We start from the raw sequence: 119,685 nt of genomic DNA, 5'->3' as shown, positions 1-119,685 counted from the left end.
GTTCTACTAGAAGTAATAAACCTAAAATATATTGGAAACATAGTGCCATTTCTACAGTAAAAAAAAACATTCAGATAGAAATTCATGTCTTTGATAAGCTAATTGAGGTTGGTGGAACTTACTGATAGTTCTTTAAAGGAATTGTAATATCTCAAGATTCTTGGCTGGGAGCTTTGAACTATAGGTAGAGTTGAGGGCCTGGGTTCTAGGAATGAAGCTCTTGTGTCATATCTGGGACATTCTGGCTCTGCAAATTAACTTCACTTCCCCAGATGCCTCAGTAGTATATAATCTGGTTGCAACAGATTCTCCTGAGAGCTTTGCTAAGACACAGTTGTCTAGCCCTCCTGTCCCACCACAGCAGTACCTATAGAGCCACCTCCATGAAGAAATTTGCCAGGGCTGGATTTCATCATTTCTAAGGTCCTTTCAGCTCTAAAAAATTCAGACTCATGGTCTAATAGCTGTTCTATCTTTCCCCTCACAGTATGCCCATCATTTGTATATCTCATTTATTTCTATATACTCTCTTCATCCTAACTTTACCTCTAATAGGGAAGTATTTACCAGTACTGTGCTGTATTTCAAAACTTCTCTTTTGGCAATGTAACAAAAAGCACAGTAAAGTGAAGTATCATATATTGAAGACATATAGCAGCCACCAGTCCAGGTCAAGAGGTAGAATGTGACCAGCACACAGGTGCCCTGTAGGCCCTCTGCAATCACTGCTTCTTCCTCTCTCCATGGGTTGCTTTTGAAATGCTCCATGTGTATTCCTCTCAGTTCCTGTTTATCAGATCATCACTGCAGCTCAGGTTTGTGGGGTTATGTGTACAAGTACATGCTTAAGTACCTCTTCCACTTTTAATAAGCTTTTAGTACTTAAACAATTTATATTTACAAAAAAGCTGCAAAGGTAGTGTGGAAATTTCCCAAGTTCCCTTTGCCCAGCTTTCCTTAATATTCACATTTTACATACCAAGCTCCAGTTCCGATCCCACCACTTTTTGACTAGTTCTTTTATTGTTTTGGGGTCTGTTTCAAGACATCATATCACATATAGCTCCTCTTGTTTAGACAGAAATACTTACAGGAATTAAAGGGTCCTGGGGATCACCAGATGTAGACCTGATATGGTCATCTTGGAAAGTCATTTACCCACCAGGGGGTGCCCTGCCATATTCCTGCAATATCAGAGTAGAGACATGACTTTAAATGTTTATCTTTAAACTTTAACATTTATTTCTTTTTACAACATTTCATTAATGCATCATATCATAACATCTGCTTTACCTGGTTATTATGTAAATATCAAAGTCAAAGAGGTTTTCCCATTTTTGGAAGTATTCTGCTTTTTCTGTAACTGTGATTTACAGTTACCTACATGTACATTTCATTACACATATGAAAATATTTATCCATACTTTATGTACAATATAGACCAAAAATATTTTAAAAAGCCAAAATTATAAATATCTTCTTTTTAGATTATTCCTAATTTAAATAAACCCTAGTTTGTTTATCCTTTTGTATTATAATCACTTTTTTATATATTTTATTGTGGTAAGAAACACATAATAAAATTTATCAACTTATCCACGATGGGGAGGCATAATTGTCTGGTCCTCCTGTCCCACCACAGCAGTACGTATAGAGCCACCTCCAAGAAGAAATTTGCCAGGGCTGGATTTCATCATTTCTAAGGTCCTTTCAGCTCTAAAAATTTTAGAGCTATGGTCTAATAGCTGTTCTATCTTTCCCCTCACAGGATGCCCCATCATTTGTATACCTCATTTATTTTTATATACTCTCTTTATTCTAACTTTACCTCTAATAGGGAAGTATTTACCAGTACTGGTAAATACTGTGCCTTGTTAGGGGGGTTCTTTTTCCTGCTCAGGAAGGTTTAAGCCACCTATGAAATTAAAGTCTACAATAATTAGTGAAGAACAAAAGACAAAGTCAGAAAGATATTTTCAAAATATGGAGCCCCTGATAGGTCTAGTCAACACAGGAGCTGGAACTAGAGAATTATAAAATAACTCCTCTGGTTTATTTAAGGGGGTACATCAAAGGCAGGGATAAGGTTTGAGGGGAGGAGTCTTTCTTCCTGATATCTTGCAGTCAGCAGGTTGATTCGTGTCTTGGCAGGTCACACCCATCTCAGGGGGGGCTGTGCAGCTACAGCAGGTCACCCCAACTCCAGTACTGTGTGGGACCTTTGGCAGATGTTGAATAGGACTCACAGCGTGTATGGGAAGTCTGCCAGAGGAAATGTCTACTGGAAGTTCCCAGACACCAGATTCTTCTATTCACTGGGCTGTGATGTATGATATAGTCTACACACAGCCCAGAGATGGCTTTCAACAATCCCCTTTTGAGGAACATTTTAAAAAGTAAGTTGGAAAAATGTTTGTTTGCAGAAATTTATTTAAGAACATGTATGTACTCTCATGTAATTTGTTGTTATTTCGTTGGATGTCAGAACTAATCTATAACGGAGGGGACTAGTTGATTTGGTTTAAAATAAAAGAAAGCAAAGAGCAAATGAAGCATCATCTGATAATTATACTCCAGTTGCTCTTCTTGGGATGGCAAAAACTGCAAGAATGCTGCTACAGAAGGCTGATATGTTGGGGATGGAATAAGAAAGGGGAGAAAAAGCAGGAAATTTGGAGAGAAAGATTAAAGAGGAAGTGTACATATCTCTTCTCTGTCTTTGAAGCCATCCTCTTAAACCTTAGATTTGAATTTCATTAACATCTACTGCACGTATACATATTTGAACAGTAACAATACTGACTTGTAAGGTGTCTTTTTCCTACTCCAGTGCGTATCCAATGGGCTTTAGAAAAGAATTGTCAAGGGGATAGAGATGGAGGCTGTCAATGGATCTCATAAGAGCTGGGCTGTCACCTGGCAAGCAGCTTAGTACAGCTGAAGTAATGGCCAAGAATAAGGAAGTTCTAGAAAGGACGCTAGAAGAGAGAAATAAAAAATGGTGCTTGTGGCCTGTGGGAAATAGCAGCAATGGGGACCAGCTAGTTCCATTGACCCTCCAGTATTGTGTTTTCTAGATATTGCTACTAGCCTCTCCCTCAAGCTGTCCAGAGTGAACTTGAGATGTTTACGAGTGTATCTGTATGGTGGGAGGGGTGGGCTGAATTGGGTGCTGTTGGTGCTGTCACACCTCCTCTGTGCACCTCCACTTTTGGTTGCTGCTGTGGTGGACAATTCCTTGTGAGCTGAGCTCATTCCAACAACATCCCTCCTCCAGCCTGCACCACACCTCTCTCCACTTAGGACTGCTCTTAGGCCTGTTTCTAAGTTACAAGAAAGTCAGATTGTGTGCAAGTGTGGTGGGCAAGACCAAGGTTAATATCCCATGAGCACCTGTAACAAACAGGGACAGGGTCAGAGAGAAATGTCCCAGCATGATGCTTTTCAGACAGGAAATTTTGGGATGCATTCCTTTGTGCTATCAGAGGAGGAATTCAGCCTTTTGCCTACAAAGGCAACTTTAACAGCATAATTTTGTACTGGCCTTTCCCCCTTTCCTGTCTCCTCTTCTACTGCCATTTATTTATTTATTTTGAGTTCAAAGTCTGGACTCACAGATAAATTGACAACCTAAGAATTTTTCTATATTTGCAACTGCACATTGGATTTCATGATATGCTCAGATTTGTTTGATAAACTAAGAGATTGATCTGGATAAATAATAAAATTTGTGTTAACAGCATTTATTTCATAATCATTCAATAATCTTTTCAGAGGTAAAGTTCATGTGCATTTGGATTTGGGGGAACACTGGCTGCCTCCAGTGTTTAATATATGTTGCTTTTTATAAAGCCATTTTGTTTTCCAGGCTACTTGATAGTTTTTAACCTTCACTGGTAAATAAAAAAGTTCATTTTTTCAACACAGCTCTTACCATGATCCTTCTGTTTTCTTGGGAGATTGTATATACCCAATATTTCTTCCATTTGACAGGTTCATTTTGAAATATGCTGAATATTCAATTTCTCCACCCCTCTTATTCATCCCACTCTTTCAATGAGATGCCTTTGCCTTTGTAATACAGCCTGAAGTTTGTCCAATAGGAAGAGCCCATTAATCATTTTAATTATGTCTTGGGCATACCCTTTCCTCCACAGTAGTAAATATTTCCTGTAGCCAATAAAAGAATCCGTAGTTCATACAATGAAACATAAATGATTAAAATGAAAAAAATCAAACCTTAAGAAATTGTAAAATTGATGCCATTTTGACTTATTCAGTTAGCAAAAATTAATATTTTTTTCAGTCAAAGGTTTTTTTTTTTTTTTCCTTTTCAAGATCAGTGATGGCTTGTGATTTCAATTAAAATCTTGGGTGTGTTTTACTCTCTTGAAACAAACCTACACCTGCTGAGAAATCTCTATCTTAAAGTTTTGAATGTGTTTCTTTTAATCTCTGGAGGAAGTTTTAGGAAATCCTGTCTTTTGGAGGCAACCTTTGAGGTTCAATAATTTATTCCATTTCATGAATAAATTTTTGTTTCAATTCAACTAAAAATAAATAATTTGTTTAAAAAATTGTGTTTGCAATTAGGCAAATGGGCTCATATTGTTTTGGCTTTTGTATAAATTGGTACAAACATCTTAAAGAATTGCTTGGAAAATTGCATCAAGACTATATCCTCATAATTTTTGTGAAAATTCTATAAAGAAATAATAAAAAAAGAGGTTATATTAGTTATAGTCTCATAGAAAATCATTAAAAAATGGAAATGTTCATCAATAGCAGGAATGAGGTTAATATGTTTTGGTTATTTGGTATAAATTATAAATTCGTAACATTATTTTATATAGAGATATACATATATATCCATGCAATATGTAAAATAATTTATAGTAATATACTCTGTCACCATAACAAAATCAGGATTTCAGGACATGTTTAATATGAGGTGAAAAGGCAGTAAAATGTAGAAATAGTACTTTTTCCATCATTATTTTTATGTACATTTTAAATATACATAGGGTGGGATCTGTTGTTACATATTTGAGCATGCATATATAACAATATAGCTTGATTAATATCATTCCCCAGTATGTCCCCTTTTTACCCCTTCCCCCTTCCCCTAGTCACTTTCCTCTACAGATCTCCCTTTTATTTTCTTGAGATTCTTGCCACCTTACTTTTCCTTTTCCCTTTCTAGCTTCCACAGGTGAGAGAAAATATATGACCCTTGATCTTCTGAGTTTGCTTATTTCACTAGACATAATGGTCTCAAGTTCCATCCATTTTCCTGCAAATGGCATAATTTATTTTTTTCTTTATGGCTGAATAAAACTCCATTGTGTATATATGTCACATTTTCTTTATCCATTCATCTGTGGATGGACACCTAGGCTTGTTCCTCAGTCTAGCTATGGTGAATTGTGCTGCCATAAACATGGGTATGCAGGTATCATTATAATATGATGACTTTAATCCTTTAGGATAAATATTAAGGGCGTGGTACAGCTGGCTTAGATGGCAGTTCCACGCTTAGATTTTTGAGGAACCTCCACACTGATTTCCACAGTGGTTGTACTAGTTGACAATCCTACAAGCAGTGTAAAAGTGCTCCTTTTCTCCACATTCTCCTAAACAGTTAAAATGGTTTGTAATTTTGATGATTGACATTCTAACTGCAGATGACATCTCAGTATAACTTTTTTTTAATTTTCATTTCTCTAATTGCTAATGATGTTGGACATTTTTTTCCCATATATTTGCTTAACATTTTTATTTCTTTTGAGATCTATTCAGTTCGTTACTCCATTTATTAATTAGTTATTTGTTTTTCTGGTGTTGATTTTGAGTTCTTTAAATATCATGGACATTAATACTCTATCAGAAGAGCAGCTAGCAAAGAATTTTCTTCCTTTCTCTAGCTTCTCTCTTCACATTCTTGTTTCTTTTGCTGTGCAGATGCTTTTAATTCTATCCCATCCTATTTATTAACTCTTGGCATTATTTCCTGAGCTTTAAAAGTCATGGCATTTGCAGGTAAATGGATGGCATTGGAGAAGATAATGCTAATTGAAATTAGCCAATCCCCCCAAAAAACAAATGCCAAATGTTTTCTCTGATATAAGGAGGCTGACTCATAGTGTGGTAGGGAGGGGGAGCATGGGAGGAATAGATGAATTCTAGATAGGGAAGAGGGGTGGGAGGGAAAGGGAGGGGGCAGGGGATTAGCAAGGATGGTGGAATGTGTTGGACATCATTATCCAAAATACATGTATGAAGACTTGAATTGGGTGTCAACATACTTTATATACAAACAGAGATATGAAAAATTGTTGTATATATGTGTAATAAGAATTGTAATGCAAAAAAGTACATGTATAAAGACATGAATTGGCATGAATATACTTTATATACAAAGATATGAAAAATTGTGCTATGTATGTATAATGAGAATTGTAATGCATTCTGCTGCCATGTATTTAAAAAATAAAATCAATTAAAAATAAAGAGTCCTATTGAGAAATTCATTTCCTGTGCATGTATTTTGAAGTGTTGACCTTATGTTTTCTTCTAGAAGTTGCATAGTGTCTAGTCTAATTCCTAGGTATTTGATCCATTTTGAGTTCTTTTTTATTTAGGGTAAGAGATTATAGAGTCTAGTATCATTCTTCTACATATGGATAAGAAGTTTTCCAACACCATGTAAATTAAAAAGGCTGTCTTTTCTCTAAGGTTTGTGTTTGGCACCTGTCAGAAGTCAAATATGACTACATTCAAGTGGATTTGTCTCTGTGTCATCTATTCTGTACCTTTGGTCTATGTGTCTGTTTTTGTGCTGGTACTATGAAGTTATTACTGCAGCTCTGTAGTGTAATTTGAAGTCAGGTATCGTGAAGCTTCCAGCATGGCTTTTTTGACTTAGAATTGCTTTGGCTATTCTCAATCTTTTATTCTCTCAAATGAATGTTAGGACTGTTTCTTCCAGTTCTTTAAACAATGCTATTGGTATTTTGATGGGGATTATATTGAATCTGTAATTACTTTTAATAGTATGACAATTTTATCCATGTTAATTCTGCTTATCCATGAACATGGGAGGTCTTTCTATCTTCTTTTTCAATGTTCTATTTTTTTTCATTGTAGAGGTCTTTCAACTCCTTGGTTAGATTTATTCCTAGGGTTTTCTTTTTCTTCTTTCTGTTTTCTCCCTATGTTAATGTGAATGACATGGTTTTCATGATTTCTTTATTGGTATATAGGAAAGCTATTAAATTTTGTAATTGACAAATAGTTTAAGTATATTTACAGTGAAAGTTTATAGAAGACTTTTTAGAGTTTCCAATTATCATTTGTCACCATCAGTCACTCTATTTTAGATTTCCAATTTTAAATTTTGGAGAAATGCTTTCACTTTTGCTGATTCCACCAATCAATATTTGTTGAACAAGTCCCTGTGCTAGGTACCACATGGCCCCTTTTCATTTCAAAGGGAAATTTTAGCTTTAATGTGCTTTTGTACATACACATCCTTATTTTCTCCACTGTAAGAGAATATTCTAAGGGACACAAGATAGGCATTCAATTTCTTAATTTATAAATGAGAAATTGGAAGTCTTCAGAAAAGTAGACTCAGCCACTAGGAGTCTTCGTAGGGTCACATGTCTAGTATTTATACAGTGAGGACCAGAATCTTAACCTAGAACTATATTTACAGCTTCTCCCTGTGTCATGGGTGGTCAATAAAGAAAGCTTGGGGCATATCTCCACAGGGTTTTATCTACCTGTGTCATAAGTGAATGGAATTCCTTGGAGTTGAATTTTGGGTGAATCCACCTAGTGGGTACTGCAGGCACCTTGCCCAAGTCCTTTATGTCATAGCACTTCAGTGTGTGCCTACCCATTCCCAGCTACCTGTGCCTGCAAGTTTTTCCTGATTCAGAATCCAGTAAGGGCTGCTGTGTCTATAGGAAGCACTAAAGAATTACTCATTCTCCTGGAATAGCTTTCCATCCAAAGTCCTACATCTCAATATTAGATGAGTCTGAATTGTGTGTATTTTACTGTTTCCCAGAGTTGGGGCTTCAGCAGCCTATGGTGTGGATCAGCGTGATAGCCTGTCCTTTCCTGACATCTTCCCTCTCCTGTTCTCCCCACTCTATCACTTCCATCCTAAATAAGCTACCTGCCCGACCTCCTGGAATCCTTGTCTTGGGCTATAATCCTGAGGGACCTAAAAATTAGACACCATGCATGATAGCCCTGTATATAAAGTTTTAATGATTACCAGAAATGTTTATGTGGTGTAATAAATAAGAAAACGTATTAAATATCTTGTTTTTGAACATAGAAAAAGTGCCTTTTTTGAAGCCCTTATTAACTATCTCCTGATAAAAGGCAAATTACCCAACTGTTTACTACATAGGAAACACAAAGTTCTTACATCTGATATTTTATCAAGTCTTTATTAAGAAGTAAAGTGCTCAGTATTACACAATTATAAAATTCTTGATTGTTGAGACTGGCATATGTAACATCATAATTATTCCTGTCATACAGAGGTGGGAAGGTGATAAGGAAAGGGCTGGGACTGAATGCTCCATGACTAAAGAATAAAAATGTATGGAACTTATGGATAATAAGAAAAGAATTTCACCACGTTTTACAAGTGAAATGAAAAACAGTACAATGATAAGTACCATAAAAAGAGTTTCTAGTGACCATAATCAACCTATGGCACCGGGTCAATATACATGGATACCACATAATAGTTGCACTTCAAATTGAAGTTTGTTTACATGTAACAACAAGGTACACAAACATAAATATGTACACTCCATTCCCCTGGAATGCAAATTTCAGTACCTAGGAATAAAGAATTGGTGTAGCATGTTAAAACAAAGTAAAGACAGATAGAGATAAATCCATGGGGAATGACTGTTAAAGACACTCAATATGTTTTATTTCTATAGACACTACGGCAGAAAGGCCTGTCTTCTCTTTTCATTAGAGATTTGACTGACATACTCCACCAATGGAATGAACTACTTAAGATGCAGCATTAAAAAGCAGGACTCCCTTCTGTTATCCAACTGAGAGATGCTCAACAATATTACATTGCCCTTGCTGGTCCTATTAGCTATCAAAAGGCCACATTTCCCAATACTTTTGAAAAATAATTTGTTTTTGTATTTTCTTTTTTGAGAAATAGGTTTTTCTCCCATAAATTTTGCAAGACCCTTTCCTATTGAAAACAACAGATGCTAACTCAAAATGTGGCTGGTACTTTCTGACAAAGGATGAACTGTGAATACCAATGCCTCCTTTTTACTAAATTGAGCATCATTTACATTATTAATATTGGATCGGGAATATTTGAGAACTATATTCTTGAGAGAGTATTAAACTGAAACTTTAGTTTTGTTGGTGGTTTAATGAATTTTAAAACTAAAGTTTGAAATTACCATTTCCTCTTCAAATTGGTCTTTGGTGGTTTTCTTGGCTATTTCAAATTCAAAACTAATATAATATAAAAATGAAATGATAGTCTCACAGATTTTAGATATAAACAAACAATAAAAGCACAGTATTTAACATTTATCTTAACCACTCATACAAATTCCAGCATAGTGACTACATACCCATTCTGTGGTCTGGAGTTCTTTTCTACCTAGTCTTTCAGAAAAGTTCACTCCAGTAAGGTAGTTGGAAAAAAAAAAGAATCCTTTTTAAAAAGAAAGCCATGCATTGAGCTCATGAGCTACTCCCCAAGTGGAGAGGAATATCCTACTTGCTTTCATACACTGGACAAAAGTGGCAATACTGATTTTTGTGAATGGAAGTAAACTCAGAAGACCTTTGACTGTTCTCTTCTAGTTATAAAGGCTACTTCACTGTCAATTGGGAAGATGCAGGCATGGTGGCAACTGACCATACACTCCACATACTTTTCAAAGATTTTCCCTGAACTCAATATTTACATCTAGATTTCTCATATGAGGGGGAAAAAAACCCCTCAAAAACCAAAAAACCAAACCAAACCAAAACAAAACAAACAAACAAACAAAAAAAAAAACACTTGGATCCACGGGTAACATTTATATAAAATAAGTTAAAGTGCAGAAGATTAACAATCAGTCACATAGGCCAGCATCATATGGTAATCAGGGCATATAAATAGTGTACTTGTTATGGCGATTGGGACAGAGCCTTCTCGCCTATCAGGAACATACACACCAACACTCCTCACACGTGCATACTGGCACTCCCATTTCCACCTCCACCTTCTGCGCCCTCTGTGGACTGGGAGGAGGAAGGAGGGGATCCTCTGGGGCGAGGCTGACCATGGAGTCCCACAGGGGTGCCTAGCCGGTGACTTATCTGGGAAGCTGCATCATCAGATTCCCAGCGCTCCAGCTCTTCCCGCACTAACTGCTCCATCTGTTCCCTGTGGATTTCACTGTCACGACCCAGTCTTTCATCCTAACAAGAGAAAAGAAACCAAGGTGTTACTGGTGAGGTGATGCATGTTCTTGTAGATGGAAATGAATCCTTTGTTCATCATTCTCCAGCCCATGACCTCTTACCTCGGCCACCCCATCCAGCAGCCTCCCCAGCACCTCCCGTCTCTTCACTTTGGTCCGCTCCATGGTCTCCAACTTGACGATCACAGCATCGATCTTGGACACAATGCTGCCGATGGAGTGCTCCATGCGGTCCACGCGCCTCACCAGGCTGCAGGTAACCACAGTTAAGAGGGCAAAGCCGCATTATCTTTTCAGCTCCATTGGCTTTTCAAACAGAAAAGCTAAGATTTTTTTAAACAATCATAACCTGAAATACTTTCTATTTTTAAATTATTTTGGCAAGGCTGGGGATGGAACCCAGGTCCTTAGGCAGGTGTTCTATCACTGAGCCACATCTCCAGCCCTGAACCATTTTCTAGTGGTCTCAAGCTCTAGGGACAAACTTTCATAGGCTGCTGGTGGGATTCCTAGCTGGCTCACATCTCCAGAGAGTTGCCATTGTGTTTTAAATCTTAGAACGATGCCTAATCCTTCTTTTGGATGTTCTAGTTTTAGAACTTTTTCTAAAGAAATGTTTTATGTTATAATTTTTTTACTACAATGCTGCTTCTTATTAGCATAACATTGAAATAGCTACATTAGCCAATCAATTGGAGATTGTTTAAATACATCATTGTCCATCTATACAATGGAACTCTTAGGTGACACCAGAAGTTATACAGTGACAAAATATTTAATTAAATAATGTTCACAGTATACTGAGTAAATAAACCAGTGGAGAAAACTGTATGCTCACTCATCATCCCTTGGGTCTCAATTTTAAAATATTATGTAAATGTCTTAAAGTAGGGTAACTTGAGACAACTTCTAGAATGATGGCACATGAGAGTTCTGTAGATTCTCTCCCCAGTGAAATGACTATAAATGGTGAAAATTGTTTTTAAAAACTCCAACATTCAAATGCATGAGAAATTTTCTTAAGGTCATACAACAAATGAAAAGACATTTATTCAAATAAATCTGCTATTTTTCTATAAGAATGAGAGTCTGCAGCATTTTAAAAAATATTTGAAGAAATAATGCTTGAATGCCTCCCAAATATTTTGAAAAACATTACCTATCAAGGAAGCACACACACACACACAAAAAAAAAAAAACTCCAAGTTTTTTGGGATAGTCTTGGAGACGCACACAGTAGTACAAATATTTAGAGACATGTAGCAAGGAACTTTAGTAAGATTAACATCTGTCTTATCAGAAACATTGGAGGCCAGAAAAAATGAAGACAAAACAAAACATACTCAGATAAACAAGAGCAGAGAGTTTTTGCTAGAAGATCTGCTTTACAATAAATACTAACAGAAATTCTTCAGGTTGAAATAAAATCACAGCAATTATAATCCTCATGAAAAAACAGTACATTGGTAGAAGTCATTATGTAAATATAAAATACAGAAGAAATGCACATTTCCTCCTATTTTTCTTAACTAATTTAAAATCAACTGTGTGAGATCTGTACATAATTGGATTATTGGTCCTATAAACATATATAAATACAATACACTTAACAATGACCAGGTGACACCAGAAGTTATACTGTGACAGATTATTTAATTAAATAATGTTTACAGTATAGGTAGGAGCAAAGTTTTATTGGAGCAAGAAAATAACATCAGATGGCACCATGAATATAGAGAACAGAAGAGAATCAGATGTGGTAAGGTTAATAAGATGAGAAGGTTAATTTAGCAAATGCTATAAATATATACTTCTAATTCTTCTTTCAGCTTTGTTAAGAGACATAAAATTATATATTGGGATAACTACTTCAATGTAATATTGAGTTTGTACACTGTATATAGATCAGTATCATGAGATAATACACACATACATACACACACACACACACACACACACACACACAGATACACGTATACACACACATAGAGTGGCCATAGAAAGTGGAAAGAAGAAAAAGAGCTATTTAGAAATAACATTTCCTTAGCTTGCTGGACTAATTTAATTTAAAACCTAAGTAGTTTCTCACTAACTGATTTATATATGTTACATTCTAAAGCAACCACACACAAAAAAAGTCCTAAAAATAGTAAAAAAATTAGTAAAAGAACCAAATTATTACACTATAAAATATTCACTTAGTGGAAAAGAAAAAAATATGGAAGGAATGTAGGAACAAAAGAGACATTAGAAAATACAATGTAAAATGTCAGAAATAAATCCAACTATGTCAATGATAACCTTAAATGTAAATGGCTCAGACAATCCAAACAAAAGGCAGAGATTGACAAATAATAAAAAAAGGTAAGATCTAAACGTATGCTGTATACATGAGACACATTTTAGATTCAAAGATGCAAAAATATGTTATGCAAAGAGCAACCATAAGAAAGCTGGAGTGGCTACAGTTATTTCAGTCAAAAAAAAAAAACAAAACAAAACATTTTACTAAGATGGAGTGAGACATAATTAAAACAGGCTCATCAATTAGGAACATACACTAATTACAAATGTGCACCTAACAACACTGCCTCAAAATAAACGAAACAAAATCTTACAGAATTAAAGTGATAAATAGACAATTGAATAAAACAGTTGGAGAATTTAATAGCACACTTTCACAATTAGAACAACTACACAGAAGAACAATAGAGAAATAAGAGACTCAAGTAACACCATAAAGCCACTAGACATATCAGACCTCTGGAAATCACTCCACTCAAAATGGCATAATAAATAAACCAGACTGTTAAAAACAAAGGCTGAAGTTTTCTTCTTTCATATGTGGAAGCTAGAGCAAAATACGGGGGAATAAATGGGGATAGAGGGGACTCATTAAGCTATAGGGAAGATCAGCAGAGTAGAGGGAGGAGGAGGAGATAGGGAGGGAGGAGGGATGGGAAACGGGAGAAAATGCAAAATGAATTTAACAAAATCACACTGTGTGCATGTATAAATATACTACAGTGAATTCCACTTTTATGTACATGTATAAAACACCAATCAAAAATAAATAAATGAGTGAAAGGAAGATGAGCAGAGAAAGGGGACTAGGTAGAGAGAAAAGGGAAATGGGGAGGCACTGGGGACTGAAATGGGAGTAAATCAAATTCCATATATGTATGAATTTGTCAAAATGAGCCCAACTATTATGTATGACTCTAGTTAAAAAAAAAACTATCATAATATACATTCTTTTTAAGTGCACTTGGAAACCTCCACAATAAAGTATATGTTAGTCTAAGAAAATATGTAAAAATATTGTTAAACGCATGTAAATGGAACCACAGACAATAAAATATTAATAGAAATTTTCATTGGTAGAAATATAGGATATAAATGTTTTCTTTCTTTTTTCTATATTATCCATTTTTCCTATAATAAACACTTTACCTTTCTAAAGACAAAATGCATGAATAAAATTCACAAAAAAGAATTGATGGTTAACAATGGAAAAGAATGGATTAAGAAATGCAGGGAATTTTTGATGGAAATTGCATTGAATCTGTAGAGCACTTTTGGTAGTACGGCCATTTAGAAATGTTAGTTCTGCCTAAGAATATAGGAGGTCTTTCCATATTCTAAGGACTTCTTCAATTCCTTTCTTTAGTGTTCAGTCATTTTTGTTACAGAGGTCTTTCACCTCTTTTGTTAGATTGATTCCCAAGTATTTTATTTACCAGGGACAGCGGGGCAGTTTTTAGATGTTGATTCTTGGTACTTTGCTGAATTCATTTGTGAGTTCTAGAAGTCTTTATGGAGCTTTTAGGTCGGCAAACAGAGATAATTTGAGCTCTTCATTTCCTATTTGTATCCATTTAATATTTTTTGCTTGCCTATATTGTTCTGGCTAGAATTTCTAACAATATATTAAATAGGAGTGGTGAAAATAGATATCCTTTTCTTGTCCCAGATTTTAAAGGAAATCCTTTCAGTTTTTCTCTATTCAGAATAATGTTGGCCTTGGTTTTTTGTATATAGCATTCACAGAAATAGAAAAAGCTGGAAGAATAGCCAAAGCACTCCTCAGTGAAAAAAAAAAAAAAACAAGCAAAAGGCATCACAGTATCAGAACTCAAATTATACTATAGAGCAGTAACAAAAACAGCATGATACTGGCACCACAACAGTCACAAAAACCAACAGAATACAATAGAAGACACAGAGACAAACCCACATAAATACAGTTATATCATACTAGACAAGTGTGCCCAAAATACTTTTCAAAAAATGGTGCTGGGAAAACTGGAAATCCAAATGAAGTAGAATGAAATTTAACCCCTATCTCCCTGTATAAAACTCAACTCAATGTGTATCAAAGACCTAGGAATTAGACAGAAACCCTGCACGTGCTACACAAAAATGAGGGCCCAGCATTCTAACATGCTGGCTCAGAAACTGACTTCCTTAACAAGACTCCTAAAGTGCAAGAATTAAAATAAAAGATCAATAAATGGGATGGAATCAAATTTAAAAAGCTTCTTCAGAGCAAAGGAAACAATCAAGAACATGAAGAGAGAACATAGAGAATGGGAGACAATCTTTGATACCTGCTCCTCAGGGCATTAATATCCAGGATATTCAAAGAACTCAGAAAACTTAACACCAAAAGGCAAATAACCCAATCAATAAATGGGCAAAGGAACTAAAAAGACACTACTCAAAAGAAGAAATATGAATGATCAACAAATACATGAAAAAAATGTTCAATATCTCTAGCAATAAGATAAATGCAAATTAAAACTACAATGAGATTTCATCTCACTCCAGTCAGAGTGGCAATTATCAAGAATACAAATTAACAATAAATGTTGGAAAGGATGCGGGGAAAAGGGTACACACATTCATTGTTGGTGGGACTGCAAATTGGTGCAACTATTCCAGAAAGCAGTATAACGGTTCCCCAAAAATTTAGAAATGGAAGCATCATTTGACCCTGTTATCCCACTCCTTGGAATATATCCAAAGGATTTAAAATTAGCATACTATAGTGACACAATCACATCAATGTTTATGGCAGCACAATTCACAATAGCTAAGCTGTGGAGCCTACCTAGGTGCCCTTTAACTGATGAATGGATAAAGAAAATGTGGTATGTATACACATGGAGGAGCCATTAAGAAGAATAACTTTATGGCATGTGCCAGTAAATGGATGAGTCTGGAGACTATCATGCTAAGTGAAATAAGCCCATCGCTAAAAGCCAAAGGTTGAATGGTTTCTCTGATATGCAAAAACTATCAAAAATAAGGGGGGAAGTTAAAAAAGGGAGAGAGACAGAGAGAGAATAAAAGAAAGATTAGTGGAGTAGACAAAGGCAAGTGAAGGAAAAGGAGGAGGGATGGGAACAAGAAAGACAGTGGAATTAATTCTATATAACATTTCTATATACATATATGAATACATCACAGTGAATCTCACTACTATGTACATCAAAGAACACTAGTTTAAAAAAAAATAATAACTCTAAGTGAACAGCAGAAAAACCAGTAGAGTAGAGGGATGAGAACAGGGAAAAGGATGTTGGAAAGGATGCGGGGAAAAGGGTACACGCATTCATATATTCATTGTTGGTGGGACTTCAAATTGGTGCAACTATTCCAGAAAGGAGAGGGGAGGGGAAGTACCAGGGACTCAGTTAGAACAAATCATATTTCATGCTTTCGTAATTATGTCAAAATAAATACTGTTGCCATGTGTAACTAAAAAGAAATAATAAAAAAATAAAGTACATGGTTAAGGTTTAAAAAATAAAGATTCAGTATCTTTACTAATTACAAAAACCAAAAAAAGAAAAGAAAGAAAAAACAGGAAACAGCCATATCTTGTTTAGACTCTGGTGCACCAAAATTCAGCCAATTCCTTTATACTCACACTTGAAACTCTTCATAAGAAACCCCACTGGAGATGCTTCCCCTCCTTCTGGAGCTGTGTCCACTGTCTTCGTCGTCATCCTCCTCAGAGTCATCCAGGCTTCTTGGGAAACTGCGGCTGCTCATGGGACGCGGCAAAGAGCTATGATCCAAGTCCAGGTCCTCCTGCAGGACAAGGGGTCGCCCAGTGAAGAGAGGCACCAAGACCTCACACAGAATTTAGCAAGGTCTTGGGCAAGTAGGAAATGGGTGTCAGCCAGACCAGGATGGCCACATTTTTCTATATTGTGGAATGCACAAATTTTCAGACAGATTTTAACTATTAACGAGGAGTTGCTAAGCTTTTGTTTGGATAAGAAAGAACATTAAAAACATAAGAAAGAAAAAAAGTAAATAAAAGCATACCCTTATCACCTTCTTTTCATAAAAGAACAAATTCAATAACTCTAAAGCAGGAAGGATATAATCTCAGAATTTTGACTAAATACTGACGCAAGAAAATTTCATTTACTGTCTTTGTGCTTACATTTCACAATGAATGTTGAAGTTTGTCACCTTTGGACAAACTTGTCTGTAGCACTGTTTAGTAACAATCATTCTAGACTTCTCCTTGGAGGAAAGTGGCTTTGTATGTTAACATTCATCTGTGTTCTCTATATCTCAATTTTTTTTGTTATTATTGTTGTTTAAACATTTATATTTGAAAGTTAATTGAAAAACTGTTAATTCTTCTTAGTTACATAAGCTCATTTACAATTTTATTTAATTATTATTTATTACTTGTTACCTGAGATGGGTTCTATGTTGCCCAGGCTGGTCTCCAACACTTGGGTCGAAGTACCCTCGACATCAGTCTCCTGAGAGGCTGAGACTATGTTGGCACCACCATGCCCAACAGTTAATTTTACTTTCTATTACTCTGTAGTAAATATTCAAATAAAAGGCACATGATAATTTTATTTTACTATAAAAGTTAATAATTTAAAGAGCAACTAATTAACCAGAGAGGTTTTTATCTTCTGGTAACTTTTTTTTTTCCTCACTCTCTTGGACATAAAGAACTATTCAAGTAATCAAGCTCCTCTTTCAAGTTGACTGCCAGAAAGCTTAGGGCCAAAAAGGCCAAGACCATTGCCCAATGTTTATAAGCATATGCCTAGTTATACAATATAGTTTTTATTAGCTTTATCCATAATGTAATTTTGCACCCTTGTTTCTAGTTTTCTTGCACTCATCTATTTTATTGCACCTTATATATTACGGTTTATATACTCCTTTTGGGATAAACAAAGCACTAATACATATATTGAGAGAGAGAGAGAAAGACAGATTCCCAGTCACCCACCACTTAGTGCAGTGTTTGACAGGTGGTGGGTGCTGAAACAGATCACGGTCTTTTAAACTAGACCCACCCTCTCTTTTTCCAGGTCATCTCTCATCTGCTGATGTTCATGTTCAGTGAGCTCCTGGTCTCCATCTTGGTCATACTTGGTGAATATTGCCTCAATCTCTGCATCAGTATGGCCCTTCCTGAAATTGAGAGGATACAGATGAATTCATTTTTGTACATGGTCCAAACCCAACACAGAGAAATTAAAATGCAGGAGAAAGAGAAATCACTGAATGGGGGCCTAGCCTCCTCTCAGAGCATATTCCAGAAATGCTTCTCTATGAGTATCTGGGCTATAAACACTCTCACCAAGAATTGATTTTTAGCAGTGGAAACTTCCTAGTGACCCAGATGTGTCACTCTTACCCTTTGAGATCTTGTCGAAGTTCATCAAAGTTTAACTTGCCTCCCCCTTGCCGCAGACTCTCTGAAATGTCATCCACAGTATTTTTTTTCAGTTTTAGTTTGACCAAAGCTTTATGGTAGCCCTAGTGGGGAAACAAAGCAGAACATCTGTTTAGTTTTTTTCTGCTTTTGCATTTGATTTACCTCTCATTTGTAGCATCAACAAACATAAACCCATTGCCTGGTGGAACTGAAGTGTGTGCTGAATGAATGAATAATAAATGAATAATATGAAAGTCCTGAGGAAGACATACGGAAAAGGTAAGAAGTTTTCAATAAACCAAGAATTGAGGTCCTTTCCTTCATATGTGTTTTTGAATTGGTTGACAAATAAAAATCACTACATATTACATAGCTATCAGCTCCCAAATATATAGGAATATGCAACAGTTCTTAAAGAAACAATCTGTGAGGTGAATAGAGAGCCTACATCTTGAGAGCAAATCTTTACCCCTCACACATCAGATAGAGCACTAATCTCTAGGGTATATAAAGAACTCAAAAAGCTAAACACCAAAAAACCAAATAACCCAATCAATAAATAGGCCAAGGACCTGAACAGACACTTCTCAGAAAATATACAACAATCAATAAATATATGAAAATATATAAAAAGTTCATCATTTCTAGCAATTAGAGAAATGCAAATCAAAACCACTCTAAGATTTCATCTCACTCCAGTGAGAATGGCAGCTATTATGAAGACAAACAACAGTAAGTTGGCGAGGATGTGGGGGAAAAGGTATACTCATATACTGCTGCTGGTGGGCCTGCAAATTGGTCAGCCAATATGGAAAGCAGTACGGAAATTTCTTGGAAAATTGGGAATGGAACCACTATTTGACCCAGCTATCCCTCTCCTTGGTCTATACCCAAAGGACTTCAAAACAGCATATTACAGGGACACAGCCATATTAATGCTTATAACAGCACAATTCACAATAGCTAAACTGTGGAACCAACCTAGATGCCCTTCAGTAGATGAATGGATAAAAAAAAATGTGGCATATATACACAATGGAATATTACTCAGCAATAAAAGAGAATATAGTCATGGCATTTGCAGGTAAATGGATGGAGTTAGAGAAGATAATGCTATGTGAAGTTAGCCAATCCCAGAAAAAACAAATGCCAAATGTTCTCTGACATAAGGTGACTGACTTATAGTGGGGTAATTAGGGGGAGCGTAGGAAGAATAAATGAACTCTAGATAGGGCAGAGAGGTAGGAAGGAAAGGGAGGGGGTAGGGCCTTAGCAAGGATGGTGAAGTGTGATGGACATCATTATCCAAAGTACATGTATAAAGACATAAATTCTTGTGAACATACTTTATATACAACCAAAAATAAAAATCGTGCTCTATATGTGTAACAAGAATTATAATGCATTCCGCTGCCATTTATTTTTTTTAAAAATCAATAAAAAATGTGGCATATATACACAATGGAATATTAATCAGCAATAAAAGAGAATAAAATCATGGCATTTGCAGGTAAATGGATGGAGTTAGAGAAGATAATGCTAAGTGAAGTTAGCCAACCCCCCCCCCAAAAAAAAATACCAAAAGTTTTCTCTGATATAAGAAGGCTGATTCATAGTGGGGTAGGGAGAGGGAGCATGGGAGGAATAGATGAATCTAGATAGGGCAGAGGGGTTGGAGGGGAACGGAAGGAGTTAGGGTAAGGGTTAGGGTTATGTATGAAGACAGAATTGGTGTGAGTATACTTTGTATACAACCAGATATATGAAAAATTGTGCTCTATATGTGTAATAAGAATTGTAATGCATTCTGCTATCATATATAAATTAAAAAATTAATTTTAAAAAATAATACCAAGAAATCTGAGTCAGGGATTAATTATCTTTTCCTTGTCTCACAATAAATAATTTCTTTATATGTTAGATATGCAACAAAAAAATCCCAGTGAAATATGGATGAGGATTTTTCACTAACAAACTACAGAGTGTAGTTAGGGTGTAGTGAATGGTAGGGTGTAGTGAATGGTAGCGTGCTGGCCTAGCATGTGTGAGGCCCCAGGTTGATCCCCAGCACCACAGAGTCAAACAAACAAACAATAAATTATAGACAGAGGTTACTTTTGCTTTGCATAGTAATACAGGTCTGTAAAAATGACCTTGAAGACTGAAATTGTGAAAAGTGAGCCAAATAATTAACAGCAGAAATTTTAATTATTCCAAGAACTTTAAAACATTTTGATGAAACATTAATACTCCCTTAGTGTCAGCTATAAATTCATAAATAAATAGAATATTAGTGCATTGAAATTTAAAACACTAGAAATATTGAAAGGTAAATTGTTATAATTCTTTGTACAAAAAAAGGATTCAGGGCAGTTTAAACTGTGCTTGTCGTCACCTTCTCATGTATTTCATCATATTATCCCCTACAATGTGAACGGAATGTGTTTTCTGTACATCAGTGGATTGTCAAATTGCTTTCTAATTATGGATCACCTTCTGACAATGTTCTTTGCACTTTCACTGTTATGAAATATCTCTACAAACTCTTTGTTTTACTTGAAGATTTCTGCTGGCGTCCCCTCCTCCAAGACAGCTTCATTCTTTTCTTATTGATGTTGAAAAACTGTTCTTCTGGGTGTCCACCTGGATCTCTCCAGTGTTGACAGTGTCAACATTCCCGTGCTCAGCTACTTCTTGGAAAACCATGGCATTTGTTTTGATTTCACTTTCAGGTTTGTGTGTTTCCTTTCTTTCCTGTGTTTCATCTTTCTGGCCTATTCACTTTTTTCTATTATCATGTCTGTAAATGTCGCATAGGTTCATTACCGAGGACAAGAAAGCAACACTACACACTTTGTCACTGCATGAACCCAACAGCAGATGTCCAGTGACCAATCAGCAGCAGACAGGAAGCAGTGTCACCAAAGGTCCCCAAGCGTGAGGAACATCTGCTACTTAGGAATTAATGTGGGGATTAAAGAGCCAGCAATGGAGTTCATACTTTGTGCTCTTACTCACTGTTAATGAGCAGTGATAATGCAAACTTGAACCAGGTTTTTGAGGATTTGGTGTTATGTAACAAAAGTGTGGTACCTGAACATTGTGTGTTATCAAAACTGTGCACAATGTGGAGAGTTTCTGTACATGATGGAGATATGCTAAAATGTACACAACCATGATGCTAAATTTAAGATAACAGGGAATTTAGGTCTCATGCAAGAAACTTGTAAGAAGCTGAAATTTACCCTTACACCATGATCCACAGATAATATGGTCCCAGGACTTGACTCAACAGAAAACAGGGTCAAGGAGCCCTTTTATTTACCAACATGATGTTGGACAACACGCTTTTATACTACAGAAGTCTTTGTTATTGTGAAAATTTTATTTTTTACCAAATAAAGAAGTCACATGGAGAAGAACGAAGCTGCCCCACTTCCCTGTCCTGCCCTTTCTTCAACATCTAGCCCTGCCTGAGAAGCTAAGGAAATGGAAGTCCTCAGGCACCAGGCTGTGACCTAAATCCAAGGACCTTTTCCTTTGACCATTTTACAATTGTGCTTAGAAGGTCAAGGGTAAAGGAAATGGCACTAAATACTGGCATCTAAAACCTTTTCTTTTTTAATATGGTAATTGATATAGAAAAGCTGGAAATGGGTTTATATACTCTTGACTTCCAGTTTATTCTGAGCTCAGGATCTGGAAGTGACAGTGGATTAGAGGGAATGTCCAAACATACAAAGGAGCTCAGACCCTAAGAGTCAACAAGGTTATTTCGAGTTGAATTCAGGAAATAAAAAGACTCCCTGACTTTCAAGCCAGCAGCACGGCTTTCAAGCCTCCAAGATAGAGAATATTTAAATTAGTCCTAAGATATAGTAATATACTCCTTATTTAAAATAATTTCAATGTATTATTATTTATTAGGAAATTTGAGACAATTATTATTTTAAGTAGGAAATCTTAAAATTCAGAGAATTTGGGATTATCTTACCTTTCTGATGAGGTCTGAAAGCTCCATTTCAGCTTTCTGCTGGGCAAAATCAGATTTCACTTCAGAGTAGGTATCATTGATGATGGCCAGAAACATGTTCTGTTTGTAAATCAAAGAAACGTAGAGGTTAAGAGATGAAGCCTAAACATATTTTGTAAACATTAATTCAATTTGACACATGCTTTTTGGTTCACACTTTTTCCCTCAATTAGAAGGCTTTATGAAGTCATAAGTAGTTTTGCTACCATCTTCTTCAAAAAAAAAATTTCCCCATTAAGTCATGCCAAAGGAAAATACACTATATATTATTACTTATAAAACCATGTATTTTGATATGTTTTACAAAAAGAGACAGAAAAATGGCAGAAAAATATTAATATCTTTACCTAAGAAGAATGGATTATTTTAAATTGCTTGTTTTGTTCCATACATGTAAAAAAGTCACATAAACTATTATGGGTATGGATCTGTAAAAAGCTCTTCAACTATCAAAAGTCAATACAAACAAGTAGAATTCTATGCTTATATCAAATTTTTTATATGATCATATTTGATATTTATACAATATATTTTAAAGAGTTAAAAAGATCATGGCAAATAATAGGCCAAATTATATTATTATATTGTGTGCATGTATAAATATGTAACAACAAATTCCAACATTATGCACAACAATAATGCACCAATAAAAATATGGAAAAAAATCTCTGCAAATAGGAATATAATAGACTCAGTAGACAAAGAGTTAAGAAAAAAAAAAGAAGAAAACTTTGCAGAAAGATATAGACTTTGTAGTTAAGTAAAATTGGTTTTCAGTTTTGCAACTGCTAAGACTATATGGTTCAACTTTTTTAAGTTTCATTTTTAGGATATGTTTTGCATTTATGTAATGGAAAGTTACAGTTTTTCCCTTCACAGATTAGTAGTATGGGACAATGCAACACAATGCAAAATGCTCAGGATGTGCCCTACTGCAAGGCAAGGGCTAAATTATTTGCACTTATTATTATCATTCAGTGGCTGCTACTTTGTTCACTCTCCTGAGTTTTCCTTCCCCAATGGTAATGCTTTCTAGTCACAGCATCTGATTGCAATTAACTATCTCCAAGCACTGCAAACCTTAGGTCTTTTATGTTTTTACTCTTTGTACCTAACTTCGGTTTGCAAAGATAGAGTGGTATGTGTAATTTTTTCTGTTTCCCCACATAAAAGTCCATGAACTCTTCATCAGGGCAGACTCAGGCTCTGCTTGCCTTACCATGACATCCTCGGTATCACCCATATGCCTCCTACTGTGCAATACACATTTATACATACTATACGCTATATGTAATATTATAGGGATAAAGTGATGGAGTCGATATTTATTGATTCATTGATACATGAACAAAACAGGGCTCTCATTTTAGAAGGCTACTGATTCTCCATCAGAAAGAATACTAGTGTTCTGAAGCTGTGAGAACAGAATATAGAATACAAATAAATTCCTTGCTAAAGGCTCCATTTGGAGGGTAATTTCAGTCAGAATGTCTTCCACCTTTCTTCTTTCCAACCCAGATGTCTACCATTGTATTCTGGCTTTCCAGTGGCTACATGATGCTCGCAAATGTCTTATTTGAAATGGGTTCAAGGGGTGGGTCCTCTGAAGACATTTTGAAAAGTATAGTGGCAGAGTAAGGCTCCTGAAGGGGTGGGAGAGGAGGTTCACTTTTTTCCAGTCTCACCAGGGTCACCTAGCTGTCAGATGGGCCTCTGTACTAGGAGATCATTCCCTGTGTGTAGGGAGATGGGGGAGAGTGATTCTGGTCCTGACTCAAATAAGCCTCTTCACACCAACATGGATTATTTTTAAACAGAGGCAATGAATTAATACCAGGCAGTAAACTTTCAAAGAGAGCCAATACTACAGTCAGCTTGTTATTTGCTTAACAGACAAGTTTGTATTGAAAGTAGCCTCTTGTCTATTACCTATCCATTTATCCAACTATGTATGTCTATGAGATGCAGGGAAAATGCAGCACTGAAAAGCTTATATTTTAATACAAATACAAAAACTAAAAGCTTGTTTTCCTGCTCTGCAGATTGATCCAATAAAATGACTGAATGATCTCAAGGTGCTGCCTTTTGAAGTACAATATTGAAACGAGTCCTCATCTGAGCAGTTCATATCATCATAGTTTTGTCCCTCATTTGGCAGACTGATCACTGAGAACACTAGGTGGCCTGAGGTCAACCGAAGGATCTACTGCAGGACTCTCAATTCCTGGTCTGTTATTGGAGGAGACATTCAGGTGCCCCAGAATCCAAAGCACCACCAATGTGAGAGGGTGACAAAGGCTTAAGCTTCAGCTAATTTATTTATAACAGGAAGGAGACACTTAGGAGGATTCAGTTCACAACCTAGCCAGGATGCCTGCACACAGCAAGATACAAATGGACTTGCTTGAAACTGCTGCACCTTCAGGGCCTGTTCAAGAGCATCATGACTCTATCAGTGAATGCCATCTCCTAACCAGAAATACCTGGGCCCACCTTCAGAATGCTACCCTCAATTACTGCAAATGTCATCATTCAACCTTTTACAAAGGATCTTTATAAAATTTACTGAAAATGGAAATGACTTCTTTTCTTAAGATGATTCTTAAGGCAATCATTAAATCTGAGTGTTTTATGAAAAATACCCAGTGCCTAAGTTAAACTGAGTTACTTTAATACTTTTCAGTAGACTAAGTGAATGTATAAATGTTAAGACAAAACACACACACAAAAACGTGGAATGTAATAATTCACTCAAATACTACTCCTGATATCCTGGATCTAGCTTTCTTTGTCCCTTTTATTTTACTTTTTTAAAGAAGAGTAAAATGAAAAGTAATGCTAGCAAGTGACTATGAAGTGTTGACATTTGTGTTAAAAACAAGTGTGAGTGAGCATATTCTACTTTTGAGGCAAAGTATTGTCTTAAGTAATATAATAAATTTGCACTTAAGTTTTAACTTTTTTTTCTTTGAGTAGAAACACATATGAATAAATGAAAGGCAATGAAAAGAAATATTTTGTTAAGACTTAAAACTTTGAATGAATGAAATGTAAAATAAAATTTCCAAAATCAACATTTTGTTCTACTTCCTAGTCTCTATTTAAAATAATGAAGAATAGAGCGGGGGAAAAAAAGAGAAGATGGTGATTCTTGAACATTAAATCTAAATCCCCTCACTATAAACAAAAGTGTACATACCAAAAGAATGAAGAACATAAAGAACACAAAGGTAGTGAAATACAGTGGTCCCAAAACTCGATTAGCTTCCTCAATCTCTGCAAAGTTGATATCACCCAAAATGATACGGAATTGAGTGACACTATAAAAACAAAACAAAACACCACAATACAGAAACAAAGAATGTCCCGCAACTGATGCAACATTTATTAAAGATGATTTCACATTTTAGGATTGTTGTGGAAGTGTTGATAGCTCCCAAATAATTAAAAATTCAAGTCCTTTAGAAAAATCTTGCTGCTTATGTCAGCAATGGGAGTGTTCTGTAATAATAATATGCTTTCATGCTACATATTATTTCCATCTGGTTAATATTAAATGTAATTATTACTAGGTAACTTGTATAGCAACTGGCTTTAACAATCTAAAACATAATCTGGCTAAAATATGGCCTTTCTATATCTCCACAATGGTCACTCTGGACCTGAAGACAATATCTCTTAAGAGAAAAAAAGAAAAGATTTTTTAAAGGATGGCTAGATTACACGTGTTCAAAGATTCAACAATCTCACATTAATTCAAAATGAAGGGAAAGTGACTGGACATTTTGAGTGCTGGGTTTTAGTAAAATCATTTCCTTCACTGACTTTGATCAAACAGCCAGGTGAATTAGGACTCCCCATGCACAAAGCCTTATCAACTTCAATGTCATGTTATTCCTCTCCTTTCCTAACTACTAATCCCTTTGTAAATGGCAGGGGAATCCGATATGGACTCTTTTGTTGGTTTTGTTTTTCCTGTATCTGGGAACTCTGGAAAAAGACTGAAAAGTTCTGTACTCTGAATTTTCCCCTAGAATATTAGAAATATCTATTCTTTTACTTATAAAATAACTGGAAGTTCAAAATGTATGGCAACCTATTTATCAAGAATGAAAATATACAAAAATGGTCTTTTAAAAGACTCTCATGTACTTTGGGAGCCAGGAAGACCTTGGTCTTGGAATAGTGGTTTTCTGTGGCTATTCCACTTTATCTTAGTACCTGAGGGCAGCTATCTTAAGCATCAGCATTTCAGAAGGTATTAACAACTTTGCATTGGTAGGTAAAAGTTTCTGGAAAAGGTGACTCATTTTTATTTTGAATAAACATTTTTAACTCTTCCATAGTGCTCAAATAGCAACTGTGAAGATTTCTTAATCCTTGAGAAGGCAGTAACATCTCTGATTATATTTTTCTTCTTAATTTCATATATACTTACATACATTCTTGGAAAGAACTGAAGTCATCAACCTGAGCACCAAAGACGAGGTACGCCAACTGAGCATAGGCTAAGAATATAATGAAGAACATAATGGCAAAGCCAAAGAGGTCTTTGGCACAACGAGACATGGTTGTAGACAGTTGGCTCATCGTCCTGTTAAAATTGATGAATTTGAAGAGCTGTAAAAGAGGAAAGACAGTGACAGGTGAATGGATAAACACAATGTGGCACATACATACAATAGAATATTATTCTGCCACAAAACGGAATGGGATTTGGGTACATATTACCATGCAGACCTTGAAAACATCATTCCCAGGGAAACTATGTCATGAAAGGTGGAAACTGTACCATTGCACATATATGAGGCACTTAGACTGGTAAAATAAATAGAAAGCAGAAAGTATGTTACCAGGGGCTGAGGTGAGGGGGAGATGGGAAGTTAGTGCTGATGTGCACCTTAGGATGATAAGGCTCTGGTAGTGCACAGTGGTGATGGTGGCCCCACACTGTGCATGTCCTTCGTGCCACAGCACTTCACATTTTAAAATGTGACAATGGCAAGTTTTGTGTTATGTGTTTTAACCACAGTAAGACCAAAAGAGAGAGGACAGAAAGGACTTGGTTTTATTGTTTTCCAAAACCAGCTCTTCTATTCTTTTATTCAAAAAGGGTCTGCTAAGTCCCTAACCCATGACAGGCTCTGTTCTTGGAGTTGGAAGCAGGGAACAGAACACAGCTGCAGCCTCATGTGGTCACATTTTCCAGGATGATTAACATATCATGGAAAAGGGCTTCCTCACAGTTTCAATGACTAGTGATATTTTTCCTCAAAAAAGGATTAAAATGTAAAAAAAAAAAAAATCTCTAACAAATAAACACCACAAAACATTTCAGGAAATACTATTTGTGTATCAGTAACTATCTTTTATTTGGGCATCAATTATGTGGCAATGGTTTTCTCATATAGCTGAGTAAGCAGCCTGAGAAACACAAGGTGAGGTCTATGCCCTCTGATAAACCTCAGTGCTTCCAGGGTAAAGCAACAATTCAGGAAAATACACAGCTCTTGGTAAGCACCTTCCTCAACAGTTGTTCAAGTGAACCTTCTGTGATGGTAGAAAGGTTCTACTAGTTCCATTTCCTAAAACAGTATACACTATTAACACAGAGACATTACACATTTAAAATGTGGTTAGTGGGAATGAGGAACTGAAATTTTTATTACACATAACCTTAATTAATTGAAAGTGAAATGGGCTGGGGATGTGGCTCAAGCGGTAGTGCGGTAGTGCGCTCGCCTGGCATGCGTGTGGCCCGGGGTTCGATCCTCAGCACCACTTACAAACAAAGATGTTGTGTCCACCGAAAAATAAAAAAATAAAAATTCTCTCTCTTTAAAAAAAAAAAAGAAAGAAAGTGAAATGTAAATAGCCACCTGTAGCCAGCAGTTATTGTCTGTACAGCACAATCAGAACTTGAGCTGTTTGTAAATGGCACAGGAATCCAATTGATGGTTGCTTCAAAATTAATGAAATTTCCTGCATCGCCCAAAATGAGGCTCATTATATATAAAAATGTCCTAACCTTTCACACACCTGAAAATACACATTATGTTTTGTGAAAAGAGGGAAATGAGTAAGTTAGGTCCTCCTTAGAGGAAAGGTCTGTCCCAGCTGACATTCTGGGTAAAGCAGATTGTTCTAACAAGCATTTCCAGGTGCAGCATCTCTCCATTTCCTGCAAATGATCCCCTCTCTCAGTTCCTTTTCATCTCCTGGTCACATTACATAAGTTAAAACTCAGATCTGCCCCAGTGTTAGGGTAACCTGGTCCCCCAAGCCCAACTAACACTGAAAAGGCCTCTTTTGTTTGTGTTAAATGACATCTACAGGATCTGATCTTGAAAGAATTCTGGCAGCAGAAGTAGCATCATCCATAATGAGAGGAACCATCCCATGAGTCCCACTAGTTTTTCTTGATATAAATTATGGAGCAGCTTTGGCTGGCCACAGAATTTGCCCAAAAAAGGCAAGTTCAAGTCCTTTAAAATTTTGTGTGACTCATGTTAATTAAAGGAAGAAAAAAATAGTACTAAAAACCCAGAACATGTTCTGAATCAATTACCTTAATCCACACAAAAAATACTGTGACAGCAGCTATATTGTTGAATTGTATTTGCCAATATGCCAGATGCTCAAAGTTGGGGAAAGTATTCTGATCTTCCAGAAAGTGGAGTAGGCCCTCCACATTTGATGTTCGATATAAGCTAATTCCTATAGCCATCACCGAGAGCTGGAAAACAAAACGCTTATATTTCATTATACTGCTTTCAAAGAAGCTTACCTTATAATGAATAGTTTATTTTTCTTCACCATGTATAGATGCCACATCTGGCCAATATGCACACCCAATGGCATTCATAAAAGTCACACACTCAAATGGCAATGCTTGGCACTGCCATAAAAGACATTCACAATATATATTGCTTGCATTTCCTTACTTAGGAACAGAAATCCAATAAGTGCATGTGTCCATGGGCCTGTGCATACAATGAATACCCACAGATGCACCCGAGATGTCACTATAACAAACCCAAACTCGAGAAGGAAGGCCTTCTGATCATTTTGCCACCCATATATAAATAATTTTCTACCCCCTCCTTTCTTTTCCTGATTTTTCTGGTTTTAAGTTTAGTTTTTAAAATTTTCTTGTGTGCCTCTTCATTCTCGAGTTTCCAGCCATCCATTCTTTCTCTTCAGATGTGCACGTACACACAGTGTCTGGGCCAGGAAGAACATATGGAAGTGAACTTGGGGTAAGCTTCACTCCACAAAAACTCACACTCTTAAGTCAAGACAACATAAACACACAAAGCTAAATAATACAAAAGCTCCTAAAGAGTTGGCATCACACAACATGAGGTGAAGCTGAAACCAGACACACTGAAAAGGAGTGCACAAAAGAGGACAGAATGTGCTTGGTCTTAGAATATGGTGGGAATGAAGGTCAGAGAGGCTCAAGGAAACTTGCAGTGAAGTATATGAACAAAGGGTTCCTTCTTAATCATGGCTATGTCTGCATTTATAACATACAACTTTTCACATGTTTCTTGGGTCTGAGCTATACAAGATCGGAGGGAACAATGGCCCCTTCTGCCACCCACCACCACTGGACTAATGTGCATTATGTGAACAGCTCACTGTAGTATCTGTGCCTTTCTGTGGGATCTGAGTCTGCACCACGTGGGCTGTGACAGGTTCTTTGACCTTCTTTGTTCCTTCCCTCTACTTTTGAATGATGGCCAAAGACCACTTCATTAGACCTTCGTGAGAGAATAATCCAGACCAGGTGATTTTCATAGAAAAGACCCACCTGGCTGATAATCACAGCTAAAAAGCCAACCTCACTTTCTTTTCTTATCAGTGAAGGATTTCCAGATACAATCTTGAACTTTTGTGCTGATGGTAGGAACATTTTCTTAGAGCTCTCTGAAAATGTTCTCGTACACTGACTCATCTGAGAGGGATAAAGATGCTGGGGTTGGTTGAACAAATCCAACAATAACCCTCTACACAATTCTCACATGGTACAATTTGCTACCTAGTCCAGATGTTTTTACTCCACACAGGAGAAATGTTCATAAACACATGGAAGTAGTGGTTGTTTATACAACATCAATATCATGTTACATTAATTTTCCTTGGAACACTTCCTCCAAAATAGTGAATAAAAGAAGAGAGGTGAGAAAGAGGTTTGTGAGCATGTGGGTTGTTAGGTTACTCCTGATTATCTCTGGGATTCTCATCCACATCTACAAAAGACCTTTCTCTCCATATTAGAATGTCAGCATTATAAAGGCAGAGGATTTGGTTATTTTATTTGACTCTGTATCTCCAGTGCCTGGAAAAGTGCTATACATAGTAGATGCTTGGAAAATATCCATTGAATAACTAAACATCTTTGCTCTGAAACACAGCAATCAACATTATTTTAACTTAGTCCTGTAAATTGTCTTTTTTCAATATTTCTGCTAGCTTCAAAATACTGTAGCCTAGGACAATTGACTGACTGACATAAACCTGTAGACTTCAGAGTATTTGCTGCAGAAATAGAATGAGAAAAGAGTGAAAACAATTTCAAAGTAACAGCGAGATGTGATCCTTAAAATATAATTTTTTTTTCAGGTTTTAAGGTGAACTCAAACAAATTTAGGCTAGATGACAGAAATCCTTGGCTCAGGGTACATTTGGGGATGAGTAGAAAGCATGTCCTTACTTCTAGTTGGTGAAAAAATTTTCAGTAAGAAGGTGAATTGCAATTGTCCTTCCCTGTTCTATATGAAGTACAGTCTCAACTGTGTCATGGAACTACTCAGAGTTAAACCAAAACAAAGGAAAGCAGGAAAAAGTTTTGAAAAGATACTTGCAAAATGCTGTGACTGCTAAGATACAGAAATAATCTTTGACCCACATATCCCCATCTATTTTCCCAGGGGTGTTCATAGTAGGTACAAGGCAACTCACTGGAGTGTGGCATAAAAACTTGTAGGTATGTAAGAAGAAAGTGCTCAAATTCTCTTTGTATTAATTTTTATATTACTCTTCTAAATTCTCCTAGTATGCGCGCACTTGCACACACACACACACACACACACACACACACATAATATACTATAGTATCCAAAGTTTTCACTGATAGAAATACAAGTTAAAAAACAATGAATCCTACCAACTAGTCTTTTGTCAATACTGAAGTCATCTGGTTAAAAGAAATCTGTTATGTTAGTATAACATCACACTTACCTTTTTGCCATTATTCTCAATAACAAATATATTTATATAAGTCCAAAAAGAGAGTTTCCATCCTTAAGGGTTACAAACAATAACTGTGTTCCAAAATAACTCTTACTGTATAGGGTCTGTAATCTGCCCTCCCTTAGTAGAGAATATTTTGAAAAATTATTTCCAGAATTGTTGCTTCTCCTACTTCCTTAAGTACTGAAATTCTTTTATAACTCTACTCATTATTAATACATTGGAAACGTGGAGGACAACTCCTGTCACCTTGATTTGTGTGGGCTGTGTGATGTTACACAGCCATCATGAAAGAAGGAGGCGGTTTTGACTGCACTAGGTTCCAGACTGTAGCTATTCTGTATGAATTTTTTTCTAAGTATGACCTTTTTCTATAGCACAAATGTACATGGCTCCAGAAGCAGGTGCAGAGTGATTAAGAGGATTAGTGGAAAAGTTAACTAAGCTTTTGTAAATGAAAAGCACTTGGAAATGCACATAACACAGTAGCTTCTAACCAGCAGACTGTTGTTATTATTATGATTGGTACTAATATTGTTCATTACCATGAAACACATGCCTGGGCAGTTTTACTTATGCCTAAAGTGTCCTTTCACTGAGTGACATGTTTTCTTAACTAATACTAATGAGAAATGATTTAATACTGACTTGATGTAAATGCTTCACAAAAGCCAAATAAATTTTGGGGAGAGGAGCAAAGGAAAGAATAACTGTCACCAGGAAGGCTAAGACAAGAGATTGCCAACAGGATAATGAATCATTTCCTGAGATTTCTGAGGTTCATTTCTATGCTAGGCAGTGGGCATAGATCAATATATAAACAGAAAAATATGACATCACTATTCTATTCAAAATTTTAAGCACGTAATAATTAGGTGCATTGTTACATGGCTAAATGTGTAACAAAACTTAGGCAAAGGTTGACTATTATTGCTGAAGGAAGACACAAGTTTGACAATTCATTTTTACACTGAGGCCTCTGGAAGGAAGTGATTAATTAATTAACTCCAATGAAGGGAAAACAAATTGAACAACTGTTAGAAGTTAAAATACAGTCAAGGGCAGGCACAACATCTAAAAGTTGTTTTAGTCTTGACTATGTAACTGTGCTTCATGATTTCTTGTACCTTATACAGAGAACTTTGATGGGCATAACTTAAATTTTGTTCTCTGTGGACTATTCGCAGGAAATTCTTAACCTAAGAAGGTTTACTCTGTCGCTCAAAATATTTTCAGGATGTTCCTTCTTGCCATAACTTGACACATAGGCAGAAAAATGTAAATAAATTTTAATAGAAGTTGAACCCCAAATAAATAATTTTATCTCCTATATCTCATATGGCTGGCCACAGTCAAATAGTAATTGCTGAGTTATTCTCATGATTAGTGTGGTTATTTGAGAGCTCACTGTAAATGCCCCTCTACACCATAGTTAGTAAGGTCTCACATGAAAAATAATTTGTAATGCAGAAGTGGATGTAATAGAGAGAGGAAATTTTAGATTTTCTTCTGGAAATATCAAGATCCACAGTTCTGAGGAGATCAAAGACTGTAATTAATATGCTTTTGGGATAAGGTAGGGAAATTGGTATTGCTTTTCAACCTACCACAATGATCACAACATCCAGACAATTCCAGAAACTCCTGAAATATTGTAGTTTGTGAATGCGAATTTCCAATATCTCTTCCACGACATAATAAAGGATAAAGAAACAAAAGATAATCTCACAGGCTGCCAGGAAGAAATCAAAAGTGGTGACGTAGCGAATCAGCTTTACAGGTTGAAATTGCCAAGAGGGAACCACACCGCCTGTTGCTGGGAATTCAACCAATAACCTGCATTGCAATAAGAACAATTAAAACAACTACAGCACAGGGTTATAGCCAGAAGGGTGTTTCTCCCTTTTCTCTGAATTACAACGTAATAAATCTGCTACCATAGCTCACCCAAGCTAGTGGCAAATCATTTTTATTATGGCCAATACCAACACACTTGTAGAATCTTGTACTATAAAAGGAACCAGAATTCCCAAGACCTTTAAGGATTCCTTTCTCTTCAGGCTTCCCTTTATTTTTTTCTGGCATTTGTACTGTTTAAAATACTGTACAATTTTTTAAAATGGATAGTTAATCAACAAAGAAATCTTTCTAATGCTACTATTAGGTGCAAGTCATTTTACTAGGTAGCATGAAAAAAAACCCAAATAAAAAATATGCACTAAAACATATGATCGGGTTGAGAAGTAGGATATATATTTTGCAATCTATGAAGATAGGCCTGAGCATCACATTCATTCATTCATTTACTAGGTAATGCCTAATTAGCACCAGATACTTTCCTCCAGGATACTTTCTTTCCCCTCCCCAGTGCTTTGGGGTTCACAGGCTCTCAATCAGGGCCTATTGTCTGAAGCAGTAATATGTTTCCATTCATATTGATGGCACTGATCATCAGTGCTTTCCTATGATTGAACTAAAATTCCCATTTAACAGTTCTCACATTAAGTAAGTTAAATGATTCACTTAATGGTACCATTTTCCTATCAAATTAGAAACAGAATCTTTAACTCCATGATTTCAGACATTTAAAAGCCCTTGGGAAGCTACTAGGCATTGCTATCTCCTCTGGTACAGGTAGGACTAGAGAGTAGCAGTGAGGACCACAATTTCGAGAGAGCAATACGGAGAGCAGAGCCTGGTGACAGCCTCAGAGTCAATTGTAAGGGGAAGGAAGTGGCTCTGTGTCAAGTCATCTCTCTCTGACCCATTCTGGCCCTGTACTTGGCAACCACTTCCAGAAAATTAGAAAGCCACATAGGAAAACAGAGTAACTGGCCTTGATGGTCATCACCCTTAAAGTCTGGGAAGGACATACTCAGACTAAGTGAGAGAGAGAGCTAGAATTTTTATAGATAGACATTGACTTAAATGTTGGCTGCTTGCCTGTTTTTATCCTCTTCTAATTCTCTTGGAATCATTAAGGGAAAGTTCACCTCAGGTGCCTTTGGTGAGACTTAAGCATGAGCAGGAATCCATAAGACATAGCCCCTGACACTGTCCATGTACTAATGCTTGGGCATCATCTGAGAGTGGGAAGGTCAGGGAAGAGAGTCTATGTTTGACAGCCTTGGAACATGTAATGGAGCACGTAGCTCTGCTCATCCTCATAATGGCTGAGGATAGGTGTTAGAAAATCAGATGCTTTTTCTGAAAAGGGTCTGAACTGGGATGAACTTGGACTAGATTTAAGGTTCTTTCCAAATCATAATATTCTAGGATCATAAATCCCTTCCTGAAATCTCCATGTCCCACTAAGACTTCAGTTTTCACCCCTGCCTTGTTATTGGCCTGGATCCTCATTTATACGGCTATAGGCAAGAGGTGGTTGGCCTATCTCCAGAATAGGATATACAGGCACTCCCCGAATTGGGAGCTTTCATGTGTGCCCTCAGTACACACCTGACCACGCAGAACAGGTTAATGTTGGCATTGTACACTGAAAAGTCAATAAAAGTTGCCCTGGTTCCTCGGTCCAACCAGACATTTTTCCTGAGGCTAGTAATCTGGGCAGCTGTTTCCTCTCTGGTTCTTGACAAATCCAGGTAATAGCCAGCTCCACTGTAAGATGCGATTATTCCCCAGTGGCTACTCCCATTCAAGTCTTTTTCACTTGTGTAGATCCAACTAATTTAAAAACAAAAACAAACAGGTAAAATCAGTGAAATATCAATGGCAATTACAAGGTTCCTGGTAAGATAAGGATAGGAAATATGGTGGAATGAGATGGACATCATTACCCTAGGTACATGTATGATTGCACAAATGGTGCGTCTCTACACTGTGCACAACCACAGAATTAAAATATTGCACTCCAGTTGTGTACAATGATTTGGAAATGCATTCTGTTGTCATCTACAACTAAGTAGAACAAATAATTTTTTTTAAAAAAATAGAAATAAGTCTTATCATACTGAGTAATACACTTGATGTGGTACTTCATTAGTGTTTTCTTATTGAACTGTCATACAGTTTTTAGCCCCAGTATAGCACTGAGGGTCCTAAGGATTACTGAGATCAATTTAGTCCCAAAGTTTTTGATGGTAGAGTTGAGAATACACACAGGGCTGTCTGTCCACGGAGCCTCTGCCATCAGTCCCGGTTCCCATTGCTACTTTCCCTAATGATTGTCTATACTCAAGGACTACATGACTCCAAGTCCCCAGTGAAAATCACAGATAAAAGGGGACAAGTCCATCCTGTGTCTTGCTATGTGGTCTCCAGTTTTCCATATAAAATACACATGATGCCTGTATTCGAGATGCATATATTTTGTGAGAGATAAAATAATACATCTATAAAAAGAATCTCACACAGAGTAGGAGCTGGAAAAATTTCTTATTAATGATGTGAGATAAAGTAAAATATTTGAAAAGGCACCACTGATTAAATATATTATTTTGCAGGACCTAGAAAAAGGAGCATTAGAAAGTATAATCACTTTCATAACCTGGAAAAAAATCTTTTCAGATTATTTAGTACCTTTGGTCTAATCTCCTGATTTCTACTAAATTTGTGACTTTTGAGCCTTGGTACTAAATACAATGTACACTGAATTGTAGGTAAATTATGACAAGATGTCATTGAAAAAGGTATTTGTCCCATTGAACATAACAAATGTGGATTCTGGGTGACTCAGTTCTCAAGAAAATGATGCAGATGACCGAACAGTAGTCGTTCAGCATTGCTTAGAAGGTGGCTCTGCCATAGTGACTTACCCTGGGGCAGCCACCTCAGGAGGCCCACCCTGAGACAGCCTGAGAGCTTTGCCCATTTCTCTGGCATAACTACAATAATTCTAAACCTAGGAAGTTTAGAATGCAGAAATGTTTGAAGCATGGGTACTAAAGTATACTAAAACTCCTGCAAAGGTGCACATGTACAAATGTATACTTAGGATTATAAACATACATTTTAAACCAGGGGCTTTAAGTCAGACAAAAAGAAAGAAAGAAAGAAAATCCTGCCTCACCAGCTCACACTTTAAAAAACTACACTTTTCATGGAGATTCCCTGAAAAACTAAAAGTAGAAGTAGCATATAAGCCAGCAATCTCACTAGTGGGTATTCATCCAAATGAAATTAAATCAGTATTTCAAAGGGACCTCTGCATCCCCATGTTTATTGCAGTACCATTCACTTTAGCTAAGATACAGAATCAAAAGAAGTGTCTATCAACTGAAGAATGGATTAGAAAATCACACACACATAGAGGAATATTGTTCAGCAATAAGAAAGAAAGAGAGAGAGAGAGAGAGAAAGAAAGAACAAACAAACAATGCATGCAATCCTGCCATTTGTGTAAAAGTAAAAGGACCTAGAGGACGTGATGTGATGTAGGTGAAAGAAGACAGGAAAAAGGTAAATATTACATGTTCATGTCCATATGTGAAAGTTGTAAAATCAATCTCATAAAATTCAAGCACAGAATAGTAGTCACTAGAGTTTAGGAGATATCACGGAGTGGGGACAAAAGAAGCCAGATCCAGGGCGCAAAAACCCAGTCAGATAGGAAGAAATACTTCTGATATTCCACACCACACAGGGTAACTAGGGTCTGTAATGACTCATGCTATATCTCCAAATAACAAGAAGAAACCAAAGTTTCCCAACACAGAGGAATGATTGAGGAGATGGAAATATTAATCACTCTGATTTGATCATTACTTATTGTAAACCTGTGTCAAATTATTGTACTGCACCATGAATATGTACAACTTTCATGTGCCCCAAAATAACTACACTTTAAATAATTGCATTCTAAACAAAAAGCTATTTATAAGAAATACTAAAAAAAAAAAAAAAAAGGGAATTTCTACATCAGAAAAGTTCCTACTGAACAACCTAGGGGACAATATATACATGGCCAACAGACCTAGAAAGTCAAGGTCAAATGTTTTCTCTCATGCAACAGCTAGACCAAAATAAGGTGGAAAGTGAGGAGCTGAGGGAGAATCCCATGAAAACAGAGAAGAAATCAGTAAAGGAGAGAAAATGGACTAAGCGGGAAGAAGGAGGGCTAGGAAAAGGAAGAAACAGTGGAATGGAACTAACCAAACTATGCTATGTACATACATGAATATGCCAAGTGAATTCACCTTTATATATGTCCATTACACAGTGATTAAAAAAAAAAAAAAACTATAAATAAACAGAAGTAAGGCCAGTAGGGTCAAAGAAAGGGAAAAGGGAGGAGGCAGTAGGAAGGTAAAGGGGGAAGTACTGAGTACTGAATTAGAGTAAATTATATTCCATGCTTGTATAATTTTATCAAAATAAACCCCAATATTATGTATAACTATAATGCACTGATTTAAAAAAGGATCAAAACATCTTAAATAAAAGTTTAAAGACTCAGGTAATTTGTTTTTTGTGGGTCACACAATCAACAATTTAGCCTTTTGGAAATATGCATAGAGAAACTAGAAGGGAATTGAAAAGTAGAGAAAACTTAAGACACCAGATGTCAGTTTGGCCCAAGCTTTAAAACAAGCTTTGAGGACTCACTGAAGGCATCTTCTAATTGCTAAAACCATCAGAGAATAAATGATGGAATTTCAGTGGGAGGTCAGAGGATAAGTCAATGTCACTCAGTGGCCACAGTCCCAGATACTTACGCAGTTCCATTTCGTGGCCCAAATGGAGCCCTGTCTTCGCTACTGACAGAGTAAACATCATAGCACTCTTTAATTTCCTCTCTCAAGTCCTGGGGGATGGAACAGGATCCATTTCTGACTTTGACTTGTCGTATGCGTGGAACCCCTAACAGCAGGTTCTCGTAGAAAATGAAACTTCGGTTGTCAGCTTCTGTTTGGTTGCTGGGCTGCACCTTCCAGTACAGCCCATCCAGTAAGGGGCCTTCTGCAAACTAAAAGCAAAGACAACTTTTTTTTTTTTCTTCTTTTGCCTTTTTTCATCATTATTTATTTATTTATTTTTATAATTATTTGGTGCTAGATCACACCCAGAACTTCACAAATGCCAGCCAAGCACCCTTCCACTGAGCCACATCCCGGGTCCAATGGCATGTTTTTTTAAAAACCTCCAAGTCTTGCCTCTGCCTGGAATATTTGCATTACCAGGGCTTTGGCTACTCTGAACAAGGTAGAGCAGTAAGAGGGGGTTCTGTTGTCAGTACACTTGGCACAGGATGGGTGCTTAATAATTGGCCACTCTGATTTCTATTCTGGGACTAAAGGCAGTCAGGTGAGAGTATTGTGTGAGTCCACAGCCACAATCAATTCTACTCTTCCTTATGAAAACAGCATTCCACATAATCATGGCTCTGAGCTAAAAGGTAAGAGTGTCAATTGTCAGCCTATCATCTGGTGGATTTTTTTTTTTTTTTAATGTTTGGACTCCTGCTCTACGGGAGCCTTTCAACATATCTCCTCCTCTTTAGAGCTTGGAATTTATTATCACAGAATTGTATATGTGTGAGAAATCTCTTGTTAGTTTGTACAAGGAGCTACACCCCAAGGGAAGAAAGATCTAGCCACTTCTCCGTGTAATCTTTATCAGATGATCAGCAGAGATAGCTACCAGTTCCACTGAAGGGGCAAATGTTAATATTATACAAATGTGCTTTTGATGCCAAGTACTGTTATTTATTAATAGATTCCCATGACTCAGTTTTTTTTTTTTTTTTTTTTTTTTTTGTATGTTTAAATCCATAGTTTTTCCCCAGAGGTTAGTCAGAATTTTACAAAGTATCTCACCATGGAGAATCAATCATTTTCTTTCCATTTCCATCAGATTTTCTTAGACACTGAGCACCGTATTGCCCAGATTGGCTTAAAATTTGTTCTATATAACTTTTTGCTTATGCTCTGCTACTATGGTTGAATTTGTGACACTAGGAAAGGGACTGGGTTGAATTTTACATTGGCAAACCTTTGAAAGAATATGCTTCCCTTGTATTAAACATCATCCCAAGAGCTGGGGATACATGTCATCACCAACAAAGACAAAACACAAAAGCCAAGCAACACAGAGCAACCAAAATGCTCTCCTGATTCTCAATGTTTACTGAACCATGAATGGCTGAATGAATAATAAACCGGCACAGAAAAGTGGCTGTCGTACTAGGAACAAGTCTCTTATTCCCCAGCCAAGTGACCTTGCACATTTAAACACCTGAATCTCATTTGCAAACTGGGGATAGCAGCAGTATTGACCTTGTAAATTACTATGGGGATTAAATGAGGAAGGTATGAAATACCCAGTGTGGCATAAGGCATCTGCAAAGATCTCAATAAATCTTAACTTTATGCTTCTTTGAAGGTAGCAGCAGTAGATTTGAATAACTCACCATGACTTACAACATCTCACAAAGTAGTAAACACTCAGCAGGCCCTGAGGATACACATGCAGTGAAATTCTGAGGCCAAATAAACAAAGTTAAGGCAAAAATATGTACTTTCAAAGTTATTTGCAAATACCTTCCAGAAGTCCTCCATTGAAGAAAGAGTTTTAAAGTTTGTTTTCTCTGTTTTAGACAATGGGGTGTCTAGGAAGAGCTGCGACATTATCCGGGTGTAGTAGTACACATTGGAGCTCATCATGCCATAGGTCACTGGAACACAGAAAGAGCCAAATGAGCCCACAAGGCAACCTGCACACACATTTGCACAGCTTACAGATTCCACAGGTGGACTATGTCTGGTTGATGGACATTTTGAATGGACAAACATTCATGTTAGGTCTTTTTTTTATATTTGTCTTCCTTCTTACATCATTCTTCTAGGACATGTCTACATCTTTGGCTTATCAGACACATTTAACATTAATATTGACCACTGTGAAACAAAATTGGTTCACCATTGAGCATCAAGTTAAGATCAGATCATTTTACTGGATGCTTGGGGTTTCCAATGTGCCACTTTGTCATCTCCCTTAGCTTCCTGTGTCAGACCACAGGCTGGTGAGTCTGATGTGCACAAGTTCAAAAGGAGCAGTGCCAAGCTCCTCAAGCTACAGGGATAACATGGACAGGCCCTTCTCTGGCTCTCTCAGATGAACTTTCCATTTCTCTTTCTCTGCTCAGTTCCTGAGGGTGACCTCTGTGAACTGCTGGATCACCTGTGAGCCTTTGCATCGGGTAGGTCAGAGGAGACAGAGGTCTGGGTTTTTCTCCTCTACTCTTACGCTCCATTCTGACCACCTGATACAATTTAGCAAAGGATCCTGTATCTTGGCCACAGCTTCTGGTGGAATCTTCTCCCACAGATACACTGTGTTTTTGCCAGGCCATTCCCTCCCAGAGTCTCTTCCATCCTGGAGGTGGTAACTTTCCCCAAAGTGCCTCATCTCCAGTGCTAATTCCCTTACTGCTGCCACAACTCTTCAAAGAGCCTCTTCATTCAATTTGAATTATCACCTTGTTTCACCATCTCTCTCCCTGGAGGCCCACTGTTACAGACCTATCCTAACCCAAACTGGCCCTGCCATGAACACTCACTGATCACACTGAATGGTCTAGAAAAGGTGGGAAAATAATTTATAAACTTGTGAGATCAATGTAAATCAGGGTTTGACTCTTGGCCATGCTCCTTACTATCCACACTGAGCAGGTGGCTTAAACTTCATGAGCTTCAGTTTTCTCTTCTGTATTATGGGATAATTATATATTCCATGAGAGTTTCTGATAGTTACACAAAAATAAGATTTATCTAGCACTACATGCCTGACATTTAACAAATGTCCAATCATGGTGATTCTTCCTCCCTGTCTGGGTTGCTACAATCTATCTATTGCAAATTTCAGCAATTTAAGAAGTATTGTCTCACATTGGGTTCTAATTATTATAAGTGCAATATGGTACACTTCCCATAATTTTCTCACAAAAAGCCTCAAGGGGACAAAATATGTGTTATATTTTTTTGAACACAGCTCTGAACACCCAGCAGATGATTAACACTTACCTGACTTTATAATAATCTTCAGGCTTCACAAAATGTATATTAAACTTACATTATGTTGGGAATCAATGTTATTTAGTCAATCTCTCCTATAGCCCTCTTCACCTTTTCAGCATACAAAAATGCAGATTATTAAACAAGAGGAATTGATAATAGTGATTCAGTACAATCGAGCTCATCTCAAGCAATCAGCAAGAAATATACACATATGGACAATTAAATAATACATCAAAGAAGTATGAATAATTTCCTGACCCTTGGTCAGTCTCCCTCACCTGTTATCCTATGACCTGAAGTACTAAGGATAAGAACAGTCTTCTCCGAGTGTTATCTGAGTTGCTACCGTTCAAAATGTACTGGATCCTCGTTAAAAGTTTATAATTCTAACCTATTAACACTGACAGAACAGGTACTAAACATGAAGACAAACAGGTGACCTCTTCCTCCAGGAGAGGAGTTTATAGCATTTCAGGGGGTTTGCTGTCTGCCCAGATACCACCAAGAGGTAGACACAGGTACAATACACTCTGCAGAGGCCTTCTATGGATCCAGAGCCAATTAATGGGACAAAGATAACATGAAAGAGTAAGTAATGAAGGCTCCTAAAGCCAACTAAATGATTAACTTGATTGATTTTAGTTAACATGAAATTATAATTCCTTTGGATAAGTGAATAAAGAATATTGTGAAAGGATTTTTTTTTTTTTTTTTGCCTATGGGTTTGTCGTTGCTTTTAAAAATGAATTTTGATAGCTTAAACCTTCTGAATTCTAAATATGATCCAGTTTTATGTGTAAATTTAAGTATTTTGGCCAGTGATTTTATATATGCCTATCTTTCATTTTCCTCGTGTGTGTAAGACCCAATATTGAGTTTTGCCTTTGAAATTCTCAGGATTTATATTGGCATCCACACCTTCACTCAAAGGGAAGCAAGCTTCCCCTGCTTGTGTAGCACCAACTGCTGGACAGCCAAGAAAACAACACATTCTCACTTTGAAGGATGATTATTTTAACAGACCTTTCATCAGGTCAGCCCCTTTTTTGCACCAGGCCCTAGAATGAACTGCTACATATTCCTTTTTTTTTTTTTTTAAACTCCCTGTCCTGGGGATTGGAGCTAGGATTGCTCTACCACTGAACTATACCCACAGCTCTCTTTACTTTTTGATACAGGGTATTTCTAAGTTGCGGAGCCCAATCTCTAACTTGCAATGCTCCTGCCTCAGCCTCAGGAGTAGCTGGGGTTACAGGCATGCACCACCACACCCAGCTGTCATGTGATGTCTTTAAGTGGCAGTTTTACACACTCCAGGAGTGAGCCACAGCCTGAGTCCATGTTGGTGGCTGCTCAACAACCCCTGAATTTGGAGTCAGATGATTTGGGTCAGGGTTTTAGCTATGTTCCATTCTGAATATCTAGCTCTAGGGATCATGACTATGGGTCTTGGTGTCTTAGAATCTTGGACAACTAATAATTTTGAAATAGGTTAAACCTCTACTAGACAACAAGGTTTTAAATAATTGGTTAAAAAAGGAAAAAAAAGGCATATATAGAATTTTTATAAGAAACATTCAATATAGAGTTGAAAAGAAAAAAGGGACAAAATATTATTAAAGTTATTAAGTGGAATTAAGAATATGACAAAGAAGATTATAAGGAGAACACTGAGTCATATAAAGTTATTGTATATTGAAAATGATACCATACACAATAATTTAAGTATCATGAATTCATGTGTATTGAATAACAAATCATCAAGAAATACAAACTGATACTTGCAAGTAGTGTAAGAATTAGCAAAAATCATAGAAACTTAACCTTACATCTTTCAATCTTTGACAGAGAAAGTAGATGAAAATTATCTAGGCATATGGAGTGTCTGAACTGAACACATGACTCACTATACAAATATAAAACTTCATACAGTAACTGTAACTCAAAAATTTGAAATCTAAATTTGTTCCAAAATCTGTAAGTTTTTGAGGGCTTGATATGATGTTACAAGTGGAAAATTCCATGCTATGAACCTTTATTTCACGAACAGAATTATTACAAATATTGTATAAAATTACTTTCAGGGTATGTGTATAAAGTACATATAAACATGGGTCCCATCCTCAAGATGACTCATTACATACAGGCAAATATACCAACATCTACTCCCAAATCCCAAACACTTCTAGTCCTAAGTATTTTGGATAAGAGTTACCCAGGTATAATCAAAAGAGATCACTCCCATTGTTCCTCAAGTATTTGTGGAACATTTACAAACTTGGTAATATGCTAGGCCACAAAAAGAACATCAGTAAATCTCCCAAATTAAAAATCAACTGGGCACACTTCTGAAGACACTGACATGTGTAGAAAGAGAGAAAGGGAGAATGCCACATGGAGATGGAGGGTTGGAGTAATGTAGCTATACCTAGGAGGCCAAGAGCTGCAGCAACCACAAAGAGACAAGCAAAGACCCCCACAGTTCAGAGGGAGCCCTGTCCACACTTTGATTCCAGACTTTTTGCCTCAGAACTCTTGAGGCAATAAATTTCTATAGTTTTAAGGAAAAACACAAGACAAATGAACTCCTCAGAACAAACAGAAAAACATTTTTTTTAAACTATAAATTCTGAAAATGAACAAAAGGATGCATAAAGCATGCACATATAATATTATGTCACGAAACAATTTAAAAAGTTTTTTTCCCTTAATTAGTTGTGGGCCAAAGAGGAAATCAAAATACCATAAAAATGTAATTGTCCCAGATATAAAGATGGTAGAACTAAGACATATTGGTCCTGGATTCCAGGCCACGTGCCACAAAGTTAAGGGGCCACTTTGCACAGGAAGCTTAACTTTTTTGCTAACTTCATATTATACCATCTTCTTATAGGGATATGCTAAGATATAATAAAAACATATATTTGAAGGCACTCTAGAAACTAAACCCATCATAAAGAAATGCCAAACACTGTACATAAATCAAAGAATTATTAGGCTTGAACTGATTTAGTTGTCATCAACTTGTAGGGAATATTCTGTGCATTAGTGAATGAGAAGCACTAGTGAACAAAAGGGAGAATGGAAATGGGAAAGCTGTCAACAGTAAGTGAGAAGCCTTCATGCCAGCACTGCAGTGTGCTTCCTCCCTCCCTGTGAGGGTGAGGGACCATGAGCCAGTCTGCCAATCCATTTGAGGATGCATGACAGAGGTGGCCCGGGGCTTCTCTCTGGATCTGGCTCCTGAGCTGATCTTGAAGAGTAAGGATTGACAAAGACTTTTTGCTTGGTCAAACTACAGTCAAGATCCTGAACCTTCTCTTAGGCTCATCTATGTACTTCCTTGTTAAGTCCAGCTTCAGCAAAGAAATTTGCTAAATTTGTTTAGCAAGACTTTCATCCTCCGTATCTGATCAGGTTCCTCATCCTACAGCTCCCGCAGTTGGTCACTCTGGCCCATCATATGCCAGAATCCTCCTTATGCTGCTATTTCCTCTTAGGAACTTTTTATTCCCTCACTCCCCACCCTGCTCCTTGGCTATAAATTCCACGTGCCCATGCTGCATTTAGAGCATCCTTACCTATACCCACCATGATGGTCCTGTCTACCTTACCATGTCTTGATAAATACTGCATCGTTTTTCTTTAACAGCAGCAATTAGATTGACAGGAAGGGAACCTTACACCTGGAGACCCTTTTGAGAGTCAAAATTTGACTCTCAAATCTTAAGGAGGTTGAAGTGCCATTATTTATAGGAAATGGAAGTTCTAAAAAAGTAAGCAAAGACCATAGAGTAAAATGCTGGTCCATTATCTAAATATTTAAAATTTTATCTTAAAGATGAGGTGATTACACCTTGTCCCTTGGGAAATCCAACTGTATTAATCTGTTCTAGAAGCACTAATGCCTGGAGGCAGGGCCTGGTAATCCTAAAAGTCAAGACAGAGGGAGAGTGGTATGCATCCAAACTGTCTTCCACCTGGCATCCAGTCATCTTCTTAAAACTTAAATGAACTGTATAACTCTTTTAAAGTCCTGGCTTCAAACTGTTAGCCCCTAATGAAAGCCCACAAAATTTATAGAGTCTGGGCCATGATCACTTTCCATCTTCATTAGATGGCATTGTCCACTAACTGGCTTTATTCAACTTCTGGAATGCTCTGAGTCTTTTCCTGCTTCAGAACCTTCATGAAGTTCTCTCTTTATCTGGGTGGCTCACACTCTTGCTTCAATCTTCAGAAAGACCTTCCCTGTAGGAGAACCCTCTTTCCCAGTTTTAAACTTCCGTATCACTAAACTTAAGTATCGGAGAGACTATGGCCAGATCTAGTCCACATGGGTTCTGGAACTAGAAAAAGGGAAAATGGCTCCGGTGGTTTATTTAAAGTGTACATGAAAGGCAGGCATATGTTTAAAGAGTGGAGTCTTGCTTCCAGATGTCTTGCAGTCAGCAGGTTGACTGACATGTTGGTAGGCCACACCTGTCTCTGGTACTGTGTAGACCATGGCAGAGCAGGAAAGAGATTCACATTTTCCCTGGGCAATTGACCAGATAAAGTGCACTTTTAGAGCATCATTCCCAGATACCAGATGTCTCTATCCATGAGGATGGCTCCATGCACTTCCAAACCATGGATGGCTCTCAACACTTAAGGGCAGAACCTAAATCTGTTTGTAATTTAGTAAACAGTCATATGAATGAAAAATGAATAATTCAGGAGAGAGGGTTAAAAGAGGAACAAGATTGATGTTTAAAAGATAGATTTGAGAGATACTGAAGAGGTAAGGGCAGGTGTCTCAGATGCCTCTTGAGCTTTGGCTAAGGTGTTCACAGAGGATAGTAATGTTCACCTGGGTAGACAACGTGACTGAAACATGCTTGAAAGGGCGGTGTGATGAGACAGGTTTAGGACTATTAGGGATAAGATGCCTGTGAGAAATGCCATTGGGATGTCTAGTAGAATATGGCACAAGATGACTAGCTCATTAGAGAGGTCTGGAGCTGGATAGAAGGACTTGGGAGTCACCATATAACAGTACTAGTTGAAGCTTTGCTTTGGGAAAATTCATCTAAGAGAAAACTAGTCACAGAGAATACTCTGCCTACACGTTTCAGAACAAAGAAAACTAAGAAAGTAAATAAGACAAGGAAGAGTACTGGAAGAGAGGAAGTTATAGAAGTCAAAAAGGGAAGGAAGATTCCAGAATGCTAAATGTCAAGGGACCAAATCCCAGAAAGGCTGAAAAGATCCCATAGAATTTGGCAATAAATAGATCCCCAGTGACCTTGGCGCAGGGCTTTTAAGAGGTGGAAGAGAGGCTGCCGAATCAACAAGAGAGTTCATGAAATAAAGTTATTCAAATTCCCATGTTTAATCCAGTTTGGGCTAAAATTTCAAAGAAAATGGTAAATAACAAGTTCTAATGAAAATATTTAAGGGATAGAAGATGTTGACACAGAAGCTTTTGAGAACACCAGTGCTAGACTAGCATTTTGCTTGTTCTATTTCAAAACAAGACGAAAATTTACAATGTGCATCACCAGAAAGATGAAAAGGTATGCCAAGTGGAAAAAAGGTCATGATTAAAGTCATTTCTGTACATCTTTGCTTTCTTGTCATTGTAAAGTTGAATTTTTGTCTAGTCATTTACCAGAAAGGACAAGAAGTCTTCCAGCCACCATCAAAGGCTTTAACAGTTACTTCCCAGGGACTGTGGCCTGTGATGTTCAGATTGTGACCTGTGATGTTTCCATTTTGGAAAACTACATGGAAAGCTATTAGAATGTTTGTCACCAGAAATGGAAGCAGTGTCTCACTGGTATGGCCATAAGCCACTGACCTTGACTTCAATGAACCTAGTTATCAGCAATTCAATCTGTGTGGACTTGCTGCAAATCAGGAAAACTATCTATAGCATCCTTGCAGTCCTTTACAAGTAAAATGAAATATTCCTTTCTTTTTTTAGAACACAAAATAAAGTCACCTTCTAATATAAAAAAAAAATGGAGGACATATTTCTTCTTAAAAGAGCTCCTCCTTTCCTAGGACATATCAGATTTTACTGTGACTTTTGTTGCTCATTCTTTCATTTTTATTACTTCTTTGCACACCAGTGGGTTTAAAGTCAGACTTCCCACATAAATGGATTACATATTCCACTCTGTGAAAAAAGTTATGTTTTTTCTCCTGCATATGATTACAGAAGTCTACTGTTTTTCCCAGTGGTTTCTGACTTTAAAATTTATTAAAATATTAATAGTTTGTCATATTCCTTGTACATAGTCTTTGCAATTTTTCTGCATTTTAATTTGACTTACAGAAATACTGTATTTCTATGATACTGATTCAACTAGATTTTTAATTTTCATTATTATATCCACAGTTAAGAGGTTGAACAACTTTGTAGATGAGTAAAGAGAATAGAAAAAGGAAAAGACAAATGTATTTTTATCATAGAGGCTGAAAAAAAAGATTTTTGCAAAAATCTGTGGAAATACTCCTTATTCCTTCCTATAATTTCAGCCAGCATCTAACTCACATAAGTGAGATACCATTATTATTTAAAATAGTAACCCATATATATTGATAAGTACTTTGATCATGAATTCATATCAACCTCAGGTTTAAACTAAGAATAAATCCTAAGAGAAAAATAACTAACATGTTAAGGTGAAACATAAGCTCTTAATGGGCATTTAGCTACTCCAAAGGAATTGGGAATTTGGGCTCAAATAATTACAACATATAGTTCTTAGAATCCACTAATTTGGTCATTCTGATGTTTTTAATGATTTAGAGATTTACTTCTCATTGCTGTTGTATGAGAGATAGTATCCTGATAACTTTTCATGTATTATTTCTAATCTTCAAAACAAGTATTTTACAGATGAAGAAACAAATGTTCAGAAACATTAAATAATTCACTCAAGTTTACCTAGCATCTCAGTGGTAGAACTGGAACTCAGATCTTTATGAAGCAAAAGAGCTTTGAACATGCAAATATGCAGACATACATAGAGTTAAGCATATGATCTCATTTGCATACAAAGTAATAATTTTGAAAATTCATAATCATTTGATATTAATAGCAAAATGTTAGGATTAGTGATTTAAAAGATGGTTTCTGAACAATTCCATCATTAGAAGACACTAAGGCTTTATTAGGGCTGAATCATGCCTGGTAATCCTCATTTTTCAATTTAGTCAATAGCTGATAGATAGAGGAATGGTAGAGTTATTCAGATAGGCAATAAGAAGTCAAAAACCATTAACCTATCTATGAATACTGAGCTGGATGATAATGCAATGAGTGAACTTCATCTAAAGGGTATTGATTAATGGACTGATGTTCATAGGTCAATCTTTTTTGACTTATCAATCTACAAGTATAAGAACATGAAGGATAACTCGGCTGTTACTGTGAAGCTGAAATAAAGGTGATATGTGAGATGAATAAATATAAATAATTTCAAAAAACTGGAATAATGAGCAGAACCTAATGAGATTAAAAAAAAAAACAAGCTAAAAGGGAAACCCTCAAATACTAATCAGAAGACATAGAGCTTTATGATTTTGGGTGAAGAGACTAGAGAATCATTGATAAATGAAGCAACCTTCTAAATAGGATGATAGGGTGCATGAAGGCAATGCAGTATCTGGAGGAAGAAGCTCACGGCCCCAATATCCATAGTGAGGGACTCTAAAGAACAGAACACATGCTACTAGGAGTTACCATGGTGTGAGTTCCTCAAAAGCATGTATACAATCACAGGATCAATAGTTGAACAAACCAGAAAGCTTAATCCTGGAGAAGACTTCAGAGAGATTGGATGTCTGCCTGCAGACATCCAAAGGGCTGGATTGGAAGAGACATAGAAAAGGAATTTGGCATCAGTGGTTTTGGAGGGTAGAACTAGGAGAAAGAGTCACAGAGGTAAGTCTTTGGCTTGATAGAAGGAAGAACTCCGTAACTTAGCCACAGAAAAATAAACTAGCTCCAAAATATCCATCTTTTAACCTAGCCTCTTCCTCAATCAGAGGCAGGATGATGGCCATTCAGAAGGGATGGTGCAGGGGAAATTTTAACATTCAATGGAAGTTTGACCATATGGCTACTAAGATCCGATCTTAACCAGAGATGATAAAATATTCTAAAAATAAAACTATGCTTATTAAAATATGTAGGATTCCGAACAAAGGAAAAGTATAATTAGGGTAAAAAAGAACAAACTAAGAACATAAAAATTCTAAAATAAGAAAGAAACACTAATTTGTTATGTGACTGCAAACAGGTTTTCTAAACTCTTCCGTTTATTTATCTGACCTATTTCCCAAACTTACCGATGCATCTGAAAACTCATATCTTGGAAGGTGGGTTAGTGGATCTTGGCCAACTGTAATTTCTTTCTTTCTTTTTATTTTTTTAAATTTTCTTGGAAGTTCTAATGTTTAGGCAGTTTCTATAATTCTAGATTTACTTATAGGGAAGGCCTATTTTGCTTAAGAAATATGTGTGCATAGGTAATGCTTGAAAAAGTTTAATAATTCTAATCAACCTGTTAATATTTTAGGCCACTGCAGTTTAGTATTTAAACATCATTCCATGCAGGAAACAAATTCAACCTCAGTACTCTAAGCTCTACTGGCTTAGAACACAAGAGTTTAAAATATGTCTTCTCTTATTTTGCAATGTTTAATGTAATATATAGATTATTCTAGCATCTTAGCATTTCTTTCTTAGATAACATGTTTTATAAAATAATCTCATAATCACTTACATGAGGAATCTAACATGGCCAAATTCATGAATAGAATTAAGGGGGTAGAGTAATGAGTCAAAGACATAAAAACCAAACAAGTCCTTTCAAAAATCCCTCAAAAAAATTAAGAAATAAAGTCAGTAGAATGCTGCAAACCAAAAGCTAAGTAATGGTTAGCAGAAGCATTTGAAGGATAAAGGGGCTTTCTGCCAAATGCAACCAACAGAGGGAAGTTTGGGGGATATTTTTGAGATGATGGAAATGTTCTAAAATTGAATTTGAGGGTTGCACAACTCTGTACATTTATAAAAAGAAGTACATGCATTTGATATTTAAATGGATGAGTTAAATTATACTTCAATAAAGCTTTGTAACTTATACTTCAATAAAGCTTTTTTCTTAAAAAAAATAAAGTATCATGAGTTTCTTTAAAAACAAAAAAAAGGACTAAAATCATTTTTAAAAGCATGAGACATTTCTTCCTAAACAAATATTTTAAAACTAAACTCCAGAAACTTAGTGTGAAAAAACCAAGAAGATGATGTTTTTCATACCTACAGAGGTTTTAGCTTAAAAAAAACTTCATTTCTTTCTTAAATTTCCACTTGGGTAGGTAAAGTCTTAGGAAATATAAAAAGAAGACATTCCCCGGTAAAACTTGTTAGAAGCTTACTAGTCCTAGTAAAAACAGCTTAGATCATAAAAGTTTCTAGCAGCTTGGGACATAAAAGTTTAAGATATCATCTCTTGCTTTGCAATTTTTAATGTAATATATAGATTATTCGAGTTTTTAGCCTTTATTTCTAGGATGTTTTATACAACAATCTCATGTTTCTTACATGAAAAATCTAAAATAGCTGAAAGCATGGAAACAGAATTATGGTAGTGGGGAGAGTGGGAGGGGCCTGCACAAGTTTCCTTGGGTTAAAGTGGAGCAATTATTGAAGATTTGGAAAAAATAAAGAATTGGTATGAAACACTGACACAGCATATCCAAATCCAAAAGAAGGGACTTTTAAATGTATATCAAAATAATACCAGGTAACATTATTTGCGTTTCCTGAAAGTTAAAATTGGAAAGTCATTCTTCTGAAACAGAAGACTTCATATTCACTGATCTCATAATAGTGATGATACTATATTCATTGCTATGAAATCTAATGTTAAAACCATTTAACTTGGGTTCTTCAGGTTTGGCAAGTGACTCCATGCTTCTCATTAAAAACAAACAAAAAAAAGACCACAACTGACAATGAACTGGCCAGTCAGATATGCTGATTTTTAATCTGTGCTTTCTAGAGGATAGAAAAGAGTTTACCCAATTCTAAATCAGTATTGAAAACAAAGCAAATGAGAACTCTTGGCTCCAGCCAACATGCTTCCAGTGCCTACATACTTCTTTTTAATTAATTTTGACAGGTCAAACATTTTCAAAACTTTTCCATTAGTGGAAGCTAAGAGACTACTTACAGATGCACAAGACTATGAGAAAAAGGAGGTATGTGACCAGTTCCCGTAAAACACTTTTAAGGTATTTCTCTCGGTTAGTGTTGCTTTCCTCCATGAGTCTTGTTCCCCAGAGACCTTTAAAATAATAATGGAAAAAAAGAAGATGTCATTTTATTTAAGAAATGTTATGAATGACAAAAGGGAAAAACATGAAATAAATAGTATAATCTGTACGGGGAGTTCTCATTTATAAATATGAACACTTTAGCAATCTCTGAATGTGATTAGGAAGCTGGGTTTAGCAGGAGTAGCTTTTATTTCAGATCTTCTCCTGTTCTCCTGAATGTGCAAAACATGAGGCAACAATTCAATCATCTTCTCAACTCCCAAGACCATTAGCAAATATTTCAGTAAAAATTTAAGACAGGAAACGAGGGCAATTTCAAAGAGGAGATTAAGCAATTGTGCACAACTCACAGCTCTTTCTATTTCAGAAAAAAATACAACCTGGTATCTGACTACTAAACCCAGCTAAGTAGATAAAGGACTACCTTGCTAATGACTTTTAAGGTCACCCCAGTGAAAAGAATTTCTGGTTGGTACATCAATTCAAGTTGGAAACACCCATCAAGCATCTAACGCGCTGGCAGAAAAGCTACTCTGTGCTCATCTTTGTCCTTTAAGAAACTCCATGGTGCCTGATTAGCTTAGCAGATTTTTAAAATGCCAATTAACATATGCTTTTTAAATTAAAAGCAACAGTTCATCCCCTACCCGCCCCACTGAAGAAAAAGTAAAATCAGCAATTATGTTCTACATTTTAGCAGATGGAAAAAGTGTTGGGCTGGCTACGTAAAGATGACATAACCCTCCGTGAGCTTGCTGGAGAGAGTTACCACAGTTTTGGATTCTGCCAGCAGACAGACATGGTGGCCATCCAAACCCCTGTTAATGAACAGTGTGGTCAAGTCACATTACTAGTTTCTTGGAAGAACCTTAATGTTTTCCAGAAAAGACAAACTTCTCAATCCTTTCTGATGAATTAGGTTGGTTGTTAATAATCCTTACATGTCCCGTCATGCTTTTATTCTACAGACCTTACCTCCTTCAATAATTGAAATTCACATGGCACTTAAACTACAATCAAGCCATTCAGAACAGAGGGAAATTGTGTATAGAATTTTTCACTGTGAAGAAATGACTTCATCATTAGTATTATCTTAGGATAATACATTAGTTGTACTCTTAAATTTGAGTATATGCTTTCCTTTCCTTTCCTTTATTTCTCCCCAATTTCCTTTAGGAAAATCAGCATCTGAATTGAAAGACACTGTGTTACACATCACAGGTTTTACCACTATGAAAATGGAGCATAACTTATGACCAGGTTTGCTTCTGCCAAGATCTGGTAGTCGTCAAAAATTACTCACTCAAAAGAAATGCAGCAAGCAGAATGTTTGTTCATTGAAACTCTATCATATTAAAGAATTATTACAAATTTAAATGACATGGAAAATTACAACTTGGAATAACAGAAGCAGCCAAGGATTAAGCTCAGTAGTCCCGGATACAACCACACCATTTCTTTTGGTAGACTTCTTTTGGAGCCCCAGTCTAAAATAGTCATGTGAGTAAAGACTGTAGTCTCCTTGGCATCAGGAAGGGCTGTTACCTTGCCCTACTTGGTCAGGGATTTCATTCTTTCCCATGGTTGACAGATAACCACATGTAAACAATAGGAATCATTCTTAATATTCACAGATGGTGTTGTTGGCCTTTAAATGGAAAAAAAAAAAAAAACAGATTTCTATCAAATTTTATTCAAGCTAAATTTGCAATAACCTATGGCAATTTAATTCTGGCCCTTAAATGAGGCATTTCTAAGAAAGAAACAAGTCCCCTTATTTATATTTTTATATGATCAATTATTAAGTGTTTTTTACTTTTTCTAAACTATTCTACCTACCTCCTCAAATATTTATGGGTTTTAACATTTTCATTCCATTTTCTCACTCAGTGTGTGTTTGTGTGTGTGTGTGTGTGTGTGTGTGTGTACATACATATAGGATCTACTTTACATTTTGATGGGTGAGAAGTGACTACATCCACAAATAGGTAAAATAATTGTCCTGCAGTCAACTATTTCTCTTGTTTAATATCAATGATAAAGTAAGAACAGTTAAGTATGTAACTCTTATCCAAAATAGGGGAACTTGAATTGTACATTCCATAGGTGGCTTAGACTTCTATGGCCCAAAAGATTTTTCTTTTCTTTCTCTAGAAACCTAGTTTTCTTGTCTGGGTTAATTGCATCAAGTCAGAAATAGGCCCTCCTCTTAGCCCTCACATGGAGCTGTTCCACAGTCCTGACAACCTCTTTCTTCCATCCTCATGTGTCTGGTTGTGGCCTTAGTCACCTCTCCCCATCAGCCTGCTGCTGACCTGGGGTTCAGAACCATCCACCTCACCCCATCCTCTCTGTCTTCCAACTGCCTACTGGAAAAAGTTCCAATTCCATAAAGTTAGCTGCAGGTTTGCTTGGTCCTGCTCCCTAGGTGGTTCCCTCCCTGAATTTCCACCTCATACTTTCAAAATGTAGCTCAAATTTGACCCACTCTGGAAGTCTCTGACCTCCTCAGGCAGAACTAGCCCCCTCTTCTTTGGGTTCTTCTATCCCTTGGACCTATTATCACCTCTACTACCCCTACTCAACTCTGAGTAGGGGTAGTAGAGGTGATAAAAAGTTTAAAAAGTTGGGTCCTGGTGCTATTTTTTCTGTATCCCTAAGACCTTCCATAAAAGGGATTCTCAAAATATGACCATTGATTGCATGAATTCTGTTACTAGCATAACCTTAACAATCTCCAAAGAGGAGCAAACTTCCCTCAAAAGAATCCCCCCAGGTAATGAAAATACAAACCCTCATTTGTTCAAAATCATGGTGCAAACAAAAGAGGAAAAGGAAGCGATAAAGTCTGAGTTAAAAATAAGGGAAAGTAACAGTAGCCAAAGGGTGGGGGGGGGTGGTTGGAGGAGAACCATGTTTACTAACTAAGGAAAGGATAAACAAAACATGGTATAGACATACAATGGGACACAATTCATTCATAACAAGGAATGAAGTGCCGCTACATGGATGAACCTTGAGAACATTATGCTAAGTGAAATAAGCCAATGCAAAAGGACAAATATTGTTTGATTTCACTTATTATATTAGATAGATATGGACTGAGAATTTCATAGAGGCAGAAAATAGAATAGAGGCTATCAGAATTTGGGGTAAGCAGGAATAGGGAGTCAGTGTTAAATGAATACAAGGGTTCTGTGGGATGATGACAAAGTTCTGGAAATAATAAAAGTAAAGTACATTCATTATGTTATGAATTTACTTAAATGCCACAGAATTATGCATTCAAAAATGGTTAAAACAGCAGCTGGAGTTGTGGCTCAGTGGCAAAGGGCTTGCCTAGCATGTGTGAGGTACTGGGTTCGATTCTCAGCACTGCATATGAATAAAAAATAAAGATCCATTTGGAACTACAAAAATAAAATAAAATGCCTTAAAAATGGTTAAAACAATATTTTTCTGTTATATATGCCATTTTTTTTTAAAGAAAGGCAGGCTCTCTTACTCTCTAGATCAAGAATTTGGATATGCAAATTTATCTGGAATATTCTAATGAATTCACATTTGTAAGGAGAATGAATGGCTGAAGTTATGTTCGGGCATTCCAAGGATATACTATAGTGGATAATAACACCTTTGGGGTCCAATGCTTGGAATTAAATCCTGATTCAAGCATTTAATAGTTGTGACACTGGGCAAGTGATCTAACCTCATCCGTAAAATGGTGGTGATGATAGTACTTGCCTCACAGGGTTGTCCTGAGGATAAAATCAAAGTATGTACATAACAAAGAGTTCAACACAGTACCTGGAACACAGTGAAGAATGGATTATTATTATTCAATTTATCAACTTTCAGCAAGGCTTCTCAACCTCTACGCTCTTGACATTTGGGGCAGGAGATAATGCACTGTGGTAGGAGTGGGGGACCATATGTGCATTGTAGAATGTTTAGTAGAATCTTTGCCATCTACCCAGAGATACCAGGAGTGCCCCTCACAAACACACACCTCACACCCTGATTTAAAAAAACCAAAAATTGTACTGGGAACCTGCCAAAGACCCCTGAAGGACAAAACTGCCCTTGAACCCAGGCTGAAGGTTGAAGGCTTCCAATTTAGAACAATGCACTGCTGTTGATGAAATAAGACTGAATTCTGAAGCCTTAAAAAAATTAGATGAATTCTCATGAAATGCAACAAAGAATAGTGGGTTCCATGTTTATTGTTCTGGTTTAGTACCATCAACTACAGCCAAGTTCAGATCTTTTTTAAGTCTTAATCACTGTGAATATTCTCCCCTAAAGATATCAAAAGGAAAGGCAGGGAAAATCAAGAGTACAGCACAGTACACATAAGAGTACAGCAAAGTCACTATCAAATACAAAAAGCAGACCAATTTCAATATCAGGGTCTGATTCCTTTAGAAGAGTACACCTAATATTTCACTTGAGCCCTAGCACCAATATAGCAGAGACTGCTAGCTGTCTAACCAAATCCATTTCTTCCCTCTAGACAAGTGGCTATTATCATACTTCCCAACCTCTTTTGCTGGTATCCTTTGCTATGTGATTATGAACTTTGCCAATAGAGCGTAAGTGGGGGTTATGGGGACCATTTCCAGGATGAAGCCTTTAAGTCAACAGCAGTGACAAGCCATCTTTATGCTCTTGTCACAAGAACCTGGATATCCAGCTTTGGTCATGGATATCATGACAGGGCCCTGGCAAAGCCACATGAAAGAAGGAGCCTATGTCCCCGAATAACCCCATGTAGGAGAGCTGCCACTAACCTGGACACCCTCCTTAGAATGTAATGAGGATAAGAAATCAACTTTAGTTCTTCAGGCCACCAAATGGGGAAAAAAAGGTGTTTATTCCTTATAGTAACTTAGCTCACCCTGACCAATGTGACTAGTTGAACATTCCTAATGCAAAAATTTGAAATTCAAAATGTTCCAAAATCTGAAATCCTTTGAGCACCACCTTGATCCCTCAAATGGAAAACTCTACTCCTGAATTCATTTGATATATCATAGTTAAAATGCAAGTGCACTAACATATTGTATAAAATTACTTACAGACTATGCATATAAGGTATATATGGAACATATATGTCATCTTTAGTCTTGGGTTCCTGCCCCAAGATATCTCATTGTATATGTAAATATTTCAAAATCTGAAAAAAAAAATCCAGAATCTAAAATACTTCTTGGTCCAAGTATTTCAGATAAGAAATATTTAACATATATTTTGTAATTTCTTAGGAACCAAAATAGCCCAAGAATAGATATTTAAAATAACAAGAAAAAACTGACTTTAGCAAGTTGATACAATCATAAATCATTCGACTTTAGAAATCCAGACTATATGATAACTCAAAGAGTGCCACATTTTACCTTTATACTAAGAAAAGTTTTAAAATATATAAATAAAGAGTAAATAAGATTGTTGGGAATCTCTCTTAGTCTGGGGCACTGCCTGTATCTTCCAGCCATCCTTTGCTGCCCCTGGTCCACATTTTCAGCGTCTTCACCCTGGCTACTTCCTACTCAGTCTCCTCGCTTGGTGTCTCCCTTTTCAAGTTCTCCTGAAATACAAGTTCTCCTGCTCTCCAAGCTGCTGACTCCTAGCTCTTACCAGCATGTTCTGCTCCTACTCAGAAATCTTCAGTTGCTTCTTAATATTTAGGAAGACATTCTCAATTCCTTGTTTAGATACAATGTATCCCACAACCAGCTCTCAGCACTTCTTTGCTCACCATGTTCTACTAGAAAGACAGATCTATCTACTGTCCAAGGAGCAGGAAGGACCATTTGCTGTCCATCTCAGATTCATGTCATTAAACAACAACCAAGTATGCTGAAGCTTGTTTAAAGTCAAAAAGGCGGGAGAACTCCAGACAATCTCCTGACCACTCCAAGCTCCAGTAATTTCTCCTACCTTTAAAAATCAAAAAGTTACTTTCTTCTGATCCTGGGGCACTGCTTACATATTACAAAAAAGATTTCCATCATCCGTATCCTGAGAGGGGAAAATAATGGAATCCATTTATGGTTGTTAATTTTGCATTTCTTGGTTCTCTCCATAAGAAAATGGTGATGTACCACTCTGGTTTATTTCCTTTCCTAGCTGCTAGCACATGATTAACTACATACTAGGTGATATTTATCAAGTTGTTTATCTAGTAAGCAACAAGAATGCCAACTATATCTCTCCCTAACAGAAATAAAACAAAATTTAAAACATTTTCTATAATTAATAATTATGCTTGAGTCTCCTCTCCTATAAGTTAGACCCCTGATGGATTTTTTTCCTTCTTATATTTATCAATTAAATATAACTGATATTACCAAGGAAACAGATGAACAGATTCACAGGGCCTACCACTGGGAAGGGGTGCACAGCCTCCATGTCCTTTCCAGGAACACCACACTCTAGAAGTCCCATGTGTTCAGCTATGTGGAAGTTCCCACTGAAATGGTTTGACTAGTATTCACTGTAATAGCCCCCAAATTTTTCTTCAAAAGAAATAAATGTGTATATATCCTCAAATAAAAATACATATTTCATTTTATTATATTCCATTATTGAGTTTAGTGAAAGGTTGTTTTATTAAATAATCTGAGTTTTAAAAGATCACGTGACTTATTAGTATTTATTAACTTAAAAGAAACTTCTCTCTCACTTCACTGACTTTTTTAAATCACATTTTACATAGTATAAAATAATATCTAATTAATTTTGATACAATTTTGATCCTTAAAAACTACTAGTGCTTTACTAACATGCTCATTTAGGTTATCAAAAACTATCTTTTGTTCTCCATCATATCCTTAACCAAATACCCTCAATCAAATATCCTGAATCAAATAAACTAGTACAAGCACACATATAAAAGAAACACAATTTATAATATTTATAAAGCACTCACAATATGGCAAAGGCTTCCTTCCCATTTTGGATATCTCATTTAATTCTTCCAACAAATCAAGAAGTACTATGATTATCTCTTTTCTTTTTTAACAGATGCAAAATTTAAGAGTCAAAGAGGTCAAACTTGTTCAAGGTTATATAGCCAACAAGTAGCAGAACTGGGACTCCAATGTAGGCCTGACCTGTCTTAATTACACTGCTATAACAATATCTGTAGAGTTTTTGTGAACCATTTCCAAAATTGACAGGGAAATGTAGGGAGGGTTTCCAAAAAACCGAGAATGGAAACTTGTAAAGATGGATATTAAAATAATTTGGTGGTAAGAGTCAATGCAACACTTTTCCAAGGATGCGTCTTACAAAAATTTATAAAACAGGATCTCACTTGCTACTATAAAAATCTGTGTCCTCTTAGTAGGCACCAGATAATTTGAAAACTCCTCTCCTGCCTTTTGAGTGCACCCAAGTCAGACACATTTATCAAGTGGCATCTGAAGATTTCATCATTTTGTTGGAATTCCAAGGAACATTGTTATTTAAAAACACTTTTTTTTTTTAAGCAATGTAATCTGTTCTTTGCAACTGTTTTAGAAAAATGACTAGAACTAGAAATGGCCCAAACATCTACTATCATAGACATTATTTTTATTCTATTTATGGTGTTCTCAACAACTCCTCCCCAAATTGTGATACACACATCATCAAAACAACATCGATGACAACCTAATGACACCCCTCCCATAATTTGGATAACACTGTGTTGTTTTCTTTCCAGAACGGAATGGGGGAATAATGGAACATCAACGCCGGAGGAACAGCAGGCAAGGGAGCTAGTTTATTTTGTTCTGGATTTTGTGACATTAAGAAAACATGAAATTGCAACCATCATCAGTTATACTGGAATCTTCATCGCCCCCCACCCCCCACCCCAACGAAAACCCAATTTGTCTTTCACTTGTTCTCACTTGTTTAGGATATGTCTCAGGCGGACATATCCTAAAGAGGGAGGAACCCAATAAATTCTGACCAACACCGGCTCAGTGGAATTGCACGAAGGGTACCGGGAATAGAGCAGAATTAGCAGAGGTGGGGAAGGCGCTTCCAAAGGAGGCGGGGACCTAGAGGGGAACGCGAGGTGGAGGCCTGGACAGCTATCCGCCAAGGGCGAGAGCTCCGGCCGCTAGTGGCAACTCTGGTTTGTGCATCAGCCACTGCGGGTCGCGGTCTTACCTCGCAGCCCTCGAAAAAGCCTCTCAGCCCAGGCCACGCGGGGCGGCTGCCCGTCCAGGGGGAGGTGGCGATGCAGTGGGTCCCCGCCGCCGACCGGGCTAGGGCACGGCGGACCCTGGTCCTCTCGTCTGCGCCGCCTCCCGTTCGGGTGGCCAGATCCGTGGTAGCTACTCAGCCCCCGGCCGCGGGCGCCCACAGAGCTCACAGTGGAGGAGACTGCTGACCTCCGGCTGCCCGGGCGCCACTCCACGTCCATCTCCACCACCATTCCCCCTTCTTCCCCTTCCACCTCCTCTTCGTCGTCGTCTTCCTCAGCCTCGAAGCCCGGGTTATCGCGGCTCCACGCCTGCCTGGAGCAGGACGAGAGCGGAGGAGAAGGGGAGGCCGAGGCTCCCGCTGGAGGGTCCCGCGCGGCAGCCTGCCGGATGCGCTCCATCTCGATCTCCAGGCCCCGCTGCTCCCGGAGGCCGCCCGGGGCTGCGAGGCCCGCGCCGCCCGCCATCAGCCGGCCCGGGCCGGGAGCTCGGGGCGGGGGCTGCCGCTTCACGTCCCCGGGCTGCTGCGGCTGGACGCGGCTGGAGTTCACCATCGTGGTCACTGGCGCCCGGCGCGCGGATGCGCTGCGCCGCCCTCGGTGCTGCCCGCGGCAGGAGCCATGTTCTTTTCTTCCCGGGGCCGCCGCCGCCCGCTCCCCGCCCCCGACCGCCCCGCAGTCCCGCGTCCCTCGCCCGCCCCCTCGGCCCGCCTCCCCTAGCCTCTCGCCTCGCCTAGCCCAGAAGCCGTGGCGCGCTGCTTGGGGAGGCGCGAGGAGATTTCCCCCACGGCCGGCGCGCGCCCTGCTGAGCCCCGGCCCGCGTTCCAAGTGGAGTCGGAGATGAAGCCCCGGCGGGCGCCCATGTTCCATTCGGGTAGAGGCTCAGTAAGGGAGGGAGTAGCTGATCCGCCCGACTGCGGGGAGACCTCCAAATAATGGTGCTGTTTAACTGCTAGCCACTATTGCCTTGATTTATTGAAGCGTTTAACACAAACACCCAGAGAGAGAAATATCGAAATTCTTTGGTAGGATGGCGTGAATTAGTAAAATCCAGCTAAAGCTGAAGTCTCAGCAGGAGCAAAGAAAACTTTCCCTCTTTTGGAGACCACCAGCACACTACTAAGACTGACTTGCTTTGCATTCTGCCACTTTTCTCTCCCTGATTTTGCTGTTTGGTGGTTTCTTCAGTCTTTAGTTGGCTTCTCCACACACTGTGGGGATCCCAAGGATTGGGGCTTGGATCTCAGATCACTAGTGCTTCCAAGGTGATTTTATTTCTCCCCTTAGCCAGCACTAGCCTCTGAGTAACAGAATCCTACATTAGGCCCGAAGTCTAGAAATTTATTTCTGTTCAGCTCACACAGCTGACACAGCTTACACAGACTGGACGTTCAAACTCAATCTACCCCAAATTGAACTTTAAATCCTTTCTCCACTTCTAAAACTGCTTCGCCCACACTCTCAGTTGAAGATCTATGCGTCAGCACTGCCTTCCTGACTTCCCAAGCTACTTTTCTACATGATACTTTTATCTGTCTGCTCTTCACCTCCTGCACCTCTTGTTCTCTGAATCTTGTTATTTCTGCCCCCAAATGTCTCTCTGATGAAATTTCTGCTTTTCATTCCCACTAGCCTTGTTTTACATCTTGTTATTCTACATTGGGGCAAATGACCTCCCTTCAATTCCACCTCTTTTCTCCTTGTCAGTGTTCCACTGTTTCCAAATTATATTACAGAATCAAAGCTGCTAATTTATCATATTGATGCTTAGACATCTCTGTGGGCTTCCAGCAGTTTAAATAACATTTAATTTCTGTAGTTTGCTTTAGTAAATGTTCATGGTCTGCTCCTGTATTACTTTGCTAACACAGAGCTACCATAACAAACTACCAAGGTCAGGGTGGAACAATGGAAATTTATTTTCTTTCAAGATGTTGGTGTGAAAATGGCTCATCTTTTCTCTGTGTCATTACTTGGTCTTCTCTCTAATCTTCTTTTCCTACAAGGACACCAGTCATATTGGATTAGGAACTTCCCTAATAAGTTCACTTAAAGCCTATCTCTAAGTGTACCCATATTCTGAAATTCTAGAGTTAGACCTTCAATGTTTCAATTAATGGGAGGACACAATTCAGCTGGTTACAGCCTCTAAGGTACTTTTCTAGTATGGTTTCCCATTCTGTACATCTGTCTATTCAGTATTATTTGTTGGTTCCTATGCACTCATACTTGCTGATCATATTTAGATAGTTATGGCTACCCATCACCTGATCTAGGTGTCTGTGTCCTTCTCCTGATTGTAAGCTTCTCAAAGGCAGGACTGGTGACTGGTCCAGAGCACAAGCCTGACTCCTGCTATTCATCAGTTCCTTCTGTAGATAAGACATTTCCTGTGTTCTAAGTAAGGATCTAAGTACATTAAACAGAGTGTGATATAGTTCTTGGCTTCCAGAAGAGACACATTAACCAAAATCAAAAACAGAGATTTCCATCCTAAACAGATTTTATGAATCCTGTCATTCAAGAGGCTTCTAAAGATGGAGTGCCCTGAGCAGCAGCACCTGTACTGCATTGTTAATTCAGTTTTGAATTAAGAGATAAGAGGAGAGCTGGGTGCAGTGGCACATGCCTGTAATCCCAGAGGCTCTGGAGGCTGAGGTAGAAGGATGGCAAATTCAAAGCCAGCCTCAGCAATGGCGAGGGGCTAAGCAACTCAGTGAGACCCTGTCTCTGAATAAAATATAAAATAGGGCTGGGGGTGTGGCTCAGTGGTTGAGTGCCCCTGAGTTCAATTCCAGGTACCAAAAAAAAAAAAGAGGAGAGCCAGGAATGAAAAGAGATAACAAGATCTAGTGCAGTGTTTTTTAAATATGACTTGGACTTCCAGTATCACTTGAAGGATTTGTTAAACATATAAATTCCAAGTCCACACTCCAACTTCATTGGTTCAGAAACTCCAGGACCTCAGTCCTGAAATTATAAATCTTCTGAATTCTGGAGCACCCTAAGTTTGAGAAGCAACAGTGTGTTCCAAATGGAAAGGCTTTCATAATTGTTTTTTCCATTGTCCTATGCTTCATTATTACCATCGATGCTATCACCTAGAATCCCAGTGTTGGAAGAAACTTCAGTGGTTTTTAAGTCAGTCTGAATCTTTGGTTTGTGACTGCAGTGCTCTACCCAGAAGGCAGACTGCCTGCGTTTATGTATTGCTCTCTACTTCTGAGCTGTGTTACCATGGACAAGTTATCTCACTTGACTGTGTCTGTAAAAATGGAAATGATGAGAATGCACATTTCATAGTGTTGTGTGGATTAGGTGAATTAATACACATAAGTATCTTAGTCCTTCTGGTGTAGGATGCTACAATAAAATTACCAAACATGAGTGGCTTATTACAGTTCTAGCAGCTGGGAAGTCTAAGATAGTGGTACCAGCAGGTTTGGTGTCTGGTGAAGGTTCAGTTTCTGATTCGGAGGGAACCTTCTAGCTGTAGACTTGTAAGGTGAAAGGGAAAAAAGAACTCTGTTATGGTTTGGATCTTTAATGTCCTCCAGAGGCTTATGGAGTGTTAACGGGTTGGTTGTCAGCCTGTGGCCCTGGTGGGAGGCAGCTTTCTGCATTGAGGCCTAGAGTGAGGTAGTTACGTTGTTTGGGACATAGCCTTGAAGGGAATGTTGGAACCACGTCCTTCCCGCTCTTTCTTTGTTTCTTGGCTTCCATGAAGTCAGCAGGTTTGCTCCACCACACACTTTTGGTCATAATGGTCTCCCTTACCACAGGTCCAATGGCAATAGAGCCAATCAGCCATGGACTGAAACATCTGTTAGCAAAAATAACTTATTCTTCTTTTAGAAGAATAAGAATTTATCTCAGGAATTTGTCACAGCAATAAAAAACTGACTAACACAGCCCCTTTGGACCTTTTAAAATAAGGGCAGTAATCCTTTTTATAAGTGCCTCATTCCCACAACCTTATCATCTCTCAAAGACACCATTGCATAATAGCATCTCTATGTGGGTTTGGATTTCAGTATACAAATTTAAGAAAACATTAACATTCATACTAGAGCATTAAGGCATGTGGAACACTGTCTGGCATTGGTAAATGCTAGCAGTGCTAGGGTTGTATTAGCTTGTCTATCTTCAATAATTATTTTCAACTGCTATAATTGCTTATTTGGTCATCTTTGTCCCAATTGGACTGTGACCTTCTTGAGCACAGGGGCTCCATGCCAAGCACAGGATTTTATAGGAAACACTTACTGAGTACCACTATGTACCAAGCCCAACACTATGAGCAAGAGAATAATCAAGAAAATAGGCTAAAAGCCTGGCCCTTACAGGGGAGGACTTACATTCCTTGGGTATTTTCTGAGTGAATGAATGAATCTAGTCAGGTAGAGGGTCTGCAGTCTAGTGACACAAGGAAGAGAGAAGTGATAGGAAAATAATCATATCCCGGGGCAGTAGATTGAGCAAATTACTTCAATTTTTATCTATATATTGGGTTTAAATTTCATACTTTTACTACGCATATAAAAACATTATTTGATTTAGGAGGAACAGAACAAAAATACTATTTAGATAGATCCTTTGGGGAATTATATTCTCATTTGAGAGACACACAAGAAGGGATTCAGAGAAGAGATTACCAGGCTGAAGTGGGAGGGAAGGTACTAGGGCCAGATCAAATTTTGTTATGCAGTAAATATTAATAGGTCTGGGTTTTTAACAGTGTAAATTATTTAAAAGAAAATCAGAAACATTCTTCCTGATTCTATTACATCACCCTTAATTCATCTTGGAATTGGAATGCATTCTGCTGTCGTGCACAACTAGGTAGAATAAATTTTTTAAAAAATTTTAAACGTCTTGCTTGAAAATGTGTCTACACACACATAATTTAGAGTTCAATGTGTGTTTACCCACAATTTGGTTTACAAATTAGCACAAAAGAAATGTAATTAAAAAAAAAACTGTCAGCAATTCTTGTATCATATAACTTGAATAGCATTTGGCCCACTGCATCTTAATTAAATCTTACACTCCAAGAGTTTCTCTTAGCATCATAAACCCAAAACCTGTCATCCAAATATTTATCCATTCTTTCTGGCTTACTGATGTTCCCTTTTGTGCTTTTACTTTAAAATAGTTTACCCCTGCAAACTACCTACCTTTCACTTATCCCCAAGGCTGTAAATTTCTCTCTCTATACATAGAATTCCTTCCTTTAATATCCATCTTAAAACTGTACTTCTCAAAAGAAGTTTTCTCTTATTACATAAGCACAGTTCACAAAGTTGCATTTTTCTTCATCTGACGGTCACAGTCCTATTGTGATATTACCAGTATTAATAATCCCGGGAGTCTGGAATATGGGGTGGGACAGATAACCTGGCCTGGATGCTATTTGGTTTTATTTTATCTGTGTAGTAGGTTTCTGGAGGACGTGATGTGCAGACCCCATTCTTAGTCTTAGTGCTATAGAGGACATTTTAAAAGACAACAGTAAAAAGACTTCAAATGAATGGATACATCGTCATCTCCCCATCTCTAACTTATTTATTGTTAGAATTGCCTGTTTATTTCCTGGTTTGCTTTTATTTTCCAGTGAGAACTGATGAGACAGACATGAGCTGAAGTACCCGTTAGTCTCGCCGTCTCCACCTTTAAAAGGAAATCCAAAAGGAGTTTCTGGCATGTGTGGTGTTGCTTAGCAATTCACCCAAACAAACATGTTTCCCCCACATTTTTTCTCAGTCCTTATTTATTCAAGAACATCATAAAATAAATTTTTTACCACTTGACATCTGAAATAATTAGAAGAAAATTTGGTGTTTGGGACTTTATAAGAACTGCTCACCATAGTAAAACTTAGACTTTATTTTATTCCTCATTTTTCTGCTCTAATAAGGCAGGCTAGGCTTTGTGGTATTCTTCATGTCTGGGTTTGGTTTGGATTTGCCATTGTGTGTTTCTGTCTCTGTGGGATTATCTTGGCGTCATCGCTGGCTGGCACTGTGGTCTTGAGGACCTACCCTCTCTCCCTTAGTTTTCTTCTCTAAACAATGAGGTTAAATATTTGCTCAAATCCCCTGTGGAATTTTTGTTGAAGATTAATCAAGAAAAAATAATAAGTTCATCAAACATTTATTCAGTGTCCACTAGATGCCATACACCATGTTGGACTTGGGAGAGACAAAGATAAAACATGATTGCCTACCTTCAGGAGGAATCAAAAGACTGCAGGGAAACATCCTTATGTTTCCCTCACTCCCTCTTCTACCCTACATAGACTTGTGAATCTTTCTAGATTCAGACATCAACAACTGACCTGATCTTGGTTCCCAGCCCCAACTTACTTGCACTTATGCCCAGCAAAACTTTATCTAAACATTTGCATCCTATATTAGGAGTATTTTTTCACATTGTCATCATCTTAAGAATTATGAAAACTCACAGAGACTCTGACTTATTTAATTGTTGATGAGCAGCTCAGAAGCAAGTCTCATTTACAGTGATAAAATAACCAAGTCTGTGATTCAGGTGAGGCTGCACCACCATTAAGCTCCCAAGTGGTGAGCATGGAACTCAGGCGTGGCTGGAACATCAAGTTCCCTTGGCCCCTCTGAATGGTATTCAGCAATGAAAACGAAAATGATTCAATGAAAACCAGGCCAGAGATATTTCCCAGTTGTTGGAAAAGAAAAGCTTTTCTTACCATTAGATTTGAAGTTGTAAGGATGTAATCCCAGACAAGCTGGCAGCCAAAATGTTCACACTCCAAAAAATGGAGCCAGGAGCACATACACGATAAAGTGCAAGCAATGTGAAGACTGGAAGAATATCAAAATTGAACTAATGTTTGGGTAGCCATGATAGTCAGGAACATTACAATATACATTTTTATCATGTGCCATCACCTGGTTTAATGAGGTGTAGATATTTTATTTATCATCTGTCTTTTTCAAGCTCCAAAGAATTTTGAACTAGGTAGGGCCAAGAACAGAGCTCCTTGGAACACTGTGTGAAGCTCTTCTCTTCACCAACTCTAATTTAGTCATTAGTACCCTGTGGGTATATTTGTTTAAAAACCGAATCCAACTGTACTACCACTAGCATAGACTTTTCCAAAAGCTTATCAGATTTTTTTTCAAATGCTTCTTGATGCCAACATAAATGAGGCTTTTAGAATTCCCAGATATTCCAGACTTTATAGAATATCTGCCCATTCATCCTGCATACTGCAAGAAACTTGCTATACACAGATAAAACATTTAACCAGAAAGAGCTTTGTGACACTCTTCTGGAAAGGTATTGTTGTAGAATTTTGTTTTATTTTAAATACAGATTATGGGCTCTAATTCCTAGGGGTTCTGATTTATTACGTCTTGGGTAGGTTTTAGCAATCTGTATTTTAAAAGAGGAGAGCAAAGAGTTGGAGCAAGACCATGTTTTAATGATGTTTGAGCTTCCAAATCAAGTACTAATTAAAGTTAGAACTTTGGATTTCATGAGCTGAAACATTTCCTTTTTGGTTGATTTATTAAGGTTAGGATTTCTGTTAATTGCAAATAAAATTACACTAAATAATATATTTGAACAGAAGTGAATCCTATAGACTGGTAAAAGTCATATTAGACATATGCATAAAAAGCTATACAAACACATCATTGGGCCCCTTGTCTGAGCTGAGGGGGCTAAAGAAGGAATTGAGGTGGCTGGGTTGGCTCCCACTCTGCCAGGTGAGGAAGTTAGGGACTTTGGGGACACTGACCTCTACTTTTTCTTTTTAAACGTCATTAAATTGAAACTTTGAAATCTATGCTATAATAATATTCCAAAGAACCTTCTAAAAGTGCCTTTTCATTCTCTTGACATTATTTTCTGAAGCTTGTCACTTTGATAAAGTTCAATGTATGAATTTTTATGTAATGGTTTTATTTTTGGTGTCATGTCTTAGAAATCTTTGCTTCATCTGAGGTCATAAGTATTTTTGTCCATATTTTCTTTTGGAAGTGTCATAATTTTAGATTTCACATTTAAGCATATGGCCCATTTTCGATAATTTTGTATATGATATGAGGTATGGATGAAGGTTTTTTGGTTTGTTTTGATTTGAATCAGATAATTCCAGAACTCTTTGTTGAAAAGACTAGAATCATCTTTGTACCATTGTTAAAATTAAATTGGCCACATATAAACAAGTAAGTCTATTTCTGTATATTCTGTTCTGTTCTCTGTTGTATGTGTTTAGCCTTTTACTAACATCATCCCAGCTTGGTTAAAGTAGCTTTTCTCATACTGCTGCTTACTGGCTCCATAAGATATTTTAAATTTGTAAACTTCAATGGCTTCATTTTATTTAATGCTTCTTTGTGATCACAGCCCTTACTTTGATGTGACCCAAGTGCTACTCATTAGTTTATCAGCAAACATTCGTAAGCTATATTGGGTTTCTGTCTGAATGATATTTAGAAGTCACTTACAAATGCAAATTTTAATATTAACCATCAGTTAACAAAAAATGTTTAAAGTAGGCTTTATTTGTTAAGTTAGTTTTAGATTCATAGCAAAATTAAGTAGAATATACAGAGATTTCCCATATACCCCTTATCCCCATACATGCACAGCTTACCCCATTATCAATATGCCTCATCAAAGTACTACATTTATTACAATTGATAAACCTACATTGACAGAGTATTATCACTGATGGTCAATGGTTTACATTAGGATTCCCTATTAGTGTTGTATATTCTAATGACCAAATTTGTAATGACATCTGTCAACCATTACAATACCATACAGAATAAATAGTATCACTCATCAAAAAATCTTCTATGCTCTACCTATTCATCCCTTTTTCTCTACTAACTCCTGGAAACCATTGATATTTTTCCTGTCTCTATTGTTTGCCTTTTCCAGAATGTCAGATTGTTAGAATCATATAGGTTGGTTTCTTTCTCTTCGAAATTGTTATAGTTTGGATCTGGAGTGTCCCTCAAACCCCATGGACCACCAGCTTATGGCACTATTGGAAGGTGATAGAATCTTTAGGAGGTGGATCCTGGTGGAAGGAGGTTAGATCATTGGTAGTGTGTCCTTGAATGAGATATTGTGACCCTGGGTCCTTCCTCTCTGTGCTTTCCTCCTGGCCACCATGAGGTGAGCAATGCTCCTGTGCTTCCACCATAATGTCCTGCTGCTGCAGGCCCAAAACAATAGGGCCCAGTGACCAAGGAATGAAAACTCAGAAATTACAAGCCCAAATAAACCTTTCCTCCTTATAAGTTGATTATCCTAGGTATTTTGTCACAGTGACAAAAAGCTAACACAGTAGTGTTCATTTGAATTTCCTCTACACTTTTTCATGGCCCATTGATTCTTTCTTTTCTTTTTCTTTCTTCTTTTGTACTGGGGATTGCACCCAGAGGAGCTTAACCACTGAGCTGCATCCCCAGCCCTTTAAATTTTTTTTTTGTTTTGAATAGGGTATCCCTAAGTTGCTTAGGGTCTCGATAAGTTGCTGAGGTTGGCTTTGAAATTGTTATCCTCCTGTCTCAAGCTCCAGAGCCACTGGGCTTAGAGATGTGGGCCACCACAATCGCTAGTTCATTTGCTTTTAGTGATGAATAATATTCCATTGTTTATATGTAGCACAGTTTGATCTCTTTGCCTACTGAAGGACTATAGCCCACATCCTGCATCAACAGAATCAGGGTCACTACGGGTGAACTGGGCTGGCAAAGAAAAGGCCACACAAACACAAAATACCTTTTTCAGAGATAAGGGATGGCTCTGCAATCTCAGGGGTCAGCTTCACACTGGGCAGCACTGGAAAGAGCAAGAGGAGCAAGGGAGGCAAGAGGCAAGAGGGCGAGCGCATGGGAACCCCTGTTTTTATTAGGGGAAAGTCATTCCATAGAATATTCCACCCAAATAAGGCAAGGGATTGTCTTACAACAAACAGGGGGTGTAGCCCAGTCCCATTGGGTGACGCCCAACCCCAGAGCTGCACTTCCTTGCCAAGTGAGGGTAAGGCCCACTTGTTTCACACTGCGTGTAATGCAAGTTCCATACCCCATTACTCAAGGCTAAGGGGGCGTGCTCAGCTCCTGTTCAGGGCGACCCCAACAAAGGACATCTAGTAAATTATAATTTGGCAATTATAAATAAAGCTGCTATAAATATCCATGTGCAAGTTTTTGGATGAACCCAAGTTTTCAATTGCTTTGGGGACACAGTTGCTGGATCATTTGATAGAAGCATGCAAGTAACTTATCTTAAAGTGCTTTATCACCTGTAATGAGTGAGAATTCCACTTGTTTCATGTCCTCCCCAGCTGTGAAGTTGTCAGTGTTTGGATTTTGATTATTCTAATACTTCAGCAGTAATATCTCATTTGCAATTCCTTGATGACATATGATGTGAAGCATTTTCATATGCTTATTTGCCATATACAACTCCCTTGGTGAGGTGTCTATTCAAGTATTTGGCCCATTTAAAACCAGATTGGTTATTTTCTTGTTGATGAGTTTTAAGAGATGTGTATTTTGGATAATAGTCCTTTGCCAGATACATCTTTTGCAAATATTTTCCTTCAGTCTGGCTTGTCTGTATTATTGTTTTTTAAAGTTTCCCCTTTTACTGAAGGTTTTGACTTTAGATATTAGCAAATGTATACTTTCTACTGACAAATGCATTTCAAAATAAATAATAATATTACATCGCCAAAGTCTATAAATTTTCATTTTGTTGTAAAACAATAATATAATAAATTTTCTTTATACTTAAATATATTCATTGCTCTCTGCCAATGAACTCTCTTCTCTGATAGATTAAGATATCCGGGAAAAGGTACAAAACAGAATGGTACTCTCTTTCAAATTATCAGTAGAAGATGGAGGAATTACTGGACCTCTTTCTGGTTCGTACAAGTTCTTTGACTCTGAGTTCGCCACCAGACAGTGGGCAGGTATAAACAATTATGTCCTCCTCTTTCCTCTTCTTTTGTCTCCTCTTCCCTTTGGTTCTCTTCCTCCCACTTCCCCTCCTCTTCCTCCTCGTTGATCTCTGTTACCTGAGGTAAAGTCTGAGGAAGTCTGGAGGGAAAAATATTCATGCTTCCCTATCTTATGTTTAGGAGAGGTTATACTCAAATTAGTTACTCGCTGCATAGTTATGTGAATATCCATTTTATTCTTTGTCTTCATTGGTATTTTAGTGAGAACTAGAAAAGGTACTATCACAAAAGACAGGCCATCTATCTTGTTTTGTAATCAAACTTTTAACTTTGGAATAATTATAGATCCATAGCAAGATCAAAGAAATATACGAGAAAGTCATGTGTACCCTACACCAAATCTTCCTCAGTGTTGACATCACTTTTTTTTTCTTTAATGTGTTTATTTGCCATCTGTACTTCCTCTTCAGTGAAATGTCAGGGAACATCTTTTGTCTATTTTTCAGTTGCATTGTTTGATTTTTAAATTCTAACTTTTGAGAGGTCCTTATTATGATACAATAATAATTGAAAAAGTTAATCTGAGTTTCTGATTTCCAGCACATAGCTCCTAAAATACTCAGATTCTCAGGAGTGACTGCTACTTTTCCTGTGTTAAATAGATGAGTGGTGGCTGGGTCCCTGAATAGCTTCAAGAGGGGGCTGGTTGCCAGAAAGAGCAAGCCATAATGAGAGGGTTGGGACTTTTCAGTCCCACTCCCTAACCTCTGTGGAGGGCAGAAGGGCTGGCAACCCAGTTTAATCACCATTGGCAAATGATCTAATCAATCATGCTTTACATAATAAAACCTCCACTAAAACCCCCTAAAACATGAGTTTCCAGGAATTCCGAATTGGTGATCACACAGAGGAGCTCAGAGGGCAGCACATTTGGAAAAGGCATGGAAGTTCTGCACACCCCCTCTCCCTGCCTTGCCTGATTCATCCATTCTATTCAGCTTTCCCTAAGTTGTACTCTTTATAACAAACCAGTAAACACAGGCAAATATGTTTCTGAGTTTTGTGTATTGTTCCAATGAGCTATTAAACCTGAAGAGAGTCATGGAAATCCTGATTTTGTAGCCACATTGGACATCAGTGTGGGTGTCCTGGGGACCTAAGTCTTGCAACTGGTATGTGAAGTGAGTTCAGTCTTATGAGACTGATCCCTTTAGCTTTTGGAGCCTGCTCTGACTCTTGAGTACTTTGTGTCAGACTTGAATTGAATGGTCAGACTCTTATCAGTGGCTAGGGAATTGGGACATTTATAATCTTGATATAAGTCCTTTGTGTGATGTGTGCTCTGGGTTTCTATTTGTTTGTTGACAGAATATAGGAATTTAATTGATTTTTGAGTTAATTCTGTATCCTGTAATTTTGCTGAACTCATTTATTAGTTCTGGGAGTGTCTGTATAGATTTTCAACATAATGATATTATCTAAAAATAGAAACAGTGCCTTTTCTTCTCTTCTAATGTATGTGTCTTTTATTTTTTATTTTTTTTGTCTGATTGCAGTGAGTTCTATCCAGTTCTGTATTGCATCCAGTTCTATGTTGAGCTGGAGTTGTGAGAGTGGACATCCATGCTTTGTTCTCCTCTTAGAGGAAAGGCACTTAGCCTAAGTATTTATCCCCAAGAATGATGAAACCTCTATTGGAGAATCCTCCCTGTCTCTTTCTAGCTTCTGGTCGTTTCCACAGTATGTGGTGTTCCTTGGCTCGCAGCAGTGTACCATCCATCTCTCCCTGAGCGTCTCTATTTGCACATAGCCTTCTTCGTATCAGGATATCTATCATATTGGTTTAGGAGCACACTGTGCTCCAGTATGACTTCATTGAACTAGTTAATTAGCTCTGCAACGAGTCTTTCCAAATAAGGTCGCTTACTGAAATACTGGATATTAGGTCTTTGATATCTCTTTTTTAAGGGAATACATTCAGCTCATAGTACTATCATTCCCTAATTACCTTTAATGGCTACAGGATCTGTGTGGTCTTTTACCTTTATTTCCTGATGTGAACATTTGTGTCTTTTAACTTCTTGTTTTTCCATCTTGCTAGAAGATTTTGAATTTACTTATTTTTTAAAGAATGAGCATTTTGTTTAATTTTCTTTGTTTTCAGTTTCATTGATCTCTATTCTTCTCCTTATTATTCCTTTTTTCTGCCCGCTCTGGACTTGTTTTGCTCTTCTTTTTCTAGTTTCTTGGGCTGGGATCTTAAATGGTTGTTTTTCTCATATGAGGGGTCTAGGAACTGCTGCATCAAAGAGGAATAAAGAGGAAAATGATGCATGTCCAGTGTTTGAGCTGCATCTAGAGGAAGGCCTGTATTACTTTTCCCTGCCTTCCAGAAGCAAAAGATCAGTACTTTTATTCAATAATATTAAAATAATAACTTCAAGTATAGCTTTGATATGTTATGAGCAACACTGGTGATAGAACACTTTAGGATCCTACTTTCGGATTTCTCGTTAGGGCTGCCTCACATTCTCATTATAGAACCTCAGAGAAAACTAATTTTTTATCTCTTTGGTGGCTACCTTATGCTTCTTTCAATGTGACAAGCTGAACATATTCAGCTTCATGGATCTCTAGGATTAATTTCATCTTAGGAGGGTATATTATTAGAGATTTAGGTCTAATGGACAATATCTAGCTGCTAGTTGGATTAAAATAACCATATCATATTAATCAGACATGAGCCACTATGGTATTTGGGAAAAAATAGGTAAGGTGAAGAAAGTGTTTAAAAATAACACTGAAGTTGAATTTGCAATGTTGCAGAGAATTTATGATTTGGGAATGGGTGTTTCAAGTGAAGAACATAATTGTGCTTCAAGTGTATGAATTTGCCATATTGGAGAAGTACAGAAAATTGCCTTGTGAATTTTCAAAGTAGAAAATAACCTTTTCCTCAATCTCCACAATGATGTTTTTAAAGTCCTCTTTGCATGCTTGGCACATATCAATATCAGAAAATTGCTCGTTACTGTTATTTGTCTGTGTCTGACTCCACAAGGCTAGACTGAGCACCATAGGAGACTTGGCTCTTAATGCTGCAATTGCAATCAAACAGTATTTGGAGACACTGTTACTAGGAGCATAGAAAATGGGAGTGACTGAGGGGAGAGGCCTTGTCAGGAACCAGCAAAAGAGTTTGAATCACAATTAGGTCATATAGTTGCTACAAGAGAATGATGAATAGATTCTCAGACTAAAGAACAACTACTCCAAAGTGAGTATCTACTATGGGGATATGGAAGGTGATGGGACATTGGTTTAAACATTGTTTTATAATTTATAATAATTTATGAATGCTGTTTCCATACTTTCATGAGCTGAAAAATGAAGAAACTGTTCTGACACTTTTGTATCAATAATATTTGAGATATTCTTCTATGGACTTTATTCATTATACATTCACTTTTATTCTGCCTACTCTTTCCTTCTCCTCTCAATTTTCCGAACATTTTCAAACCTTGTGAAAAGCTGAAAGAATAAGACATTTTGCCATACTCATTTTCTCTTTCTGTAAGCCACTTTGCTGACTTATTTTTTTAAAATAAATTTTATTTTGTATATTGAAGGTATACAACATGTTATGGGATATATACACACACACACATACATATATATTTCAAAAAGTTTACTATAATGAAGCAAATTAACGTATCCATGATCTCACATTTTTACCCTTTTCTTGTTTTGTCTTGTGGCAGGAAGGATTAAAATTTCATTTAGTAGGGATCTCATACATAGTATAATGGTATTAATTGTAGCCCTCATATTATTGTACATTGAATCTCTAGACTTATTCATCCTCTGTATCTGTTACTTTGCATCTTCTTACCTGCCTCTTCCCATTTCCTGCTAGTACTGTTTTTCCCCTTTTGAACCATTAGAAAGAAATATTCATCATAGTTTTCTTAAGAATAAGGACATTTGCTTTCATAAACAATGCAATACTATCACCTGAAAAATATACGATAATTCTACAAAATCATCTCTCATATTGTGCACAATCAGATCATCTGATCTCTACATTTTTTATAACTTTATGTATTTTTTTAATCCAAGAATCAATAAACAATCATTGGTTGGTTACACCCTTGGTTGTGTCTTTTAGACTTTGAATCTTCATGTCTTTTATGTCTCATTACATCAACTCCCTTTTTAAAGGACTAACAGATTTAGAAAATAAAAATTAAGGATGCTCAGTTAATTTGGATGTCAGATAAACAATAGATTATCTTTTAGTGTAATATGTACTATGTTTATACTAAAGGATGATTTGTTGTTCTGAAATTCAAACTTAACTGGACAGTCTATATTTTATTTGATAGCTCTTCTTTTTGGAAAGTCCATGGTGGATGTTTTATAAAATAGTTCAAATTCTGTATTTACCTATTTTTCAGTGATCTGATCCCGCTAATATTGTTTAGAGAAATATTTCATAGGTGATGTTGCATGCTTCTGATTTCATCACATTCTAGGAGACATATCTAATGGTCCCATTGATAAATCTAAGTTCAATACTGGATTAAAATGGTCACTACCAAATCATTCTAGTTAAAAACACCTTCCTCCTTTTGAAATTTTTGAGTAATTTGTGGGGTAATATATTGAGACCAAATGAATACCTGTTCCCAGTCACATTTTATGCACTGATTTTAACATTCACTAGTAGTAACTTCCTAAATCAATTATTACATTGTGGCTTGTGAAATTATTTTCTAATTTTATCATTTCTTCTGCGTTTATTATTAGTTTGTATTTGTCTGTAAAGAAATGTTCTCCTCCTAACCTCTCTCTACCCATCATTACATATAAGAAAGGAATTTAAAAATTCAATTTGTTACAATCTATTACTACATTTTTCTTTTTACTACTTATTTCAATAGCTGGTGTTTGGTCAATGGAGAGTCCCTGCTCTTTAGTACCATGAATAGGAGTCCAGGTTGTCTTTGAGTGCTTGTTTTCATTCTGTCATAAAAAAATGTCCCAGGCTTACTTTGTACTCTTCTTACCAGGAATTAGGCTTTTTTCTAATAAGCCTGTCCAACTATCAGTTAGTTTACTACCATTCTGCTCCAAATCCATTGCCTCTCTTCTGCTTCCTCATCTTGCTGCACAATGCCGATCTTTGTCAGTAGAGGGCGCTGGAGGGACATTGAAGAACCGGCCCTCTCCTGCGTTCCGGGTGTCCTTGCTCTTCTTGCTTCTAAGGCACAGCTGCCAGCTTTGGTGCTAACTCTCCAGCTTCCTGCTCAGCAGCCCTGCCCCACGATTTCCTACTCGCCAGCCTCTGTTTTCTAGCCGCTTGTGGTCAGTATCCTGTTTACCAACTTCAGCCCACCCGCTGTGGACCGGACACAACAAACTTCTCTACCATCTCCTGGGCTGTCCCTGCACCCTTTCCAATAGGCATGAGTCTCTGCTTAAATTGTTCCTTATCTCATCCCTATGCCCTCACCAAATTTGTCTTTTATCCTCTCTGGTTAACCTCTTATTTCTAGTTAATAATTTTTTATGTTCAAGTTTCCCTGTTCAAATTACTGGTGAATTTTCTGTTGTCTGAACCTTGACTGATAAAGAAGTGTTCCAGAGACTGGTGTTTGGTACCACTACTGAAAGATGTGATTTCGGGATAAACTTGGTGATGCCCTAGGATTTGAGCACAGTGCTGAGCAGTGTTCCTGACAGGAAATGAGATGTTTGCATTCTCTGGCATGTATGGATTACACAATTACTAGGCTATCAGCTGCAGTTAATTGTGATGAAGTGCCAATTGAAGCAAGTACATTGGGGGCCCAAAAGGCTGGGGCACTTGACTAATGATGCCTACCAGGACTGTGGTATGGGATTGCCTTGTCATAATAGAAAAGTTTTTCTGATACTCAGATTTAATGGAACCCACTCATCTATTTGTCTAATGTTTTAATGGCTTCCTTTTAAATTTAAATCTCTGATGTATTTGGATATTATTTTGATATATGGTGTAAGATATGGTTCCAATTTTTATCTTTGCCCAAATGGATATCAAGCCACTCAAACTCATATATTGAAAAGTCTATCTTTTCCTAAGTGGTCTTGGATGTCACCTTTTTCATATATTAATATCCCATATGTGCTTGAATCTGTTTTTGAACTTACTGTTCCCTTCCACAGATATCTGTCTATTCATGTGCCAGTACCACACATTTCTTTTAGAGTCTTTATAGTATGTATTAATATTGGTTAGAACTGCCTTGTTGCTGTAATTTTTTAGAATCTGTCTTCATATTTTTATGCTTATTTTTCCATATAAACTTTAGAAGCAGCTTGCATAGCTCCAGGAAAAATTTTTACTTTTATTGTTTATTGGAATCAAATTACATGTGTATATTGCGTGCAGAGAACTGACATTTTTATGATGTTGAATAGTGCAATACAAAAAATAAATGCTATCTTTCCATTTGTTCAAGTCTACTTCTTTGGCTTTTAGGAGTGTTTTAGTTTTGATAATATCATTGTTTATACATTTTCTATTAAGTATTTTATTTTTTTCTGTATTAATGACACATCTTCTAAATGTTGGGGGGCATGTTTTAGGTCTATTTTATATCATACTAACTTACAGAATTTATTAGTTATCATATTCAGTATTGATTCTTACCTAAATAGAGATATAATTTGGCCAATTCTCATGCTTAATATCATAAATTTGTATCTCAATATGGTGCCAAACAGTGGTGGAGATAGGGAGCATATTTGCTTTGTCCTTGATCTTAAAATGGGAATGCCTCTAATGTTTCTCCACTGAGGATGATACTGGTTTGGGGGCTGAGGCATAAAATATTTCATCATATTTAGAAAGTATCCCTTAACTTTTGTGTTACAAAATTAGGAATGAATGTGGAATATGTCACAAGCTATATAACATGTTATTACTTGCTCACTATTATTTCATTTTTCTCTTCATTTATTCCAATTCACTGAGGGAAGTATGTCTTACTTGTCCATTGATACTGGCTTTAACCATGTGACATGCTTTGAACAATGGAATTTGATTAAAGAAGTAGTGTTTCAGTTCTGAGTGCAACACATCATGTTTCTGCTCACTCCTCTTGTGTTTCTGCTCCTACCATCAGGACTTGCCTTGGGACAGTTGCTGTTCCCAGACTGAGAGATGTGGAGCACAACTAAATCCATCCTGCACCCTCAAGCACCACCACTCTGGTCAACTACAAACTGGGGAAGAAGAAAAGTAAATAGTAGCTGTTGCAAGGCCCTGAGAGTGTATCCTGCTTATTATTGCCACTGAAAGAGCTTACAAATATAAAGTCTTTTTTATCATCTATAAGTCTAATCACATGACATTTTTCTCCTTAGACACAAACATATGTGAATTATAGGAATGACCTTACTTATATTGAAGCACCATTGTGCTAGAATAAATTTTCTTTGATTTTGAGAGGTTCTTTGAGCTTGATTTTACATTCTGCTTGCTGGTATTTTATTTAGGAGTTTTCCAGTGCTAGTCATGAATAAGATTGGTCTATAGTTTTTTATGTGTGTGTGTGTGTGTGTGTGTGTGTACATGCATATCTGCATGCAATCTTTTTCAGGATTGATTGTAATAGTGGAATAAAGATCATTTGAGAGATGTTTTTTATTTTATTTTCTACTACAATTTGAGTGGCATTGGGACTATCTGATTTTCGACAATTTGATAGAATTCTCCTGTCAAATCATTTGGAACTAGTTTTTTATAGCTAATTCTTTATATTTTTTATAGTTAACTTTTTCTCTTTCCTCAATGGAAATTTGCATGTTTATTTCTGAACATTCCAGAGTTGATTTTGGTATAGAGATGACTCCTGATGGTTTGACTTAAGATTTTTCAACTTATAACAGTATGAAAATTATACACGTTCAGTAGAACTCACACTATGAATTCCCATGGTGATGATACACAGTATGATGATCTCTTGTGATGCTGGGTAGTTGCAGTGAGCCATAGGAACCAGTCATCCATGTGATCAGGAGGGAAAGCAGCTGATGCTGCACAGTATACAGTGTTGCTAAGCTGGGATGTTTGGTATTTTGTTCATTGAGTACAGTTTTGACTTATAATATATTTCAAAGGCTCAGTGGGTTTATCTGAATGGAACTTCATCAAATGTCAAGGAGAGCCTGTGTTGTTTTCCAAGAAAAGGATCTAAGTCATCTAGGTTTTCCTTTTGATTTGAATACAGTTGTGACAAATAGTTTCTTTTGATTTTTGAGGTGTTCTAAGTTTCATTGTCTATCTCCTTGTTTTTATTTCTTATTTGTGATTTCTGCTTTTTTTCATTATTAGGTTGGCTACTGGTTTATCTATGTTGTTGATTTTTTCCCCAAAGTCCTAGTGTTTTGATTTATTAGTTTCTTTTTATCCGGTTCTCTATCTCATTACTTTTACTTCTCGTACTACCATTTCTTTTCTTTTTCTTGTTTTGTAGCTCTTTTCTAATTTTTAAGACTAGAGCTCAATTCACTTATTTTTATTCTTTTTGTTTTGTTGCAAGGATGTAAAGCTATCAGTATTCCTGTGATTATTTGATTAACTGTATTATATTGATTTTTGTCTTCAGTGTTTCTTTTGAAAATATCCTACAGTTTTAATTTTTCCTCTTTTATCCCAAGGGAAAATAGGCAATTTTTGAATTTCTAAATGGAATATCAGGTTTCAGAAAGAGCAGAAGAGCAAAACATGGAATTGAAGAAGCCTGCTCTACTCAGTCTTCCATAAGTTTTAGTTTTAATGAAAATTTGAATTCTGATTATACTTGAAACAGCATTTAAAATGTTTCTGTTACAAAGGGTCTGTCTCTTTCTTATCTAAGAGTGATCAGAATAGCTATCAGACCTGCACAAGGTTTCATCAAAGGCAGGAAATAAAAAAGTTGACTGAACAAATTTAATGAGTTGTGATGAGAAAAAATACAATGGATTTGTGATTGCATCTAGGCTTTTGTTAGTTTCTGTATCAGCTATGTTAAAATTAGTAAAAAGACTTTTTTGGTGTGGCTGGAGGCATTATAGCTGAGTATCAGCTCCCAGACCCTGGTTTCATTGGCTAGGAACTTAAGCTCAGCCAGAAAATGGTCAGTGGATCCTGTCTCTGACCCCAGCAGGATCTCTATCAAATTCAGCAGATTCATTAAAATGGTTACATGTTACTAATTCCATGACTACTGTGGGAAAGCAAATAAACAATTGACTCCACCATATTCATTACATTCAGATACAGGATTTATTCACACCAACAAAAATAATCACAACAAAATATACACTCATTAAAAAAAAACAAAAGATTAAAGTGACATAAAATGTTATATTCTCTTAAGTGTGTATAAGTATCTTTTGCTTCTATATACCTTTCTATTCATAAAAGAATAACAAATATTAAAATACAGTGATAGTTTGCATTTTTTCAATAGAAAAGATGTAGACAACATGCTGAAGCTTTTAGGTTACAAGGGTGTTACCATGACAAAGCTACAAGCTAATGATCAAAAACATTATCTATTTCCTGATCCACATATCCATTCACCCACTAAACTGAGAAATAAGCATTGAGTATTGTCTTTCAATCTCTATAATGTATGTTTTCTTTTTACTAATAGTAAAGTATGAAATTGTACATTTTTTTCCCTTCTCTTTTTAATTGACCTCAGAGGATGCACTCTCTATTTCATGAGAAACACGAAATATCAGGTGTTTATCTTCTTCCTTACTCTTAGGGTCTAGGACTAGCTTGTCTTCATTACTATGAGATTCGTGGCTTTGGAATTCCTGACTGACTCTGGAACTTTCCTGACTGTCAATCACATCAGAGTGCTCACTGCTGTTATCACGCGCGTTCCTCTTGTATTCCCTGGTCTGCTCTTGGCTGTGGGTTTCCACACTGTGGTCATCCGGCTGACTGGTTTCATGACTATCCTTCCCATGGCTATCCCAATCAGAGGGCACTTTCAGGCGGTGGGCAACAGGGATGGCCTTGTGAGCGTCATTCAACTCTGCGCTCTCCATGTGTGAGGTGAGGTCCTCGTCTGTAGCATCAGGATACTGAACCATAGCACAGACAGAAGAAGAATGATATGAACAGTCAAGGATTTGAACATTAGAATTCTTTTTATCTCTCTGTAATGTTTAGGCCAAATTATACTGAACATTGTCTAAATTTGGTTGAAGGAAATAATAATTTAGCATGTTGCTAAGTACTTTACCAGTCCCTTTCACATAAGTCACGTCCTTGAGTTAATAAGGTACATCATTTACCTATATAATGAAACCTTTGAGGTAGTCTCATTATCTCCAATTTACATAAAGAGAACACAAATCTGAGAGTTAAATTATGAAAAGAATACTAAGTGTGAAGCTAGGCCATATCTTGATCCTTTGCCTCTGGGTTCAACACAGAGACTCTAAAATTCCTCTTAGTTATAAAGAAGTGAACACCATATTTTGCAAATAATCATTGTTTTCTGAAGTCTTTTTTTAATCTAAAAAAAGTAATTATATCAAATGCTTTGGAGACAGAATTTGGACACATAGAATTGTGTTGGAGTGGAAAAATTTGGAAGAAATTGTGTAAACTTAAAAACCACCAAGTGGAAAAAGTTTTGTATTTAATGATCATAAAGTAGATTATTAATAATTGTTTGCTTGCTTGCTGAATGATAAAGAAGTATGCAGACTCTGGTTTCCTAGAACTGAACTCTCTTTATTGCCATGTGTCTTTTAAAGGATTTACCTGGACTTCAGAAATGTAGAACTTCTTAGACTTTGACCTCACTCCATAATCTACACTATCTCCTCGGCCATCATAGGTTTCTACTGTAGGGACAATCTGAGTGAAAACCGGGGTGTCTGGACCATCAGTGGGAGATTCAGTGACCACTTCATCTGATTCATCGGAATGGTGAGACTCATCCGAATGGTGAGAATCATCATCATCGGAGTCATCTGAGTCAGTAGAGTCCTGGTTGTTCACGTGGTCTCCATCATCGTCATCATCCACATCGTCCATGTGGTCATGGCTTTCATTGGACTTACTTGGGAGGGTCTAAAAATCAAAACAATACAACAAATTAGTGTCTCTGATTTTTATTTTCCCTCAGCTTTTATTGTGCATTAGTTTTTAATTTTTCTTTTATTTCATTTCACAATCTTTGCAATTACAATATACTCTATGAAGTGAGTGTCTTCCAATGTCTCTTTTAACACAATGATAAGTGAAATATGCTCTAAGGTACTTTTCTTACTTTCCAGTAAAAAATCATTTTCGAAGATATTTCTAAGACAAATATTTGAGTATAATATTCATGTTACAACATTGCTTTGTCTATACATGTTAGACATTATTCATTTTACAAATTAAATGATGTAGTAGAAATAGAGACATAATTGTAAGGTTGATTTTTCTATTTGAAATGAAAATTTTGAAGCTATCAGAGAATTCATATTTTAATGTGTATATAAAACCTATAACCACATCCCTATTATCATGTATAATAAAAAGATGACTCTGCTATGCATATGTGTATAAACCACAGCTTAAATATATCCACTGAATTAATCATTAAATGTCTATTAAAATTCTAATCAGCCAATAATGTATCATTCATCTAACTTTCCTTATTAGCGATTTTTAGCATATACAAGTTGAATCTTAATGTAAAATAGATTTATCTCCTTGCTCAAAAAATACATTAATAGTCTTAATAAAAAGAATAGTTATCAAACCAACTATTATGTTAAGAACAAAAATATTCTAAAGGCAAAAAACCTTGACTTTGGTAAACATTAATCCCATGTTTATCAGATACTGTATAAGACATCTTTGAAAAACCTTAAATAAATGGCAAGAAGCTTAATGTTTCAAGTAATAGGCATTAGTAGACATTTTCTGCAACACTACACTTCTCTGAGGAAGAGATTCCAGGTAACAGCTTCTTCCATGTCTCAAGTGATGGGTCCTTGATGAAAGTGAGAATTTACCTCTTGTTTAAAGTCATCCCTTTCTTCAGAGGACACAGCATTCTGGAGGAGGAAGTGACATGTTAGTGTACATCATACATGCTCAGTTTTTTTTATTCAAAATTAATTTTTTCAGTCCAAAAAAGGTCGTATTTTTTAGCCTCAGTAGTCGATGTCTTTGAGTGGAAAAGGCCAACATGCTGACCAACTGGTGTCCTGAGCATGCATTTCCCAACAGGTTGGAAGGACCATTTTACCAGTCTGAATGACCTAGGTGGTAGGTCACTATTGTTTTAGTTTTGAGAAATTTAGGAATACCTTTGGGGCTAGGAGATTCTGCTTCTGTGATGGATCAGGCTTTAGCCATGTGGCCACAGCATCTGGGTGTTTGTTGTAAAGCTATGAAAAGGTGCATATTTGTCAATATTTTAAAAAGAAAAAGAAAGAAAGAAACCCAGGAATATCGAAATGTTATGCAGCTATATCCAACTATTGAAAAACAACTATACTAATCCTGATGGATAAATATAATATGCATTCATCTAAATATATTTTAGATACCCTTTTTATAACTTACTTTTACTTGTAGATTCATTTATTGAACTTAATAGAACCTACTAGGGGCCAAGAATTCTTTCAAAGTGTTTTACAAATATTAATTTGCTTGATTCCTTTAATCCCCTATGAGAATATTTACCACTAGTTTCCGCATCTTACAAATAAGGAAACTCAGTCACAATGTGGTTAATAGATAATAAGAGGCAGATTCAGGGTTCAAATTCAGGCTTACTAGCCCTCAAAACTGATTTTAACACCACACTTTGCTGTTCTATCTCTGCTGGATAAATTTCTCTCTCTGATGAAGCACCCCTGGAGCAGAGATGCACTTAATTTCCGTTCATCTTCACTGTTCTTTTCTTCTCAGAACAAAGATAAACTCTCTAAGGCAATGCTGTCTCATATAGTATCTTTAACCACATGTGGTTATTTAAATCTAAGTTAATTACAATTTTTAAATATTTAAAAATTTTACTTCCTCAGTTGCATGAGCCACATTTTGAATTATTAATAGCCACCTGTGTCTAGTGGCTGTCTTATCAGATAGTGAGAAATACAACAAAAAAACAACATTGCACATAAGTTCTATTGCTCTAATGTGACAAAAATGTAAGTGGAATGGGCTTTCCTTTAGCCAAGTTAATCTATCTGGAAAGTAACGATAGATCAATGCAGAGAAGTAGAAATTGCTCTGGTGAGTGTCATCTGACAGGCTGTATTGCCCCGGCCCAATCACTTCACAGCTCTGTCATTTGAAAATGAGAACCCTGGGGGTGCCACACAGTCCCCTCTACAGCCACGTGGAGGAGAGGTGAGCAGGGAAGGAACTAGACAGTAAGACTTAGGATTTCTCTCATGGCTGACTCTAAACAGAGCAGCTTAATATTGGGCTTCTCTGAAGATTTTGCTGAAAGAAGAGGTTGCTGGCCTGAAAAAGATGAAAAAATTACTGCGATATATATTGTTTTTTCTTGATGGCATATGTATACAGGCCCAGGTAGACTATAAGTTAAATCTATAATTGAAAAAGTCACATGAAGAAAATATAAACAAAATCAACAGACTAAGAAACATTCAGAGCCCAGGCGTGATGGCACATCAGTAATCCCAGCAACTCTGGAGGCTGAGGCAGGAGAACTGCAAGTTTTGAGGCCAGCCTCAGCAACTTAGTGACACCCACAGCAACTTAGCAAGGCCCTATCTCAAAATTAAAAAAAATAACAGACTGAGGATGTAGCTCAGGGTAAAGTGCCTCTAGGTTCCTTCCCCATAATAAAAAATAAAATTAAATTTAAAACTTTTTTTAAAAATTCAGTGATCCTCACACTCCCAGAGAAACACTCCCAGTGCTCATCTTCAGGACTGTATCCTTACAGACTTTCTTGTATTTCCTACCAGCTCCTCTAAATGTCTGGGATTCTGGAAGGCTGAGCTTCTAAAGACCATTTAATGATACACTGCCATGACTTCATGTGTCCTTTAAACATGCATCCTGACACACCTGCACACACTCACACACCACACACAGCTGGATCACACACAGACTAAGAAAGAACACCTCTCTGCTGTCTTCATTAAGCAATCTAACTGCCATGACCCCAGGCAACTCTACACTGGCCTCTATTCTGTTCATCTGGAATTGAACTCTGTGTGCCTTTTTGTCCAAAATCCTCTGGACAAGGCCTACTTGTTATTCCTCTGGCACAGTTTCATCTATTGTGGAGGGGCAGGTACCTCTGCAATGGTGGTCAAATAATTGTAAGAAAGCATTTGGTTTGGTCTTATGCTTGGTTAGAAAATGTGATCTAAAGTCAGCTGATGAACACAATAGATACAAACAGCATAAATAGACTTTCACAATGGGCTTCTTATTAAAATCTTAGGCAATGCTGTGACTATTATGGTCATACCAACAGTTCTAACATCTGAGGTGAATTTTAAACTCATTGTTTCACAAAATAAAGCAAAGGATGGAATTTTCTGCTTCTCCAACAGCATATTGACTTGTAGGAAAAAAAAACATAATTTTACAGAACCAATTTTGTATAATTGACAATGGCCCAGAGCATTATGTTATTATATGAAAACATCTAGTTTTATGAGACTATTCATTAAAAAGTATACCATTCTTGCTACTGGCTTAGATCTAGACCAGGCAGTCATAAATACTTACAAATTCATAGGATTGAATACGAAGATAAAATTGCAACAAATATGTTTACAGCACCTCTTGCAAAAGTTGCATAATTTAACTACATGATAAACCTAAAACGTGCTTACCTGCCTTTCTTCAGAGCTGCCAGAATCAGCCTGTTTAACCTTTCAGAGAGAAAAGATGGAAAAGAAATTGCAGTGTGAAAGTGTTCCTAGTACAGGGAAGCACATGATTTATTTGTTCTCAAGAATTTTAAGATTCAGCTGTACTCACTGGGAAGGAGTAGGCGATGCCTAGTAGGCAAAAGAAAATCACTGCAAATCTCATGGTAGTGACCTTTCCTGCAAAACATTTGTAAGGAGGATTTACTATTTTCATAAGTTAAGACATACTTTTAGATGCTGCCACTTTACAGAATAATCACAAATAAAATATATCCTACAAAATATTTTCTGTTGCTTCTAGAAAACTTTTCTTTTTAATATTCAAATCCTTTGAGTTAATATTTGTATTGCCACCCCTTTTCTCCATTTCTCACTACTAGCAAGGGAGAAATTTTACAACTCTATATTTATTCAACTTTTAAATTTAGAGTTCCAGAGATTATACAACAATTAGCTAATATGTTCATCTATCTAAATCTCAGATCAACAATTTTAATAATTAAAAAATAAACTAGAGTGTGGAATATTTATTTTTCAGGGAAGAAAAACACAAAGAGAAAATAAAAGTATAAAAGAAAATTTGCTTTCTCCATTTTTCCAACATGTATTTCAAATGTGAATTTTAATTTACATTATTAAGGTGTTGCTTATTTGCCATGAACTATCTTTGAAGTTATTTAATAAAGTATTCTAGAAATTTAAAATGAGCAAAGAAACACTGAAAACAGTTAACAGATTTTCTGTTTGGGATCACGAGTCTACAGTTGGTGAAAATGTTAACATGCAAAAGTAAGATATTCAGAAAGGGTTTTATTTTTCCTTAAAAATGAGATAAATAATTTTTAAAATAGCCTCATCAGTAGTTTATATTAGCATGAAAGATTCTTCTTGTTTTAATTTCCTCCATGATCATCTAGTCCCTTATAGTGATGTAGCCATACTTATCCCAAAGGGATGTAAAATTTTACCTTCTGAATAGAAGCATTGGTTTCACGTCCTTTGAGAACCCCTGGAAGTATTTTTTAGTTTTACATATGACCGGCTTTCAAAATACCTGGAAACCTTTGATCCAGGAGACCTGTCATGTATCTGACCTGCTTATTCAAAAGACTAGAACAATAAAAGTCTGATTAACAGCCTTACAGTTAATACTATTTTCCTTACAACTTGGATTTCCCCATGAAATTCATCTGAACGCACACACCATGGCACAGTAGCCAGCTGCAGGCTTACCTTGGCTGGTGTCCGGTGGAGAAGGCTGAGAATGACCTGAGAGACCAGTGCCAGAAGATGCTGTGCTCTCTGGCTCCTCTTCCTGCTGCTGACAACCCTAACCTCCCAGTATTTAAATGCTGCTCCAGACGTTCTCCATCAACTCCGGGAGGCGGAGAAATGTGTCATGAGGTTTTTGCCACTGCCCAGCCCACCTGCTCCCACACTTCCCCCTCTGGTTTTGTGGTTGAAAAAAAAATAACCACACACACACACACACACACACACACACACACACACACACATCTACAGTTAAAACATTACTTATGTACAATATCATTAACTAGATTTTTCATTTAGGGGATTGGCACTCAGCCTCCTGGAAGAGCAATTAGGGGTTCCATAAAAAAGGGAAAAGTAAATAGTTCTTACAAAGATTTTATTTTATAGTTTCTCAATGAGTAGGATAAAAAAGATTAATGTAAATCAATCCTAAATGAAATGAAATAGGATGGATTTTATTTTTGGTTTCATTTATAGATAAGGCATATCTCCAAGCACATTTGCCTCTACCATTATACTTTGATTAGATTAGAAGGCTATTGTTCAGGCAGACAAAGACTTCAGAAACATTCCTCTCTCCATCACTACCCAATAGCTCAATTTTGTGATTTAAAGTTTGCAGCAGCTTGTCACTAGATAAATGACATTAGCGACATTGAAATTCCTGTTCTTGCCCTTCAAGTTGGACTTCCAAGTGACCTTTCAAAGACATGGATCTTGTGCCGAATTGTTTAGAGATGAGGAATCCAATAGCTATATGACTATATAAATAGAAGAAGGGGAATGTACCCTGGATGTTCCAGAAGTAAAGCTGTTTTAGACTGAGAGCTGGAAAGTGAAGCTTCAGGAGCCAGACTGTGACTTGCAGTCCCACTGTATCACTAATGACCTGTGTGGCCTTGGGCAAATCCCTTAGCTACCTATGCAGTTTCCTCACATATAAATTGCAGATGTTATTATCTAGCTCATAGGACTGTTGAGAAGTTCAAGTGAATTCGATATGTAAAACTAACAATGCCTGGCACACACTAGATGCAAATGCCCTGCCTATTTTAAGGATCATGAGTGTGTTAACTATTAATGAAATTTATAGCAGGAGGAGGTTGTAGTGCTTTGTCATGCTTTTCGGTGGAATATGTCATCAGGATGGGCAGTAAGGTGAGATGTTTAAATTATGTACATTAAAGAGTAATTTGCACACTTCTAAAGAAACAGATCATATTTCTTTCTCTAGTTTTTCTCCCAGGAATATTGGCTACTTGATAAGAAAAAAAAATTAATGAATATATTAAAAAAAAAACTTTGTTGAGTATTTAAAAGGAGTTGGAGAGAATTACAGGTGACGTCAGAATATTGTAACAGAAGTCAGGGTAGCAGAACTCTGGGCCCATTTAAAATATTTCATGTTGTCGAGATTACTATCCCCCTCATTCTCCTTTCTCAGTTGTGAAATGGAGATCACACTATTATTATCTTACACCTCCATGAAAAGAATTATGTGTAAATTGAGATTACAAATAAATGATTCTATTATTACATTAGCTCTGAAGTGTCAGTCCTATTTGCCAAATATTTCTTTTAATATGTAGATTAAAAAATTTCCTACAGGGTTAGTAGTAGTATAACTAATCCATAGATTTCATGGACATTTGGTGGGGGGGGGGAATATGTCTCTTTTGAGTTGGACATATTCCAAATGAATATTTACCATTGGTTTGTAGGTTAGTAGCACACTTTAATAATTGAGATGGTACCTATATTGACAAAATATAAAGCATGCAGGTTATAAAGTTGAAAAACAACATCTCTTACTCTTGCTTTTAAAACCACTTTCTTTTTTTCCCCTTTAAGCACATGACCCATAGAAGCTTGTCATGTTTTCAATTTAGTGAAGGGAAGTCTGAAAATTCTAAAAACAACAAGATTTCCACAGCTTTCACTGTAGTTTGCTCTGTGCCCACAGTAATGATTCAAATGTGAATTTAGAGAGTTATAGAAATAGATTTTGTTGGAGCCCAGCCATCCTGAGACGAACCACATGACCCTTCACAGGAATCTCTTTTCTGGTCATGGCTCCAAAGTACCACTTGATGGCAGCATTTCTGAAAAGGATTTCAGAACACATTCTGGTTATAGAAATTTTCTTATTCCAGGGAGATAGAATGTCCATGTTTTTAATGGCAAAACTACAACTCAGTGGTAGAGTTCCATTTCTTGGAATGTCAGGTGAGGAAACATTTCTTCTCAACAATGACTCACTATGCAATCTGGGACAAAGACCAAGAGAACCAACATGTTCTTGTTCTGCTCCATTGATGCCTTCAGCAATCCCAAGTTGACATTCTAGTCTCCTTCCCCATTCCTACACTCACTCAGAAGGCTACTAATCCCAAGGTCTCACTCAGAGTCAAACATTGTGAATTTATGGTTAAAGAATGTGTCTGGGGTGAGTCAGAGTTGAGAAGATAAAGTGATTTGTAATGGGAGACAATTCTGCAACCCATGGAATGGACAGTATGTCATTCAAACTTTTGAGGAGATCTGTGTTTCTTGCATTTTATGCTGAAACATGCTGCTGACACTTTTCCTGAGTATGATTTTTCAATTGTCGGAATTAACATGTTCAACAATGTAAAACAGAGAGGTATGATCTCTTCTGTTTCCAGTTTCCATTTTTGATTAGGCAAATGGTTGACTGTTAGAATCAAAAGGCCCAATGCCCAACTTCCTTATAAATCTTATATGTGGAAAGGAAAACACTTAAAAACTGGAATTAAAATGCTTTTATAATGAAATGGAAAGAGTCATTTGTGATCTTAAAATATAGCCACTATGAGAAGACATGTGAAAACATAGAATACATTGTTTTCTCCTTGAATTTCATGAAAGTGCCCATATCATAGAACAATTTAAGTGTCCAAATATCATTTAAATTGGTGGCCAACTATATTTATTCACTTTCTAGTTTATTTAGTTTCTAATTATAGTACATGTAGCTATTTCAACTTTTTCATTTCTGTAAGTAATTATATTTACCCCTCAAGGTATAGATTTGTCTCCGATTATCTTGGTAACACCACCAATCTCTTATAAAAATGTTGTGAATTAAAGCTAATTCCCATTATACTAGAAGCCTAGTGTAATGTCCATCATATGTAGTCTAGGGAAAATGAGCATTATTGACCAGAGGGAGGGAAGGAAATGTAGAAGATCAGAGAGCAGTATTTCAATTTCAGACATGAGATCAGAACTTTTCAGAAATACAAATAAGAAACATCTAAAGCCATTTATTTAATTGCTCAATAACATAGGCAACAAAATTCAGCACCTGAAAAAATGGTTTTATTATTGGTAAATGTTGGTTTTAACATGAAATAAATGAAAATAAAAGTCTCACTTTAGATGAAAAGAAATGTTGCAGAGTGAGTGCTCAATAAATTGTCAATTACCCACTCCACCTATACTAATAAATTCTGAACATATATTTTTGCTTATGAATATAGTATATAGGAACTGTGATTGAATCCATAGTATATCTCATGTATTGAAATCTGATATTTGCCAATTCAAGAATGTAGTACTTCTTTTTTTCCTTTTTTTGGCAGTTGTTTGATTTAGATATGAGGAGTTTCCCACAGGCTCATTTATTAATGCAGGAGATGAAATGATTAGATTAGGAGAACCATAACCAAATTAGTTCAGCCTAGTTCGAATAGAAGAACTTGGTGGTAAACATATGCAGGTGGGTCATGGCTGGTGGTGGTTTGTGACTGGGGGTTTACCCTGGAAGGGTCACTCTTCTCTGTGGCCTCTTTGGCCTCTTTCCCTCCCTCCATGTTTGTTTTGTTTTGTGTGTTTTCTCTGATTATCATGAATGAGCAGCTTCCCTCCACTATGCCCTTCCTCCATAATGCTCTGCCTCAACTTGGGCCTAGAGCAATGCAGTCAGCCAACTGTGGACTAAATTTCTGAAAACATGAGGTCAAAATAAACTTTTCATGTTCTAAATTGTTCTTATCAGATATTTTGGTAATATCTATGAAAAACTGACTAACAGAAATTGATATCCAGAGTGCAGTCATTGCTGTGGCATACCTGACCACGTGCTTCAGAAGTCTTTGAAAGTGATTTGTAGGAGGAGTGTGAAAAAGTTTGGAGATGCAGCCTAAGAAAACTTAGAGTCTTCTAAGCAGGGCTTAATAGGCAATTCTGGTGGGAGCTCAAAAGACCAAGAATGCCTATAGGAATGAGATAAATACTATTTTTTGAGAGGTTTTATAGGGAAAAGAGGACTCCATTGGGAACTGGACTAGAGGCCATTTGTGTTAAATTCTGGCAAAGAACTTGTTAACATTTTCTTGTGTCCTGAGACTTTGGTGTGAATCTGAATTTTAAAAGGATGGACTAATTAATCTAGTGGAGGAAATTTCAATACAGCATAGGATTCAGGCAGAAGCATGAATATTGCTATCAGGTTTTAGCTAGGTTTACTGTGAAGCAGAAGTTAACAGAGCAAAACAATTTTTACACTTCCATTTTGATCACAGAAGTGCTTGTAAAACTGGGGCCAAGGAAGGTATGGTTGTTGAAGAGACTATACCTGCTAAAGTGATGGTAAATACTTTGCACAGAAAAGTTAGGAAAGATGCCTGAGGGCATCTCAGGAATCAGCAAGAATATATCCATTACAGGCTCACTAGTTTTAAATTGAAAACTCATTTAAGAGAACACTGAGGCACTCTGCACTCTCAGAGGACCTAGCAAGTTTTTCCACCCTGCTCAGAGCCATTGCACCCATGGTTGAAGGAGGCCTGGCTATTGTTTGAGATGACAGCAGATCTTGGTGTCAATCATGTGGTGTTGGTTCTGCAGGAATGCAAGATGCTAGAGTTAGGGTATCATGAAGCTTTCCATAGAGATTTCAAAGAGTGATCTAGAAGATCAAGCAAAGTGTAGTAGGGTTGGAATCTATGCAGGATTTTTATGAGTCGGCAAAATGTGAAGCTATGAGGGTAAAGCTGAAGCTAGAATGGAGATTCCAGAAGTTGAGAGAGGCCCATCACAAGAACTGTCTGCTGAAAAAAAAAAATGCTGACTGCTGAGACCTGGGCCAAGAGAGAGGCCATGAGTGCTCAAAAAGGAAGGCCAAAAAGGTTGGATTTCCCAAATCCTTTAGAGAGAACATCTCATCATAATGTGCCCCAAATGCTAGACAAAGAGATATAGGTCTTGTTTGCCCAGCTGGCTTTCAGTGTTGCTTTGGTTCCATTCCTTCGTTCAACGCCCTGATTCCTCCTTTGTATAATGGGAATGTTTACTTTGTGTCATTATATCTTGTATGTATTTAACTTGCTCTTAATCTTTACAGGGGCTCATGGCTAAGAATTTGCTTTGAGTCTCAGATGAGACATTGGACTTGGACTTCGGGCATTGCTGAACTGTTAAGACTATGGAGACTCTTGGAGATTGACTAAATGCATTTTGCATTGACAGTTGTACATGAGCTTTGGGAGGCCAAAGATAGAATGTTATGGTTTAGATTGAGGTGTGTTAATGCAGGAGGGGAAATGATTAGATTTTGAGAGCCATAATCTAATCAGTTCATCCTAGTTTGAATGAAGTAATTTGATGATAATCATAGGCAAGGCAAGGGGAGCATGGTCATTAAGGGGGCATTCCCATTGAGTTCATCTTACCTATCACCTATTACCCTCTGTCTGCTTTCTGGCTGCCATGAGTGGAGCATTTTTCCTCTACCACACCCTTCTGCCATGATGGTCTGCCTCACCTTGGGACCAGAGCAATGGAGTTGAGTAACCATGGATGAAATCTCTGAAACTGTGAGTTCATAATAATCTTTTCCTCCTATAAGTTATTTCTGTCAAGTATTTTGGTCACAGTAATGAAAAACTTACTAACACAGTCATTCTGAGGATGAAATAAGGATCTCATGCACGCTCATGCTCTACCACTAAGATACACTTCTAGCTCCTAGTATTTTTTTATTAAAATATTACTACTAACTCTGAAGGCATTCTAATACACTTTAAATTGTAGGTTTTTTAAAGTGGGCTTAAATTACTAATATTTTTAAATTACTAATATTTTCCTTAAGTGACTCCATTCTTACCCTCATAGAGACCACTTGTTAATGAAAACAACTAAGAAATTTGGAAATTGTGTAGCCAGTGAAGTTAAGGAGGTATGTGGGAAAATGGGAGGGCTAGATAGAGAAAGCATGTGGTAGAGGTCCTGTGTCTAAGAGTTGAAAAGTATTATGGGATTGGACTCAAAGAGGAAGTCTTTCTTCTAATCCAATATCCATCACAGCAATATAGAATTCTACACTCACCACAATCTGTGAAACAGGAGCTGATAATCAAAGAAGGCCCAAAGAGGGAGGTAGAAAGCTGTAGCAAAAAAGCAAATAGAAAATCTAGCAGCTGTGAGACCTTGTTTTTATAGAAAGAACACTTCGTGGCAATAAGCAATGATAGGTATTTTGAAGAATGTATTTGAGGAGAGAGAAATAGTCTTAAAAATAAATACATGAGATTTCTCATTGAAAATCTGATGTTAGGGTAACTTTTGGTAGAGAATCCATTATAAAACTGATATGAGGGGTGGGGGTTGTAGCTCCGTGGTAGAGTGCTTGCCTAGCACATGTGAGGCACTGGGTTTGAGCCTCAGTGCCACATAAAAGAAAATAAATAAATAAAGATATTGTGTCCATCTACAACTAAAAAAAAACTACAAAACTGATAGGAAAAGGTTATGGTTTTGATATAGAACAGAAAAAAATCAGAAGACAAAAACTCGTCAATAAAAGAAGCAGATATATGAGATATTTTTCTCACTACACTTGACTAAAGTTTTTTTTGTTTCTTTTGCCAATTCCTGTTAAGAAATAAATTACATTAATGTCCCAATCTCATAGCATAGCATTTCTGTTTTAAAATATATAATTTAAAATAATTTATAATTAAAATTTTATTCTTCTTTAATATTTGAATTTCCTTTTACCTTTGAAAGTTCCATGTTGTGCCTATCCCACAATAGTTTATATGCCAACATGTATTTATTCTATGAATAAATATATTTAACTGTCATAAAATATATATAATTCCTATGTAAGTTGACTCATTTCTGATGATTATTTTTCATTGCTTTCATAGAGCCCCAAAGTAAATATCTCTAGATCACATTAGATGTAGATCTTGGGCTGAATGAATTGCACCTAAGAACTTCAGGTAAAAGTCCTGTAACTAAATAGAACTGATCAGGTGAATGCTATTTCTTATATAGCATGAGTTCCTCTGGAGTGTGGCATCCTTCTCTCTTGATCTTATTTTCCACCAAATCCTTTCCTTGTACTCCCTAAAATGAGCATACAGTGCCATTTGCGATTGCCCAATGTGCTATCCTACTTCAGGTCTCCATACCTTTGTTCATACCATGTTGTCCTCACACCTAGAATATGCCCCCAACTACTTCTGACATGTTTGCACATCTTTCCAGACTGAATTCACATCAAGCATCAAAATACCTCCTATAAAATCCTTTTCTGACCTAAATAAAAATAACACTGCCATCTTTTGCCTCTTGTATATCCTGCATTTGCTCTAGCACAGCACCTAGGATACTTTTTTTTTTTTTTGTCTTATATGTTTATCTCATTGCACCAAAAAAGTAAACTACCTGCAGGCATGAGACTTATTCTTGTTTGTAAATTCAGTGTCCCGTGAGGCACTCAATGTTTGGGGAAACAAATGAATGAAGGAGCATTATTTAAATAATGCTTAGTTTTGTGGGTGCTACATGTAATATTTGCATTTAGTATCAACTCCAAGGAGCTGGAGCTACTGCTGGGTTCTTAAAATTATGAATACAAACCTTTTTAAAATGCTGCTGCAGAATTTGAAGAGCCTGCGTTTTCTCCCTCTCAGCACTCCCCTTTTCTGTGGGGTACTGATAAACACTTTCACTTGTCTGAACCTTGGGTTCCTTGATAGAGTTAACCTAGATTATTTTTAAGGCTAGTTTTAGCTCTAAAATTCTGTAATTTTATGGTTTTTATTTTATGTTCCTGAGGAATAAAATAATGACATTATGACAGTAAGAGCAAATAGGTTGTAGAAATATAGATGGCATCCAGGGTGCAAAAAGAGTTCAAGTTAATAAGAAGGGAAGGTTTGACACAAAGTATCTCTAATGACCATAGACTGGGGAAAGTTCAATAGTTAAGATGATTTTATGTGAAATATCAGATGTATTTTGCTATCATTTAATCATAGATAAAATTAATAAGCCTTATAATAATATTAGTATAAGTAAAGCCCTCTTTTTTTAAAGCAAGGAAATTCCTCCCAATTTATGACTTTAATAAATCAATCCTTCATGTATGGTGAATATTTATCACTACCTCCCACAATATAAATTTTCTGGAGGCATTTTTCTCAAAATAAGTCAGATTCTGTTGCACTAAGAGTGAGAGACTGAGGAGAAACTGAAGAGGTTGGCTGTTTCTTTCCTGGAAAACAACTCCTGTGGTTTTAGAGGGCAGTTTCATTGCCAAACAGACCAGGCATATCAGGTCTGCCCATAATCTGGAGATGTTTTTAGATTTTTCTTTCCCACATTCACATTCCCTTCATTTCCAAGCATCTCTAGATGCTGCTGGTATAAACAACCTTGTAATTTCACTTTATATCCAATGAAATTGAGAGTTATCCAGAACCCAAGTTTGTGACCAATTTCTGCCATCTTATCATGCATTTCATGATTAACACAATTTTCATTGCTTTTTTTCTATGATAAATACTTCCCTACAATAATTATGCACTCAGAATATACATTTTCTGTGGTAACAAATAGCAAGCCCCAAATTTCTCTTTGCTTATTAACTGGGATATATTCAAAATAAGAAAAATAACAATAATAGTACTTGTATATTTATGGAACAACCATAATGATTTAAAAATAGACATTATGACTAATATTCCTAACAAAATATAAGTTTGAGATTATAAATTCAAGTTTTTCAGATAATCATAATTAGAAGCCATTTACTGTGCCAGTCATGTTTATTTACCTTATTTTATTCACTCCTTATAAAAACATTCAAGGGTGTGTTTGCAGGGTCAGTGGGCCCAGAGGAGGAAATGGTTAGTTCTACCCTACTCATGGGGTTAGGAAAATCTTCTAAAATGATGTGAGATGTAATTTCAGTTGAGGATTGTCATAATACTCAAGTCAAAAACCTTTTGGGAATATTGGACATAATGCATATTTTTAAATTTTGTGAATTATAGGTATTTCATAAAAATATAATTATTGCTATTACTATCAACCAAGATTGGTAAAAGTCTAACTTTTAAGCTATAAGTCAAAATTATAAGCATCTAACTTTGACTAAATTTGGTTGAAAGAAACAAAAAACCCCAAGCAAATATGCAACAAAAGTTTTCAATTACAATGGTATCAATGAGAGAAATATTGTAAAAAGTGAGTAATCTTTCATCTAGCAAGTTCAAATCTAATAAAAATGTACAGCTTTATTTTTCCATATATGCCACCCACTCATCTAATGTCATTTAAGTTCAGGAGATGTTGTGAGAGAATATCAATACATCTCTATTAATCTCAAATTGTTGCGCATCACCAATTTGAAGAACTATTCTATTAATTGTGGAATAATGTCATTAGCTTCATACTGAATGCATGACATACAATGACCTTAAAAGATAGTTGTCTTGATTCTTTAAACTTTAAGTGAATTACTTATATCTTAACAGGTACCATGTATTTAGAGAAAGGCATAGCCTTTCATCTTACTACATTTGAATTCCCTATATTATCTACCATAATAATTATGGTAGATATTACCAGTTACATATAAAAGATTCATTGTCTTCAGACTTGATGCTGGGGAGCAACTTCCAAGGTGAGACTAGATCTCCCAGACTCCCTTGTATTTAGATGTGGTTCTGTAAATAGGAAATGTAAACTAAAGTGATGTATTCCAGTTCAAGGCTGAAGTGCCTCCATGATTCCTTTCCTCACGGTATGGCCAGATGGAGAGAACTCAACCATTTTTAAAGGGAAGCGCCCCAAGGACATCAGAGTTTGAGTTGTCTGCTAATCAGAAACCCTAGTAATAGATATTATATGAATAATAAATATGTTTCTATTGCATTAAAATATTAAATACCTGATATCTGTTACAATAGCAGATATTAGATTTCTTCATACAATACTATACACAAGAGTTTTAGCTTTAGCATCTGCTCCAGATCACTAGACTCACAAAACTATTTAAGTTATGGTGCCATAATTTTATACATATATACTGACAATTAATTTTTACTTCCCCATTTCTAAAACTCAGAATAAGTCCATGTGAGGTTACTAATGTTTATTTGGAGTTGATTATTTAATGCAATAAATACATGACACATTTAACTCCAAATGAGGAAGGTATGCAGAATCAGTAGATACGATTAGTAATCCAGATAGGAGTTTTCACTTGATTCTGGTTTTGATGTTGCCTCTTTTATCAGGGATGAATCAGTTTGGTGTAGGTTATAGTTGATAGTGTTCAATGTTGGCAAACAGAACTTGACTTCTATATTGCCTGTATCAAAAACTGAATTAAATATTTATTAATTTAGCTTGCCTCTGAGAAGAGAGAGGCTATAGCTATGACCCACTAAATATTAAATTGATCTTGAAATTGATGCAAATTGTTCACACAAAATAATTTATTTTTATTTCTTAATTAGGCTACCTATATTTTGATATTGTTTGCTTTTTGGCCTGCTTACCAAGTAGCAGATAGAGATAGGTAGGGATGAAGTTAAAATCAATCTATCTAGTTTTATTTGAGAACTTGAATGTCATGTCCTCTGCAGGCTTTAGATGACGTCTGTTCACTAGTGTAAGTATATTTATAGATTAATTTTAGTCTCACTTGCCTCTCAACAGGTCAAATATTGTGTGGGTGGTAAATTCTAGGAAACTTGAAGAATTTAAAAACAGTTGCCATCCTAATGTGTGGATAACCATAATTAGAGGAAACCGTAGGTCACAATAGAGACTGTTTATTGTTGGGAACTAAAGTTTTGACTTTTTCCTGTATATTTCATTGATATTCCCTAACTCCTAGTGGTCTTTTGGTCTGTGGATCAGGGGGTGAGCCAGAGTTCTTGGTGAAGCAGCAAAGAAGTTTTATGTGGCTTATCAGCAGAGCTGGTACCTACGCCCACTTGTCTGGTTTAGGGAGGAAGTGCAGGCTGGGGTCAGAGAGTGGCCTTTTTCTGCTTTCAGACATTTTCAAAGCATCTCAGACTGGGGTTTCAGTTTTATTTTTGTTTGTGTGGAATTGGTTCAGACACAAGTGAAATTATGGTGTTTTAAACGCGCCTAAGATTTCAAACATATGACTTGTTTCATCAAGCTTAGTCTGTTAAGAATCCAGTTTGTAGCTTACAGATAATGATATTCTGAATTTAGAAGGAAAATAATGACATATTTTTATTTAAGTCTTGTAATCCTTGACTGTTTAGTGTGCAAATACATGAAAAACATCTTACATTCTTGTTTTTAATAATAATAATAATAATAAAATCATACATATATAACTCTATTTTCCTGGAGCATACTTAACTTTCATAGTATTTTTATAAATTTGAGCAACTGATTTATTTCTTGGGGTCTTATCTTCCATTCCATGGTGAGTATTAACTTGGTGGGCAGGAGAACTAGGATCAGAAAATAAAATCAATGGGGAATTTTTATTCTACTTGTCCAGTAATGAGTGAACATATGCTTACCTGTCTAGAGATCTTTCAGACAAAGGATTTGACTCTCTTCATAAAAGTTCATGAAACATAAAAGTACACAATAAGTAGCTGAGAAATTTGAGGGGAAAAACTAAAAAAATCAATAAAATGTTTATGTTGTAATAAATATTTCACAAACATATAAAACACCTACTTCTGTATATTGGCTTCTAAATATTAATTTTAGTTGCTTTGGGACAATATTTTTTGGTATCAAATTATTAAAAGCACCATTTTAAGTTGTTATAATTTAAAGGCATAAATTTTTGTATCTATTCGGGTATTAAAAAGTCATCTTTGAAAAAAAGGAGAGGAGACTTCTATTAAAAATAGCACTTTCTAATTTCTTACAATGATTCTTCAACTAGAATTTCTCAGTTGGAAGAGAGACAACAACAAAGTAAAGCATTGAGGAAAAAATGGGTAGCTCTTGACTTCACGCTCCATTTTAATTCTAAGACAACAAATTCTGGAAAGGCAGAAAATCACAAAGAATGGAGATTGGAGCAGAAACTTTGGTTCAAATAAAAAAGGAAGTCCTCAGTGGTAGTTAATTTGGTTTACTCAGAAAGCAATACTAGAATTATCATTATAACCTAGAGGGTCTCATCTTAGCATCTGGGTTTTTTCCTAATATCTTTAATCTTTTAATCAAGTGCCAAACTGAAAGGTTTTAGATTCATGCATCTTGTATCTTTACCTTTCTGGATCAGGAGCCAGGCAATCCTTAAGCAAGATTCATCCAAAGCCTATTTCAAAAATAAAGTATGTATTGGCCAGGTATTTTTGTTGTTGCTGTTGTTGTTATCACAACAAAATACCTGAGATAGCCTAAATCTTTTAATTAAAAGAGTTTACTTAGCTTATAGTTTTAGTGGTTCAAGATCAAGGTACCTGATCAGCTCAGTTATGGTGAGGGCTCTTTTGGCTGTTATACATCATGGTGGACAGAATGGAAGAAATATGTGCGAGAGCAAGAAATTATACTTAATGACCTAAAGACCTCCCAGTAGGACCTACCTCTTAAAGGTCCACCACATCAACACTGGCACACTGGAGACCAAGTTTCTAACGCATGGGCTCCTTGGAACAAAGTCTAAACCACAGCAAACATTTATGAGAACATGGCTCCATCTTCCATTTACACAGTGTCTTTGGCTGTTTTAGTACAATAGCAGTGGAACTGAGTAGCTGCAACAGGTACCATATAGCAGGCAAAGACCAAAATATTTATTATCTGGCTCTTTATAAAAAAATTTGCTTACTTTTGTTTCATGATATGTTAAGTGAAACATATTTCATGTGAAATATGTTTATTTCAGCCTGTTACTCATGTATATGAGTCAGTCCTTCACTTTAGTTCTGCCCGATTCCATCATTTCTAGTTATTTCAATTAATTCTTGAAGTATGATGGACAGTATTCTATGTGCTGTGTCAGATGCATAGGACTAATTTCAACCATGCAATACAAAGCTTTCTGTTTGGTTTTCATTCACTCACATCACAGTCTGCTTAGGATACTGAATTAAAGAAATTAAGGAATGGGTATTTAATGATCCTTCAATCTCTTTCTGGTTATCAGGAATAGCACATTATACAAAATCTTGTTAACACACTTGGTTATTATACCAGGTGTAAATAACCCTACTTATATATGACATGCAATTCATCTGACACTTATCTGTCCCTTTTCCTTCTTTTTCCTTAGAGTCCCTTATGAGATAGTGCTTTTGTCTCTGTTTTTCTCCCTTTCACTAATTCAAATATTTCCCTATCACTAGTAAATCTGGAAATGTTTTCATTAATAAAGACATCAATATCTTTCTGATATATTGTTCTTTTCAAATTTAAGGGGTTTCAGGTTGACTTCATGAATTAATGTTTGTAACAGGGTTGCTGCTTAGAAAGGGACCTGATTGTTTTGAGAAAAGAAAGGGATAGAGACTCAATTTTTAGAAAAATAAATTTTATAGCATTTAACTTTTGTATCTTGTATGCACTAGCTATCTATTACCAAGTGTCTGCCACAAGATTACCAGCTTATAAAACATATATTTATATTATCTGTTTCTGTGGGTCATATTCTGTGTCAGAATCTCTCACAAGAGGGAGTTAAATTTTCACCCAGGGCTAGAGTTTCATCTAGACTTGACTGTGGAAGGATTTCTTCCAAGTATATATGGTTGGCAGCAGGGTTTGGTTCCTTGAGGACTATTGAACTGATGGCTTCAGTTCGTAGCTGTCTGTTGGCTGGAACCCTTCCTTCTCTGATAGGACAGTTTGCTTCATCAAAGTGTACAAATCATAAGGGGGAGTCTGACTGCAAAAATAGAACTCAAAATGTTATGTAAACTAATCAGATGGAAGTATCATTCCATCACCTTTACTATCATCTGTTCCTTTTAACAAGTTGTTAAAAAAATCCCACACTTTAAAAAAAAAAATCTCATACTCAAAGGGAGGGAAGTACACAAAGGCATAAACATCAAGTCTTGGAGACCGAGACCATAGGGGCTATTTAAGAGTCAGCACACCACGAAATGTATGTATTACCTATTTAGTAAAATTAAATAAGTAAAAATGCTTTTAAAGATCTAGACTTTTAAATAAAAATGCAAGTCTCAGTGCAATATGTGAAATGTGGGATCTGCCCTCAACAAGGAGATTATGTGCCCAAATAAAAGATTGTATTGGAGGGAGTTTGCTCCTTGTTTGCTCTTCTACCTTCCATCATCTGAGCATCCTTCCCCTCCTGGGGATGCAGCAATAAGCAGCCGTCCTAGAAACAAGACAGCTGCCACCAGATGCTAAACCTGCTGGTGTCTTGTTTGGGGGCTTCCTATCCTTCATATTGTAAGAAAATAAAATTTGTGTTCTTTATAAATTACTCAGTTTCCAGTGTTTTGATATAGCAGTACAAATGGATAAGACAGTAGGGCTTCATCTGGCGAATAAAAATATAAGATTTCCAGTTGGATTTAGAAAATAAAAACAGAAGAGGTCTGAATAAATAGCAATTTAAGTTATATGATGAACAATGTTTTACTATAAGTATGTCTTCAACATACATATTATCCTATGCAAACAATATTTGGGATATACTTATACTATAAAATGGTTATTTATCTGAAACCCACATGTAACTAGGTGCTCTTATTCTACCTGGAAAGCTCTATTCTGTGGATATTGAAAAGAGCAGTGCAGGTGTTTTGAGCAGGAGGATTATGTAATGACAATTAAGTATTATCAGCCCCTCATTAGTTTATAAGATCCTCATTCTTACCTTTCCAATTCAAGGACTAAACAATTCAAAATATTTATGAATGCCTGTTTGGTATGAGGTACTGTGCCAGGTGGTTAAGATGCAAAATCAAAAGGCCCCTGCCTCATATTCAATAAGGAGAAAATATTTTTTATTTTTTGTTGGATCTTGTTTTAAGATTTTTTTTTTTTTTTTTTTTTTTGTGGTGGTGGTGGCGGGTGGGGGGCGGTGGTTAAATGTAGGAAAGGACCAAAGCTGATACAAACAGATAAGATTGTTGGGAATGCTTCTTAGCTTCCAAATTTTGTGGGTTTTTAAAATTTGTTTGAGGTGCTAGGGATTGAACCCATGACCTTTTGCATGTGAAGAAAGCACTCTACCAACTAAGTGATATTCCCAGCCCTGTAGTTTTTTTTTTTTTGGGGGGGGGGAGGAGGAGTCTGTTTAAACACATATTCATGCTTAAAAATAACAAGATATAATGAATGCTTAAGAGACAATGTTTTTTATAATTGAAATTTTTAAAAATACTGGAGTTAAAACATTAAGTTTTTGAGTCCTGATCATCTTTTCTATTATTCTGAAATAGTCACTGAAATATCTCTGTGGAAGTATAAAGAAATAACATGATTTGGTAGAATGTGATTTAGTAGTATAAATTTGCCAAATTTGTTTTTTATGACTATATTCCAGGAAAGCGGAAAACTAAAACTCAATAAGAAAATAGGCCACAGCTAAATTTCAATAAGAGTTACAGAGAATGAATCTTTGTGTCAAGGTCCTTCGCACATTTCTTTAGTAGATTTTCTTTAGCAGTTTAAAACACATTATTCCTGGAAACTTACACCCATGATGTGCCATCATAAGATAAGCGACCAGTCACTGTATGAGTTTTTAAATTCCTGATGTTCACACAGAGTCATAGCTCTGTGACAGGGAAAGAACGACTATGAGGCCACAGAAAGTGGAAGAGAGAGTGAGAATGCACCAGTCAGGGCTGGATGGTTCTCAACCCAGCCAATCCAGCCCTTGCATCCTCCCGGCTTGACTCTGGATCAGAAGCAATGACCTTTCAGGCTATATTTCCCTAACTTCCAGGCCATCTTGCTTTTGATTGATTTCAATCAATGAATTGGTATTGACAGGAAATAGTTGGACAGAAAGAAAGAAAAAAAAAAAGCATGATATTGCTCCTTCCCTTTCTGTGCATCTATCACATCTATCAGCATCTCTCACCAGGCCTGTATCTTTTTCAAGGCTCCAACTTTCATTCAGTGACCCCAGGATTGAGCTCTATTACTTTTCCCTCCCCTGGCTTAGGGATGTCAATGGCTCCATGATGTTGTTGCTCATTAAGCCTGTTTGGTATCTCAGATCTTTCAATTTCCATGATGTCAGTACCTTGTTAGATTCTTTTCTGTCCTGTGTACTGGTTTTTTGTTCTGTTTTGTTGTTGTAGGGGAGATTTAACTTAGGAGCACTTCATTTTCTCACTGAGCACATGCTTAGCCCTTTTTCTTATATTATTTTGAGACAGGATCTATCAAGTTGCTGATGGTCTTGGTAGGTTGCAGAGGCTGGTCTCAAACTTGATGATCCTCCTACTTCTGCCTCCCAGGTCTCTGCAATTATAGGCATGTGCACCACACCCATTTGTTGTATGTACTTAAAATGATTCCTAGTTTCCTTGTTTGACTTTGATTGATACAGGAAGAATAGTAATTTTTAGGAGAATATTAAAAAATCAAAGATCTGTATTCCTCTGTTTGATATGCTTTTTAGGGAATTTAAAATCAACACATTGATAATTGTTTCTTTATTAGTAGTGCTTTCTTTATATCTAGGAATAGAGACTGTTCAGTGTTTTCCAGATTCCTAGGAATGTTTGGCTGGTGGAGTATGATGCTGAAATGCCAAGTTTTTCTTCATTTTCTCAGTGAACACAGATAACTTGCTTTTTTAAGAAGAAAAATTGCTACCACTTCTAGATCAATAATTCTTAAAATGAATGTGTAAGTGAATATAAAATAAAGAAAGGTACAAGGAAATGGAGGAATATGAGTTAAATGATAGGGAGAGAACACAAAAATACAATATAGATTCGGGTAATAAAAGTGTATTTTTTGACAGGAACAGTATCCTTGAGCAAAGAGGATTAAAAAATCTGTTTTCCCAAATGTATTGCTTATAACCCAGAAGTTCATTAATATAGTTCATAAATTTGCATAAAATCATAAACCATTAATAAATATATGAAATGTTGATTGTGATGTGTGTTGAAAATGTTACTAATCACAACTCCTTAGTGAACTCTTGCTTGCCAACAAAAGAAAGGAGATATTTTCTAGTGAAAAAAAATGAGCTTGACAGACAGTCAACAATAACACAAACCTGACAGAGGGGAGGAGGCAGTCGTGTGGTCTTGGGTTGGGTAGGTGTAGAGAGCAACACCCTAAGTAAGGGTATTTGTTATGACTCTGTTAATGGCATTGTTGGAGGATCTGTTAGGCAAGGTCAAATCTTAAATTCAAATTTACATAAGTCACTGCTTTCTGGCATCAAAGGTAAAGAAGACAAGTCCTTTCTTAAATGTCCCTAGACATTACTGCTACACAGTATAGCAGGCCTTCCAAACCCTTAGGTTCTGTATTCATGAATTCAACCAGTTGTGTACTGAATGTTTCGGAAAAAAAATTAAGTCTGTACATGTTCAGGATTTGTATTGTGTTAGATATGTTAAATAATCCAGTGATAATTTTAAGTATATGGAAGGATATGCTAGGTTAACACAAATGTTCTATTATTTTATATAAGAGATTGAACATCTGTGCCAGCTACCGTGGCACATGTTTGTAGTCCCAGCAGCTCGGGAGGCTGGTGGGGGAGGATCATGAGTTCAAAGGCAGCCTCAGCAACTTAGTAAGGAGTTAAGAAACTCAGTGAGACCCTTTCTCTAAATAAAATACAAAAAAAAGGGATGGGGATGTGGCTCAGTGACGGAGGGTCTCTGAGTTCAATCCTCCCTACTAAAACAAACATCACCACCAACAAAAAAATATTTTGAGCATCCACATATTTTGTTATCCATATGGGGTCCTGAGGCCAATACCTATGCATACCAAGCGATGGCTATTTAACATTGCTATCAGGGGGAAAGGCTTTCAGATTAGGCTGCCTCAGTCCAAATGCTGCATTTTTTTTTTTCTCATCAGAGGTGCCTTAAACATATTGCTTAATCTCTTTGATCCTCTATTATAAAATAGAAACAGAAATAACACCTCCATCAGAATACTGTTGGGAAGATAAAATGAGCTCATACATATAAAGCTTTGCCCAGTGCCTGGAACTTAGTAAATGTTCAATTAAAACTACATGTTGTTACCTCTTAGAAATGATATTAGTGATTCTAGAGTTTGTACTAAAAGAAAATTTTGATAAAAACATTTTAGATAGATGAATAAAGTTATACACTGCCCTAAATGTAGAAATTCATGTTGGTTTATGACTTCTTTTATCTTACAAGCAAAGGAAAAGAAAAACAGTGGTAAATGGAAGATTTGACAAATAGATGATAGAAAAAAACATTTTGAAATGAAATTCCTTTTGTCAGGCACCATTTGACACATGCATAATGAAGAAAAATGTAACCACGTTAGAACAGCAAAGAAAGCAGCGTGACTGGAATCAGGAAACTACAGCAAATGACTGCATTTACATTTACAATGTATTAGGAAATAGTAGGTCTGAAACTGTGGTTAATGTTCATCTTATGTTCCCTTTTTTTCTTGAGAGGTTTTAGCTTACTTAAGTCCAATGACATTTATTTATGGATGGAAAATTATGAGCTGTTAAGGGAAATAAGTAAATGTCCTAATTGGCCAACATCACCTTTTCCATAAGAAATGCAAACTGATCTTTTAAAAATAGTTTATATAGGAACTAAATGTCTCTGTCTCTATCTCTATCTCTGCCTGTGTGTCTCTGTCTCTCTTCCTTGGTTCCTTCTAATGGATGGTGGCTCCAATCCTCATTTTAACAAATAAGAACACAGCAAAAAAAGTTGCATTTTTGAGTAGCTATTCATTCTATCATTATCATTGCTGATTTTCTGAGACGCAAACTTGTGGCAGGCTGTAAGTCCTGCTGTAATTACTTTGAAGAGTGGTAGGATTTATGCAGGATTTCCCAAATGAGAACTCTGGAAACTAAAAACTTACTTTAAAAATGGCACTATTTATAAATGCATTTAGGTTTAGGAAAATGTAAATAACCATGTGCTTACTTTCAGGGAATTTATCATTATACTTTTTCCTTCTGGAACAAAGCAAGTAATTGTTCACTCAAATATATTGGTGTTCCCATCTCACCTGACTCATCTGGCTGGAACAACAAGATTAATTTCCAATGTGGGGATGGCCACATCATTCTTCTAGGAAAGATAGGAAGTGATTTTGAGCATTGTGATTTTGAGCTAATAAGCATTAAGCATTAACCATCTTCCTTTTGCTTCTTTAGGCTTAATTCATTTATCTAACTGTGTCACTTTATGCCAAACACAGGCCATGTATTAACACTGATTCCTCCTGCCTAAATTTGGAGACAACTTTGGCATTTGGTTGGTTTAATGCCTCTACCTGCTCAAGTATGCAGTTTACCAGTAGAGCATTCATTAAAGATGACTATATAGCAATATTTATGGAACTAGAATAAGGCCACAGGCTGAGAGTAAAAGCAATGAAAGTGAGAGGTCATTTTGTGCCTGGGCGGAAAGGCAGATGGATTAGGGGGCCTCCAAAATCTAGATGGCTGTCTTTCTCCTGGTTTGATTTATATTTTCAACAAATTGCTACTACTATTACTTCTCTTGAATTCCCTCCTGTGAGACTTTGTACCATTCTGAAAGTACTCAGAGAAATGAGTACCCAGAATAACTACATTTATTACACTTTTTTAATCTTTTGCCTTTGTATTTGAAAATCACAGGAATCAAAAACTGGAGAGAAAAGCAATAAATATTAAATGTATTATTTAAAATAATCACAAAATAAGTTTTGATTAATACAAGTTTCAAATTATAAAATGGCAGAAATATTTTGTATCAATATCATAATGCAATTAATTTAGTTATTTTTCTAGAATAAAAAACTGATAAATGTGTTAGTCAACTTTATGTTTCTGTGACCAAAATACCTGACAAGAACAACTTAGAGGATAAAAGGTTTGTTTGGTCTCATGGTTTCATAGATTTAGTACATGATCAGCTGCCTCCACTGCTCTGGGCCCAAGGTGAGGCAGGACATGATGGTGGAAGATGTGGCAGAGGAACACTACTCATGTCATGGTGTCCAGGAATCACAGAGTGAGAGGGAAGAGGGGAAGGGGTCATGGGGAAAATGAACCCTCCCTGGGTATGCCTCCAGTGACCCACCTCCTCCTGCCATGCTGTGCCTGCAAACTAGGAAGCACTGGTTAGATTATAGCTCTCACATTCCAATCATTTCACCTCTGAACATTTGAGGTATCCCTGAAAAGCTGTTGGCCCCAAAACATTCATGTCCAACTCACAATTTAAAAAACATTTTGTTCATCTTCAAGAGTCCCATAGTCTGAAGAGTTCCAGCACTGTCTAGAAGTGCAAGTCCAAAGTCTCATCTAAGACTCAAGCCAAACCCTTGGCTGTGAGCCCCTATAAAAATCAAAAGCATATATCCAATATACAATGGCACATTCCCATTCCACAAGGGAGGAATGAAGGCATAGATAGATGGGATGGGACCAAAACAGTTCTAAAATCCAGCTGTCCAAATAGGTCCCAGAACTCTGCCTGCAGAATCTAGGATACATAGAGGCATGATGTGCTCTCCAAAGGGCTTGGGCAGTTCTGCCCCTTTGGCCTTGCCAATTTCAGCACACAAGGGCTCTCTTTAATCCTTTTTTCAGAGCTAGCAGCCTTTCTTGATGGGTAGTCCATATTGCTGGCATCTCTTATTCCTGGAGTTTCCATTTTAGTTTTAGCTTCACCTTCACAGATTCATGCATTGCCCTCTTGGGGGCAACCCCTAAGGATTCCAACCCTGCTACACTTTGCCTGGCTTCCCAGGTCTTCCTTTGAAATTTCAGTGGAAGCTTCCATGACTCTTTACTCCACAACTCTGTGTTCCTGAGAATCAGCCCCATGTAGATCATGTCAAGTAGAACAGTAGCTGAGCCCCCTGGGATCACTGTTGCAGCACCCACTGAGTGCCTGGACAGTTGAGTACAGTGAAACAACAGCCTAAGCCCCTCTTTATGAGCAGAGTGCCCCCATGATCTCTTCTCCAAGGAATTTGCCCTTCTAGACCTTGAGTCTGTAATGGATGTGGTCTTGCAAATTCCTGAACTGACTTCAAGGCATCTTTCCTATTGTCTCTGAAAAGCACTTAGTTTCTTTTTAGTTACTACCATATCTTTAACAACCAGACCCTCCTTGGCCCCAGTTTTATGTGCATTTTACAGCCAAACTGTAAGGGTTTTTCTGTTTTGTTGTTGTTGTTGTTTATTTTTTTTTAAACATCCTTCAGCTCTGCTTTCTACTCACAAGTCTCAATAGTAAACCTAGCTAAAAGCATCCAGCAAAATCCATGCTATCGACTGATTGCTGTGGTGACTTGACATTTCCTCCACCAGATTAATTAGTCCATTATTTAAAATTCAACCTCACACAAAATCTCAGGGCATGGCCAAAACATAAGCAAGTTCTTTGCCAAAGTATAACATGAATGCCCTCTAGTCAAATCTGTAACAGAATCTTCACTCCCCTATGAAAACCCATGAGCACAGTCTTTGTTTGCATTTCTCTTGTCATTTTGGTCTTTTGTGTTCCCCCTAGAATCACCATTTAAGCTCTGTTAACAAAATTCTAAGGCTTTTCTAATAGCATTTGCAAACTTTTCCAAACTCCTCCCACAAACCTGATCCAAAGGCTTCTGAACAATATGGTCAGGGAAGTTATAGCAACAATCCCACTTATCAGTACCAATTTCTCTGTTAGTTTGTTAGTCGAATTTTGTTGATGTGACCAAAATATCTGATAAAAAACAATTTAGAGGAGATAAAGTTTGTTTGGCTCACAGTCTCAGAGATTTAGTCAATGGTCAGCTGACTCCATTGCTCTGGGTCCAAGATAAGGTAGAACATCATGGCAGGAGAACCTGATAGAAGAGTATTGCTCACATCATGGTGAAAGAGAAGGTGGAGAAATGGCTTGGAACCCTTCCAAAGCGTGTCCCCAGTGACCCACCTGCTCTATCCACACCATCAACCTATAGTAATTACCCAGTTCATTGAAACAAGGATGGACTGGTTAGGTTACAGCTCTCAAAATCAATAATTTTACTGCTAAAGATTCCTGCATTAACACAGGAGTGTTGGAGGGACATTTCATATCTAAACCATAACAATAAACAGGTACTGTTTATTAACTATCAGGAGCTGACAAAACCATTTAGATGACAAAACCACAGTGAACCAATCAAAGCCCCTACCTTCAAGGAATTTGAATTCTAATAGGAAGTCTCACTTAAAATAACTAACCAATAAATATAGAATATAACATGCAGTGATAAATGTATTATAATAGCAGATTATATTCATAGTATTGGTTGTAACATAATCAACATAGTTTGCTATGGTTTGGGACAGTAAATTGGATCTAAAGGAGACAGTATCAACAATAAGGTTCTGGCATATGCCTTCCCCGCCGCCCCCAAAATTTGTAGTTAAATTTGTGAAGAAGGCTCTGGTCTCTTTAGCTTCCTGTTTAAGTGGTAAAAAGGAAGTCTAGGGAGGTTTACTATGACCAAGCGATAATGATAGCTTATTCATTGGAGATCTTTGTTTTTGCTTTGCCCATAAGCATAGTCTCGGTAAGATAAAACCCTTACCACAGCACATGTGTATATTTTGCTAAATTGGCAAAAATTGTATAATTCAAATCCCAACCTTAGACTTTGGGAATTATACTTGAAAACCAAACTGAAACAAAGACTACAATTATAAAAAGATCATTATTTGAGTCCTCAAAAGTTAGTTGTTTGGAATAGAAATTACTAGAGGTAAAATTATAGAAGCTTGAAAATCTGTTCTTTGAAATCTGGTTACTATATGAAAAATTCTGTTGTTATCTTATAGAAATCCTTCTTCAGCTGGTTGAAAAAAAATCATATATACTAACTTACTCTTATTCACAGAAGACATGTTCCAACACACCCACTGGACACCTGAAACTATAGATAATACTGAATCCTATATGTACTATGTTTTTTCCTATATGTACATGCCTATGATAAAGCTTAATTTATAAATTAGGCACAATAATGTATTCATAAAAACTAATAATAACTTAAATAATTATACAGTGTACTATAATGAAAGTTATGTGAATGTGGTCTCTCTTACTGTACAATATGCAGACTGTAGCAAACTCAGCACATGAATTTTTTCTTTTCTTATAAAGTCAAGAAGTTTCACCCTTCAATGTAAAATTAAATGACAGGAGATATGACTTATCTTAAACATATTCAAATTGCTACCATCACTACTTTTGCTCTTTGAATCCATTAGTAAGCAAAGTAGAAGTTACTTGAACACAAGCACTGCAGTACTGCGACAGTTGATCTGATGCACTGAAAGTGTTAATAATAAGTGATTAACAGATGGGTAGTGTATACAGTGTAGACGCACTGGACAAAGGGGAATTCACACCTTGAGCAGGTTGGAGCATGGATTTCATCGTGATGTTCAATTCAAAATTTGTGAATTGTTATTTCTGGAATATTCTATTTAATATTTTATGAACTATGATTGACTTTGGGTAAATGACATGGTAGAAAACAAAATTACAGGTAAGAAAGGAATGGAAGTCATAATAATTTATTTTGCATATTAGATATTTATGTGTGTTTAGAGGTACTGAAGTATTAAGATGTCAAAGAACTTTTTTAGTCTACTTTCATTCTATAAATTATGTTTTGCATTACTATGTCAGTGCATTTCTTATTGATTATTACCATGGTACTTGTTATTGATTAATTGGCAATCTATCAAGAGAAGGATGAGTATTGAGACATTAGTTTAAATTTAATCATGGTTACCTTCTATTAAATTTAGGAGCAGAGATTCAGCACAGCATCTAAGCTCCTGTTTTCTGCCCATGTTAAGTCAAGATAATATTGACTCTCTACTTCACTGAAGCTTTTCAGAAGCAACCTGAGCTCAATCAGAGAAGGTTCATCTAATTGTCTTGCTTTACCGTGAGATTTAGTGTGCAGTGTACACCTAATAACAATTATCTATTAAACACTGCCTTTTTCATATCTACTTAAGATTCATTTTTTAGACATTTCAACATCCCTTGGGGCCCTTAAAAGAGGAATCCAAGCATTTCACAGGAGAGTCATTTCGAGCTGTCCAGTTACACCCTGACTCAGATACAGCTGTTTGATGTCCTCGAGGCTTTAGTCTCCTCTTGCTCTGGTATCTGTGTGGTTGAAGTTCTAATTTTTACCTTTCTCTTGTTTCTGGCAATTACAATCCCAAATCACTTTGCTCCACTCTAGAAAAAGCCTTGATTGCTTCATTGACCAAAATTTCAAAAACACCGACAATTGTAAATCTCAGACTGTCACATAGTAGGATTACAGTATTACTATCAACAGAAAGTTGAAATTCAATGATAGTCATCCATCCTGGTCCTACATTGGCCTTCATCCACCATTTCTTACTGGCTATCTCTTTTGGTTTGCCATCCCCATTAACAGTCCTTGACTTGCCCACTCCTCCTGTCCTTCCCCCATCATTTCCTAAATAAGTGGGCCAGGGCTGCTAGAAAAAGGACACAGGCAAGATTTTTAAATGACAGAAATTGGTTTTCTCAGTCCTAAAGCAAAAAGCCCAAGATCAAGGCATCTGCCGGGTTGAATTCTCTTGAGGCCCCTCTTCCTGACCTGCAGATGGCCACCTCACTGTGTCCTCACATAGATTTTTCTCTGTATATGTGCATCTCTGGTGTCTCTGTGTGCCCTACTCTTCTTACAAGGACAAAGTTAGATTGGATTAAGGCCAACCTCATTTAAATGACCAGTTAACCAATCATCTCTTTAAAGGCTCCATTTCAAAATACAGACACATTCCAGGCTCAGGAGTTGTTAAGACATTAACATGTGAAGCCACAATCCAGGCCATAGCTCCTAAATCCTTTCTCTTATTTTGTTCTAGCTTCTAATCCCTCAATTCCTAAAGTAAATCAACTTTGCCTTCCACTAAATACTTCTCTATGTGTTAAATGCAAAATGGTACGTCCTTTTGTACTTCATTTTTTAGCAAAGCAGCTCAGATGACAGTTTTAAAATTGCAGTTTCTCCTATAATATATGTAAATTCTGCTGTAGGATTGTTTTTTATCAACAGAAGAAGGACAAACATGATTGATTTTCTTTGAAGTTCCCACTGGGTTGGCTGAGGACGTTGTTTTCTTCTTTGATGAACTCTTCTGTTTATTCAGTTGAGTTACAGTAATAATTTGGAGAGGTACTACTAAGTCAAAGAGAAAGGGATATAGCTTGTCTGCTGATCATATCAATTTTAGACATTTGTTTTTAAACAAAAGTTTATCCAGTACAAAACAGTTATCCTACCTCAAAAATCAAAGAAATGTACTTGATTTTCCAAATCTCTCCTTCGACTTTCTCAGCTACGTAGCCCATCCTTCAGTTCCTCCCTTTTGGGGAGTTTTTTGATTCAAGGACTCTATCATCACACATTCACTGAAGTCATTTTTAATGAGGAGTTTTACTACATTATCTGTAATTCTTTTTAAATTTTTTATTATTTACTTATTGGTACAGGGGATTGAACCCAGGGATGCTTAACCACTGAGCCACATCCCCAGACCCTCTTTACCTTTTATTTTGAAACAGGGTCTCACTAAGTTGCTTAGGGCCTTGAGAAGTTGATGAGGCTGGACTCAAACTTTTGATCCTCCTGCCTCATCCTCCTGAGTCACTGGGATTACAGGCATAAGCCACCACATCTAGATCTCTATTATCTATAATCTTTAAAACATTCCTACAAGATAGGTGCTATTAAACAATATTTTATCAAAGAGAGGTCATAGGTCAAAGTCTCAGTAACATTGTACTTAGTGATAGATTCTGCATTTGAATCATCCGTCAAGTTCTCATGTTTCTGTTCTTTTCACTGAACAAAAATAGCAGATATAGGATACTTTAACTTTGCAAACTCTCAGAAGGATTTGAAGTTCTCAAAATTCTTAGTAATGTCTTCAAACATTTGGATACTATAAGGTCTATTGCTGAGAGCCACGGCCGAGTCTGTATGGCCCCTGGCATTTTGCCAACAGTATTGGTTGACAGGCGAGGCATTACTATCCGCCTCGGCCGCTACTTTTGAGTTTTCCGGCTACTTTGGAGTTCTTGTGGGGATTCCCTGAGAGTTCCCATTGGTTGGGGAAGTGCAGGAGGAGGGATTTCCGGGAGAGATATTTCCGGCTGGGGGTTCCTGGACAAGCCGCATGGGAGCGTGTGTGAAGTGTTTTCTTGCAGTTCAAAAATAAAGTTTGTTCCTGCTTCAGTGGCTCGTGAATTGTGCCTAGCCAGACTGCGGCAGTCTATCCTTGTTTTTGTACCTTCCTCTCTCCATCATTTTTAAAATTAAAGAATATTTGCATACAAGGTATTATCCCTGATCTCACAATCCCCCAAAATAATTCTTATTAATTAATTAATTTTACATTTTACCATGGCATCCTGGTTGGCATTGGTTTACAAATTGACCAGCTCTCTTTAGTTTAGTCAAGAAGAGAAGTGAGTCATGCCAGTCAGGGTCAAGAACAGCAGGAAAAGTGTGCAGCAGTTGGTCAGTGGCATGGAAGGGAAGGAGCCCTGGGTCAATGCCAAAGGGGAGTAAATTATTGAGACACTATTGCAGGAAGCAAAAAGCTAGTTTAAGTTTTGGAAAAGCAATGGAACATTCATAAACCAAGAAATAGTTCAAAAGGTGAGTCAAGATGAAAAATTCAGTAGGAGGGGCAAGAGAATGAAATAAGAGGACCAGGAGCCAAAGGAAATAAATAGGTTGAAGAATGACTCAGGAACAAGGTCTCTGATTGCAGTTATACTGTCCTTTATGCATATCTTAGTGTGTACCCTTAAGGCCTGTTAAAATGTCACTAGGACTGGACTTTTTGGATGTTGTGATTAAAAATAAGATATCTCAGTAATTGGTGACTATGGTTTATTCTCCTGAAGTCATCATAGTAAGAAGAAAAGATACAAACTTAATAAGTAGTTAATTTTATTGAATGCTATGTTACTCTAACAATTCTTTGAATAATTATATTATCATCCATATTATAAAGGAGAAAATGATGGAATAGAAATCTAAATCCTTTCCCATGGTTGCAAATAAGTAAGTGGCATAGCAAGGATTTGAATTATTTAGTAGCACATTAAAAAAGAAAGCACAGTATCTACAGATAGGATCCCACACATCTACTTAGCTGGGGATCAGAGGGCTCTGCTAATGTGATGACATATCTCCTTGTGGGTTATCCCACAATATAGGGCCCATATAAGTATTACCTCTGATTTTCACTATTGATACTGCTTTCAATACCCAGACACTGAAAGTAATATATGGAAAAGGATTTTTCCTGACTTTTCTTTTACCAAATCACCCTAAGTCTTAAAGACATTTCCATTCCACAGGGCTGGGGTTTTCTATTCAATTTCATGTTTGTTTCAGAAATTCTAGATTTATACTACAATAATTTATTGCTTGCACTGAAATTTGCATAAGAACTAATGAAGAAGAGGAGATAAAATATTGGTCAAAAATGTAAAATTATAGTTAGGATGAATATGTCTTAAATATGTCTAGAATAGGCAAGTATATAAAGATAGAGAGTAGAAAGGTGATTTCTGAGGGCTGGGAAGAGAGGAATGGGGAGGAACTGCTAATAGTCATGTAGTTTCTTTTTTATATGAAGATAATGGTCTAAAACAGACTGTCCCGATAGCTGCACAACTTTAATTACACTAGGAACCATTGTACTTTACATTTTATGTGGATGAATTATATGATATATGAATTATCTCAAGAAAGCTATTTTAAAAACAATAAGAGGACTAATAGTTATAAAAATTATTAGTAGTATGAATAGCATGTTCAAATCCATGTGATGATTTTTATACCTCAGGCAGTATGGATGAGAGAGTGGGCACCTTGTGAACAAACATTTTCCCTTGAATAGTTCTTCCTGTATATATAATCCTGAGGATAAGAGTAGACAGTGCTGTAAATACTAGTTAAATTTCCTTTTCATTGACATGGCTCTTTAACAAAACTCCCCATAAGAGAAGTTCAACAGAACAAAGAATTAAGGTACATTTTCTTCCCAGAATAAGTATGTTCTGTGTGGAAGGTCAAGTTTCTCCATATTTTCTATTTATGTTGTATAATTCAGAATAAAAAGTGACAAGAACATTTATTTCATATGAAGTTAATTTTTAAAAAAAGGCTAATTCCAGTGCTAAGGGAATAGGGGCTTCTAGCTAATGGGGAATTCTTTGAAAGCATTTTGTCATTCTGAATTCTGATTACACCTCACATTATACCTCCTATTGATGTAAAAAATTAGGATATTAGAAGATTAGCTATCAATATATCAGATCATTTCTGGACATGATTTTATTAAAATAAACAAAAAATATAAAAAATATAACATTATTTTTCTTATATACTTTTTTTTCTAATTCTGCAGGGCAGGGGAGAACCTTCTTATTATCAATTTGGTATTTTTATTGGGCTTTATTTCTTAAATTTTTATTATCTTTAAATTATATTTCACTGGAGTTGGCAGACCCTTTAAAGTATATGTAACTGTAATTTCTCTGAAACCCAGTCCCTAGGAAAAAGAGGGAAATGAGTCATCTCTACCTCATAAAAGTTTTGTGAAAAATAAATAAGGCATATACCTGTTACGGACTGCATGTTTGTTATCTCCCAGACAAATTTGTATAATGAAAACCTAGTATGAAGAGGCTGGGTCTTTGAGAGATCATAGATCATCATGAGAATGTAGTGCTTCTGACAGGATTAGTGCCTTATAAGAAGCAGCATAAAAGAGCTTGTTTTTGCTTTCTCTTCTCCTTTACTAAGTGGGGGCATAGCCAAAAGACAATCATTTGCAAGTCAGGAAAAGGGGCCTTACTACAATCCACCATGCTGGCACTGATCTCAGCCAGCCTCTAGAACTGTGAGAAATAGTATTCTGTAGTTTAAATCATCCTACCTATGTATGGTATTAGAGATAGTGGCATCGATGTCATGTCTGTGTGCAGCATACCCATGATGTCCTTCTCTTTTGCAAGTTGTATTTTTTTAAAGATGGTTGCAATGGTGTCTTTTTTTGTTGGGGGGAACCAGGGATTGAACTCAGGGGCACTCAACCACTGAGCCGTGTCCCCAGCCCAATTTTGTATTTTATTTAGAGACAGGGTCTCACTGAGTTGCTTAGTGTCACACCACTGCTGATACTGGCTTTGAACTCATGATCCTTCTGTCTCAGCCTCCTGAACCGCTGGGATTACAGGTGTGCATCACGGCACCCAGCTTGCAATTGTATCTTGTATCCCATGTGCACTCTCCTTACAGTGTGAGGTTGACATGCCTCTCATGAAAGGGGTGTCTAAGTCCTTTCTCCTTGAAGAAAAAGGGCACCTGGAACTACCTTGTGATTTAAAATTCTGTCACAAAAATGCCATATACTTTTGTCATGTGCTCTTGGGACACTGGTCCCCAAGGAAATCATCCGCTATAGAAATAGTGTTTGCCTTGAGGTGCCATACTATAAGGAAGCCCCCAAATATTCCATGCCTACAGACCACATGGAAAGGGGAAGAGACAGGAGGGGGAGGAAGAGAAGCTAACCAACCCCAAACTGTCCCCGGCTCTGTTATAGCAGCTGCAGCCAGCATTTGAGTCTACATGAGAGATCCAAACCATAGCTACAAAGTCCTTCCTGAATTACTGACTTGGCAATTCCAGGGGTGAAAAAAATTAAAAAAAAATATTTTAACAGTAATTATTTGTTTTGCAGTGTTAGTCATGAAACTTTCTGCTTTTATCATTGAACTTTCCTAATAACAGAAAGGGGTTCTCTGTGAAGTGTGGAATAATAGAATAAATAACATCTTACTGAGAAAATCTTAAGTTTGCTCACAGAAAAACACTAAGCTGTAGAATGCCTTTAGTTTTGGAAGGGGCCAGGACTCTTGAAGGTTTGGGCCTTCTATGGAACCCTCATCCCACTGTATGCCAAGTGTCATTACTAGCATATTAGTACTGGTCTTCCACTAACTTTTCTCCTCAGAAGGGATGATTATTTATTATACTTTTATTTCAGGAAGACGTTTAAAAGCCCATGTGCTAATTACTATTGAACATTTTCAAATATTCAAAAAGTGATGATGGTTGTAAAGGAGAATTTCAAATCTCAGTGTGAGCACATCTCCAGGGTGGGCTACATCCTCCCCAGGTTTTCCACACAGTTGACCACTCGCAATTCTATGGGGACGAGAGTGATGTCCCCTCCTTCCCCACAGCTCCACTTCATAATAGTGTGTTGGGAATGTTCAGAAGTCAGCCACATACGTAAATAATTATGAGTGAACAGACATGAAAACAGTTATTCAATCTCATTCAGCTCTTTGTTCTTTTGTCACTCACAAGATTCATCTTAAGATGACCACCAATATTTTAATGGAAGATGAACCATCAATTAATAGGAACACGTGAACAGAGTTTTTACTGAAGGCAGGTATATGTGGGTTCTCCATGAGTGCTGAGTGTGGAGGGGAGACCTAGGAACTATGGAGCTTCAGGTCAAGAGCCCTGCCCTGTAAAATGTGAGACAGTTGGGCTTGCAAGTGTTTTACAAATTTTTCATGCAAGGACAGGAGTACTTATACAGACTTTCTAGCTAATTATATTTGTTAAATATAACTAGTCAACCAATGAAAGAGCATTTCTAATATCTAACACTATTTTATCAGTCTTTTGGTGATGATGTCAATAGTGATACTTGAAACACAGTTCTGGAATATGGACGCCTGAGTGTGGTCTTCTAAACATTGAAAGTGCCCAAGTACAGTTTTTTCTCTCTCTCTTTTTCAATCTATCTTTTCCTCCTTCTCCTCTTAGGCAAGTATTGTAAACTATTCCTAACAATTTAACAGCATTACACAAACAATATAAATCACATCTTGTCTTTGACCTTCCAGTGGCTTCAGGATCTACCCCCATATTACACTCTCATCTCATCTACACTGGCCCCCAGCTCTGCTGCTGCAGTCATACTTGCCTCTTTCCCAGTTCTCCAACACGTTCTGTCAAAGCCTGCCACAGCACCTTTGCACTGTAGTTCATTATGCTTGCCTGTCCCAGGCTGGCTCTTTCTTGTCCCTCCAGGTTCTTGAGAAGATAGCACTTCCTCAGCAGAGTGTCCCAGTTCACTTGCACTTCTCACTCTTCACTGTCTTCCCTTTATTTTCTTCATAGAATTTATTCTTACTTGGTATTTCATTAAATCAATCAATTAATTTGTTTGTTTTCTCTAGACAGGATGTACAGTCTATGTGGGTAGAAAAAATTTTTGTTTGGTTCATTGCTTTATTCCCTAGTGCCTAAGATATTCCCCCACATTTCTGTTCAAAGCATGAACAAATCATTATTCATCCAATTTATAAAGGCTTTACTTATATTCTGTCATGTCATAGCTTTCCTTTTATTGCATATGTTGAAGGAGTACAGTATTATGTATGCATATCTTTCTTAATCCATTAAAACTTTAGCTGGTGATCCTGTTTATCACCTTTGTATCATGTGGCAAAATACCTGAGATAAACAACTTGAAAGGGAAAATAAAATTTTGATTTGGTTTCTTGGGTTTCAGTCCATAATCACTTGGCTCCCAATGCTTTATTATAGTCTTTTCTCATTCTTTCCAATACCTTTGCATATTCCTCTAATAATGTAAGTTACAGTTTCTTTGAATTTTTCTTCTGTTCCCTGCATTGTTTAACCCAATGCCTTTCTTTTAAAAATATTTTTTTCATCTGCATCTTTCAAGTTATAGGTCTCATTTCAATTGTCAGGGGAATTTTTGCCCACCAATTCCTATAAATAAAAAAAAAGGAAAAGAAAAGTGATTTATAAGAGGGTGGAAGTGCTAGGGAGCGTATTGAGCAAATTATATTGTAAATTGTATACTTGTATGAATATGTAATAACAACTCCCATCATTATGTACAAATGCACCAGTTAAACGTAGAAAAAAAGGAAAAAAGTGATTTATCAGAAGA

At 36.7% G+C, this 119,685-nt stretch overlaps 2 protein-coding genes across 3 annotated transcripts; both read right to left on the bottom strand.

The window, feature by feature from the left end:
• Window positions 1–8,318: 8,318 nt before the first annotated feature.
• Pkd2 (polycystin 2, transient receptor potential cation channel) lies at window positions 8,319–60,628 on the bottom strand. Its single transcript, XM_071614425.1, has 15 exons — window positions 59,962–60,628; window positions 51,693–51,806; window positions 39,985–40,118; window positions 38,161–38,411; window positions 34,946–35,170; window positions 33,094–33,322; window positions 28,797–28,964; window positions 26,667–26,848; window positions 25,428–25,548; window positions 22,190–22,288; window positions 18,175–18,296; window positions 17,831–17,948; window positions 16,420–16,583; window positions 10,587–10,734; window positions 8,319–10,482 (listed from the first exon to the last, which is right to left on the bottom strand). Exons 1-15 carry the CDS (start codon window positions 60,548–60,550, stop codon window positions 10,246–10,248), a joined length of 2,901 nt encoding a protein of 966 aa, XP_071470526.1. The 5' UTR covers window positions 60,551–60,628; the 3' UTR covers window positions 8,319–10,245.
• A 19,674-nt stretch (window positions 60,629–80,302) lies between these two features.
• Window positions 80,303–87,216, bottom strand: Spp1 (secreted phosphoprotein 1). Of its 2 annotated transcripts, XM_027939833.2 has the most exons (7): window positions 87,123–87,216; window positions 85,999–86,066; window positions 85,851–85,889; window positions 83,331–83,411; window positions 83,034–83,075; window positions 81,787–82,098; window positions 80,303–81,098 (listed from the first exon to the last, which is right to left on the bottom strand). In XM_027939833.2, the coding sequence occupies exons 2-7, from the start codon at window positions 86,050–86,052 to the stop codon at window positions 80,694–80,696; spliced, it is 933 nt and encodes a 310-aa protein (XP_027795634.1). In that variant the 5' UTR covers window positions 86,053–86,066; window positions 87,123–87,216; the 3' UTR covers window positions 80,303–80,693. The 2 variants fall into 2 exon arrangements, with proteins under 2 accessions (XP_027795634.1, XP_027795635.1); XM_027939834.2 differs by lacking the exon at window positions 83,331–83,411 and having other exon boundaries at window positions 87,123–87,202.
• Window positions 87,217–119,685: the final 32,469 nt, after the last annotated feature.

This window comes from Marmota flaviventris, chromosome 7 (genome assembly GCF_047511675.1).
Source record: "Marmota flaviventris isolate mMarFla1 chromosome 7, mMarFla1.hap1, whole genome shotgun sequence".
In the NCBI taxonomy this organism is placed as follows: domain Eukaryota; kingdom Metazoa; phylum Chordata; class Mammalia; order Rodentia; family Sciuridae; genus Marmota; species Marmota flaviventris.
Note: the sequence above shows the minus strand (reverse complement) of the source record. Positions and strands in the feature narration are given on the sequence as shown.

Bases quoted from the DNA above. Each gene is read 5' to 3' on its own strand.
- Pkd2 (XM_071614425.1), bottom strand. From the start codon at position 60,550: ATGGTGAACTCCAGCCGCGTCCAGCCGCAGCAGCCCGGGGACGTGAAG. The intron at 40,119-51,692 runs GTAAGTAGTCTC...TCTGTGTTCCAG, and splicing joins TCTCATAGTCTTGTGCATCT to TGACCTATGGCATGATGAGC. The intron at 22,289-25,427 runs GTATGTACACTT...ATTTACAAACAG, and splicing joins TTATGTTCTTCATTCTTTTG to AACATGTTTCTGGCCATCAT.
- Spp1 (XM_027939833.2), bottom strand. From the start codon at position 86,052: ATGAGATTTGCAGTGATTTTCTTTTGCCTACTAGGCATCGCCTACTCC. The intron at 83,412-85,850 runs GTAAGCACGTTT...ACCTTTTCATAG, and splicing joins GCAGCTCTGAAGAAAGGCAG to CTTTACAACAAACACCCAGA. The intron at 81,099-81,786 runs GTAAATCCTTTA...GCTATGGTTCAG, and splicing joins TCTACATTTCTGAAGTCCAG to TATCCTGATGCTACAGACGA.